The sequence below is a fragment of the Scyliorhinus canicula genome, chromosome 13, assembly GCF_902713615.1.
Source record: "Scyliorhinus canicula chromosome 13, sScyCan1.1, whole genome shotgun sequence".
NCBI classification, from domain to species: Eukaryota; Metazoa; Chordata; class Chondrichthyes; order Carcharhiniformes; family Scyliorhinidae; genus Scyliorhinus; species Scyliorhinus canicula.
Window position 1 is genome coordinate 29,182,891 of NC_052158.1, and position 134,093 is coordinate 29,316,983.

The following is a 134,093-nucleotide window of genomic DNA, read 5'->3' on the forward strand; positions in this document are numbered from 1 at the left end:
CCTGGAGACGTCAGGCTTCAGGCTAGGCCTTAGTCCTAAAGGCTTACCTTGTAAAACCAGGTCAATCACCTCTGAGAGCACAGGGTCATTCCCAGTGTGTTTTCTCACTGACTTGGAGTGACAGGTGTGTTGTCCACTTGTTTAATGTTCAAAATATTCCCTTTCCCAGCGGGATCGATCCCAGCCCCGGGACACTGTCCATTTGGAGCTTGCACATTCTCACCGTGTCTCCATGGTTCTCACCCCCACAACCCAAAATGTGCAGGGTAGGTGGATTGGCCACGCTAAATTGCCCCTTAATTGGACATATTCTGAGGTGCAGGTACCTCTGCAATGGCCTGAATCTTTATTAAGGCGGGTTCCCTCTTAGAACATAAGAACTAGGAGCAGGAGTCGGCCATCTGGCCCCTTGAGCCTGCTCCACCATTCAATGAGATCATGGTTGATCTTTTGTGGACTCAGCTCCACTTTCCGGCCCGAACACCATAACCCTTAATCCCTTTATTCTTCAAAAAACTATCTATCTTATCTGAAGAACATTTAATGAAGGAGCTTCAACTGCTTCACTGGGCAAGGAATTCCATAGATTCACAACCCTTTGGGTGAAGAAGTTCCTCCTGAACTCAGTCCTAAATCTACTTCCCCTTATTTTGAGGCTATGCCCCCTAGTTCTGCTTTCACCCGCCAGTGGAAACAACCTGCCTGCATCTATCCTAACTATTCCCTTCATAATTTTATATGTTTCTATAAGTTCCCCCCTCATCCTTCTAAATTCCAACGAGTACAGTCCCAGTCTACTCAACCTCTCCTCGTAATCCAACCCCTTCAACTCTGGGATTAACCTCGTGAATCTCCTCTTGTACGGGCTTCTTCTCTGTTTCCCGCGCTACATTGCATTACACCGCCTCCTTGCACACATTACTATAGCGGAACTCCACGGTGAGCGAAAGGGACAAATATATCAGAAACATTTTCTCAGATTTCATTGCCAGATGCATCATGACAGTTGTCTTGTCAGTGGAGTGAGTCAGTTTGAGAGCTAAGGGAACAGCCCCACCAGCTGGTCATGATTCATATTGTAGTCAACCGTCCAGGAAGGCGAGGCCATTGCCATTTAAGGGTAATATGCAAATAGTAATAGACACTCTCTGAAGCAAACAGCTTTTGTTCTTCAACCAGAGGGAAATTCATGTAATAAATGAGAAATGGCGAGCTGGGAAAGGGAAGCAGATTGTGAACCAGGTGAGGTTCTGAGTTTGCAAACTGAGCTAGCGTGACTGTGAAGGATAGTAGCTGATGTGGGAAGGGAGGGTGTGAGAGTTTTCAAGCATACTTACCTGGCAGGGGTGAAACCATGATCAAGAAGGTGGTTCGCCCAGGACGAGGCTAGCCCATTGCACTTCGGGTGTGCTGACGCCTGCGATGTCCCCAAATGCGGGATACTCGACTGCAAAATTTGTGGTAGTGGGGGACTGCGTTCGCGCTCTCCCCTGATTTGCAAATTAACAGTAGAATTTAACAGTTTTTTCATGGTTGCCTTCTCATGTACTTTCCTCTAATGCCTTTGGACTTGTCGTCTCCGCACGTTTGCTGTCTTTTCTCAGCAAATATCCAGCCAACGTTATTTTCTCCCTTGCTTCATCACTGCACAATTGCTCCTTCCCCGCATACCTCAGTACTCTGCCTGCGATTTACAACCACACCTAGCACAATTTGGCCCACAAACATTTACCCACGTAATTCTCTCCCTGCTATTTTACTTCATGCTCTGCAAATTACCAGCACCAATTTTTCACCCGCAATTGTTCCACTCCCGGACCCTTCCAGCGCCCCGCTATCTCTCTGTAAATTAATAATTTACATTCAGCATTGAAAACACGAAGCGACATTTCCCTGTCGACATTAATTCCCTCCCTGTGAACACCCCTCTTCCAATTCCCTGTCCGAAGCGAACAGCCCACCTCACCCACCTCTTTACAAACTCCCCGTGAACAGCCCCGTGTAATTCCTACTGTGTGAAGCTCCTGCCCCCTCTCCCACGTGTAATGTCCTTTCCTGCCCCTGGTGTGGGTCTGTCAGGAACAAACTTTTCATTCACTTGAGATTATTTCTTGGAGAGAGCAGGCTCCAGAAAAAGGGAATATGGGGAGAGAGAAATCTCAAACCAGACGCCAGGAAATTGAATTGAAATGGCCGTGGGGAATTTAACCCTCACATTGGTCACATAGCCGAAAGCGAATTATTCCTGGATTCTAACAAGACCAGACAGTTTCACATTTACCCTTTTAATTTCCTCCTGTGGGGGATCCTGTTTGTCACACACCTGGGGGGTGAACATGTTTGTTATGATTTTCAAGTTCCGGCGACTTCAACCCCAGGGTTTAAACCAGTTTAAAATTCCAGGCTCTCGGTTCAGCATTCACCAGAACCAGCAAACACCGGGTCCCTGAGAGGAAATTAAATCTCGGGGTAAGAAACAGACACAAACTCAAGTGCAGACTTGGAGAAGATCTCAGTCCGAACCCTCTGGCCAGGAGTCCTGGTCCCAAACTCTCCCTCTTTGGATCTTCATGTTGGAGGTTTTAACATTCCTTGCGGGAGAGAGAATAACTTTGATTAAACCAGAAAACAAGATCATTTTTGAACAGAATAACACACAAGTCAATGATTCACGGTCAGTCGCACAATCTCTCAGCAACAACTAAATACAAACAAGTCAGAGTTATTATAAACCAGATTGAGACACAGGGAACACACATTGAACCAGAGTGGGGATTATGTCCATTCCCTTGGAGACGGTTTTGGGATTGGGTTCCTAGTCAGGTCTATCCTGAATGAGCAGTTTGCAGATTCCAGCTCTGAATCTCTGACATGTTGGGATGTTTCTCAATCTGATCCCTGTCCATTGGTATGTTAATCCCGGGATGATCTCAGCCAAATTTTGGTTAATGCCTTTTCTTCTTGTCGGGAATGTCGCCGCAGATTGAAATAGCCAACACTGAACCCCCAACACAGGACTGGAAAGAGGATGTGGATTCTTACTGAGATTCTGTTTGTGGATTTATAGTGATATCAATGTGGATTATACAGTCTCTGTGTGTCTGAGTGTCACTGGGTCCCACAATGACAAGTGTCTCCTCACAGCCTCTCCCCACCTCCTGTGCTTCTGGAGTGTCTCAGTCTGCCACTACTGTCTGCGTTGCCTGGTGAAAACATTTAAAGAATTTGAGTTCAACACAATCTAATTTTCGGATCCATTTTAAACAGATTTATGCATTTTCAGATGTCAGTGCGGAGTGTAACTGCCGACTGCACATTTACCCCGCGCAGCGAGCAATGCATTGAGGCTATTTTCAGGGTGCCAGAGCATCCTGACTTGGCATGAAACCGGCTCCGACCCCGATTTCGGATCCGGAAGCTGTTCTGTCCAATTGCGTTTCGCAATTTCAGCGTTGGCAAATGGAGAATCCCACCCTGGATCTTTTCACTGGGCTGTTAAGTCCCCTAATGTTCCAGGTGACTATCCTGGTGGAGGTTTTTGTCCCCCGCTCCTGTGGGATCCGTTAAAATTACCTGGTGGATGCACCCTCTGCCCTCCAGGGTTTCCCTTTGTTAGGGGGGGGGCATCCAAAATTGCCCCAGTCACTGTTCTCCCCGTGAGGTCGGGCCCCAGCGCTCCAGGGTTTCCCTTTGTCCAGTGACCCACCCAAATGGTTGTTTGCAGTGCCATTTTGTTCCTAGTCGTCACGTATGGCGTGCTGTAGCCAGTCTAATGTCCTCCATCTTTCCTCGCTTAATACGCCCTTATGGTACCCCCCCCCCTTCCCTCTCCTTTCTCCTTGCTGGGAACGTGCTGTGGCTTCTTTCCTCCTTACGACTCCCTGAGCTAGCTACCCTGCTAGTGTGGTGGCCCCTCCCCCCTCCCCGGAGTTGTTATATTTCCTCTAATCACTCATTCCATGGGCTCCCTACTCATTCTTTCCCCCATCTTACCCGATTCTTATCTGCACTCAGCTCCTCCTTCCCTATTTCACTCTTTTGCCTTGCAAAACGAGGCATTGCTCTCCCGCGTAAAACGGCCGCAGTGGCAGTGGTCTGGCATTGGATGTACAAGCTATGGGGGGGGGGGGGGGGGGGAAGCTCTTTTTTCCTTCCCCCTTATGTTAAAACCTTGTGCTGTTTGCGTCACGTTCTGCAGGCATCTCATCACTGCCCCTGCTGCCGCTTTTCCAGTCCATGCTCTGCGATGACCCTTCCCGCATCTGCAGGGACGGTGGACAAGTGCTGTTTTGGTATGTGACCCAGAGCTTGGCTGGGTACAGCATGCTGAACTTTGCGCCATTCTTGTACAGCGCGGCTTTCTCTTTGTTGAATGCGGCCAGGCGCTTGACCAGGTCAGCCCAAATGTCCCTGTAGCAGGGTAGCATGGTGGTTAGCATAAATGCTTCACAGCTCCAGGGTCCCAGGTTCGATTCCCGGCTGGGTCACTGTCTGTGTGGAGTCTGCACATCCTCCCCCTGTGTGCGTGGGTTTCCTCCGGGTGCTCCGGTTTCCTCCCACAGTCCAAAGATGTGCGGGTTAGGTGGATTGGCCATGCTAAATTGCCCGCAGTGTCCTAATAAAAGTAAGGTTAAGGGGGGGGGTTGTTGGGTTACGGGTATAGGGTGGATACGTGGGTTTGAGTAGGGTGATCATGGCTCGGCACAACATTGAGGGCCGAAGGGTTGGTCCAGACTGCCTGGTCCAGTGCAGGATTCTTCCCGGTCTGGGTACCGGTGCATTTTCAAAATTATTTTCCCTTGACTGGTCCCCAGCTTTTGGGATTTGGTCGGAGTGATCAATGAGCTCTGTCGATTTCATGTGGGTTAGGGAAGCTCTCCCTTCCCACCAGATTACCCAGAATTGGGGCCACGTATTTTGTGGGATCCTTACCTTTGAGTCCCTCCGGTAGGCCCAGGATTCGCAAGTTCTGCCGCCTCAACCGATTCTCGATCTTCAACTGTTCCTTTCAGGTTGCCTTGTGTCGCAGCCAGCCTCACCACCTCCGTTTCCAGGGCGACGCTCCAGTTGCTCTGGTCCATTGAGTCTTTTCCCAGGTCTTTGCTCATTGCCTCCTGCGCCTCCAGTCGCTTTTCAGTTCCATCCAGGGCCAACCGCATGTGCCACAGAGCTTTGGCCACCGCGTCCTTCACCGCAGCCTGGATGTCCGACATTGTCTCATCTCTATGTTTCCTCAACGCTCTTGAGAGGAACGTTTTTCTACCATCCCACTGTGAGGCTGGTCAGACCCTCTCGCTCCAGCGAAGTCCGCATTTCGCCATCTCGTACGCCGGTCGGCTTGCCCGTCTGCAACTTTCCAGGCTCTTCCCACTCCTGGACTCTGCTCGATCCCTGGGCTGGCTCTTATTTGGCATCCTTCTCTCTTCCGTTGTTCTGCTAATGCTGGAGGGATGGTTTGCTCAGTTTACAGGCGTTTTTCAGGTAGAAAGTGTTTGTTTTTCAAGTTCGCGGGAGGAGAGCCACCTGATGGGCCACTTCTCAGCACATCCCTGTCACCGGACGCCCCTCTCAGAGGGAGGTTGATGGACTTGGTCTTCCTGGTCCAGCTGGCTGCCTGGACCTGAGCTCCACACTGGCCTGGCTTGGGCCCCACCTGAATATATTGGCGCCTCTGCTCCTTTGCCACAACCCTCGTGCCCCAGACTTCACAGCCGGCTTTCCCACTGTGGACCTCTGATCTTTTTTTACCTCCTCATGTGCAAAAGAGAAAAAAAAAATCCTGAGGGAAAAAAAAGGAAAAGAAAAGGGGAAAAAAACAGGAGAAAAAAAGCGAAAAGAAAAAAAGAACCAACAAGAAAAAGAGGGAAAAAAAACACGAGAAAAAAAAGAGAAAAAAACTGAACAAAAAACACAAGAAAAAAGAACGAAAAAGCAAAAAATAAACCGACGAGCAAAAAAAGAAAGAAAAAAAAAACGTGGTTCTCCTTCAATCGGGCTGATAAGCCTGATGTACCATCAATTCGACTCAAGACACATTTAGGATCTGAGCTGTGGCTTTAATCAGCTAGTTGTTAGCCCGGTGGTCGACTACAGAGAATGGCCGACCGCCGGGAACTCTGGGTACTTATACCCCACCTCGGAGGCGGGGCCTACTTGCCTCTCGACCAATTGGAGAGCAGTCACATGACTAGTCCCAACCAATCGGACGAGAGGCACATGACCAGCCAGAGCCAATGGGAAGCCAGTGCTCTGCACCAATGGCAGTGTTCATATCCATACCACCACATTCACCACTTGTGGAGAAAGAAGGTGGGAGAGGGGGGGTCCGAGGACTGGTGGTATGAGCAGCGAAAATCGATAGGGGTGAGCTGCCCACTGGCTCGTGGCAAAACAATACTACTACTACTAATAACAACGGAATAACACAAAAATGTCCAAAAAAGTCCCATGGCCGCATCAGATGGAGACGATCAGCCTGTCGGGTGCCCGTGGTGTTCTGGAGGACCGTCGCAGTGGAGCCAGTGACGTCGGGCCGATGGTCGACCTTGCTTCCGGGAGCGTTGGTCGTAGATGTGTCTCTGTACCCCGGGCCAGTGGTGGAGACGCTGTAATCGGGGAAGAGGGGGCATGTGTGCTGGGTCGTGGGGGCGCGGGGGGCATTGGGGTTGGGGGGGAGGTGCTGGTGTAGGGGGAGAAGGCCGCACGCCGGCGGATGGAGTCCAGTTACTCCACGCCAATCCGCAATATGCGTATGTGGAGTATCCCGACGGTCGGCAGGATACAGTCTCGCTCAACCAACGGGTCTGACTTGTGCACCCACACATCAGCACACGAGCAAGATGGACCCGGGAGTGGCCAGCCAGGTCGGGAGAGGGGATCCTGAGGACGACTTCCTGGGGAAAACCAGAAGACGTTCATGAGGTGTTTGATTAGTGGTAGTACAGAGGAGAGACCGGATTGAATGCAGGGCGTCGGGTATGACATCTTGCCAATGGGGAATAGGGAGATCTCTGGACCGTAGGGCCAGCAGGATGGTCTTCCAAATGGTGCCATTCTCCCGCTCGACCTGACCGTTACCAGGGGGTTATAACTGGTCGTCCTGCCAGAGGCTATGCCCCTGCTGAGCAGTTCGTCACTCATAAAAGAGGACCCCCGGTCGCTGTGGATGTACGCGGGGTAACCGAACAGGGAGAAGATGGATAGGAGGGTCTTTATGACGGTTGTTGTGGTCATGTCGGGACAGGGAATGGCGAAAGGGAATCGAGAGTATTCGTCGATAACACTCAAGAAATAAGTGTTACGATTGTTGGAGGGGAGGGGACCCTTGAGGTCTTTAGATTCATAGAATGTACAGTGCAGAAGGAGGCCATTCAGCCCATCGAGACTGCACCGGCTCTTGGAAAGAGCACCCTACCCAAGGTCAACACCTCCACCCTATCCCCATAACCCAGTAACCCCACCCAACACTAAGGGCAATTTTGGACACTATGGGCAATTTACCATGGCAAATCCACCTAACCTGCACATCTTTTTGGACTTGAAGTCTATACTAAGACGTTCAAAGGGGCGGGATGCCTTGTTCAGATGCACTCGTTCGGGGCAGTAGAAGTGCGATTTGCACTCGGCGCAGACGTGGCAGTCCCTGGTGACGGTCATGACTTCCTCAACGGAGTAGGGCAGGTTGCGGGTCTTAATAAAATGGTAGAAACGGGTGACCCCTGGATGGCAGAGGTCCGTGTGGAGGGAGCGGAGGTGGCTAATCTGCGCGCTGGCGCAGGTACCGCGGGATAGGGCATCAGAAGGCTCGTTGAGCTTCCCAGGATGATACAAGATATCGTAGTTGTACGTGGATAACTCGATCCGCCACCGCAAGATCTTGTCATTCTTGATCTTGCCCCTCTGTGCATTGTTGAACATGAAAGCTACTGACCGTTGGTCTGTGAGGAGGGTAAACCTCCTGCCGGCCAGATAGTGCCTCCAGTATCGCACAGCTTCGACTATGGCCTGTGCCTCCTTTTCCACCGAGGAATGGTGGATTTCGGAAGCACGGAGGGTTTGTGAAAAGAAGGCCACAGGTTTGCCCGCTTGACTCAGAGTGGTCGCCAGAGCTACGTCAGACGCGTCACTCTCTACCTGGAATGGGAGGGACTCGTCGATAGCATGCATCGTGGCCTTTACGATATCCGCTTTGATGCGACTAAAGGCCTGGCGGGCCTCCATCGACAGGGGAAAGGAGGTGAACTGGATGAGGGGGCGGGCTTTGTCGGCGTAGTTGGGGACCCACTGGGCGTAGTATGAGAAGAAGCCCAGGCAGCGTTTGAGGGAGTTGGGGAGGGGAAGTTCCATCAGGGGGCGCATGCGTTCTGGATCAGGACCTATCACTCCGTTACGGACTACGTAACCAAGGATGGCTAGACGGTCGGTGCTAAACACGCACTTATCCTTATTGTAGGTTAAATTAAGAAGTTTTGCGGTTCGGAGGAATTTTTGGAGGTTGATGTCGTGGTCCTGCTGGTCGTGGCCGCAGATGGTGACGTTATCGAGATACGGGAAGGTGGCCCATAAACCGTGCTTGTCGACCATTCGGTCCATCTCCCGTTGGAAGACCGAGACTCCATTTGTGACACCGAATGGAACCCTGAGGAAGTGGTAGAGGCGGCCATCTGCCTCAAACGCGGTGTACTTTCGGTCACTCGCGCGAATGGGGAGCTGGTGGTAGGTGGACTTAAGGTCCACTGTGGAGAAGATTTTTTACTTCGCGATCCTGTTAACCAGGTCGGAAATACGGGGGAGAGGATACGTGTCCAGCTGCATAAACCTGTTGATGGTCTGACTGTAATCGATGACCATCCGGTTTTTCTCCCCAGTCCGAACTACCAGCACTTGGGCTCGCCAGGGACTGTAGCTGGCCTCGATAACTCCTTCCTTAAGGAGCCTCTGGACCTCGGACCCAATGAAGGTCCGGTCCTGGGCACTGTTTCATCTGCTCCGAGTGGCGACATGTTTACAATCTGGGGTGAGATTAGCAAACAAGTAAGGGTGGTCCACTTTGAGGGACACAAGGCTGCAAACAGTAAGAGGGGGGATAGGGCCGCCGAATTGAAAGGTCAAGCTCTGCAGGTTACACAGGAAGTCCAGGCCCAAGAGTGCCGGAGCGCATAGACGGGGGAGAATGAGGAGTTTGAAATTTTTGAAAACCCTCCCCTGGACTGTGAGGTCCGCTATGCAGCACCCGGTGATTTGGACGGAATGCGAACCTGAGGCCAATTCAATTTTATGTTTAACTGGGTGGATGGGGAGCGCGCAGCGTCTTACCGTGTCGGGGTGGACGAAACTTTCCGTGCTCCCGGAGTCCAGCAGGTGCCTTGTTTTGTGTCCGTTGAGCTGAACCGTTGTTGTAGTCTTGGCGAGCGTGCGTGGTCGCAACTGGTCAATCTTGATGGAAGCCAGTCATGGTGAGAGTTCCAGATCCTCTTCAGTGGCAGAGTAGTCGCTTGCACGCCCAAGATGGCGGCGCCCAGGACCCGCACGTGGAGCCGGTGCCCCAAGATGGTGGCGCCCATGGCCCGCACATGGCGTCCGGGGCCCAAGATGGCGGCGCCCATGGCCCGCACATGGCGTCCGGGGCCCAAGATGGCGCGCCCATGGCCCGCACATGGCGTCCGGGGCCCAAGATGGCGGCGCCCATGGCCCGCACATGGCGTTCGGGGCCCAAGATGGCGGCGCCCATGGCCCGCACATGGCGTCCGGGGCCCAAGATGGCGGCGCCCTTGGCCCGCACATGGCGTCCGGGGCCCAAGATGCCGGCGCCCGTGGGAGCCTCGTGGCGGCTGGGGGCAGTGTCAGTGGCGTCCGCGAGCCGGTCGGGGCAGCTGGGGGCGCGGGTCGGGAGGACCGTGGGGCCGTTGCGGGAGCCGGGAGGCGGGCCGGAGAGGTTGGTGCGCGGTGTGGGGCCCTGCGGGGGTCCGGGGGGGCGGTCCGCGGTCGCTGCGCGGGACAGCAGCGACTGACTTGGTCTGGCAGACCACCGCATAGTGGCCCTTCTTCCCGCAGCTCTTACACAGAGCGGAGCGGGGCGGGCAGCGCGGGCGGGGGTGCTTTGAGTGGCCAAAGAAATAGCAACAGGGCCCCGGTAGTTTGTCGGAGCGACCCGCGGCACAGGCTTGGGGGGGGGTCGGGGTCCACGGAGGATGGGGGTGGCGCGTGCCATGGAGCCCAGGGGGTTGCTGCACGGCCGGGGGCGTATGCATGGGCGTTCAGGTCAGCAACCTCCAGGGAAGTTGCAAGAGTCCGTGCCTCAGCTAGGCTGAGGGTGTTCTTCTCTAGCAATCGTTGGCGGATAGGAGACTGCATGCCAGCAACGTAAGCGTCTCTGATTAGAAGTTCCATGTGCTCCGTCGCCGAAACTTGGAGACATGCGCACGTTCTCCCAAGAGCTGCGAGGGCCTGGTAAAACTCGTCGAAGTACTCACCAGGGAACTGTTGTCTGGTCGTCAGGAGATGCCGTGTGTATACTTCGTTGACCGGCCGGAGAAAGTGTCCTTTGAGAATCTCCATGGCCGCATCAAAGTCGCCTTTGTCCTCGATCATTGCATAGACCGATGTGCCCACGCATGAGTGGAGGATGTGGAGTTTCTGTTCCTTGGTGGGCTTGCCGGCTGCTGTCGTCAGGTAGCTATTAAAACACGCCTGCCAGTGTTTAAAGATTGCAGATGCATTTGCAGCATGCGGGCTGGTGCGGAGGCAGTCAGGCTTGATGCGAAGCTCCATTCCAAAATTCTAGCTGATTAAATTGATGTACCATCAATTCGACTCAAGACACATTTAGGATCCGAACTGTGGCTTTAATCAGCTAGTTGTTAGCCCGGTGGTCGACTACAGAGAATGGCTGACGACCGGGAACTCTGGGTACTTATACCCCACCTCGGAGGTGGGGCCTACTTGGCTCTCGACCAAATGGAGAGCAGTCACATGACTAGTCCCAACCAATCGGACGAGAGGCACATGACCAGCCAGGGCCAATGGGAAGCCAGTGCTCTGCACCAATGGCAGTGCTCATATCCATACCACCACAAAGTCCGAAGTGCTGGCACGTGCGCAGCCACCCCCCAAGGTGCGGCCATTACTAATTCTAACCCCTGAAAGAGAAAGAAAAAAGGAACGAAATCCGCAAAAAACCCTGAGGAAAAGAAAAGAAACTGAAAAACAGAAAAAAAGAACCCTAGGAGGAAAAATAAGAGAAAAAAACTTGACCTTCTCCTTTGATTGGGCTGAAAAGTGCCTCAGGCACTCTCTCTTACCTTCCGATTCTTTGGTCGTTCACCCAATACTTTGAGGGACACCCATCTGGGCACATGCATCACCGGTCTGGCATCCTCCTTTAGCTGTATGTGGTAAGTGATGGGCAGGGTGCCAAACCTTCGAAATATATCCGGAAGTGTCTTTAAGATTGACTTCAGCAAGATATGTCGGCGGGGTGCCATGCACTCTGCTGTGTACACCCTCTTGACGAGCCCGGGCTCTTCACATGCCTGGACCCCAATGAGCGATTCACACTCTGTCTCCACCATGGAGTATTCTTCACATTCCCTCTTTGACGGTGACATCAAGCTCGCATTCTCCCAAAGTTTGGATCCAATGCCCATTGTAGTCTTTCAGAAGCATTCCTCCCGGAGTGATGTGAGGTATACAGACGACACAAAGGTTGGTGGAATTGCGGATAGCGATGAGGACTGTCAGAGGATACAGCAGGATTTAGATCGTTTGGAGACTTGGGCGGAGAGATGGTGGATGGAGTTTAATCCGGACAAATGTGAGGTAATGCATTTTGGAAGGTCTAATACAAATAGGGAATATACAGTGAATGATAGAACCCTCAAGAGTATTGAAAGTCAGAGAGATCTAGGTGTACAGGTCCACAGGTCACTGAAAAGGGCAACACAGGTGGAGAAGGTGGCCGGGGCATTGAGGATAAGAATTGGCAAGTCATGTTGCAGCCGTATAGAACTTTAGTTCGGCCACACTTGGAGTATTGTGTTCAATTCTGGTCGCCACACAACCAGAAGGATGTGGAGGCTTTAGAGAGTGTGCAGAAGAGATATACCAGGATGTTGCCTGGTATGGAGGGCATTAGCTATGAGGAGAGGTTGAATAAACTCGGTTTGTTCTCACTGGAACAACGGAGGTTGAGGGTCGACCTGATAGAGGCCTACAAAATTACGAGGGGCATAGACAGAGTGATAGTCAGAGGCTTTTCCCCAGGGTAGAGGGGTCAATTACTAGGGGGCATAGGTTTGAGGTGCGAGGGGCAAGGTTTCGAGGAGATGTACGATTCAAGTTTTTTACACAGTGCGTAGTGGGTGCCTGGAACTCGCTGCCAGAGGAGGTAGTGGAAGCAGGGACGATAGTGACATTTAAGGGGCATCTTGACAAATACATGAATAGGATGGGAACAGAGGGATACGGACGGACCCAGGATGTGTAGACGATTTTAGTTTAGTCAGGCAGCATGGTCAGGCGGGCTTGGAGGGCAGAAGGGCCTGTTCCTGTGCTGTACTTTTCTTTGTTCTTTGTACTCAATGTGATTATGATGCCTTCGGAGTGGCACCAGGTAGAGGTAGCAGTGGTGATGGACATAGAGAAGGCTTTTGATCGGGTGGAGAAGGCGTATTTGTTGGAGTTGCTGGGGCAGTTCGGGTTCGGGCAGGACTTTGTGGATTGGGTCTGGCTGCTATATAAAGGCACCAGTTGCAAGCATTCGGACCAACTAAGTGATTTTGGGGTATTTTCGGCTACACTGTGGGACGAGGCAGGGGTGCCAGCTTTCCTCGTTGCATTTCGCCTTGGCAATAGAGCTGTTGGCAATGGTGCTAAGGACATTGAGGGATTGGAGAGGGACTGAGCAGGAGGGTGCTGAACATAGCGTTTTGCTGCATACGGACGGCCTGTTATTACATATCTCAGACCCGGTGGGCAGTATTGGAGATATTATGGAGATGTAGGAGGAATTCGGCTGGTTTATGTGATTAAAATTGACATGGGAAAGAGTGAGGTGTTCCCGATTAATGCCAGAGGGCAGGAAGGAAGACGAGGGGAGTTGCCGTTGAACCTGGGACCTCAGCGCCGAAAGGCAGCCGTGCTAACCACTGCACCACCGTGCTGGCCGCGTCTGCGCCACGTGGCAGAATTCCTGTGGCTGGAAAAGGTCAAGTTTACTCTGCGAGGGCTGGCAGAGGTGTTCACGCGCAGGTGGAAACCGTTTATCAATTTCTTTTAAGAGGATTGAGATATCAGCAAGGGGAAATGGGTTCAGGGGGTTAAAATAGGGACGGCAGGATGTGGCAGGGTGTTGGTGTCAAGGGGTAACAGGGTTGTGGTTGTTTATTGAACTGATGTGTTGTCCTTCTGACATTTTACGCTTAGGTGAAAATGCATTTAATTAAAATATTTTAAAAATAATCTATAAATGCAGCAGTGAAATATTTCGAGGGACTGACACGTTGGCCATCAGCGAAGAACAGCGCAGACCCGGTGAGCTTTTGGGGTCAGTGTGACTCCAACCTGTGGTGTGAGGTCCAGGTTAGTTACCCCGGGTGGAGCTTGGAACTGAAACCTCTGCAGCAGGGTGGTGAAGAATAGGAAGAGCTCGGCCTTCGCCAGCGCCTCACCGGCACACACCCTCCGACCTGAAACACAACAGGGGATGGTCAGCACACAGAGGCAACAAAGTTCAAAACATTCTATTTCTGAAAAAGTCTGCACTGCCAGCAAATGATAGGCAATTTAATTTTCAGTAGTGTCTCTTGTTCCCCAGTGAGCATAACAGGAGCAGTTGGGAGTCCATTCGGCCCCTCAAGTTTATTCTGCCATTCATGGCAGATCTTCTGCATTCATTTGGGTGGGTTGCCTCTGGGTGCTCCTGTTTCCTCCCACAGCTGAAAGATACATGGGTTAGATGGATTGGCCATGCTAAATTGTCCCACAGTGCCCAAAGATGTGCAGGACAGGTATCGGGTAGGTGAGTGGGCCTAGGCAGGAAGCTCTTTCGGAGGGTCAGTGCAGACTCGATGGACTGAATGGCCTCCTTCTGCATTGTAGGGATAGGCATTCGAAGAATGAGAGAGGGTCTTACGCAAACATATAGGATCTTGAGGGGCTCCTGCCCCAGGTTTCCAGATTTATTAATCAAATATAAATCCTTGTATTGTCCTTGGATCATTAGTCCAGGTCTCTGGATCACTAGCAGCCCAGTAATATTACCGTGCCCCTTGGATGCTCTGCTTGCTGCTGTATGCTCCCGTGCTTCTGACACAACCCTGCCAGAATCGTTCAGTACACTCGGTAATCGCCTCAATTGCTGACATGCCACTTTTGGATGGATTGCTGCGGCTTCCGATAAGATATTTCTGCCATAAACCACAGGGTGGAGGAATGAGGTGGAAAACTGGCACTCTCGTCGGTGACGGAAAGTCACCAGCCACTGTCACCACCTGAACCGCCCCGTTGTGTGGGGAATATGATCCCATTCCATGCAACAGTCAGGAGAGAAGCTCAGAAGTGAAAAGGGAGATTTGTCTCTCTATGGTGGTGGCAGAGAAAGGCACCAACTAAAACCTGTTCCCAACGGGGCCTCATTAACATGTTGGGGATTGAAAATGTGCAACAAAAAAGAAAGGAACACACATGGTCCTCGCATCCATTACCTGCAGAGAAAGGCATGAAGGCCTTGTTCTTCACAAACCTCCCTTCAGCATCCAGGAAGTGAGCCGGATCAAACTCGTTTGGGTTTTTCCATTGAGTTTTATCGAACAGCACTGAGGTCAGGAGAGGAATCACGTACATTCCCTGAAAACAAGCAAAACAATTCTAACTCTGGGAATGCGCCTGACTTCAATAGAGAGTGAAATCGGGTGGTCGGGTGTGCTGGGAGGTTAAAACTGATTATAATTGTCACCATATTGTTGTTAAATGTAACACAATTCCTGATAACCAAAATGATAATATCCAAATTGCTGCACATTAAAATTCGTTCATGGGAACTGAACATCGCTGGCTGGGACATCACCATTTTTTGACAGCCGTCCGGCCCATCCCAGGCCGAGAATCGGCGGGCCGCTCGCGAGAGCAGCCCCCAACCGGCACCGCGCCAACTACGCCGGCGCCAATGGCACCGATTCTCCGCCTGAGCTGAGAGAATCCCACCCCACATGTAAGCCAGACCTACATGTCTGGAATCATGTAGATTTCATGATGCAGATTTCTATTCCTAAAAAGGAAATTACTGAACCAGGTGGGTTTTTATGACAATCGGAAAATGGTCATTAGCAGACTTTTAATCTTTTCATGTTTTTTATTGAATTCAAATATCACCATCTGCCGTGGTGGGATTCAAACCCGGTCCCCAGGGCATGAGGCTGGGTCTCTGGATTATTAGTCCAGTGACAATTCCACTTTGTCACTACCTCCCCTGTTTTTATTTAGAAGGATATTCTGCAAATTGTAAAACTTATACCTCATTTGTCCAATTAAAAGCTACCTTTGGAATGAAATATCCTCTGAAGTGCACGTCCACAGTTGTTGAATGAGGCAGGTTCAAGGGGACAATGTTGGCAAACCTCTGGATTTCATGTATCACCGCGTCAGTGTAGGGCATGTGTTTCCTGTCCTCTATTCTGGGGCATCTTCCAGCTCCTATCACTTGATCAATTTCTTCCTGAACTTTCTCTGAAATGGAAAAAAAAGCTTGGAATGGAGAAACAGTACTGGGGAGGCATGGAGTAGAATTTCGCCCTGATCAGTAACACAAATACGAGAGCTGTCAATTCGGCTGATTTGTAGCAAGTAAGGCAGGTGAGTCCTTCATATCGGGAGCGGAGAGCCAAAGGGCCTGTTCCTGTGCTGTATTGTTCTGTGTTATATTTCCTATTCAATATTCAGCTTCCACTAACTCCAAAAAACCCAAAAACCAATCATACATAACAAACGACTGATGTAGCGTTACCCATGGAGCACTAAACTTTTTTAAATTATGAATTTTTTTTCCCAATTAAGGGGCAATTTAGTGTAGCCAATCCACTTAACCTGCACATCTTTGTGTTGTGGGGTGAAACGCAAGCAGATACGGGGAGAATGTGCAAACTCCACACGGACAGTGACCCGGGTCCTCAATGCCGTAGGCAGCAGTGCTCACCATTGTCCACCCCTTCCGGAGCACTAAACTTAAAGATACATTTTATGATTTGCTAGGAAACACTTCTGAAATAATGCAGTGTTACCATCTTTAAATAGCCCAGAAGTACAAAACTATAATCTTGCTGAAAAATAGAATTACAATAACGACCAATGTAAGGCTATCAGTCGGGTTCGCAGTGTGAGCTCACTTACACGTGCTAGTTGTCAAATTGATCAATACACAGGGCCTTGTCCTCTGTGCCTTTTTCAACCAATTAAAAATTGGGATGGCCGTTCTCTGGTTCAGTCCACAGGACAATACCTTGTTCAATCTGAGTAAATGGGCTGGATTCTCCAAAAATGGGGCTATGCCCCCATGCTGGCATGAAAACGCTGGTGTTTCACTCTTGACTTTCCTTAAAAACGTCCCCCCCCCCCCCCCCCAAGCGCGGCCATGGACTGAGTCCGCAGCTGCCACCCAAGGTTCCCGATGGGACATGCATGGTTAGAACCACGCCATCGGGAACTCAGCCAGTTTTTCCCGGAGAATCGCTGGGGGCGGGCACGATTCCCACGCAAACATCGATTCTCCACCCCCTGCGCCAAATATGATTTTGACGTGTGGCTGTGGAGAATCCAGCCCAACGTGTCCAGTTTGAATTTAAACCAAACTTGGCAGTAAACTGTCAGTCATCAGCTAAAATGCTGCATTCCCCATGGCAACGCTTCTCCCAATCAGAGTCCACTTGCCAACCCATTAGCAAGCTCTTCTCACGCAGCATGAATTGTTGTTCCCTTTACACTTGGTGTTATTGTAGATTGACCTGATGAGTGTAAGATGAAAAGCTTCAAGAACCTGTCTTTTTTTCATAAGTATTATTATATATTATGGTTCAGAAAAATGATTGAAAGTACATATTTGACTAGTCTAAATCAGAGAATTTCTGGAGCAGTATTTCAATAGTACCAATATTACGTGAAGTATTCTGTGGCATTTGAATATTTTAAGTTCAACCAATTGTAACAAACAAACTGAGGGACAAATTAAGAGGGGCCGCTCCCGAAAGGGACACTGCCCAAAATAAAAACAAAGAGCAAATTAAATACAAAACATCAAATTAAAAGGCGATTGAAAAAAATATTTTTATTAAGGTATTTGCAAAATTTTTATAACAGTAACAAAAATAATAACATTAACCTGGTAAAATAAACATTTCCCCACCCGACCCAATCTTCACACAACTCAACCATCTAACACCTATCCGCCCTCCCCCTTCAGAATGCTGCTTCTGCCGATATTTTAATTTCCCCCAAGAAAGTTGACGAACGGCTGCCACCTCCGAGAGAACCCCAACATTGACCCTCTCAAGGCAAACTTTATTTTCTCCAGCCTGAGAAACCCAGCCATGTCACTAACCCAGGTCTCCGCACTCGTGGGCTTCGAGTCCCTCCACATTAAAAGGGTCCATCTCTGGGCTACCAGGGAAGCAAAGGCTAGGATGTCGGCCTCTTTTGCCCCCTGAACTCCCGGATCTTCTGACACTTGAAAGATTGCTACCTCTGGACTCGGCACCACCCGTGTTTCTAGCGCCCTGGACATTGCCTTTGCAAACTCCTGCCAAAACCCTCTGAGCTTCGGGCATGCCAAGAACATGCGGACATGGTTTGAAAAGGTGATTTAAATGGTCAACAAAGCACCCCCAAATCCTGCAGTGCCCTCGGTGGCTTTTGAACTATTTTGAGTTTGTGAGAAGTCATTGTGTCCTGAAGCTAATTTGGTTTTATCCAATTAGACGCAACTTACTATTCCATGGGCCTCAATTTTGTTAATCAGTCTTTCCGTGGCACTAAAGAGCTGGTTAATTAAATTAAGGCTCATTGGATAGAAGGACAGTGCCCAATTGGATTATTAAAAATTGGCTCAAGAATAGGAAACAGTGAGTTGTGTTAAAGAAAAACAAGATACTGCGGATTTTGGAAATCTGAAATAAGCTCAGGAAAAACTGGGAAAACTCAGCAATTCTGGCAGCGTCTGCGGAGAGGAAAACAGAGGGGTAAATATTCTGATCTCGCCCACCACGGGAATCGTCGTGGGCAGGACAGACAATTAAAAGGTCTGATGACCTCGGATAGGAATTTTCGGGGCCAGACGGACAGGGTTTGAAAATTCAAGCCCAGGGTAATTTCAAGTCCACATGACTTTTCTTTGGAGTTAAAGAGAGGTATAAATGTAATGGATTTTGCAGTGTTCTCTCATGCCCACATGTCCGTCCTTGGCCTGCTACAATGTTCCAGTGAAGCCCAACGCAAACTGGGGGAACAACACCTCAGGTGTGATTCTCTTGAAAATTCTCTACCAGTTTAGGGAGCGTTTGGCGGAGTGTTTCTCGGCCGCTCGAGCATCAGGAAACATCTTGCTATTCACCGGCTCTTTGCCATTTTCTTGGCCTTGGGGAGATTGTCGCCGCCGAGGCCGCACTTTTGAGTAATTTCTTGCTGGCGATCTTTAGCTCACCAGCAGGGCAGGCTCCTCGCAGATCGGGGCGGCGTTTTGGAATGCTACCCTGATCTTTTCCTATGTCTCATCCCCCCCACCACCTTTTCAGGCTCCCCTTACCCAACAACAAACAGGCACCCTAGCACTGCCAACCTGGTGCCATGGCAGTGCCCTGCCGGTGCCACCCAGGCACCCTGGCAGTGCAAGGGAGGCACTGACAGGGTGCCAGACTGGCAGTGCCAAAGTTCCCAGGTGCCATAGGGAGATCCAGGTTACCAACCTGCCCTGTTCCCGATCAGCTGGGGCTGTTACACCTGGTCCAAGTTAGTGCGGACCAATATTAAGTGGCACCCTGGCGAGGTCTCGCAGTTGTGGCCGGTGAGACGCGGGCAACGGGTGAATGCATATTTAAATCAGCCGCACAGCTCATTTAAATATGCTGATCTGGGTCATGCCTCTAAGTGTCCAATAGGTGGAGTTACGGCAATAGGTGAGGGAGTGGGCCCCTTTATATCATCACAACCTGCCTTCCTTCGCTTTTTGTATCATCTATAAATTTGGCCACAGTGCACCGTGTTCCTTCCTCCAAATCATTCATATTTAATGTGAACAGCTGCGGTCCCAGCACTGATCCCTGTGGCACTCCACTGGTTGTTGCCAGGCAACCTGAGAAAGACGCCCCTTATCACAACTCATTGCATCCTGTTAGTCTGCCTCAGAGATCATGTGTACAAAAGACCTCATCAGGTAACGTTTCCTGATTCCTCATCAGACAACAGCACAACAAAGCAACAGGAGAGAAGTTAATGATTTCTCACTCTGGATTTCTGGATATTTCATCATTAGGAGAAGTCCCCAGCAGAGGGTCGTGGAGGTGGTTTCTGTGCCGCCTCCAAACAGGTCAGTGATCGTAGCCAGCATATCCCTCTTCTCAAATTCCGAATCTTGGCCTCTTGATTCCTTCAGGACAAAGGGAATAAAGGAGAATGTACTGCATTCTTCAGGAAAATGTCTGGGCACATACCAACTGCAAGACCAATCTGTGTAACCGAGAGCTGTGGCCCTCTCACCTCATAAGTAAAAGTCGCACTTTGCAAACTTGAGCAAATAATCTGGGCTGACATTTCAGTGCCGTTCTGAGGGAGTGCTGCACCGTCAGGTGCTCAAATCAGGTCAGGTGGATGCAGAAAGATCACATGGAACCAGTTGAGTAAATGCAGTGGAGTTCTTCATACCGTGCCAGCCGATATTTCAATGGAAATAATGATCTACTCACCATCACAAATGTTTCTGTGGGGCCTTACTGTGTAAAAATTCACTCCCCTCACTTCCCTGTATCACAGCAACGAGCGCATTTCGCAAATAGTTCATTGTCTGTCAAATGCTTTGGATGTCTTGGGGGTCATGAAAGGTGTCGTATTAATGGCTCAGACTCGTGTTTAGGAGGCATCATTTTAATTTTGACGAATTTGTGAAAGTCAGAAATGTAGTAAGCAATGAGGAGGTTAGTAACAGACGTACGGAGGTCATAGGCAGATTGGAAAAGTGGAGGGACATGTATGAAATTTAACGCAGAGAACAGTGAAGTGATACAATTAGGGAAGTAGGAGAGTCAACAGGAAGTAAATGGGATCAATATTAAAATTACAGCATGTGGGCCAAGGTCGCACATTGGGTGGCTCCTGCTCGAGACTCTGGGTTTTGGATTTTAATGCAGGTTTAAGGGACAGTTTTTTAACACGCTGGGGCAGGAAGGCATAAGGAAATTGGGGGATGTCGAATACCCAGAAGAAAGCCACTGAAAGAAGGGGCGAGTGAAAGTTTGCCATCAAGTGAATGGGTAAACGCAGCAGGAGGAAAGATGGTGGAGGCTGGATCTCTGGGTGGGGCCACTCCCCCTCCCCTCACCGTGGAAACTCTGACCGAGCTGATGGGGGAAGAATTCGAGAGGCTGGTCACTAAGTACATGGAGGAGCTGCGAAAGGAGATGATGGCTGCAATGAAGGAGTGGGTCCTCGAGCTGATTGCCCCGGTGAAGGTGGCAATGTCGAAGACATCGGCCGAGGTACGGGAACAAGGAGAGAACTTGAAGGGGGTGGAGGAACCTCTGTCACAGCACAGTGACCAGTTCACCTCAATGGATGAGGAGCTGTGGAGGGTGACGGTGGCTATCAAAGGGATCAGAACCAAGATGGAAGATCTTGAGAATAGGTTGAGGAGGCAGAACTTAGGAATAGTGGACCTGCCCAAGGGGGTGGAAGGTCGAAGGCCAACTGAGCACTTCGCAAAGATATTGGCAGAGCTGTTGAGGGAGGGGGAAGAACCCTCCCGATATGAGCAGGAAAGGGCACATCGGTCACTCAGGCCCAAGCCTAAAGCAAACGAGTCACCAAGGGCAGTTATAATCTGCTATCATAAGTTTCATGTCAAGAATTCCACAGTACAGAAGGAGGCCATTCAGCCCATCAAGTCTACTCCAGCACTCTGAAAGAGCACCTCGACCCTGGGCCTCCCTTGCACTCTCCCCGTAACCCCATAACCCATCATCTTTGGGCACTAAGGTGCAATTTAGGATGGCCAATCCACCTAACCTACACATTTTTGGACTGTTTCCTGTATTATCGAGAAAACGATTTTGCCGCCACTGCTGGAAATGCGAGTCACTCTACCTGTCGGTATTTCATGATTAATGCCTCACTGAACGACTGGATGCTGTTCTCACTCAAGGTTTCTTTGGCCGCTTTGAAGAAATCAATGAAGATGCCATATATCCTGTCTCGATTTTCCATGATTTTCCTGCGACCCGGAATCAGGAATCCCAGAAATGGGTAAGCATTGTACAGCTGCATTGGAGGAAAGAAAGACAGTAAGTCCAAGTCTTCAGTTAATTATAATGGGTTTTGTTCATGTTCAATGCATAGAGCTGGTGACTTTCAGTGATGTTAATTGGGGGCTATCGGATCGGCCGGCCGTTCGGCCCCTCACAACTGAATTTCCTTTCCATCGAAGGCATTTGTAACCTTTGGCAAAATGTAGAACGACTGGCCTAACTGATAGCACCTGTTTTACACTGACACGAGCAATCTGACAGGAGGTAAAATGGGACCCACCACCTTTCTATAGAAAAAGCAAAATACTGCAGATGCTGGAAATCGGAAATAAAAACAGATGCTGGAAAAGCTCAGCAGGTCTGGCAGCATCTGTGCTGAGAGAGGGAGTTAATGTTTCGAGTCCGTGCGACGTCTTTAGAGCTACAGAGAGGGAGAAACCTGATGGATTTTATACTGTATAAGAGGGGGTAGAGCGGGTGGAGCAGATTAGAAGGTCAATGATAGGTGGACGCTCAGGAGAAACTGCAACAAACATGTGTCGGGCACAGGTCAGAGGAAGTGTGTGGCAGTCACCACTAGTAGTATATTACATGTATTACGGCACTGCGCGTATAGTAGAGGTTCATGGGTAAATCCCTGCCGGCTGGCTCCGCCTAGTAGGCGGTCTATAAATGTGTGTGCTCGCCGGTGCTGCAGCCATTGTGGTTCCAGCTACAGGAGGCACCATGAGCACAATTCTCCGCTCACCATGCGGTGTGGGAGAATCGCGGGAGTGCACCCCCCGTGATTCCCCCCCCCCCCCCCGGCTCGGAAGAACTGCCACCCGTCGTTTTTCACGGCGACCGGTGATTCTCCGACCCGGATGGGCCAAGCCGCCTGCCGTTCGCGACCGTTTCACGACGGCGGCAAACACACCTGGTCTCTGCCGTCGTGAAACGGGAGTGAGAAGCCCATTTGGGGCTTCTTGGTGGCCTACAGGGGCAAGAGATCCACGACTGTGCTCAGGAGGGGACAGGCCCGCGATCGGTGCCCACCGATCGTCGGGCCTGCGTCCAAATCGGATGCACTATTACCCCTCTGCCTCCCCGCAAGATCAAGCCGCCATGTCCTGCGGGGCGGCTGAGGGGAAATACATCCACCACGCATGCGCGCGTTCATGCCGTCTGCGTCATGACGTCAGCCGCGCATGCGCGGGTTGGAGCCGGCCAACCTGCGCATGCGCGGCTGACGTCATATAGGCGCCGGCTGCGCGTCATTCTCGGTGCGCCGTCTTGACGCCAGCGTCAAGGCCGCACCGCCGAGAAGTACGGAGCCCCGCTCGTAGCCCCCCGGGTGGGGGTGAATTAGGTGCCGGGAGCGGGCTCTGAGGCCGTCGTGAAAGTCGACCGCTTTCACGACGCCCTTCGCGATTTTCCGCTCCCGTGGGGAATCGCGCCCCACATCTTGCTCAATAAAGGCTCGATTATTCCACTACTCTCGTCTTTGTGGTAATTGATAGTGCATTAATTTATTGAGCAAGATTTTTTTTAAACGATGGATCTCCGCATCAAGTCTGATCGCCTGCAGCTGAGCCCTCAAGCAGCCAATGCTAGGTCTGCCTTTGACCACTGGCTAGCCTGCTTCGAAAGCTACCTCCAAACATCCACTGAGGAACCATTGGACTCGCTGAAGCTCTAAGTCCTCTAATCACGGGTGAGCCCTGACATTTTTCCTCTCATCCGGGATGCGCCCACCTACTCTGAAGTGATGGAGCTCCTGAAGGGACATTACGTTCGACCGGTGAACCAAATATACGCCAGGCACCTTCTGGCCATGAGACATTAAAAACTTCCCGGGGAGTCTCTGGATGATTTCTGGCATGCCCTGCACATCCTAGGTAGGAACTGTGACAGCCAGGCAGTTTCGGCAGCCCAGCACACCGAACTTTTAATTTGAGACGCTTACGTTACGGGCATGAAGTCTGTGTACGTCCGCCAGCGGCTACTGGAAGGGGGTACGCTTGACCTTGAGGGAACTAGGCAGCTTGCTAGTTTGTTAGAAGTGGCCTCCCGTAACGTCCAGTCCTATGCCCCCGACCGCGCGACACCCTCGTGGGCATCGTGTGCCCCACCAGCTGCCAACTCCAGCTCACCGCAGCCAGCCAACTCCGGGGTACCAAAGTGCTATTTTTGTGGGCAAAACAAACACCCCAGGCAGCGCTGCCCAGTGCAGAGCGCGACCTGCAACAGCTGTGGGAAGAAGAGACACTTTGTTTTTGTTTGCCAGGTCTGGTTGATCAACGCTGTTTCCAAGCCCGGCAGTCCTACACCCCCCACGTGCGACCCAGGGGCATCTTGCTCACCGGAAGCCAGGTGCGGCCCATGGGCGCCGCCATCTTTGATGCCACACGCTGTGTGGCTCCGCCATCTTCGGCGCCATTTTGGACGGTGCCTCAGGAGCCTTGCTTGTCTGGTTGTTCAGCGCCTGCCGCTACCTCCACCACTGCTGACCAGCCCGGGGCCTCCCAGCACCTGCCGCAGCTCACCTCTATCAGCCTGGATCAGTCCCGGCACTGCAACCTTGTGACCGCAACGATGACGGTGAAGATCGATGGGCACGAGACGACCTGCTTTTTTGATTCCGGCAGCACAGAGCGCTTCATCTACCCCACTACGGAAGTCCACCTCCGGGGTCTCGCTCCCAACATGGCTGACAGTTCCTGGACCCATCTTCCTTCAGAAGCATATGTGGACCCATAAGTCACACTCTTTGGTCAAAAAAGTCCACCTCCTACATGCGAACCCTCAGTACGCCTACGTGGCACATCCCGACGGGCGCCAGGACACATTCTCCCTCCGGGACCTGGCACCTGCTGGATCCTCACCCACGACCCCTGACCTGACAACCCCCCCCCCCCCCCCTCCCCAGTTGCCTCATTCACCCCTGCGCCACTCACCTTCCCTCCAGCGAACCTCACTGCTGCCCCTCCCCAGTAGGATCCGTCCTCCCACTGGTTCCACTCAGGGGTGACGAAGATGAGGACAACACGCTCCCGGCGTCGCAGGTGACCAAGTTGGCACCCACATCACCACCAGGACTGAGGTGATGGCAGAGAGGGTCAAGGCCCCCGACAGACTTAACTTGTAATGTTTTCCACCACCCCCGCCGGACTCTTTTTTTAACAGGGGGTGAATGTGGTAGTCACCGCTAGTAGTATATTACATGTATTACGGCACTGACCGTATAGTAGAGGTACATGGGTAAATCCTTGCCTGCTGGCTCAGCCCAGTTGGTGGCGTATAAATGTGTGTGCTCGTCGGTGCGGCAGCCATTCTGGTTCCAGCTACAGGAGACACCACATCTTGCTCAATAAAACCTCGATTATTCCACTACTCTCGTCTTTGTGGTAATTGATAGTGCATCAAAGTGTTAATGGCAGTGTGAAGGACTAGAGGAGGTACTGACAGTGGCATAAAAGGTAAGATAGCAAACTGTGTTAATGGGTAGAGAAAGGTCAGTGCTCAACAGAAGCAAATCTTAAGAATAAGTGACAGATGTTCCAGTGGGGTAGTGGGATTGTGAGGGAAGGTTGTGGGAGGACAACATTTTCTTTTGGATCGACAAAAGGATCAAAATGGAGGAGAAAGGTCACCATAATGGTACCAGGCAGGGTGTGTTAAAATGGAGCAAAAGTATTGAAACATAATGGGGCAAGTTTCAGAATCCTTGTACGTTCCATCCATTAACTTAGTCAAGAAGGGCAATAGCATCTGAATTGAATTTCTATTGGAGTTTTTCTATGAGGGAGGAATCACAGCTACAAACTGTTATTATGTCGCAAAGTCACAATGGTTTTCTTTTTCTCCCTGACTTAGACTGAAACCGGGGACAAATATCAGAGTGAAGTCTGGTAAAAGTGACCTTGGTCTCACATACAGGCTGCAATTCTCTGGACGTTGAGATTCACTTTTCCCGCTGGCAGCTCACCCTTGGCCGTGGGTTTCCCGGCGGCAGGAGGGGGGGATGGGCTTCATTGGGAAATCACATTGACAAACAACAGGAACAGAATCCCTTTTCCAGCAAATAGGGCGCCGCCGAGAAACGTGCAGCTGGGGGAATCGGAGAATCCTGCCCACAGTGTTTATACTCGGATTTAATCCACACAAGTGTCTGTCAGTTTGTAACATTTGGACCGGGATTCTCCGACGTCGCTGGCGGCCGGGATTCTCTGGTCCCGCTGAGAGTCACATTTGTGGCGGGGCAGCAACGGACAAGATCGGAGAATTCTGGCCACACCAACATTTTCTGTCCCTTACCGGCGACGGGATCTTCCAATTCTGCTGATGGCGACCACAGCCCCCCCCCCCCCCCCACTCGGGGGACACGTTCCCTACCATAGAATCGGTGCGGGACAGACAAAATCTGGCAGACATCGGCAGGACAGGAAGATCCCGCCACTGGCCAATGGTGGACCACCTCTGCTGCCGGAAAGTAGGCCAGGGGCTCGGAGCTAGAAAATCCTTCCCTCGGCCTATTACAGTGAGATGAGGAAGTTGTCATGCACTCAAACCTACAACGTTATCACAGTAACATACAAAGATAATTACATGTATTGGAGCCGTTGCACCTAGTCTGGCAATCTCGTCCATCATGGTTGTTAAACTGATGAATAACTCATCCTCATAATCAAAGCGTTGTCCAAATATGATGGAACAGATGATATTGCTGACTGCAGAATTCATAATCTGTGCTGTTTCAAATGGCTGACCTGTAATAAATTCAATATAAAATTAAGGCTCACAAGAGCAATAATACTTCAAGCATGTTTGACTTTTAAAAAATCACAAGACATAAGAACATAAGAACGAGGATCAGGAGTCGGGCATCTGGCCCCTCGAGCCTGCTCCGCCATTCAATAAGATCATGGCTGATCTTTTTGTGGACTCAGCTCCACTTCCCCGCCCGCTCACCATAACCTTTTATTGCTTTACTGTTCAAAATCTATCTACCTATGTCTTAAAAACATTTGGGGCAGCACGGTAGCATGGTGGTTAGCATAAATGCTTCACAGCTCCAGGGTCCCAGGTTCGGTTCCCGGCTGGGTCACTGTCTGTGCGGAGTCTGCACATCCTCCCGTGTGTGCGTGAGTTTCCTCCGGGTGCTCCGGTTTCCTCCCACAGTCCAAAGATGTGCGGGTTAGGTGGATTGGCCATGCTAAATAGCCCGTAGTGTCCTAAAAAGTAAGGTTAGCAAGGGGCGAGGGGGGTTGTTGGGTTACGGGTATAGGGTGGATACGTGGGTTTGAGTAGGGTGATCATTGCTCGGCACAACATCGAGGGCCGAAGGGCCTGTTCTGTGCTGTACTGTTCTATGTTCTATGTTAACGAGGTAGCCTCAACTGCTTCACTGGGCAGGGAATTCCACAGATTCACAACCCTTTGGATGAAGAAGTTCCTCCTCAACTCAGTCTTAAATCAGCTCCCTCTTATTTTGAGGCAATGCCCCCTTCGTTCTCATTTCACCCACCAGTGGAAACAACCTCCCTGTTTCTATCCTATCTACTCCCTTCATAATTTTATACATTTCCGTAAGACCCCCCCTCATTCTTCCAAATTCTAAGACAGGCAAATAGGAAGGTTTCTGATATGGGCGTTAACCAAACGTGAGAACAAAATAGGGGAGAACTGAAATAATTCAGAGAGCAGTGATTCGCTGATACTATCTTTCGGTTTTATAAGCCTGAATATGGAACAAGAAGACACAGGTGGATAAGGGACAGGTCAGTAATGGTAGCCGGAGTAGGCCATTTGCCCTCTTCCCCACAAACATCATCCCCTGCTTTCCACCGCAAGCCCCAAAAGCTTATGTCGTGAACCTTTATGTGGCGCCTTACTAAATGGTTTTCGTAGACGTTTAAAACATTTTTTTATTGTTATATTTTATGTACTTAGTGCACCCAATTCTTTTTTCCAACCAAGGGGCAATTTAGTGTGGCCAATCGACCGACCTGCACATTAGGTTGTGGAAGTGACACCCAGGCAGACACTGGGAGAATACGCAAACTCCACACGGACAGTGACCTGGGGCCAGGAATGAAACTTAGTCCTCGGTACCGTGAGGTAGTAGTGCTAACCACTGTGGCACCGCGCCATCCCACTTTAGTAAATCTAAGTCCATTACATCTACATGTATCGCTTTATCTACCCTGCTTGTTACATTCTAAAAGAGCTCAGGTGTACTACTCAGGTGCACTATCAACAACTTTCGGAAAAACTAAATAACATTTATAAAAGGACTGTCCCCAGAAATTGTAGTTGACGGGGGCTTCAACTCCACTGAATTTTCAGGGGCACCGTGAAAAATGTCTGTTTCGGCCACAAAACCAGGAAAGGGCTCATAAGGAGTGAACTATCTATATTTACCTTTTGACATTGAGTTGTAATTTGGCTGAAAGTAATCTCGCACTCTAAACTTATAATTTTGCATGCTTGTGTGTGTGTTGCAAAGGTATATCAACACATTTTTACCTGGGTGGCTTTTTTTAGCACAATAAAAAAACTGATGCTTTTGTGTTAATAACTCAAGAACCCCTGCCAGACTGGTTTATTTGCAATCAGCATTTAAAGGGTTAAGCACAGACATGGGGGATATTCCACCCCCTGCCACCATGCTGTGTTTTGTGGCGGAGGAGGTGGCTCGTCATTGGCTAGCAGTGCCCGATCCCACCACTGACGTCAGGAAGCAAAGTACTGTACACACCCCCATCAGCATCAACAGGGCCGAGGTGGAGATGGTTAACAGTTTCAAATTCCTCGGGGAGTTTCAAATTCCCTGGGGTACACATCTCCAAAGATCTGTCCCGGTCCATCCATGTCGACGCTACCACCAAGAACGCACAACAGCGCCTCTACCTCCTTAGGAAACTTAGGTAATTCAGCATGCCCACGTTAACTCTTACCAATTTTTATATATGCACCATAGAAGCATCCTATCTGGCTGCATCGCAGTCTGGTATGGCAACTGCTCGGCCCAGGACTGCAATAAAAGTCTGAGAGTCGTGAACACAGCCCAGTCCATCACACAAACCTGCCTCACATCCATTGACTCCATCTATACCTCCCGCTACCTGGGAAATCGGGCAGCATAATCAAAGACCCTTCCCACCCGGCTCACTCACTCTCCCAACTTCTTCCATCGGGCAGGAGATACACAAGTCTGAGAACACGCACGAACAGACTCAAAAACAGTTTCTTCTCCGCTGTTACCAGACTCCTAAACGACCCTCTTATGGACTGACCTCATTAACACTACACCCTGTAATGCACGATCAATGACTCCAGATGCGAGATTGGAGTACAATTGAAGGCTTTATTGGACTAGATGTTTCCCCCAGCAGCGCAGGTACAGAATGCTGCAGCTGGGGAGACACAGACTCTTATACTCTGCCTTACTGGGCGGAACCAGCAGGCAGGCTTCACCAATGATCTTACTGATTCAGGTACCTCCCACACCAATGGTCTTACAGCCTCAACCTGGGTACCGTAATACCCTAATGCTGACTACCACATTCACCCCCTGTTTATAAAAGAGTCTGGTGGGGGTGGTGGTCTCGTGTTATACAGTGGTAGAGGTTGAGGTTATGGCGCTACCCGGTGGTACAGTGTTTTGCCTTGTTACATGTCACAACTATTTACATGATGACATGATGTGGAGGTGCCGACGTTGGTCTGCGGTGAGCAAAGTAAGAAGTCTTACAACACCAGGTTAAAGTCCAACAGGTTTGTTTCAAACACTAGCTTTCGGAGCACCTCAGGTTTCATGTGAGGAAGGAGCAGTGTTTGAAACAAACCAGTTGGACTTTAACCTGGTATTGTCAAACTTGTTACAAAACTATTTACAGTATTTATTTACATGTACATATCAAAATGAAGCAATTAACCCTGGTCGTCCTCTGTGAACGTCGCAATTTCGGCGGTGCTGCAGGCACCGGCTCGGGCATCCGTGACTCCAGGAGCGTCACTTCGGCTTCTTCGGTAGCTTCATCACCCCTAGATGGGACTAATGGGAGAACTGATCCACCTGGGAAGGGGATCAGTTCCCTAATGCCGACTACCACACCCTGTATGCTTCATCCGATGCCGGTGTTTATGTAGTTACATTGTATACCTTGTGTTGCCCTATTATGTATTTTCCTTTTCTTTTCATGTACTTAATGATCCGTTGAGCTGCTTGCAGGAAAAGACTTTTCACTATATCTCGGTACACGTGACAATAAACAAAATCAGAAATCCTTCAATGGGTTTACCCGTTGGTTGTGCCCTCCATCACTGAGGAGTTCACGTTCACTTGGTGGGGCGGGGGGAGGGGCGGGAAAGATAGGGGTGGGGGGGCGGTTGCGGCGGGAGTGGGGGGCGGTTGTTGGCAGGACCGGCAGATCCTGCTGGCGGGAGTGGATGGAAAATTTCAGCATTCAGATAATATAGCCAGCATTATAAACTCTCTCTACCCTCTGTTACAGTAAGACCTGGAGCGGTAGTCCAGGGAAGCCATTTTCTACCCCTCCTCACGGGGCCGTAATGATGCGCAATCGAAACTTCCTCTGCCTTAAAAATATTCCTTTGTTAGGACCTGTTGGCATCCTGCAGAGGGTCGACAAGATAAAAGTTTGACTGCATCAACTTAACCGGCGAATGTGCAAACTCCACACAGGCAGTGACCCGGGGCCAGGATTGAACCAGTGTCCTCGGTGCCATCGGCAGCAGTGCTAACCACGGCGCCACTGTGGCATCCTGAAAAGCACAGGGTGCCCCTACATGCAGACGACCTGCCAATGGATATATTGGAGAAAGTGGAAAGCATCGGGGATGTCATGGACATTTTGGTGAAATTCGGTTGGTTTTAAACTAAACATGGGGAAGAGTGAAGACTTTCCGATTCAGGCGAGGGGGCAGGAGAGGAGATTGGGCAAGTTGACATTTAAGGTGCTGGGGGAGAGTTTTAGATATTCAGGTGGTGTGGGGGTGGGAGCAACTACACAAGTTGAATCTGACTCAGTTGGTGGAGGAAATGAGGGGCAAATTGAAAAGGTGGGATGTGCTTCCGTTGTCATTGGCGGAGCGGGTGCAGTCTAAGGATGACTGTGCGCCCGAGGTTTTTGTTTGTATTCCAGAACCTCCCAATTTTTATCTCCAAGACCTTTTTCAAGATGGATAACATTGATATTGGGATATGTCTGCGTGGGGAAGGCCCCTCGGAAAAGAAAGCGTTGTCGGAGCATGGGCGAAGGCCTGCCAAATTTGATAAATTATTATTGGGCGGTAAATATAGCCATGGTAAGAAAGTGGGTAGTGGGGAAGGGGTCGGTTTGAGAATGGATGGAGGCAGCCTCTTGTAAGGGTACTAGTTTGCGAGTGCTTTTGATGCTGCCTCTGCTGTTCCCTCTGGTCAGATGCTCCACAAGTCCGGAAGTAATGGCAGCCCTGAGGGTGTGGAGACAGCACATGAGGCTTCAGGGGGCCTCAGTTTGGGCCCTGATCCTGTGGCAGCCACATGTTCGTTCCGGTGGAACTGGATGGGGGTTTATAGGGTTGGCGGTGGGTGGGGATTGAGAGGTTTGGAGATTTGGGGCTGGATTCTCCAATAATGAGGCTAAGTGTTGACATGTCGTGTAAACGATGGAGTTTCATGACACGTCATCGGGCCTCCAGGAGGAGCAATTAAACGGCCCACAAGGTGCTAGCATGGGCGTGATGGGAAGCGCCCAAGGGAGGGCCGCCGATACACGGGTTGCGCCATTGATTGCTGATTAACATTCTCTCCCCCGACTTCCGGTGGCTGTGATGGATCAGTAAGCCACACATTTGGAAGCTCCCGTTTTAAAGAGATTCTTCGGCTCTTTTGAGAGCCCAAAAGGGAAATTTTTCGACGTCTCCCGGTGGGGGAAGGTGTGCTGAACGACTTTCCCTGCAGTCCATGACTCGAACTCGGAGTGGAAAGGGGGAAAAAACAGCAGCAGCTCCTCAGAAAAAACGGGGGAAGGGATCCAAGATGGCCGCCGACAGAGCTCCAGAGGAATGGAGACTCTGGGCCCAGGAACAACAAACTGATCTCCTGCGCTGCTTTAAAGAATTCAAGGATGAAGTACTGAGCTCTCTGCAGGAAACGAACAGAAGGCTGTCAGAGATTCAGTCCACCCAGGGTGCTGCCATCAAGAAGTTGCAGACGCAGGCCATTGAACGAGAGGAGGAGGCCGTGGTCCTCGTGAGTAAGGTGGAGGGGCACGAAGCACTCCACAAGAAGTGGCAGGAATGCTTTGAGGAGCTGGATCACCGCATGAGGCGGAAAAACCTGCGGATCTTGGGCCTTGCAGAGGGGCTGGAGGGATCGGACCTGACAGCCTATGTGGCTGTAATGCTGAATTCGCTAGTGGGGGCCGGATCTCTCCATCTGCCCTTGGAGCTGGAGGGAGCGCACAGGGTGCTGGCCAGGAGGCCCAAGGAAGATGAACCCCCGCGTGCGGTGCTGGTGAGGTTCCACCGGTTCAGTGATCGGGAGTGCGTGCTGCGCTGGGCCAAGAAGGTGAAGAGCAGCAATTGGGAGAATGGGGTAGTGCGGATCTACCAGGACTGGAGTGCGGAGGTGGCTAAGCGGCGGTCTGGATTTAATCGGACGAAAGAGGTGCTTTATAGAAAAAAGATAAAGTTCGGAATGTTGCCGCCCGCGCGCCTGTGGGTAACGTATTTGGACCGGCATCATTATTTCGATTCCCCGGAGGAGGCGTGGGCCTTCGTGCGGACGGAGAAACTGGACTTGAACTAGGGGTTGGGGGTTGCGAGGTCGGCTGTAAGATATTAGTGCTGGATTCTGCTGTTGCTGTGTTCTCTTTTTCTTCTGTTGTTTTCCTCTTGTTTTAGTACTTTTGCTATTTTGATATGGTTATTTACGGAGGGGTTGTTCTGCTATGTTTTTGTTTTTGTGCTGTGGGACATTGTCTGGGCTGTGTATCTTGAGGGGAGGGTCGGGGGGGTATGTTGTATTCTATGTCAGAGTGGGGGTATGGAGGGGGGCTGATATTTGGGAGCTGCGTCAGAAGGGTGTGGTGGGGCAGTGCGAAAGCGCGGGCTTTCCTCTGGTTTCCCGTGCTGCGGGGCTGGGGGGTGGAGATGGTGACGGGGGAGGCGGGGCCTTAACTGGTTCTTCCCCGCGCTGGAGCGGTGCCAGTAGGAGGGATAGATTGGGGGATGATCCCACTTCGGGAGGGGTCGGGCTATTGGCGGGAGTTTCCGGGGTCAGCAGAAGTTAGCTGACTCACGGAAGTACAATGGAGGACGGTTCGCGGCTGGGAGGGTTCCTAGCCTGGGCGGGAAGGGAGGGGTGGAAAGGGGAATACCGGGTTGCTGCTGGTAGGGTCAAGAAGGAGCTGGTGGGGGCTGGGGGGACAGAGGTGAGGGGTTGTCGCTATGGGGACGGGGTCGAGCAGGGGGCGCTGGCCTGGGGCGGGCAGTCAACGGGCTATGGCTAGCCGACGGGGGAGGGGGGCGGGACGCCCTCTGATCCGGTTGGTCACCTGGAATGTGAGAGGGTTGAATGGGCCGGTGAAGCGGTCGAGGGTACTGGCTCACCTGAAGGGGCTAAAGGCGGATGTGGCAATGCTTCAGGAGACCCACCTGAGGGTGGCGGACCAGGTCCGCCTGAGGAAGGGATGGGTGGGGCAGGTTTTCCACTCGGGGTTGGATGTGAGGAACCGGGGAGTGGCGATTCTGGTGGGGAAAAATGTGTTGTTTGAGGCATCGGAGGTGGTGGCGGATAAGGGGGGTAGGTATGTGATGGTTAGGGGCAGGCTACAAGGAGAGAAGGTGGTACTGGCTAGTGTGTATGCCCCAAATTGGGACGATGCGGGCTTTATGAGGCGTATGTTGGGACGGATCCTGGATCTGGAGGCGGGAGGTCTGATCATAGGGGGGGACTTTAATACGGTGTTGGATCCTTCACTGGATCGGTCCAGCTCTAGGACGGGTAGGAGGCCGGCGGCGGCCAAGGTACTGAGAGGGTTTATGGACCAGATGGGTGGGGTGGATCCATGGAGGTTTGTAAGGCCGAGGGCACGCGAGTACTCTTTCTTCTCCCACGTACATAGGGTCTACTCTCGGATAGATTTCTTCGTGGTGAGTAGGGGACTGATTCCGAGAGTGGAGAAGGCCAAGTATTCGGCCATTGCAATCTCCGACCACGCTCCGCATTGGATAGAGTTGGAGATGGGAGAGGTGCGAGACCAACGTCCGTTGTGGCGGTTGGATGTGGGGTTGTTGGCGGAGGAGGAGGTGTGTAGGAGGGTCCGGGCAAGTATTGAGGGGTACCTTGAGGTGAATGATACGGGGGAGGTTCAGGTGGGGATGGTCTGGGAAGCCCTGAAGGCAGTAATTCGTGGGGAGCTGATATCCATCTGGGCACACAGGGAGAGGAGCGAGAGGAGTGAGAGGGATAGACTGGTGGGAAAGATGCTGGAGGTGGACAGGAGGTATGCAGAGGCACCAGAGGAGGGACTGTTGGGAGAGAGGCGCAGCCTGCAGGCTAAATTTGATTTGCTGACCACTAGAAAGGCGGAGGCACAGTGGAGGAAGGCACAAGGGGCAGTGTACGAACATGGTGAAAAGGCGAGTAGGATGCTGGCTCATCAGCTGCGTAAGCGGGATGCGGCTAAGGAGATTGCTGGAGTGAGAGATAAGAGTGGGAATGTGGTGCGGAAGGGGGTAGAGGTGAATGAGGTCTTCAAGGATTTTTACGGGGAACTGTACCGGTCGGAGCCAACGGGGGAGAGGAGGGGAATGGAGAGGTTCCTTGACGGGCTTTCTTTCCCGAAGGTGCAGGAGGAGAAGGTGGAGGGGTTGGGTACGCCGATTGAGCTGGAGGAGCTAGTTAAGGGGATCGGGCAGATGCAGTCAGGGAAGGCACCGGGGCCGGATGGGTTCCCGGTGGAATTTTATAAAAAGTTTGTGGATCTAGTGGGCCCCTTGCTGGTGCGAACACTCAATGAAGCGTGGGAGGGGGGGACTTTGCCCCCGACGATGTCACGGGCGCTGATCTCGTTAATTTTAAAGAAGGACAAGGACCCCCAGCAGTGTGGTTCATACAGGCCCATATCTCTCCTCAACGTGGACGCTAAGGTGCTGGCAAAAATCCTGGCCACCAGGATAGAGGACTGTGTGCCAGGGGTTGTGCACGAGGACCAGACAGGTTTTGTGAAGGGAAGGCAGCTGAACACGAATGTGCGGAGATTGCTGAATGTCATTATGATGCCGGCGATTGAGGGGGAGGCAGAGATAGTGGTGGCACTGGATGCGGAGAAGGCCTTCGATAGAGTGGAGTGGGGGTACCTATGGGAGGTGTTGGGGAGGTTTGGATTTGGTGAAGGATTCATTAGATGGGTAAGGCTGTTATATGAGGCCCCGATGGCGTGCGTGGCTACGAATAGGAGGAGGTCGGAGTACTTCCGGCTTTACCGAGGGACCAGGCAGGGTTGCCCCTTGTCCCCCTTGTTGTTTGCACTCGCAATCGAGCCGCTGGCGATGGCATTGAGAGATTCAGAGAGGTGGAGAGGCTTGGTGCGAGGTGGAGAGGAACATAGGGTGTCGTTGTATGCCGACGACCTGTTACTGTATGTGGCGGACCCGGTGGGAGGGATGCCGGGAGTGATGGAGTTACTAGCCGAGTTTGGGACCTTCTCAGGTTATAAATTAAACTTAGGCAAGAGCGAAGGTGTTGTGGTGCACCCTGGAGACCAGGAGGAAGGAATTGGTACGCTCCCGCTTAGGCGGGCAGGGGAGAGCTTTAGGTACCTGGGGGTGCAAGTGGCCAGGGACTGGGGGACTCTCCACAAGCATAACTTTACCAGGCTGGTAGATCAGATGGAGGAGGAGTTCAGGAGGTGGGACATGCTGCCATTGTCGTTGGCGGGGAGGGTGCAGTCCGTCAAAATGACAGTGCTTCCGAGGTTCTTGTTCCTTTTTCAGTGCCTGCCCATATTTATCCCCAGGGCCTTCTTTAGGAGAGTGACTAGCAGTATTCTGAGTTTTGTGTGGGCACATGGGACTCCGAGAGTGAGGAGGGTGTTCCTGGAGCGAGGAAGGGATGGAGGTGGGCTGGCACTGCCCAACCTTCTGGGGTACTATTGGGCAGCCAATGTGTCAATGGTGCGTAAATGGGTGAAGGAGGGGGGAGGGGCTGCGTGGAAAAGAATGGAGATGGTGTCATGTAGAGGTACGAGCCTGGGTGCCATGGTAACGGCACCGTTGCCGCTCTCCCCTAAGAGCTTTACCACGAGCCCGGTGGTGGCGGCGACCCTAAGAATCTGGGAACAATGGAGACGGCATCGGGGGGAAACAGGGGGCTCGATGGAGGCTCCACTGGGTGGCAACCATCGGTTCATCCCGGGGAACACGGATGGGGGATTCAGGGGGTGGCAAAGGGCGGGCATCAGCAAATTGAGGGACCTGTTTATTGGCGGGAGGTTTGCGGGCCTGGGGGAACTGCAAGATAAATTTGGCCTTCCCCAGGGGAACATGTTCAGATACCTGCAGGTAAAGGCGTTTGCTAGGCGACAGGTAGAGGGATTCCCTTTGCTGCCCTCGCAGGGGGCGATGGACAGAGTGCTTTCGGGGGTGTGGGTAGGAGAGGGGAGGTGTCTGACATCTATAAGGTAATGCAGGAGGTGGAGGAGTCGTCAGTGGAGGAGCTGAAGGCTAAATGGGAGGAGGAACTCGGGGAGCAGATAGAGGACGGGACTTGGGCGGATGCCTTGGAGAGAGTCAACTCTTCATCCTCATGTGCGAGGCTTAGTCTCATCCAATTTAAGGTGCTGCACCGGGCCCACATGTCCGGGACTAGGATGAGTAGGTTCTTCGGGGGTGAGGACAGGTGCACCAGATGTTCGGGGAGTCCTGCGAACCACGCCCATATGTTCTGGGCATGCCCAGCACTGGAAGAATTCTGGAAGGGGGTGGCGGGGACGGTGTCGAGGGTGGTTGGATCCAGGGTCAAACCAGGGTGGGGACTCGCGATTTTTGGAGTTGCGGTAGAGCCGGGAGTGCAGGAGGCGAAAGAGGCCGGTGTCCTGGCCTTTGCGTCCCTAGTAGCCCGTCGAAGGATTCTGTTACAATGGAAGGATGCAAGGCCCCCAAGTGTGGAGACCTGGATCAGTGACATGGCGGGATTTATAAAATTGGAAAAGGTCAAATTTGCCCTGAGAGGATCAATACAAGGGTTCTATAAACGATGGCAGCCTTTTGTGGACTTCCTGGCTCAGAGATAGGTAACTGGGTCAATAGCAGCAGCAACCCGGGGGGGGGGGGGGGATGCATTATTGTAGTGTTTATTCTGTAACTTTATAGTGTGTTAATATGCGTTGTTGTTAAAATGCTGGGTTGTTCATGGGGATGGGGCGAATGTATATGATTGTTAATATTATTGTTATTTTCGGTATTTTACTAAGGTGCGTCAATGTTGTATAAAATCAAAATTTCTCAATAAAAATTATTTAAAAAAAAAAAAACATTCTCTCCCCCACACTCAGCGTTGCAGGCAAGATGGCCGCCAGACGAGCGGCCCCGTGATTTAGGGACGGCGAGCTGGACACTCTCCTGAACACGATGGAGGAGAGGAGGCTGGGATTGTACCTCGGGCCGGGATGCAGGACAGCAGGTGCCATTGTTCGGCGTGCCTGGGCAGAGGTGACAGCCGCCGGCAGTGAGGTGGCCCGGACTGCAGACCAGTGCCGGACCCCTCAGGGCAGCTAGGGTGCGTACCCAGCACTGTGCCACTGACACCAACCTCCCTACCCTCCACACACATGTGACCCCCCTCTCCCCTCAGGGTGTCGGTCGGACCCCCACCCTAACCCATGGCTGCACCCACCCATGGCAGTGACAATGGCCGGGTGCCCTGTGCACTTTGGCCATCAGAGACCACACCCCTGGGCGGTGTTGTGTTCTGTAATTTGGAATAACACAAGCTGCCACTTTTTTGAGTAAAAGATGCTTCAGACTTTGAAGTGAGTTCAATGTGTTTTATTGAACTGTTAGCTCAGTTCTCAATGTGTTTGACTCTCTGCTAATCTAAATGTATAACTCAGTCTAACTGAACCAGCCTTGCTCTAAGCCACGTGCTGGGGTGTGATGCTGAGGATACACCCTGTCTCACTCTGTAGATGTTGGTCTGTGGAAAGAGGCGGGGTGTGAGTGCCTCATCCCTTTTATAGTGAGATACCACCCCTGAGTGTCCTGACTGCTCATTGGTCGTGTCCTATTCTATGTGTTCATAAGCTGCATGTTTGCATATCATGACCGGTTGCATGCGTCGGACGGTCTAACATTGCTGCTGTTTGTGTTTCCCCCCCCCCCACCCCCAGGAAAAGTCTGTGCATAACCGCTGGGAGCGGGAGAAGACCGCAGGGGGAACCACCAGAACTGAGTCCCCTCACTGTGGCTGGGCAGAGGGCGCTGGGCATTGTTGGTGGGCCAGAGGAGCCGATGATGAGGTCAGAGGCGCGCCACCAAGTGAGAACCCCCTGCGTGTATGCTGCCCCTCACAGCACGTGTGCTCACCCCCAACCCCCCTCACCACACCCTCCTCACCCCCAACCCCCACCACCCCCCTCACCCCACCCCCTCACCCCACCCCCTTCACCGCACCCCCTCACCACCTCACGCCTCACCCCAAGTCCGTGTCTCACCATACATGCTGTCTTGTGTCTTGCAGGACCAGCCAGCGATGGTCTCGACGTCCACTGCCCCTAGCCAGGGCCAGTGCCCCCCAAGCACCGACAGGGAGAGCAGCTGTAACAACAGCCATCCGGCCGAGTCGAGCCAGGAAACCACGACCCAGGGGACGGAAACAGAGGGGACGGCACACAGCACACCACGACACAGGAGACAGACACACAGCACACCACGACACAGGAGACAGACACACAGCACACCACGACACAGGGGACTACACACAGCGCACCACGACACCGGAGACAGACACACAGCACACCACGACACAGGAGACAGACACATAGCACACCACGACACAGGGGACAGACACACAGCACACAACGACACAGGAGACAGACACACAGCACACCACGACACCGGAGACAGACACACAGCACACCACGACACAGGGGACAGGCACACAGCGCACCACGACACAGGGGACAGGCACACAGCGCACCACGACACAGGGGACAGGCACACAGTGCACCACGACACCGGAGACAGACACACAGCGCACCACGACACAGGGGACGACACACCGCACACCGCGACACAGGAGACCCCGGATTACGGGTCCAATCAGGACATCGACTTTGCGCCACTGCTGTCTCCTAAACCCTCAACCATCTAGGAGGCTATCACCTCAGCTGGGCTCTTTATTGAGGAGGCTTCTGGGACACTTACGGTTGCGCACCACACAGCCGTTCCGGCACAGCAGGTGGAGGTAGTAGCAGCCGAGGGGCCAGACGGTCGGAGGGCAGTCCGGCCCCAACATCCAGCTGCTGCCCATAGGGGCCCCAGGTTCCTGGACTATCCACTCTCACCCATAGTTCCGGTGCAGTCAGAGACCCAGGGACTACAGGAGTGGATGACGGCCGGCTTCCAGCACCTGCAGTCGCAGGTGGGGGTGTCCAACCACCTGCAGGAGTAGGGAGCTGTGATGGTCATGCGTGCCACCCAGGCCGAGACCGTATAGATGTCGTCCGCGGTGGAGGCACTGGGGGCAAAGATGTCGGACATGGGTCAGGTTATGCAAGGCCTGGGGCTACCTGTGCAGGCGGGGCCATGGTCTAGGACATGGCTGCCCACTCACAGGCAGCCATGTGCCAAAGTCAGCTGCAGATTGCAGTGGTGCTCCTCAGTGTGGCCCAGTCTCAGCAGGCCATGGCCAGTCCCAGCAGGCCATGGCTGAGAGCATCACGCCATTGCCCAGGTGCTGGCCGGTGTCGCAGGGATGGCCCACTCCCTGAGCTCCATGGCCGCTAACGTTCAGACCCTGGTCGATACCAGTGCAGGCCTCCAGGACTGGCAGGGCCAGGTAGCATGGGGGGCCTTGGGGGATGGCTCTGCTCACACCCCCATCCCATGGAGAGGCCCGGGGGCCATTGGGCACCCCGAGGGGCGAGGGGGTGCTGGGGCCCGTGCCGGTGCCTCCTGCAGGGGAGGTGCCAGACCAGCTGGAGGCTGGATTATGGGAGGGTGAATGGGTCCTCTGAGTCTGCCATTCCGAGTATCACTCAATTTATTGTTCAATTCAGTCCATCGAGCGCATATGACGGTGTCCAGAATGAGTACATTCTTTGAGGGGGTGGAGGATAGGTGTGTATGGTGTGCAGGGGGGCCCCCGAATCATGTTCACACACGAACGAAGCTGCAGGAATTTTGGCGAGAGTTCGCTGACGGGATGTCAGAGGTACTGAGGTGAAGGAGGTTCCGAGTCCAGAGTTGGTAGTGTTTGGAGTGTCAGATGACCCGGGAGTCCAGGGGGCGTTAAGAGGCCGACATCCTGGCCTTTGCCTCTCTGGTAGCCCGGAGACGGATCTTGTTCCATGGAGGAGCTTGGAGCCTCCGAAACCAGGCCTATGGGTGAGCGACCTCACGGATTTCCTTAGATTAACAAAATTAGTCGAAAGAGGGATGATGGAAGGGTTCGCCCAGAGATGGAAATCGTTCATTGAATACTTCCAGGACAATTAAGTCAACAGGGGAACGGCGGGGATGGGGGGGGGGAGTGGGGGGGGGGTCGGCAGGGGGTATGGGAGGGAGGGTGGGGGGTATAGGAGGGAGGGTGTGGGAGGGAGGGTGTGGGGTATAGGAGGGAGGGTGTGGGGTATGGGAGGGAGTGTGGGGGTATAGGAGGGAGGGGGTGGGGTATAGGAGGGAGGGTGAGGGGTATTGGAGGGAGGCTGGGGTGCGGTTGTTGGCTGTTTATTGAGTTGTCATCCGTTCTCCTGCTTGTTACGTGTTGGTTATCTTTTTTCATCCAGGTTGTGGTTTTGTTTGATGTTTATTTATCGATACCTTAATAATCATAATTTTTTTAAAAGTTTGACTGCACCAATTTAACTGTCTCAATGCAGTTTGAGGAAGTTCTGTTGCATTCGGGCAGCACGTTAGCATAGTGATGAGTAACATTTGCTTCACAGCTCCAGGGACCCAGGTTCGATTCCCGGCTTGGGTCACTGTCTGTGCGGAGTCTGCACGTTCTCCCCGTGTCTGCGTGGGTTTCCTCCGGGTGCTCCGGTTTCCTCCCACAGTCCAAAGATGTGCAGGTTAGGTGGATTGGCAATGCTAAATTGCCCTTAGTATCCAAAATTACCCTTAGTATTGGGTGGGGTCACTGGGTTAATGGGTTTTGGGGATAGGGTGGAGGTGTAGGCTTGGGTAAGGTGCTCCTTCCAAGAGCTGGTGCAGACTCGTGGTGCCAAATGGCCTCCTTCTGCACTGTAACTTCTGTGATTGTATGATTTCTATGATTCCAGTGAGACTCATTTGTGCAGATGAGAATTTATTTATTTTTCTCTTAAACTTAGTGACCCAATTCTTTTTTTCCAATTAAGGGGCAATATAGTGTGGACAATCCACCTAACCCGCACATCGTGAAACCCACGCAGACATGGGGAGAATGTGCAAACTCCACACGGACAGTAACCTGGTGCCGGAAATGAACCTGGGTCCTCAGCGCCATAGGCAGCAGTGATAACCACTGCGCTACCATGCCACCCCTAGATGAGAATTTCGAATGAATAATTAATATCAACACTTCACGAGCATGACACACAAAGTGCTCACCTTTATAGCTCTCAAGGATGTTCACAAGCAAGTTGACCTCTTCAGCAATCTTGTCTTCAATGGATTTCTTGCCCATCCCAAAGTCACGGAGTTTTGATATCACAAACCTTCGTGTGTCCTGCCATTGCTTCCCGTCGCTGAATATAATACCTAGGAGTGGCACAACAGCAGCTGATCAAATAGTACATAGAATGGGAGTGTATGTAAATGCAAATCATTTTAATTCATATAATAATAATAATCTTTATTGTCACAAGGAGGCTGACATTCGCACTGCAATGAAGTTTCTGTGAAAAGCCCCTAGTCACCAATTCCGGCACCTGTTCAGGTACACTGAGGGAGAATTCAGTATGCCCAAATGATCTAGTGGCAGGGTAACACCTTGGGTGGGAGGGAGTGTGTGCCGCCAATGCGGTGGAATACCCTCTCCCCATCCGTTCCCACCTTTTAACCAGTTATGTTAAGAACAAGGCCTTCTCTTCTCTCCCCTCCCCATCACTATCCAATGGTCACTGAAGGAAGTTTGAATTGCCCTTAATTGGAGAATAATTGGCCAATTACAGGCCTCAATAGGTCAAAGTTCCAGCACGCTAGGGGATGCCTCACCACATCTCCTGTATTATGAGGGCTAGGAACGGGTGGGCAGGAAGGTGCTGGGATACCCACCTGGCATATTTTAGGTTACCCTTCCACCCCCCCCCCCCCCCCCCCCCCCCTCTCCCCCAGCTAAATTCTTGGGGAACAGTAACATCCAGCCCTTGGCTATTACCGAGCTGAGAGAGAAGGTGGTCAATGAGCCATCGCTCAATTCTGCAGTATTCCACCCCACTTTGATATCTGCGATGCGACAGACTGCTTGAGCCGAGGAAGCAACGCAAGAAAAACACAGGTTCAAATTGTTATATTCCACTTTGTGGTAATATGTTGTTATTCTTTGCCTTGTGATCCAGAAAGGTCTGATGAGTTGATGATAACGAAACCACCAATCTTTAGATTGAAGCAAAACTAATTTATTGAATAACGATTAATTAAATAAAGTTCATGCACACCACTGAGCTATAACTACTAATAAAGTAAGGTTGAATCTGTTAAACAGTAATCTATAATCTGGTATTAACTAATTTTGATCTCGTGTTAACTCTCTCTCTGATCGAAACTACTCCTCGTGCTGTGATCAATACTTCTCCTTTGCAAACTACCCTGAGGTCTGATATATATACTGGGAACTGGTGGTGCCCTCTAGTGTTGAATTACACTGAGATGTAATAATTAATCCTTCACTGGCGTACCGATATACATATCATTACACAAATGACAATTACCACGTCGGAACGAATAATCGCCAATGATTGGAATGTGTGGCCTCCCGGCGAATTGATCAGCGTGGTCCACAAGAGCATCTTTCACCGTGTCATAGCCCGCCAGCACCACTGCCTTCTGTGGCCCAATCGCCACTGAAAATACACTTCCGTATTTCTCTGAGAGCTAAAGGAGAGAGAGAGAGAGCTTTAATTAGGTTGAATTTTCCTTTCTCGTGAGCTTCAGTGAAGAACGAGTCGTGGGAAAAACAGAGAGGAAACAAACAACTAATTGAGCCTCAAAACTCAGCCCCTTAATCTGGTGAAAGTTAACGCCTCAGAATCATCGTCAGTGCAGGAAGTGAGGTAAGTGCGGCGTTCCCTACCAAGGCTAAAAAAACTGTCTAGTTTGATAGAGGGGTCGTTCTTGGCGCTGCAGGCACCTAGAAACACCCTGCTGTATGTGCCCAAAACAGGACTCTGTTTTTTGGGCGTTAAGTCACCTCAACCTCCTTAATATCACAAATCAGCTCCGGTGCAGCGATAATCCTTGTGAACCGACTGGAATTTAATTTTTGACGGATGGATCAGTCACTAAGCAAGCCAAACAATTTTGCTGGGTGACAGGTCCTGGTAACATCCAGACTCCAACGTACTGGAGAGGCAGTGGCATTGTGGTATTGTCACTGGATGAGTAATCCAGAGACCCAGGGAAAATGTTCCGAGGACCCGGGTTCTAATCCCACCACAACTAGATTTGAATTCAATAAAAATCCAGAATTACAAGTCCAGCGATGACGATGAGTTGTTTGTCGTGAAAAACCTTTAGGGAAGGAAATCTGGTCCTTACCCGGTCTGGCCTGCATGTGACCCCAGATTCACACAGCAATGCGGCTGACATGTAACTGCCCCCCTGTAATGGCTGAACAAGCCACTCAGTTCAAGGGCAGTGAGGAATGGGCAACAAATGCTGGCCCAGGAAGTGACACCCACATCCCGTGAACGTTTCTAAAATGTGGAAAAGAAAAATGGAACACGAGCAGCAGTGTGAAAATGAGACAAGTGGCTTCAATGAAGCGATGCTACAAGGTACAATTTAGCTGCCAGCTTTAAACGTACTTGTCTTCAAGTTAATTGGAACCAGCCAACAAACCCCTTGGTTCTCTGGGTTTACTTACTGAGAGGCCCTTTTTCAATTCCTGATGCACTCTGGCCTTTTGAAGGGCAGGGGAGTTACCCCTGGTGTCCCGCTCAACTTTTATCCCTCAATCAACATCACAGAAATCAGATTATCACATTACTGCCAGTGGGATCCTGCTGTGCAAATTGGCGGCTAGATTTCCGACAACAGTGACAGAATACACGTCATTGGCTGTGAAGCACTGAGAGCGTGGCCGTGACAAGCACTGTATAATCGCAACCTTTCTTCTTTCATCTCTGTCTCCTCAATGTAATTAATTATCTGCGTAACTCAGATAAATTCAGGAAGCTTTAATGTTGCTATCAATTGTTAGGAGGCTTCTCCCCTTGGTGTAATTAATTATCTGAACTCTGTTTTGATGTGTTAAACTAGCAAATGGACATATTTACCAATTAATTGATATGGGCCGGGATTCTCTATTCCGCCGGTCCCATTTTCCGGCGCTGCGCACTCCTGCAGGTAGTGGGATTCTCCATTCTGACAGATAGCCAATGGAGTTTCCCATTGTGACCATCCCATGCCATCGGTAAAATGACCAGCGTGGGTGCGCTGCCGGCAAAGCGGATGATCACAGATCATGAAATTTCAGATCACAAATAAGAGACTCTGATCACGGGCGGGATTCTCCGAGCCTGCGCCGGGTCAGAGAATCGCTGGGGGTGCGGGAAATTCCTGCCACGCCGGTCCGACGCCAGGACGCAATTCTCCCGGCGCGGTCGCCACGGCGTTGGTCGGGGCCGCTGAAATGGACCCCATGGCGATTCTCCATGGGCGACGGGCCGAACTCGACATGTTGCTCTGCGCCGGCACGGAGATGGCAACCACGCGCATGCCCCAGTGCAGAGACGGCAATGATGCGGCATGCGCTGGCACGGAGACAGCATTCACAGGCGTGCGCAAACCCCAGGCGGCCATGCAGGGCAGCACTCCGGCGCTGTGCTAGCACCCTGAAGACCGATGGATTGTGCCAGGTGGCCGGTTGACGCTGGCGTACACCACTCCGGTGTTTACCCCGGCATCAACGCTTGGCCGGGATTTCGGAGAATTCCAGCCCACAACTCACAGATCAGAGACTCTCAAATCACAAAATCTCAGATCACAAAATCTCAGATCACAGACAACAGACTTCGATCACAGTGATGCACATATCACAGACTCTCAGATCACAGACTCTCTGATCTCAGACTCTCTGATCACAGACTCAAATCACAGACTCCCTGATCACAGACTCCCTGATCACAGACTCTCTGATCAGACTCCCTGATCTCAGACTCTCTGATCAGACTCCCTGATCGCAGACTCTCTGATCGCAGACTCTCAGATCACAGACTCTATGATTACAGACTCTGAGATTACAGGCCACACACTTAAAAATCATCAAAGATATGCTTTATCTCAAGGTCTGTCCTTTCCTTATCTCAGTGCCCCATCCCCTACGCTACCCACCCCTAGCACATCTCCTTGGGATGTGTAACTGGTAAATCCCCGGTGCCCCGCAGTCCTCAGTGAAAGATTCTCACTAACCTGCATGAGAGACCAATGCAGCCTCTTGAGGTCCAGTTGGTGCAGGTTGCCGATCAGGGGTAGGGGACTGGGTCCGGGAGGGAGGTTGTCTCCCACTCCACCCTTACGCTGTACGAGGGAAACCAGCAGGACAAGGAGCAGCGTCAAGGCCAGTAGGCCCAAGGTGTAGTCTGTGGGGCAGATACTGGAGGCAGACATCATGTGCAAGCCAGAAACAGGGAAGTGAGAATACCGATCTCAACTGTTATTATTTTCTCGGGACTCATCCTGCAACAGAGCCACTTATTTTCTGATCTTATTGTCTCCCTCCCCTTCTTAATGATTGCCAAGCAATGGTCTCAAATTACTCAGCCGTCGAGCGGAGGGATTTTAACCCATACCTTCCCTGTCCAGACGGTTATACTTTAACTGAACAGATTGTTGTACTGGAATCTGACCTTTCAGCTCACCGTCTTGGACAGTGTTTGACCGTGGACAGGGAAACCGTGACGTGCTGGACTGCATGCCCCTGGGAGTGAGGCTGTGAGGCCCAGCAGAGTCCATTCAGACAGAGAGAAATAGAGAATATGTTTTGGATCCAGGGTCCGGGAGGGAGGTTGTCTCCCACTCCGCCCTTACGCCGTATGAAGGCTGACGCCTGCGATGTCCCCAAATGCGGGATACTCGACTGCAAAATTTGTGGTAGTGGGGGACTGCGTTCGCGCTCTCCCCTGATTTGCAAACTAACAGCAGAACTTAACAGTGTTTTCATGGTTGTTTTCTCATATGCTCTCCTTTTACGCCTTTGGACTTGTCGTCTCCGCATGTTTGCTGTTTTTTCTCTCAGCAAATATCCAGCCAACGTTATTTTCTCCCTTGCTTCATCACTGCACAATTGCTCCTCCCCCGCATACCTCAGTACTCTGCCTGCGATTTACAACCACACCTAGCACAATTTGGCCCACAAACATTTACCCACGTAATTCTCTCCCTGCTATTTTACTTCGTGCTCTGCAAATTACAAGCACCAATTTTGCATCCGCAATTGTTCCACTCCCGGACCATTCCAGCGCCCCGGTATCTCTCTGTAAATTAATAGTTTACATTCAGCGTTGCAAGCAAACACGAAGCGACATTTCCCTGTCGACATTAATTCCCTCCCTGTGAACACCCCTCTTCCAATTCCCTGTCCGAAGCGAACAGCCCACCTCACCCACCTCTTTACAAACTCCCCGTGAACAGCCCCGTGTAATTCCTACTGTGTGAAGTTCCTGCCCCCTCTCCCATGTGTAATGTCCTTTCCTGCCCCTGGTGTGGGTCTATGTCAGGAACAATCTTTTCATTCACTTGAGATTATTTCATGGAGAGAGCAGGCTCCAGAAAAAAGAAAGCTGGGGAGAGAGAAATCTCAAACCAGATGCCAGGAAATTGAATTGAAATGGCCGTGGGGAATTTAACCCTCACATTCGTCGCACAGCCGAAAGCGAATTATTCCTGGATTCTAACAAGACTTCAGACAGTTTCACATTTACACTTTTAATTTCCTCCTGTGGGGGATCCTGTTTGTCACACACCTGGGGGGTGAACATGTTTGTTATGATTTTCAAGTTCCGGCGACTAAACGGGTTTAAACCTGTTTAAAACTCCAGACTCTCGGTTCAGCGTTCACCAGAGCCAGCCAAACATCGGGTCCCAGAGAGGAAATTAAATCTCGGGGTAAGAAACAGACACAAACTCAAGTGCAGACTTGGAGAAGATCTCAGTCCGTCCCCTCTGGTCAGGAGTCCTGGTCCCAAACTCTCCCTCTTTGGATCTTCACGTTGGAGGTTTTAACATTCCTTGCGGGAGATAGAAAAACTTTGATTAAACCAGAAAACAAGATCATTTTTGAACAGAATAACACACAAGCCAATGATTCTCAGCAACAACTAAATACAAACAAGTCAGAGTTATTATAAAACAGATTGAGACACAGGGAACACACATTGAACCAGAGTGGGGATTATGTCTATTCCCTTGGAGACGGTTTTGGGATTGGGTTCCTAGTCAGGTCTATCCTGAATGAGCAGTTTGCAGATTCCAGCCCTGAATCTCTGACATGTTGGGATGTTTCTCAATCTGATCCCTGTCCATTGGTATGTTCATCCCGGGATAGCAGTGCTCTCAGCCAATTATTGGTTAATGCCTTTTCCTCTTGTCGGGAATGTCGCCACAGATTGAAATATCCAACACTGAAATGAAAATTGCTTATTGTCACGAGTAGGCTTCAAATGAAGTTACTGTGAAAAGCCCCTAGTCGCCACATTCCGGCACCTGTTCGGGGAGGCTGGTACGGGAATTGAACCGTGCTGCTGGCTTGCCTTGGTCTGCTTTCAAAGCCAGGGATTAGCGCTGTGAGCTAAACAGCCACTGAACCCCCAACACAGGACTGGACAGAGGATGTGGATTCTTACTGAGATTCTGCTTGTGGATTTATAGTGATATGAATGTGTACTGTACAGTCTGTGTGTGTCTGAGTGTCACTGGGTCCCACAATGACAAGTGTCTCCTCACAGCCTCTCCCCACTTCCTGTGCTTCTGGAGTGTCTCAGTCTGCCACTACTGTCTGCGTTGCCTGGTGAAAACATTTAAAGAATTTGAGTACAACACAATCTAATTTTCGGATCCATTTTAAACAGATTTATGCATTTTCAGATGTCAGTGCGGAGTGTAACTGCCTACTGCACGTTTACCCCGCGTGGCAAGTGACCCATTGAGGCTATTTTCGGGGTGCCAGAGCATCCTGACTTGGCATGAAACCGGCTCCGACCCCGATTTCGGATCCGGAAGCTGTTCTGTCCAATTGCGCTTCGCAATTTCAGCGTTGGCAAATGGAGAATCCCACCCTGGATCTTTTCACTGGGCTGTTAAGTCCCCTAATGTTCCAGGTGACTATCCTGGTGGAGGTTTTTGTCCCCCCCCCCTCCTGTGGGATCCGCTATAATTACCTGGTGGATGCACCCCTGCCCTCCGGGGTTTCCCTTTGTTAGGGGGGGGCATCCAAAATTGCCCCGGTCACTGTTCTCCCCGTGAGGTCAGGCCCCTGCCCTCCGGTGTTTCCCTTTGTTGGTGGGGGGGGGGCATCCAAAATTGCCCAGTCACTGTTCTCCCCGTGAGGTCGGGCCCCTGCCCTCCGAGGTTTCCCTTTGTCCAGTGACCCATCCAAATGGCTGCTGGCAGCGCCATTTTGTTCCAAGTCGTCACGTATGGCCAGCTGTAGCCAGTCTAATGCCCTCCATCTTTTCTCACCTATTTGGCCCTTACGGTACTCCCCCCTCCCTTCCCCCCCCCCTTCCCTGTCCTTTCCCCTTGCTGGGAACGTGCTGTGGCTTCTTTCCTCACGACTCCCGGAGCTGGCTACCCTGCTAGTGTGGTCCCCCCTCCCCCCGGAGTTATTATATTTCCTCCAATCACACATTCCATGGGCTCCCTACCCATTCTTTCCCCCATCTTATCCGATGCTTATCTGCACTCGGGTCCTCCTTCCCTATTTCACTGCTTTTGCCTTGCAAAATGAGGCCATGCTCGCCTGCGTAAAACGGCCGCAGTGGCAGTGGTCTGGCATTGGATGTACAAGCTATGGGTGGGGGGGGGGGGGGGGGGGGGGAAGAGAAGTTATATTTTCCTTCCCCCTTACGTTGAAACCTTGTGCTGTTCACGTCACGTTCTGCAGGCATCTTATCACTGCCCCTGCTGCCCCTTTTCCAGGCCATGCTCTGTGATGAACCTTCCTGCATCTGCAGGGACGGTGAACAAGTGCTGTTTTGGTATGTGACCCAGAGCTTGGCTGGGTACAGCATGCTGAACCTTGAGCCGTTCTTGTACAGCGCGGCTTTCTCTTTGTTGAATGCGGCCTGGCGCTTGACCAGGTCAGCCCCAATGTCCCTGTATATCCGGATGATGTGACCTTCCCAGCTGCAGTCATTGGGCTGCCTGGTCCAGTGCAGGATTCTTCCCGGTCTGGGTACCGGTGCATTTTCAAAATTATCGCCCTTGACTGGTCCCCAGCTTTTGGGGTTTGGTCGGCGTGATAGATGTGCTCTGTCGATTTCAGGTGGGTTAGGGAAGCTCTCCCTTCCCACCAGATTACCCAGCATTGGGGCCACGTATTTTGTGAGGTCCCTACCTTCGAGTCCCTCCGGTAGGCCCATGATTCCAAATGGGCAGCACGGTAGCATTGTAGATAGCACAAATGCTTCACAGCTCCAGAGTCCCAGGTTCGAATCCTGGCTTGGGTCACTGTCTGTGTGCAGTCTGCACATTCTCCCCATGTGTGCGTGGGTTTCCTCGCTCTGGTTTCCTCCCACAGTCCAAAGATGCACAGGTTAGGTGGATTGGCCATGATAAATTGCCATAGTGTCCAAAATTGCCCTTAGTATTGTGTGGTGTTACTGGGTTATGGGGATAGGGTGGAGGTGTTGACCTTGGGTAGGGTGCTCTTTCCAAGAGCCGGTGCACACTCGATGGGCCGAATGGCCTCCTTCTGCACTGTAAATTCTATGAATATCTACGATTTGCAAGTTCTGCCGCCTCAACCGATACTTGGTCTTCAACCTTTCCTCTCAGGTTGCCTTGTGTTGCAGCCAGCCTCACCACCTCCGTTTCCAGGGCAACGCTCCAATTGCTCTGGTCCACTGAGGCCTTTTCCAGGTCTTTGATCATCGCCTCCAGGGCCTCCAGTCGCTTTTCAGCTCCGTCCAGGGCCAACCGCATGTGCGGTAGAGCTTCGGCCACCACGTCCTTCACCGCAGCCTGGATGTCCGACGTTGTCTCGTCTCTGTGTTCCCTCAACGCTCTTGAGAGGAACGTTTTTCTACCATCCCACGGTGAGGCTGATCAGACCCTCTCGCTCCAGCGAAGTCCGCATTTCGCCATCTCGTGCGCCGGTCGGCTCGCCCATCTGCAGCTTGTCCAGGCTCTTCCCACTCCTGGACTCTGCTCGACACCTGGTCTGGCTATTGTTTGGCATCCTTCTCTCTTCCATTGTTCTGCTAATGCTGGAGGGATGGTTTGCTCAGTTTACAGGCGTTTTTCAGGTAGAAAGTGTTTGTTTTTCAAGCTCCCGGGAGGAGAGCCACCTGATGTGCGAGTTTCCAGCACATTCCTGTCACCGGATGTCCCTCTCAGAGGGAGGTTGATGGACTTGGTCTTCCTGGTCTAGCTGCCTGCCTGGACCTGAGCTCCACACTGGCCTGGCTTGGGCCCCACCTGAATATATTGGCGCCTCTGCTCCTTTGCCACAACCCTCGTGCCCCAGAATTCACAGCCGGCTTTCCCACTGTGGACCTCTGATCTTTTTTTTATCTCCTCATGTCCGAAAGAGAAAAAAAATCCTGAGGAAAAAAAAAGGAAAAGAAAAGGGGAAAAAACCAGGAGAAAAAAAGAGAAAAGGAAAAAAGAACCCCAGAAGAAAAAGAAAAAAAAACTCGAGAAAAAAAAAGAGTAAAAAACCCAACAAAAAACATAAGAAAAAAGAACGATAAAGCGAAAAAAAAATCACGAGCAAAAAAAAGAAAGAAAAACGTGGTTCTCCTTCAATTGGGCTGATAAGCCCGAAGTGCTGGCACGTTTGTGGCAACCTCACGAGATGCAGCCGTTACTAAGCCCCCCCTCAGAGGGAACGAAAAACAGGAAAGAAATCCGCAAAAAACCCCGAGGAAAAGAAAAGAAACTGAAAACAGAAAAAAAGAACCCTAGGAGGAAAAATAAGAGGGAAAAACCTGACCTTCTCCTTTGATTGGGCTGAGAAGCGCCTCAGGCACTCTCTCTTACCTTCCGATTCTTTCACCCAATACTTTGAGGGACAGTTATGTTCTCCGGCCAGTAGGTGGAACCAGTCACACATGGAGCCAGTTATATACATCGGCTGATTGACGAGACACTGGAACTTGGTAGGAGGATGGACAACAGGACAGTCGCATCTCACCTTAGCTCCAAAGTAATCAGATATAATTATCTATACATAGGTTTGTTGGTTACCTGCCCATGTGTTAAGAATAAATACTTGTTATAACCAAACGCATAGTGGTTAGCACTGCTGCCTACGGCGCTGAGGACCCAGGTTCAATCCCGGCCCTGGGTCACTGTGTGGAGTTTGCACATTCTCCCCCTGTTTGCATGGTTTCACTCCCACAACCCGGGGCAGCACGGTAGCATGGTGGTTAGCATAAATGCTTCACAGCTCCAGCGTCCCAGGTTCGGTTCCCGGCTGGGTCACTGTCTGTGCGGAGTCTGCACGTCCTCCCCGTGTGTGCGTGGGTTTCCTCCGGGTGCTCCGGTTTCCTCCCACAGTCCAAAGATGTGCGGGTTAGGTGGATTGGCCATGCTAAATTGCCCGTAGTGTCCTTAAAAGTAAGGTTAGGGGGGGGTTGTTGGGTTATGGGTATAGAGTGAATACGTGGGTTTGAGTAGGGTGATCATTGCTCGGCACAACATCGAGGGCCGAAGGGCCTGTTCTGTGCTGTACTGTTCTATGTTCTAACCCAAAGATGTGCATTGTAGGTGGATTGGCCACGTTAAATTGCCCCTTAATTGGAAAAAAAGAATTGGGTACTCTAAATTTGCTTTCAAAAAGTTTGCGACGGATTTGTTTTGTTCTAATTTTATACATCATTCAGTTCTATTGTCAGCATCTTTGTGCGCCACTCTTTTAACTTGTTTGGTCCTGGGATGTGAGTACCGCTGGCAAGGCCGACACAAATATCCATCCCGAGTTTCAGAAGGTGGTGGTGGGCTGCCCTCTTGAACCACTGTAGTAGTGGATTAGGAACACCCCCAATGCTTTTGTGAGTTTCAGGATTTTGCTCCAGGTACAGTGACTGAATGGATACATATTTCCAAGATAGGCTGGTGGTGTTCCCATGTATCATGGTCTTTCTAGGTGGTAGAGGTCATGGGCTTGGAAGGTGCTCTTGAAAGAACCTCTGTGAGTTGCTGCATTTTGCCTTGTAGATGGTTCAATCTGTGGCCATTGTGCGCTGGTGGGAGTGAATGATTAAGGTGTTGGATGGGTTGTCAATCAAACACGCTGCTTTGTCCAGGATAATTTGGGCTTCTCGAGTGTGAGGCCTGTACTCATCCAGGCAAGAGGAAAGTATTCCATCGTACTCTTGACCTGTGCCTTGTAGATGGTGGACAGCCTTTGGGGAGTCTGGATATCAGAGTTCTATCAACTTTACGCCATCCAGCAAGATATGTTTATTGAGTTGAACTCAATAAAATAAATTTTAAATCATATTAAGAGTTTAAATCAGCTATGCTAATTATTGACGTGGCGTTAAGATAAAATATTCTCTCTTCCAGGAATATCTCGACGAAACAAAGATATCTCAGAATAAAACACACATAAAGAACAAAGAACAAAGAAAATTACAGCACAGGAACAGGCCCTTTGGCCCTCCCAGTCTGCGCCGATCCAGATCCTTTATCTAAATCTGTCGCCTATTTTCCAAGAATCTACTTCCCTCTGTTCCCCGCCCGTTCATATATCTGTCTAGATGCATCTTAAATGATGCTATGCCCGCCTCTACTACCTCCGCTGGCAAAGAACACATGACATATTATAGCAGGGGCATGTTAGCCCAGTGGTTGGCACTGTTGCTTCACAGCACCAGGGTCCCAGGGTTGATTGCCAGCTTAGGTCACTGTCTATGTGGCATCTGCACGTTGTCCCTGTGCCTGTGTGGGTTTCCTCCGGATACTCCGGTTTCCTCCCACAAGTCCCGAAAGTGGTGCTGTTAGGTAGTTTTGACATTGTGAATTCTCCCTCAGTGAACCTATGGTGAATGTATTCACCTCAATGCATGACACTGCAACCATTGTATCCACCCAATGTAACCTGTGACCTGGAAGTGGTGATGCGAGCTGCTTCCAGGTACTGTCCTGTAACCCCGGTGGGCTCCGCCTCTGGCTCCATCCTCACCGGGGCAGTGTCCAGCACCGCCATACTTCACCGACAGCCATGCCGCTAACTGGGGGAAGGGGGCTTCTACCAGGGCTGGAGAAAGTACTGGGGTTGGACATTCACCTGAGGAAGAAGCAGTGCTTCTAAAGCTCGTGTTTGAAAGAAACCTGTTGGACTTTAACCTGGTGTTGTAAGACTTCTTACTGTAAAAGAAACATGACAATGTAAATATTTAAGAAAGAATTGTAATGCAAAGGGGGATATGTGTGTAATGTCATCCCAATTGAATGAAATAAAGTTAAGGGAATGTGTAACCTTGATGGAAATATACAGTCAAGACAATAAGAAATGTTCTGTAATGTTTATTAGAGAATTTATGAATAAAGTATATTTTTTTGAAATTTTTTTTTATTGTCGCAGAGGTCTGGGAGAAAGGTCCTGGGCCCTCCATCATGTCGGCACACTATCTCATTGGGCTGTGGTTTAAAGTGGGTTAATATACCCTTTCAAAAGCATAATTAGTTCACATTTTGATTTATATATAGCCAATCGATTCTCTTAGTACCGCAGTTCATTCTATATTTATGGCTATCAATTCTTATTCTCTTATTATCTCAGTTCATTCCATATGCTGTCATGTGATTACATACGGTCATAAGGTCATGAGTTGCCAGTCGCAGCTGTTTTGAGAGCTTAGAATAACCGGTCATCATTGACCCATTGTTTCTGGAAGATACATCTGTTAGAGTCACTCTTAGTCCAAAGTTTACTGTCTCAGTAGGAAAACACCATGCAGCAAAAAGTAATCATTAATTCATATTCCATTAGAAAGTTTACACCAACAGAGGTGCAAAGTCTTGTGCTTGCTTCATTGAGCTTAAGCTGCCAGAAACTCTGTGACACATCCAGCTTGCTGAAGCAAGTTGTTCCAGCCAATTTGCATGCAATTTCCTCCCTCTTTGGGATAGGCTAGTGCTCCCTTTTAATGTTTGTCTTAAGATCCTTGGGGTCCATGCAAATTTTCGGGTCTCCATTCTGTTTCTTTACGCATACCATTGAGTTTACCCAGTCAGTGGGCTCTTCTATTCACCTAACAACTTCCAGGGTTGTCATCCGCTGAAGCTCAGCTTTGAACTTCTCCCTCAGCGGAGCAGGCACCCATCTTGGCACATGCATCACCGGTCTGGCATCCTCCTTTTTAGCTCTATGTGATAAGTGAAGGGCAGGGTGCCAAACCCTTGAAATATCTCCGGACGTGTCTTTAAGATCGACTCCAGCAAGATATGTCGGCGGGGTGCCATGCACTCTGCTGTGTACACCCTCTTGACGAGCCCGGGCTCTTCACATGCCTGGACCCCAATGAGCGATTCACACTCTGTCTCCACCATGGAGTATTCTGTGCATCTTTGACGGTGACATCAAGCTCGCATTCTCCCAAAGTTTGGATCCGATGCCCATTGTAGTCTTTCAGAAGCATTCCTCCCGGAGTGATGTGAGGTTTGCAGACGACACAAAGGTTGGTGGAATTGCGGATAGCAATGAGGACTGTCAGAGGATACAGCAGGATTTAGATCATTTGGAGACTTGGGCGGAGAGATGGTGGATGGAGTTTAATCCGGATAAATGTGAGGTAATGCATTTTGGAAGGTCTAATACAGATAGGGAATATACAGTGAATGATAGAACCCTCAAGAATATTGAAAGTCAGAGAGATCTAGGTGTACAGGTCCACAGGTCACTGAAAAGGCAACACAGGTGGAGAAGGTAGTAAAGCAGGCAAACGGCATGCTTGCCTTCATTGGCCGGGGCATTGAGTATAAGAATTGGCAAGTCATGTTGCGGCTGTATAGAACCTTAGCTCGGCCACACTTGGAGTACAGTGTTCAATTCAGGTCGCCACATTACCAGAAGGATGTGGAGGCGTTAGAGAGGGTGCAGAAGAGATTTACTAAGATGTTGCCTGGTATGGAGGGCATTAGCTATGAGGAGCGGTTGAACAAACTCAGTTTGTTCTCACTGGAATGACGGAGGTTGAGGGGCGACCTGATAGAGGTCTACAAAATTATGAGGGACGTAGACAGAGTGTATAGTCAGAGGCTTTTCCCCAAGGTAGAGGGGGGTCAATTACTAGGGGGCTTAGGTTTGAGGTGCGAGGGGCAAGGTTTCGAGGAGATGTACGAAGCAAGTTTTTTACACAGAGCGTAGTGGGTGCCTGGAACTTGCTGCCGGAGGAGGTGGTGGAAGCTGAGAAGCTCGTGACATTTAAGGGGCATCTTGACAAATACATGAATAGGATGGGAACAGAGGGATACGGACGGTCCCAGGAAGTGTAGACGATTTTAGTTTAGTCAGGCAGCATGGTCAGGCGGGCTAGGAGGGCAGCAGGGCCTGTTCCTGTGCTGTACTTTTCTTTGGTCTTTGTACTCAATGTGATTATGATGCCTTCGGAGTGGCACCAGGTAGAGGTAGCAGTGGTGATGGACATAGAGAAGGCTTTTTATCGGGTGGAGAAGGCGTATTTGTTGGAGGTGCTGGGGCAGTTTGGGTTCGGGCAGGACTTTGTGGATTGGATCTGGCTGCTATATAAAGGCACCAGTTGCAAGCATTCGGACCAACTAAGTGATTTTGGGGTATTTCCGGCTACACTGTGGGACGAGGCAGGGGTGCCAGCTTTCCTCGTTGCATTTCGCCTTGGCAATAGAGCTGTTGGCAATGGTGCTAAGGACATCGAGGGATTGGAGAGGGACTGAGCAGGAGGGTGCTGAACATAGCGTTTTGCTGCATACGGACGGCCTGTTATTACATATCTCAGACCCGGTGGGCAGCATTGGAGATATTATGGGGATTTAGGAGAAATTCGGCTGGCCCTGGTGGAATGCATCCCAGAGTGCTAAAAGAAATGGCTAGGGAAATTGCAGATGCACTAATGGTGATTTACCAAAATTCACTAGACTCTGGGGTGGCCCCGGTGGATTGGAAATTAGCAAACGTGACACCACTGTTTAAAAAAGGAGGTAGGCAGAGAGCAGGAAATTATAGGCCAGTGAGCTTAACTTCGGTAGTAGGGAAGATGCTGGAATCTATCATCAAGGAAGAAATAGCGAGGCATCTGGATAGAAATTGTCCCATTGGGCAGACGCAGCATGGGTTCATAAAGGGCAGGTCATGCCTAACTAATTTAGTGGAATTTTCTGAGGACATTACCAGTGCAGTAGTTAACGGGGAGCCAATGGATATGGTATATCTGGATTTCCAGGAAGCCTTTGACAAGTTACCACACAAAAGGTTGCTGCATAAGATAAAGATGCATGGCATTAAGGGTAAAGTAGTAGCATGGATAGAGGATTGGTTAATTAATAGAAAGCATAGAGTGGGGATTAATGGGTGTTTCTCTGGTTGGCAATCAGTAGCTAGTGGTGTCCCTCAGGGATCCGTGTTGGGCCCACAATTGTTCACAATTTACATAGATGATTTGGAGTTGGGGACCAAGGGCAATGTGTCCAAGTTTGCAGATGACACTAAGATGAGTGGTAAAGCAAAAAGTACAGAGGATACTGGAAGTCTGCAGAGGGATTTGGATAGGTTAAGTGAATGGGCTAGGGTCTGGCAGATGGAATACAATGTTGACAAATGTGAGGTTATCCATTTTGGTAGGAGTAACAGCAAACAGGATTATTATTTAAATGATAAAATATTAAAGCATGCCGCTGTGCAGAGAGACCTGGGAGTGCTAGTGCATGAGTCACAGAAAGTTGGTTTACAAGTGCAACAAGTGATTAAGAAGGGAAATGGAATTTTGTCCTTCATTGCTAGAGGGATGGAGTTTAAGACTAGGGAGGTTATGTTGCATGTATAAAGTGTTAGTGAGGCCACACCTGGAGTATTGTGTTCTGTTTTGATCTCCTTACTTGAGAAAGGACATACTGGCACTGGAGGGTGTGCAGAGGAGATTCACTAGGATAATCCCAGAGCTGAAGGGGTTGGATTATGAGGAGAGGTTGAGTAGACTGGGACTGTACTCGTTGGAATTTAGAAGGATGAGGGGGGACCTTATAGAAACATTTAAAATTATGAAGGGAATAGATAGGATAGATGCGGGCAGGTTGTTTCCACTGGCGGGTGAAAGCAGAACTAGGAGGCATAGCCTCAAAATAAGGGGAAGTAGATTTAGGACTGAGTTTAGGAGGAACTTCTTCACCCAAAGGGTTGTGAATCTATGGAATTCCCTGCCCAGTGAAGCAGTTGAGGCTCCTTCATTGAATGTTTTTAAGGTAAAGATAGATAGTTTTTTGAAGAATAAAGGGATTAAGGGTTCTGGTGTTCGGGCCGGAAAGTGGAGCTGAGTCCACAAAAGATCAGCCATGATCTCATTGAATGGCGGAGCAGGCTCAAGGGGCCAGATGGCCTACTCCTGCTCATAGTTCTTATGTTCTTATGTTCTAACCAGTATTTAAGTACAATCACAATTTATTTATTATGTGGAGATGCCGGCATTGGACTGGGGTGAGCGCAGTAAGAAGTCTTACAACACCAGGTTAAAGTCCAACAGGTTTGTTTCAAACACCAGCTTTCGGAGCGCTGCTCCTTCCTCAGGTGAAATTCTCACCTGAGGAAGGAGCAGCGCTCCGAAAGCTGGTGTTTGAAACAAACCTGTTGGACTTTAACCTGGTGTTGTAAGACTTCTTACTGAGTTTATTTATTGAACATAAGATTAGTTCTATACTTGATAAATTACACGCAATTGCACATTAAACTATATTGAGCAGTTTAATCGACCTTCACTTTATTTCCAAGATACCGGCTCTGTGCAGGTTAGATAAGTCCTTTATCTGGTTCCCCACGTGTGGCGGCTGGAGGTTGTCTGGTTCGCCTAGGCTGAGTGTCGTCTTTCAGGTGGAGGTCACGGGTCCTTGAACATGGCTGGTCGAACCTGAGACCTCAGCGCCATAAGGTAGCCGTGCTTACCACTGCGCCACCGTGCTGCCCTAACTTGGCACAATTCCTGTGGCTGGAAAAGGTCAAGTTTGCTCTGCGAGGGCTGGCAGAGGTGTTCACGCGGAGGTGGAAACTGTTTATCGATATCTTTAAAGAGGATTGAGGCATCAGCAAGGGGAGATGGGTTCAGGGGGTTAAAATAGGGAAGGCGGGATGTGGCAGGGTGTTGGTGTCAGGGAGGAAGAGGGTTGTGGTTCTTTATTGAACTGATGTGTTGTCCTTCTAACATTTTGCGTTTATGTGAAAATGCATTTAATTAAAATATATTTAAAAATTATCTATAAATGCAGCAGTGAAATATTTCGAGGGACTGACACGTTGGCCATCAGCGAAGAACAGCGCTGACCCGGTGAGGTTTTGGGTTCAGTATGACTCCAACGTCTGGTGAGAGGTCCAGGTTAGTTACCCCGGGCGGAGCTTGGAACTGAAACCTCTGCAGCAGGGTGGTGAAGAATAGGAAGAGCTCGGCCTTCGCCAGAGCCTCACCGGCACACACCCTCCGACCTGAAACACAACAGGGGATGGTCAGCACACAGAGGCAACAAAGTTCAAAACATTCTATTTCTGAAAAAGTCTGCACTGCCAGCAAACGATAGGCAATTTAATTTTCAGTAGTGTCTCTTGTTTCCCAGGGAGCATAGCAGGAGCAATTGGGAGTCCATTCGGCCCCTCAAGTTTATACTGCCATTCATGAAGATCTTCTACATTAACTTGGGTGGGTTGCCTCTGGGTGCTCCTGTTTCCTCCCACAGCCAAAAGATACATGGGTTAGATGGATTGGCCATGCTAAATTGTCCCATAGTGCCCAAAGGATAGGTTAAGGTATCGGGCAGGTGAATGGGCCTAGGCAGGATGCTCTTTCAAAGGGACAGTGCAGATTTGATGGACTGAATGACCTGCTTCTGCACTGTCGGGATAGCCATTCGAAGAATGAGAGAGGGTGTTACGCAAATATATAAGATCTTGAGGGGACTCCTGCCTCAGGATTCCAGATGTATTAATCAAATATAAATCCTTGTATTGTCCTTGGATCACTAGTCCAGGCCTCTGGATCACCAGCAGCCCAGTAATATTACCGTGCCCCGAGGATGCTCTGCTTGCTGCTGTATGCTCCCGTGCTTCTGACACAACCCTGCCAGAATCGTTCAGTACACTCGGTAATCGCCTCGATTGCTGACATGCCACTTTTGGAATAATTGCCGCAATGTCCAATAAGACATCCCTGCCATAAACCACAGGGTGGAGGAATGAGGTGGGAAACTGCCACTCTCGTTGGTGACGGAAAGTCACCAGCCACCGTCACCACCTTAACCGCGAGGCGTGCGGGGAATATGATCCCATTCCATGCAACAGTCAGGAGAGAAGCTCAGAAGTGAAAAGGGAGATTTGTCTCTCTATGGTGATGGCAGAAAAAGGTTCCAACTAAAAACTGTTCCCAACGGTGCCTCATTAGCATGTTGAGGAGTAAAAATGTGCAACAAAAAAGAAAGGAACACACATGGTCCTCGCATCCATTACCTGCAGAGAAAGGCATGAAGGCCTTGTTCTTCACAAATCTCCCTTCAGCATCCAGGAAGTGAGCCGGATCAAACTCGTTTGGTTTCTTCCATTGAGTTTTATCGAACAGCACTGAGGTCAGGAGAGGAATCACGTACATTCCCTGAAAACAAGCAAAACAATTCTGACTCTGGGCATGCGCCTGACTTCAATGGAGAGTGAATGGGAGGGTCGGGGGGCGGGGGGGGGGGGGGGGGGGGGGGGGGGGGTGGAGGTTGAAACTGATTATGATTGTCACCATATTGTTGTTAAATCTAATACAATTCCTTAGAACCAAAATGATAATATCCAAGTTGCTGCACTTTAAAATTAGTCTTTTTAAATTCGTTCATGGGATCTGAACATCGCTGGCTGGGACATAATTTATTGCCCATCCGTAATCCCTTTGAACTAAGTGGCTTGTGAGGCCATTTCAGAGAGCATTTTTTAAACTGTCATCCACATTGCTGTGAGTCTGGAATCACGGGCGTTTTCCGACAGCGTCAACACGGCCTCAGGTTCAGCAATTCTGGTCCCTACAGGTGGCCAGCACGGCACCAACGCGCATATGTGCAGTGGCTGCCTTCAATGCGCCGACCCCGACGCAACATGGCGCAGGTCTACAGTGGCCGGCATGAGAGAAAGGAGGCCGCCAGACAGAGAGGCCGGCCCACCAATTGGTGGGCCCCGATCTCAGGGCAGGCCACATCGGAGCCACCCCCCACCCCCCAGAGGCTGCCCCCCCCGAACCTTCCACGCAGAGTTCCTGCCGGCTGAGAGCAGGTGTGGATTGTGCCGGACTCGGTGTTTTTACGATGGCCGCTCGGGCCGAGAATCGGCGGGCCGGCCGCGAAGAGCGGCCCCCGACCAGCACTGCACCAACTATGCCGGCGCCAATCGCACCGATTCTCCGCTCGGCGGAGAATTGCATGCTGCCGTCTGGGCGGTGTGGTGCGATTCGTGCTGGTCGCGGGGATTCTCTGACCCGTCCCTAGGCTGAGAGAATCCTGCCCCACATGTAGGCCAGACCTTTTTTTAAAAAAAAATATTTCATTGAAGCATTTGTAATTGTCACAATTTAACATATTGACATCTCTAAAACAACCGCACAGGTCGGCGCACAAAATACCCCCTAAAATAACCAGAAACAATAGACCACGTACCCCACTTCTCGCACCCTATCCCCAATTACCCATATACTAAACTCCCTGTCCTTATTTAACATTTCCATGCCTCCTATTTTCCTCTCCCCCCCCTTTTTCCCTTACTCCCCTTACTGCTGACGTTCAGTTTTTGTTAAAGAAATCGATGAACGGCTGCCAACTCCGGGTGAATCCCTGTATTGATCCTCTCAGAGCGAATTTGATTTTCTCCAGACTGAGAAACTCTACCATATCACTGACACACACTCCTGATTTCGGGGGCTCCGAGTCCTTCCATCTCAGCAAGATCTGTCTCCGGGTCACCAGGGATGAGAAGGCCAGAATATCGGCCTCCCTCCCCCCCCTTTACCCCAGGATCTTCCGACACCCCAAATATTGTTCATTCTGGACTCGGAGTTACCCTACCTTCCAGGACTTCTGACATAATATCTGCAAATCCCTGCCAGAATTCCATCAGTTTCGGACATTGCCAAAACATATGAACATGGTTGGCTGGGCGACCCCCACACCGCCCACATCTGTCCTCCACCTCCTCGAAGAACCTACTCATCCGGGCTACCGGAAGGGAATCACATGTCTGGAATCACATGCAGATTTCCTTCCCTGAAAAGGAAATTAGTGAACCAGGTGAGTTTTTATGACAATCGAAAAATGGTCATCAGTAGACTTTTAATCCTTCAATGTTTTTTTCTGAATTCAACTTTCGCCATCTGCAGTGTGGGATTCAAACCCGGTCCCCAGAGCATGAGCCTGGGTCTCTGGATTATTAGTTCAGTGACAATATCACTGTGTCAATGCCTACCCTGTTTTTATTTAGAAGGATATTCTGCAAATTGTAAAACTTACATCTCACTTGTCCAGTTAAAACCTACCTTTGGAATGAAATATCCTCTGAAGTGCACGTCCACAGTTGTTGAATGAGGAAGGTTCAAGGGGGCAATGTTGGCAAACCTCTGGATTTCATGTATCACCGCGTCAGTGTAGGGCATGTGTTTCCTGTCCTCTATTCTGGGGCATCTTCCAGCTCCTGTCACTTGATCAATTTCTTCCTGAACTTTCTCTGAAATAGAAAAAAAAGCTTGAAATGGAGAAACAGTACTGGGGAGGCATGGAGTAGAATTTTGCCCTGATCAATCACACAATACGAGAGCTGTCAAAACGAGGTCAGGCAGGTGAGTCCTTCATATTGGGAGCAGAGCGGGAGAAATTGGGACTGCAGTCTGAGAGGGTAAGTGGTATTTGTGTGTTTTCACATTGTGTGGGGGGGGGGGGGGGGGGGAGGGGAAACAAAGTGATGTCACAGTAAAATTGTTACCTGATGGGCTGGTCGGGAATCTGTGTTAAATTCGAAACAAAAACATTGAAAAAAAACAATTAAAACAAATTACTTAACTCGGCAGAGGAGTGACTAAACCTGAGGGCAGAGATTAGTGTTTCGCATTTAATTCCACAGGAAAGTTCTGGTGCCATGGACCATAATGATTTAAGCAATTATTTTGAATTAATTAACTAGTGACTTAAATGTCACTCAGCGGGGTGCAGTGCTCCAACTGTGAGATGTGGGAGATCCATGCCACTTCCAGCATTCCGATCAACTACATCTTCAGCAAGTGTAACCAATGGCAGCTCCTCACAGACCATGTGGTTCAGTTGGAGTAACAGCTGGATGCACTTAGGAGCATGCAGGTGGCGGAAAGCATCATAGATAGGAGTTACAGAGACGTGGTCACACTCAAGGTGCAGGCAGACGGATGGGTGACTGCTAGAAAGGACAGGCAGACAGTGCAGGAATGCCCTGTGGCTGCTCCCCTCTCTAACAGGTATACCATTTTGGATACTGTTGGGGGGGGATAACCTATCAGGGGAAAACAACAGCAGGCTGAACAGTAGCACCACAACTGGCTCTGATGCTCACCAGGGGAGAGCAAAGTGCAGGGGAACGATAGTTATAGAGGACTCCATAATAAGGGGCACAGGTAGGCGCCTCTGTGCATGGGAAAGCGACTCCAGGATGGTATGTTGCCTTCCTGGTGCCAGGATCAAGGATGTCTCTGCACGGACACAGGACATCCTGAAGAGGGAGGCTGAACAGCCAGAGGTCGTAGTACACATAGGAACTAATGACAGAGGCAGGAAGAGTGATGGGGTCCTGCAGAAGGAGTTCAGGGAGTTAGGCAATAATCTAAAAAGGAGGACCTCTCGGGTTGTAATCTCAGGATTACATCTGTGCCACGTGCCAGTGAGGCTAGAAATAGGAGGATACTGCAGCTAAATACGTGGTTGAACGTGTGGTGTAGGTGGGAGGGTTTCAGATTTCTGGGATCTCTTCCAGGGCAGGTGTGACCTGTACAAGGAGGACGAGTAGCATCTAAACTGCTTGCACCAATATCCTGGCTGAGAGGTTTGCTCGAGTCACTCGGGAGGATTTAAACTCGTTTGACAGTGGGGATGGGAACCAGAGCGCTGGCTTGGAACATTTAATAACGGAAGGGGAAATAGAGGATAAAAAATAAGAGAATAACATCACCCTGTCTGCTCAAACGCAATGGTTTGATGTGTATTTGTTTCAACACCAGAAGTATAGCGCTAAGGCAGATGACTTAGTGCACTTACCAGTACTTGGAATTATAGGGCCCGGATTCTCCGACTCCCCGCTGGGTTGGAGACTTGTCGGGGGCAGCGTGAATCCCGCCACCACTGGCTGCCAAATTCTCCGGCGCTGGGGATTTGGCGGGGGAGGGAATTGCGCCGCGCTGGTTGGCGGCCACTGGCAGCGGTTACCGGGCGATTCCCCGGCCCGCGATGGGCAAGTGGCCGCCTGTTTTTGGCTGGTCCCGCCGGCGTAAATTAGAGTAGGTACTTACCGGCGGAACCCCGGCGGCGCGGGCGGCCGCCTGAGTCCTCGGAGGGGGGTGGGGGCGCGGGGTGATCTGGCCCAGGACGGTGTCCCCACGGTGGCCGGGCCCACGATCGGGGCTCACCAATCCGTGGCCGGGCCTGTGCCGTGGCGGCACTCAATTCCTCTACGTCGGCCGCTGTAACAGTCCGCGATGGCCGATGCGGAGAAGATCCCCCCTGCGCATGTGCTGGGATGATGCCAGAACATGCTGGCGCTCCCGTGCATGCGCAAACTCACGCCAGCCGGCGGAGGCCCTTCGGTGCCGGTTAGCGTGGCGCCTTCCCCACCGACCAGCGCGGCGCAAACCACTCCGGTGCCGGCCTAGCCCCTGAAGGTGCGGAGGATTCTGCACCTTTGGGGTGACCCGACACAGGAGTGGTTCACGCCACTCCTCGGAGCCGGGATCCCCCGCCCCGCCGGGTAGGGGAGAATCCCGCCCATGATGTTATGGCTATCACAGAAACATTGTTAAAGGAAGAGCAGGATTTGCAACTGAATGTTGGAGGATATAGATGCTTCAGGAGAGATAGAGGGGAATGTAAAAAGGGTGGGGGTGTAGCATTACTGGGTAAGGAGAATATTATAGCTGTACTGCGGGAGGACACCTTGGAGGGCTCATACAATGAGGCAATCTGGGTAAAGCTCAGGAACAGGAAGGGGGCAATTAGAAATTTGGGCGTTTATTACAGACCCCCCAACTGCCAGCAAGAGATAGAGGAGCAGATAGAGAGATATTGGATAGGTGCAAATGTAACAGGGGTGTTATGGTAGGGGATTTTAATTTCCCCGATATTGACTGGACTCACTTAGTGCTGGGGGCTTGGATAGGGCAGAGTTTGTAAGGTATATCCAGGAAGCCTTCTTGATGCAGTATGTAGATAGTCCAACTAGGGAAGGGGCAGTACTGGATCTGGTATTGGAGAATCAGCCTGGACCTGTGGTTGAGGTTTCAGAAGGGGAACATTTTGGGGGTAGTGACCACAATTCCGTACGTTTTCAGGAACTTTTGGACAGGGGTGAGGGTACCCCTGGCGTTCAGGTGCAAATGCGGGGAAAGGCAAATTACGATATCATATGGACATGAATTGAAGAATTTGGATTGGATGCGGCTGTTGGAGGGCATGTGGGAGTCTTTCAAGCGACAGTTGATTAAGGTTCAGGAAAGTCACATTCCTGAGAGAACGAAGGATAAGAACAGGAAGTTTAGGGAGCCTTGGATTATGAAGGGTATTGCGAACTCGTCAAAAAGAAAAAGGAGGCTGTTGTACGGTCTAGAAGGTTGGGGACCCTTGAGGAGTATGAAGAAAGTAGGAAGCTACTGAAGCTGGAAATTAGAGGGCTGGGAGGGGTCATGAAAAGTCCTTGGCAAGTAGGATTAAGGTGAATCCCAAAGATTTAAATTCATATGTAAAAACAAGAGGGTGGCCAGGGAAAGGATTGGACCACTTAAGGACAGTGGGGGGAATCTATGTATTGAGTCAGAGGAAATGGGTGAGGTACTGAATGAGAACTTTGCATCAGTGTTCACCAAAGAAAGTGACTTTGTGGAAGATGATTCTTGGTTAGGGTGTGTGGACAATCTGGATCATGTTAACATTGAAAAGAAGGTACTGGGTGTTTTAAATGATATTAAGGTAGATAATTCTCCTGGGCCAGATGGGATTTACCCCAGAATAATCAGGGAAGCAAGGGAGGAAATTACTGGGGCCTTGACTAACATATTTGTAACCTCATTGCCTGCAGGTGAGATCCCAGAGGACTGGAGAATAGCTAATGTGGTACCACTGGTTAAGAAATGTAGCAGGGATAATCCTGGAAACTATAGGCCGGTGAGCCTCACATTGGTAGTAGGTAAATTATTGGAGAGAATTCCCAGGGACAGGATTTACAACCATTTGGAAACAAATGAACTCAGAAGCGATAGACGGCATGGTTTTGTGAAGGGGAGGTCGTTACTCACTAGTTTATTGAGGAGGTGACAAAGATGATTGATGAGGGGAGGATGGTAGATGTTGTTTACATGGACTTCAGTAAAGCCTTTGACAACGTGCCTCATGGCAGACTGGTACAAAAGGTGGAGTCACACAGGATCAGAGGTGAGGTGGTAAGATGGATATAGAACTGGCTCGGTCACAGAAGGCAAAGGGTAGCAGTAGAAGGGTGTTTTTCTGAATGGGTTGTGACTTGTGGTGTACCACAGGGATCTGTGCTTTGGCCTCTGTTGTTTGTAGTGTACATAAATGATTTGGAAGAAAATGTAGCCGGTCTGATTAGTAAGTTCGCGGATGACACCAAGGTTGGTGGAGTGGCAGATAGTGTTGAGGAATGTCAGAAGATACAGCAGGACATAGATTGGAGACTGGGGCAAACAAATGGAAATGGAGTTTAATCTGGACAAACGTGAGGTAATGCATTTTGGTAAATCTAATATAGAGGGGAAATATACCGTAAATGGCAAAACTATTAGGAATATAGAAAGTCAGAGAGATCTGAGAGTGCAGGTCCACAGATCTTTGAAGGTGGCAACACAAATGGACAAGGTTGTCAAGAAAGCATACGGAATTCTTGCCTTCATCGGGGCATTGAGTATAAAAACTGGCAACTCATGCGACAGTTGTAGAGAACCTTGGTAAGGCCGCACTTGGAATATTGCGCGCAATTCTGGTTGCAATACTACCAGAAGAATGTGGAGGCTTTGGAGAGGGTGCAGTGGAGGTTTACCAGGATGTTGCCTGGTCTGGAGGGTATTAGCTATGCAGAGATGCTGAATAGACTCAGACTGTTTTCATTAGAAAGACAGAGGTTGAGGGTGACCTGATAGAAATCAACAAGATTTTGCGGGGCATGGATCGAGTGGATGGGCAGGCACTCTTTCCCAGGGTGGAGGGGTCAGTCACCAGTGGGCATAGGTTTAAGGTCCATGGGGCAATGTTTAGAGGAGATGTGCGAGGCAGGTTTTTTTACGCAGAGGGTGGTGAGTGCATGGAATGCGTTGCCAAGGGAGGCTGTGGAAGAAGATACATTAACCGCATTCAAAAGGCATCTTGACAAACACATGGATAGGATGGGTATAGAAGGATACGGCTCAAGGAAGTGCTGTGGGTTTTGGCAAAAATTGGTATCGTGACCGGTACAGGCTTGGAGAGCCGAACGGCCTGTTCCTGTGCTGTATTGTTGTTTGTTCTTTGTTATATTTCTTGTTCAACATTCAGCTTCCACGGACTTCAAAAGACCCAAAAACCAATCATGCATAATAAACGACTGATGTAGCGTTGCCCATTGAGCACTAAACTTTTTTTAAATTAGAAATTTAGAGTACCCAATTATTATTTTTTTCCAATTAAGGGGCAATGTAGTGTGGCCAGTCCACTTAACTTGCACATCTTTGTGTTGTGAGGTGAAACCCACGCAGACACAGGGAGAATGTTCAAACTCCGCACAGACAGTGACCCGGGTCCTCAGTGCCATAAGCAGCAGTGCTAACCACTGCCCCACCGTGCTGCCCCAATGGAGCACTAAACTTAAAGATACATTTTATGGTTTGCTGGAGAACACCTCTAAAATAATGCAGTGCGGCCATCTTGAAATATTCACAAAAATACCCCAGACCCTGCAGTGCCCTTGGTGGCTTTTGAACTATTTTGAGTTTGTGAGAAGTCATTGTGTCCTTAAAGAATTTTGAACTAAAGAGTTGGTTGATTGGATAGAAGGACAGTGCCCAATTGGATTATTAAAAATTGGCTCAAGAATAGGAAACAGTGAGTTGTGTTAAAGAAAAACAAGATACTGCGGATTTTGGAAATCTGAAATAAGCTCAGAAAAAATGGGAAAACTCAGCGTGTTTGGCAGCATCTGTGGAGAGGAAAACCGAGGAGTAAATATTCCGATCCCGCCCACCACGGGAATCGTTGTGGGCAGGACGGACAATTTAACGGACTATTGAAAGATCTGATGACCTCGGACGGGAATTTCCGGTCTCCAGACGGACGGGACTGGAAAATTCAAGCACAGGGTTAACTTTTCAAGTCCACATGACTCTTCTTCGGAGTTAATGAGAGGTAGAAATGTGATGGATTTTAAAGTGTTCTCTCATGCCCACATGTTTGTCCTGCTATAATGTTCCAGTGAAGTCCAACGCAAACTGGGGAACAGCACCTTACATGAAAGAAACTTGGCATGTCTGCATCGACTCTCATAAACTTCTACAGATGTGCGATAGAGAGCATCCTATCCGGCTTCTTCCCCACAGCTACTAGACTCCTCAGCGACTCCCCCTCGGACTGATCTGTTCCCTGTAAGAACACTATTCACGATGCCCTATGCTGCTCTTCCTCATGTATTTGCTTTGCTTTGTTTGGACCCCTTTTCCGCACTGTCACCAATCACTGTCCCATCTATCAATGTTCTCTGTTGATTATTCTTGTGTCTATTATGTACGTACTGTGTACGTTCCCTCCGCCGCAGAAAAATACTTTTCACTGTACTTCGATACATGTGACAATAAATCAAATCAAATCATGATTCTCCCAAAATTCCTCTATGTCCGGTTTAGGGAGAGTTTAGCAGAGTGTTTCTCAGCGGCTGCAGCATCGAGAAACATCTTGCGATTCACCAGCTCTTTGTCATTGCTTTTTAAATTTTAGAGTATCCAATTATTTTTTTTCCAATTAAAGGGCAATTTAGCGTGGCCAATCCACCTACCCTGCAGACATGGGGAGAATGTGCAAACTCCACACGGACAGTGACCCAAGGCTGGGATCTGAACCCGGTCCTCAGCGCCACAGTCCTAGTGCTAAACACTGCGCCACATGCCGCCATTTCTTTTGGCCTTGGGGAGATTGTTGCCGGTGAGGCTGCACTTTGAGTAATTTCCTGCTGCCGATCTTTAGCTCACCAGCAGAACAGGATCCTCGTAGATCGGGGTGGCGTTTTGGAATGCTACCCTAATCTTTTCCTCCGCATCACCCCCCTTTTCAGGCCCCCCTCACCCAATGACAACGAGGCACCCCGGCACTGCCAACCTGGTGCCATGGCAGTGCCCTGCCAGTGCCACCCAGGCACGCTGACAGTGCAATGGAGGCACTGACAGGGTGTCAGACTGGCAGTGCCAAAGTTCCCAGGTGCCATAGGGAGCTCCAGGGTACCAGCTTGCCCTGTTCCCGATCACCTGGGGCTCTCCACTGACCTGGGAGATCACTCCAGGTGCTGTTACACCTGGACCAAGGTAGTGTGGACCAGTGTTAAATGGCACAATGGCGAGGTCTCGCAGTTGTGGCCGTTGAGGCACGGGCACCGGGAGAATCCAGTGATTGCATATTTAAATCAGCCACACAGCTCATTTAAATATGCTGATCTGGGTCATGCCCCTTAGTGTCCAATAGGTGGAGTTACGGCAATAGGTGGGGGAGTGGGTCTCTTTATATCATCACAACCTGCCTTCCTTCCCATTTTTGTATCATCTGCAAATTTGGCCACAGTGCACCGTGTTCCTTCCTCCAAATCATTCATATTTAATGTGAACAGTTGCGGTTCCAGCACTGATCCCTGTGGCACTCCACTGGTTGTTGCCAGGCAACTTGAGAAAGACGCCCCTTATCAATAGTCATTGCTTTCTGTTAGTCAGCATTAGGGATCATGTGTACAAAAGACCTCATCAGGTAACGTTTCCTGATTTATCATCAGACAACACCACAACAAACCAACAGGAGAGAAGTTAATGATTTCTCACTCTGAATTTCTGGATATTTCATCATTAGGAGAAGTCCCCAGCAGAGGGTCGTGGAGGTGGTTTCTGTACCGCCACCAAACAGGTCAGCGATCGTAGCCAGCATATCCCTCTTCTCAAATTCCGAATCTTGGCCTCTTGATTCCTTCAGGACAAAGGGAATAAAGGAGAATGTACTGCATTCTTCAGGAAAATGTCTGGGCACATACCAACTGCAAGACCAATCTGTTCAACCGAGAGCTGTGGCCCTCTCACCTCAAATAATCTGGGCAAATAAACTGGGCTGGCATTTCAGTGCCGTTCTGAGGGAGTGCTGCATCATCAGATGTTCAAATCAGGTCAGATGGATGCAGAAAGATCACATGGAACTAGTTCAGCTCTCCAATGCAGTGGAGCTTTTCATATGTGCCAGCCGATATTTCAACGGAAATAATGATCTACTCACCATCACAAATGTTTCTGTGTGGTTTCTGGGTTTTGGATTTTAATGCAGGTTTAAGGGACAGTTTTTGAACATGCTGGTGCAGGAAGGCATAAGGAAATTGGGGGATGTCGAAGACCCAGAAAAAAGCCACTGAAAGAAGGGGCGAGCGAAAATTCTCCATCAAGTGAACGGGTGAACGCAGCAGGAGGAAAGATGGTGGAGGCTGGATCGCTGGGTGGGGCCACTCCCCCTCCCTTCACCATGGAAACTGACCGAGCTGATGGGGGAAGAATTCGAGAGGTGGTTCACTAAGCACATAGAGGAGCTGCGAAAGGAGATGATGGCTGCAATGAAGGAGTGGGTCCTCGAGCTGATTGCCCCGGTGAAGGTGGCAATGTCGAAGACATCGGCCGAGGTACGGGAACAAGGCGAGAACTTGAATGGGGTGGAGGAACCTCTGTCGCAGCACAGTGACCAGTTCACCTCGATGGGTGAGGAGCTGTGGAGGGTGATGGTGGCTATCAAAGGGCTCAGAACCAAGATGGAAGATCTTGAGAATAGGTTGAGGAGGCAGAACTTAGGAATAGTGGACCTGCCCAAGGGGGTGGAGAGTCGAAGGCCAACTGAGTACTTCGCAAAGATGTTGGCAGAACTGTTGAGGGAGGGGGAAGAACTCTCCCGATATGAGCAGGAAAGGGCACATCAGTTGCTCAGGCCCAAGCCTAAAACAAACGAGTCACCAAGGACAGTTATAATCTGCTATCATAAGTTTCATGTCAACGAGAAAGTCCTGAGTTGGCCGAAGGAAGGCGTGAGGTGAAGTGTTAAGCCCTTGGTATTCGGATGTACCAGCTGGCGAGAAGCCGGGCGGCCTTCGGATGGGTGAAGGCAGCACTCTACAGTAAAGGCGTGAGGTTTGGCATGGTCTACCCGGCAAACCTGAGAGTGATCTACAATTTGAGGGACTTCTACTTCGAGAGGGTGGAGGCCGATGTGGTAGCGGTATTTGTGGGCAAAAGCTTCATATGGTGAAGATGGTTGCGGATTGGGGTTCAGATACGTGATAGTGACAGGGGGGCAAGAGGGAAGCTTGGTAGCACTGGTGAGAGTATATGGCCACAACTAGGGTGATGCGGGGTTTGTGAAGAGGGTGCTGGGTGCTGACCCAGATCTGGATACCCACGAGGTGATAGTGGGGGCGGGGCAGTGTTGGAATAGTCAGGGCTCAGCCACGCTCGCAGGCACAGTTGGGTGGGGGAGGGGGGGGGGGAGGGGGGGGGGGGTGGGTGGGTGTGGCTGGCTGGGCTAATGAGGGAGATGGGAGGAGTGGACCTGTGGAGCTTCCTACATTCGAGAGAATGGGAGTTTTCATTTTTCTCCCCAGTACACAAGGTATACTCAAGGATAGACTTTTTCATGATGGGGAAGGCGCTATTGGCTGGTGTTAGGAGATCGGAGTACTCAGAAATTGTAATTTTGGGCCATGCTCAGCATTGGTTGGATGTGGTTTTGGGGAAGGGGATGATCCAGATACCGGGGTGGAGAATGGACATGGGTTTTTTAGTGGACCGGAGCCTTTGTGATAAGATTGGGAAGGTGTTAACGGAATATGTGAGTTTAATTGCACTGGGGATGTTTAGCAGTAATCTCGGAGGCTCTGAAGGCAGTAATAAGGGAAGAGGTGATTTTGTTCAAAGCGAAGGTGGACAAGGAAGAGAGAGAGGAGCACCACAAAGTGATAGAGGAGATTCTGGAGGTGGATGGGAGGTATGCGGGGGATCTGGACACAGTTCTCTTGGCCAAGAGGAAGGAGTTGCAGGTGAGCTTCGACCAGCTGTCCACAGAGAAAGCTGGTGCACTGGTTGATCAGGGTGAAGGGGGCGGACTACGAGCACAGGAAGAAGGCATGGCGTATGCTGGCTGGCCAGGTCCGGAGGGAGGCAGCAGTGAGAGAGATAGTACAGGTGCGGGACAACATGGGGAAGCTGGTGGTGGCCCGGGAGCAGATTAATAAAGTATTCAAGAAGGTTTATAACGATCTCTAGGTCGGAGCCGCGAGGGGAGGAATGGGAGATGAGGGAGTTCTTGGACAGGTTGGAATATCTGAGGCTGGGTGGGGAGGATAGAGCAGGGTTGGAGGAGCCGGTGGGGGAGCAGGAGGTGAAGGAGGTGATTGGCAGGATGCAAGCAGGGAAGGCGGTGGGGCCTGACAGGTTCCCAGTTGAATTTTAGAAGAGTTGTAAGGACAGGTCGGTGCCACCGAAGGGAGTAATGAGGCGATAGGCAGGGGTGTGTTTCCGCAAATGATGGGGAAAACTTCTATTTCATTGCTGCTGAAGAGGTTGCTGGCATCAATGTTGGAGGTATGTCTACCGAAGCTGATTGGGGAGAATCCGACTGTGTCTGTGAAGGGAAGGCAGCAGTTCTCAAACATGAGGAGGTTGGCGAATGTGGTCCTGTCTCTGGCAGAGGGAAAGGGAACGGAGGTGGTGGTGGCACTGGACACAGAGAAGGCGTTTGAACGGACTGAGTGGGATTACTTGATGGCGGTTTTGGAGAGATTTGGAATTGCGCTGAGGTTCGTGATGTGTGTGCAGCTGTTGTATAAGGAGCCGAAGGTGAGTGTTCGTTGCACCAGCATGAACTCTGGGTACTTGCACTGAACCAAGGTGCGAGACAGGGGCCCTATGTCCCCCTGCTATTGTTTGCATTAGCTACAGAGCCATTGGCTATTGTGCTAAGGAGCTCAGGGCTATGGAAAGAGATAGTGAGGTGGTTATACACTGATGAATGCTGGTATATATCCCGGAATCGAGCGCGTCATTGGGGAGTATAATTGAGCGGACCCTGAGATTCGGGTCGTTCTCGGGGTATTAATTGAATTTCGGTAAAAGCGAGTATTGTATGATCTCCCTGCCGGGAGTAGGGGTGGGTGTGGGGGGCTGCCATTTTGTTTGCCAGCAACCCACTTTAGGCACTTGGGAGGGCTCCGAAAATAAAATTTCACTAATTTGTTGGGGAGGGTGAATGCTGATTTGTCGAGGTGGGACAGCCTCCCTCTGTCGTTGGCATGTCTGGTGCAGACAGTTAAATGCACGTTCTTCCACAAGTTTTGTCTTTATTTCAGTGTCTGCCGGTCTTTCTATCAAAGTCCTTCAGGGGCTGGATAAGTTGATCTTGTTTAGTTGTGGGGGGGGGAAGATGGAGGGTTAGCAGGGTGGTTCTGCAGAGAAGACAACAGGCGAAGGGGGGTGTTGTTAGGCCTCCAAAACTTGCTGGACTGTTATTGGACGGTTACTGCGGAGAAGGTGCAGGATTGGAGCAAGGAGGGTGAGGCCCAGTGGGTAACCATGGAGGTGAGCTCATGTAGGGGGTCAGGTTTGCTGGCGCTGGCAAGGGCACCGTTTCTAATGGCACTTGGTAAGTACTCGGTGAGTCCGGTGGTGGTGGCCTCATTGAAGATGAAAATGAAATGAAAATCGCTTATTGTCACGAGTAGGCTTCAATGAAGTTACTGTGAAAAGCCCCTAGTCGCCACATTCCGGCGCCTGTCCGGGGAGGCTGGTACGGGAAGATTTGGAGACAGTTTCGGCAGCGTTTTAAGCTGGGGCCGGGTCAGGGGGGATGCCGATTCGGGGGAATCATGGATTCGAGCCGGGTAGAATGGATGTGAGGTTTCGGAGATGGGATGAGAGGGGGTTAGGGAAATTAAGAATTTATTCCTTGGGGGCGATACGTAAGCCTAGTGGAGTTGGAAGGGTTTAGGTACCTGTAGTTCGGGACTTTGCAAGAAAGGTTTCCCCGACCTTCCCAATAACGCCGGCCTTTTCGCTGGAGGCATTACAGTCAGCAGGGGAACTGGAGAGGGAAGTTGTTTCGCTGATCTACGGGAGAATCCTGGAGGAGGATATGGTGTCCATGGAGTGGGTTAAGGCAAAGTCGGAGCAGGAGCTGTGATGATGGGGTGGAGGGCGGGGGGGGGGGGGGTGGATATCGTTAGGATCTTTTTTTGCACTGGAGTGCTGAGCTTGTGGCATTTGAGTGCTACAGTGAGAGTTTGGTGACTGAGGGAGTGCTGAACTTGTGGCATTTGAGTGCTACAGTGAGAGTTTGGTGACTGAGGGAGTTAGGTGAGGAGGGAGTAAGGTGCTCATAGAACATAGAACAGTACAGCACAGAACAGGCCCTTCGGCCCTCAATGTTGTGCCGAGCCATGATCACCCTACTCAAACCACGTATCCACCCTATACCCGTAACCCAACAACCCCCCCCTTAACCTTACTTTTATTAGGACACTACGGGCAATTTAGCATGGCCAATCCACCTAACCCGCACATCTTTGGACTGTGGGAGGAAACCGGAGCACCCGGAGGAAACCCACGCACACAGGGGGAGAACGTGCAGACTCCACACAGACAGTGACCCAGCCGGGAATCGAACCTGGGACCCTGGAGCTGTGAAGCATTTATGCTAACCACCATGCTACCCTGCTGCTCCTTACATTTCATTTCCTATATTTATCAAAGAGCGTGAAGGGAGCCAGGAGTTTAGAGTACAGCTGACTGGAAGTAGAGTCGGAGGGCGGAGGTCCAGTTGGTCCAAGGGGCAGCTAATTCTGTAAAGTAAGAGGGGATGTAGGCTAGGGCAGTTGCATGCTCCTCCTGTAGGATGTGGGTGGTGAGGGAAACCACTGGTGTCCCCGCTGACTATACCTGCGGGAAGTGTACCCAACTCCAGCTCCTCAGAGACCGTGTTAAGGTACTGGAGCTGGAGCTGGATGAACTTCGGATCATCCGGGAGGCAGAGGGGGTTATCGAGAAGAGTTACAGGGAGGTAGCCACACCAAAGGTACTGGACAAGAGTAGCTGGGTTACAGTCAGGGGAAAGAAAACTAACAGGCAGACAGTGCAGGGATCCCTCATGGCCGTTCCCCTTCAAAACAAGTATACCGTTTTGGATGATGTTGGGGGGGATGACCTACCGGGGGAAGGCCCCAGTGGCCAGGCCTCTGGCACTGAGTCTGGCTCTGGGGCTCAGAAGGGAAGGCGGGAGTATAGAAAAGCAATAGTAATAGGAGATTCAATGGTGAGGGGAATAGATAGGAGATTCTGTGGTCGCGAGCAAGACTCCCGAAAGGTATGTTGCCTCCCGGGTGCCAGGGCCAGGGATGTCTCGGATCGTGTCTTCAGGATCCTGAAGGGGAGGGTGAGCAGCCAGAAGTCGTGGTGCACATTGGTACCAACGATGTAGGTAGGAAAAAGGGTGTGGAGGTAATAAACAAATTTAGGGAGTTAGGCTGGAAGTTAAAGGCCAGGACAGACAGAGTTGTCATCTCTGGTTTGTTGCCGGTGCCACGTGATAGCGAGGCTAGGAATAGGGAGAGAGTGCAGTTGAACACGTGGCTGCAGGAATGGTGTAGGAGGGAGGGCTTCAGGTATTTGGATAATTGGAGCGCATTCTGGGGAAGGTGGGACTTGTACAAGCAGGACGGGTTGCATCTGAACCAGAGGGGCACCAATATCCTGGGGGGGAGGTTTTCTAGTACTCTTCGGGAGGGTTTAAACTAATTTGGCAGGGGAATGGGAACCGGATCTGTAGTCCAGCAACTAAGGAAGACGATAGTCAGGACGCCAAAGCACGTAGTGATGCACTGGGGAAGGTAACAATGACAAAGGAGATAGGTTGAAGTGTGTATACTTTAATGCAAGAAGCATCAGGAATAAGGTGGGTGAACTTAAGGCATGGATCGGTACTTGGGACTACGATGTGGTGGCCATCACGGAAACTTGGATAGAAGAGGGGCAGAAATGGTTGTTGGAGGTCCCTGGTTATAGATGTTTCAACAAGATTAGGGAGGATGGTAAAAGAGGTGGGGGGGGGGGGTGGTGGCATTGTTAATTAGAGATAGTATAACAGCTGCAGAAAGGCAGTTCGAGGAGGATCTGCCTACTGAGGTAATATGGGTTGAAGTCAGAAATAGGAAAGGAGCAGTCACCTTGTTGGGAGTTTTCTATAGGCCCCCCAATAGCAGCAGAGATGTGGAGGAACAGATTGGGAAACAGATTTTGGAAAGGTGCAGAAGTCACAGGGTAGTAGTCATGGGTGACTTCAACTTCCCAAACATTGAGTGGAAACTCTTTAGATCAAATAGTTTGGATGGGGTAGTGTTGGTGCAGTGTGTCCAGGAAACTTTTCTAACACAGTATGTAGGTTGTCCGACCAGAGGGGAGGCCATATTGGATTTAGTATTTGGTAATGAACCAGGGCAGGTGATAGATTTGTTAGTGGGGGAGCATTTTGGAGGTGGTGACCACAATTCTGTGACTTTCACTTTAGTTATGGAGAGGGATAGGTGAGTGCAACAGGGCAAGGTTTATAACTGGGGGAAGGATAAATACAATGCTGTCAGACAAGAATTGAAGTGCATAAGTTGGGAACATAGGCTGTCAGGGAAGGACACAAGTGAAATGTGGAACTTGTTCAAGGAACAGGTACTGTGCGTCTTTGATATGTATGTCCCTGTCAGGCAGGGAAGAGATGGTCGAGTGAGGGAACCATGGTTGACAAGAGAGGTTGAATGTCTTGTTAAGAGGAAGAAGGAGACTTATGTAAGGCTGAAGAAACAAGGTTCAGACAGGGCGTGGACAACACTCCCCATCATACAACAGGGGTGGTACCAGAGGATTGGAGAGTGGCGAATGTCGTGCCCCTGTTCAAAAAAGGGAATAGGGATAACCCTGGGAATTACAGGCCAGTTAGTCTTACTTCGGTGGTAGGCAAAGTAATGGAAGGGTACTGAGGGATAGGATTTCTGAGCATCTGGAAAGGCATTGCTTGATTAGGGATAGTCAGCACAGATTTGTGAGGGGTAGGTCTTGCCTTACAAGTCTTATTGACTTCTTTGAGGAGGTGACCAAGCATGTGGATGAAGGTAAAGCAGTGGATGTAGTGTACATGGATTTTAGTAAGGCATTTGATAAGGTTCCCCATGGTAGGCTTATGCAGAAAGTAAGGAGGCATGGGATAGTGGGAAATTTGGCCAGTTGGATAACAAACTGGCTAACCGATAGAAGACAGAGAGTGGTGGTGGATGGCAAATATTCAGCCTGGAGCCCAGTTATCAATGGCGTACCGCAGGGATCAGTTCTGGGTCCTCTGCTGTTTGTGATTTTCATTAACAACTTGGATGAGGGAGTTGAAGGGTGGGTCAGTAAATTTGCAGATGATACGAAGATTGGTGGAGTTGTGGATAGTGAGGAGGGCTGTTTTCGGCTTCAAAGAGACATAGTTAGAATGCAGAGCTGGGCTGAGAAGTGGCAGATGGAGTTTAACCCTGACAAGTGTGAGGTTGTCCATTTTGGAAGGACAAATATGAATGCGGAATACAGGATTAATGGTAGGGTTCTTGGCAATGTGGAGGAGCAGAGAGATCTTGGGGTCTATGTTCATAGATCTTTGAAAGTTGCCACTCAAGTGGATAGAGCTGTGAAGAAGGCCTATGGTGTGCTAGCGTTCATTAGCAGAGGGATTGAATTTAAGAGCCGTGAGGTGATGATGCAGCTGTACAAAACCTTGGTCAGGCCACATTTGGAGTACTGTCTGCAGTTCTGGTCACCTCATTTTCGGAAGGATGTGGAAGCATTGGAAAAGGTGCAAAGGAGATTTACCAGGATGGAGAGTAGGTCATACGAGGAAAGGTTGAGGGTGCTAGGCCTTTTCTCAATAGAACGGAGAAGGATGAGGGGCGACTTGATAGAGGTTTATAAGATCATTAGGGGAATAGATAGAGTAGACAGTCAGAGACTTTTTCCCCGGGTGGAACACACCATTACAAGGGGACATAAATTTAAGATAAATGGTGGAAGATATAGAGGGGATGTCAGAGGTAGGTTCTTTACCCAGAGAGTAGTGGGGGCATGGAATGCACTGCCTGTGGAAGTAGTTGAGTCGGAAAAGTTAGGGACCTTCAAGCGGCTATTGGATAGGTACATGGATTAGGGTAAAATAATGGAGTGTAGGTTAACTTCTTAAGGGCAGCACGGTAGCATTGTGGATAGCACAATTGCTTCACAGCTCCAGGGTCCCAAGTTCGATTTCGACTTGGGTCGCTGTCTGTGTGGAGTCTGCACATCCTCCCCGTGACTGCGTGGGTTTCCTCCGGGTACTCCGGTTTCCGCCCACAGTCCAAAGATGTGGAGGTTGGATGGATTGGCCATGAAAAATTGTCCAAAATTCTATGATTAACCTTGGACAAAAGTTCGGCGCAACATCGTGGGCCTGTTCTGTGCTGTATTTCTCTATCTCTATCTGTCGTATGAGGTGCTGTGGAGGGCGAATGGCCAAAGGCTCTATAGCTAATACAGACAACAGTGGGGATATAGAACACCCATGCCCAGTATCCCAGTGCCAAGGAAAGTATCCTAAATTCATATTATTAGTGCGAACACTCACCATCGGCTCCCAATACAGCAGCTGTACCCACGCCGTGAACCTCATCCCAATCCCAAATCTTTCGAAGACCGCCATCAAATAATCCAAATTTACCCGATCAAATGCCTTCTTTGCATCCAGTGCCATCACCCCCTCCATATTCTTTCGCTCTGCCGGCAACATGATCACATTGAACAACTTTCTCACATTTGAAAACAGCTGCCTTCCCTTCACAAACCTGGCTGATCCTCTCCTGTCACCTTCGGGAGATGCCCCTCCAACCTTGCTGCCAGCACCTTTGCCAATATCTTGGCTCCGACATTCATTAGGGATATGGACCGACACGACCCACACTCCACCAGGTCCTTATCCTTCTTTAACAGCAGGGAAATCAAAGCCCTCCCCACCATCTTTGGCAAAACCCCCTGTTATGTTCTCTATTCTGCTTTACCTGGATGGCTCCGATGCATTGTGTCGAACAAAGAACACAAAGCTTTGTTAACAAACAAAACAATGAATTTATTGCACTACTAACTAAGATTCATTCACATTCCTAAAGTAGAAGGTTATTGTAGCAAACTATGCTATCTCTAACTGACAGAATTCTCAAGTATACAACTGCTCTCTATGCCTGACATTCTTCCAGCTCTCTCCTGACTCTCAACTAATCATCTAAACATCTTCTAATCCCAGATTCCTCTCATCACATGATATATATGACTGTTCTGTGGTTCCCTCTCGTGGTAAGAAGAGTCATCATTAACTTGTTAACTCTTTACATCCCAGTCAATATACATATCATTACACCCCCTACCTATCGCCTCCTCAAACATTCCCACCATCAGCGGCGCCAACTTGTACTTAAACTTCTTATAATATTCCACTGGGAATCCATCCGATCCCACCACTTTCCCTGACAGCATCCTCCCAATTTTCTTCTTTACCTCCTGTTCCCCCACCGGCCCCTCCAGCCCTGCCCTACCCACCTCCCCCAGCCTCGGAGACACCAACCTGTCCAGGATCTCCCTCATCTCTGCTTCTCTCCCGGTGGCTCCGACCATAAATCATCTCATCGAACTCGGCAAAAACGCTATTGATCTGCTGTGGGGCACCACTTGTTTCCCCGTCTTATCCCGCACTGGACAATCTCCCTCGTCACCGCCTCCCTCAAAGAACAAAGAAAATTACAGCACAGGAACAGGCCCTTCGGCCATCCCAGCCTGCGCCGATCCAGATCCTTTATTTTAACCTGTCTCCTATTTTCCAAGGTCTACTTCTCTCTGTTCCCCGCCCGTTCATATATCTGTCTAGATGCATCTTAAATGATGCTATCGTGCCCGCTCTACCACCTCCGCTGGCAAAGCGTTCCAGGCACCCACCACCCTCTGTCGGTCAACACATGCACTGCCTTCTCCCCATGTTCATAGAATGCCCCCGCCGCCCTGAAAGGAGATCACCTCCCCCCTTACTGCTAATTTAGAGCCTCCCAAACCACTGACTGTGAAACGTCCCCTGTTCAATTAAATCCCACATATTGGGCAGCAGGGTAGCATGGTGGTTAGCATAAATGCTTCACAGCTCCAGGGTCCCAGGTTTGATTCCCGGCTGGGTCACTGTCTGTGTGGAGTCTGCACGTCCTCCCCCTGTGTGCGTGGGTTTCCTCCGGGTGCTCCGGTTTCCTCCCACAGTCCAAAGATGTGCGGGTTAGGTGGATTGGCCATGCTAAATTGCCCGTAGTGTCCTAATAAAAAAAAGTAAGGTTAAGGGGGGGGTTGTTGGGTTACGGGTACAGAGTGGATACGTGGGTTTGAGTAGGGTGATCATGGCTCGGCACAACATTGAGGGCCGAAGGGCCTGTTCTGTGCTGTACTGTTCTAAGTCTAAGTCATATTCTTCGATCACCTTCCCAATCTTATTGAAAAATCTCCGGTTCCCTTACAACCCCATATTCTCCATCCCAGCCTCTGGGAACCCCATTCTCCAGAACCACATCCAAACCCAGTCGCAACTCTCATTTTAATCCATATTTCCACCTTCACGAACGGCTCCGCTACCTCCACCGTCCCAAAGTAGAAGTCCCTCGAGTTATAGGTCGCCCTCAGCTTCACCAGGTAGACCACGCTGAACCTCACACCATTACTGTGGAGTGCCCCTTTCACCCGGCTGCCCGCCTTCCCACCAGCTCCACAGTTGAGTCCTGGTATATACGAATACCAGCTCCCACTGCACCTCGCACATTTGTTTCGCCCAAATCAGGACCTTCTCCTTGACATGGAATTTGTGAAAACAAATTATGACCACCATTGGTGGCTCATTTCTCTTCGGTGACCGATGAGCCCTGTCCAGTTCATACAGGGAGGGTTCTTCCCCCTCCCCCAATAACTCCACCAACATCTTAGTGAAGTCTCAGTTAGCCTTAGGCTCTCCACCGCTTCGGGCAAACCCACAATTCTTAAATTCTGCCGCCTCGACCTGTTCTCCAGGTCCTAACCCTTGGCTCTCAGTCCTTTGTTGGCCTCCACCACCCTCCGCAGCTATCAAGGTGAACTGGTCACTATGTTGTGACAGAGCTTCCTCCACCCCCTTCACCTTCTCTCCTTGCTCCCGTACCTCGACTAATGTCTTCAACACTGCCGCCTTCACCGGGGCCATCGCCTCCTCTGCCCAACGTGCGACTTCCACTTACATGCTGCCACCGGAAGTACCTCCCAATCCACTTATTAATCAAGAGCCTATCTATCTCTATCTTAAAAACACTTGGTGATTTGGACTCCACATATCTCTGCAGCAAAGAGATCCATAGATTTGTCTTAAAGAGCTGAACATCCCAGTCAAAATGAGAGTAGAAATGGCATCCAATGCAGGAAGCACAATAATCCAGGTGTAATTTCACAGTAAGTTTAAAGAAAAAATAATATTTAACCTAAGGTTTGCCATAAAATAAAGTATTTTCAACAACTTTATGATGGGATTTCCATGGTAGCACAGTGGTTAGCACTGCTACCTCACAGCACAATTTCATCTAATTTCATTTTCATTTCATTTAATTTCATTTTCATTTCATTTAATTTCATTTCTAGGGACCTGGGTTCAATTCCAACCTCGGTTGACTGTATGGAGTTTGCACGTTCTCCCCGTGTCTGCGTGTGTTTCCTCTGGGTGCCCTGGTTTCCTTCTACAGTCCAAACATATGCAGGTTAGGTTAGTTGCCCATGATAAAATTGCCCCTGATTGCGCAGGGATGCGTAGCTCAGGTAGGTTTATGGGGATAGGGTGGCGGAGTGGGTCTAGGTTAGGGTTCTCTTTTGGAGGGTCGATGTAGACCCGATGGGCCGCGTGTCATTCTTCTGCACTGTAGAGATTCTAAGGGCTCGATCATAGCCTCGTTGTGCCGGAAAAGCAGCTCGCCACGCGCGTTGTATCTCGAGAGCCGTTGCAAGCCAGGTAGATCCCGGCTTTCAATGGCCACACTGTGCCGGAAACACAGCTCGCTCGTAAAGCATGGCTGTTGAAAGGCGGGAGAACGCGCTCCTGGGATCTACCTGGCTCGCAACGCCTCACGAGATTCAATGCGATCTTGCGACACATTGCAATGTGAATCCCGCCCACAATAGGATCACCCTTTAGCAAAACTGCATGTTCGGGCAAGGCAGTAAGTCTCACTCTAATGTGCAGATTCCTGAGGTACCTGAGGCTTTGGGATTCAACCACTTCACCTGAGAGACCTCAGGTGAGCGCCATTCAACACTGGTCCCCACAAATAGGACCAGGTGCAACTGCATTCGTGGGGGTGTCCCAGGGGATCAGAGGCCCCCAGTTGCTTGCCGTTTGGCAGGGTGGTGCCCTGACACTGCTGGTGCCTCCAGGGTACCCTGGCAATGCCAAGCTGGCAAGCCTGTTGCTGCCAAGATGCCCAGGTGGCACTGCCAGCTGGGAGGGGCACTGCCAAGATGCGCAGGTGGCACTGCCAAAGTGCCATACTATTATGTGCATGTGCAATTGGTCCAGGATTGCTCGGCGTGGGTGTTGAGGGTGGGGGTGCCTCAGGCTGGACTCGAGCTGAACTCCCCACTGTACAAAACTGAGCTGTGTGCGGCGTCGGCCGCGCTCCCCGTTCAGGCCCCTTATTCAATGTGAGTTGTGTTGAATACCCATGTGCTTCTTGGCACTGCGAGTGCTGGGAAACACGCGGCTAAACACGCTTCCTCGGGGACTTTGTTCCCTTTTGGGGGAATCACACCCTACGTCTTTTCAGGGTTTAATTTGCAAGATCAAAACTCGCACAACATCAGTGTTAATCTGCAATTTCACTTTACATTTTTCAGAATATTCAGCAATTAGCACATTGAGGGAGAAAAGAGGATAAAGGTTTTGGTCCCGCCAGCTGTGGGAATCGTCGTAGTTGGGACAGAAAATTTGAATGGGCCAAATTTTAGGAATTTTGGGTCTTAGGTGGGAGTGACCAGAAAATTCCGAATATTAGGGTTGTCTGATATGATTTAATGGGAAATGGTGGCATAATAGTAATGTGACTGGACTTGTATTGCAGAGGCCCAGGCTAATCCTTTTTAGACATCAGTTCAAAACCCAAGACAGCTGGAAGCTGGTGGAATCATTAAATCTGGGATTGAAATCCAGCCTCAGTTATGGCAACTGTGAAGCTTTCTTTGTGTGAAAAGCCCCTCGAGTTTACTGAAGTTCTTTTGGGGAACGGACTCTGCCGTCCTTACCTGGACCGGCCTATATGTGACTCACAGACCCACAGCAACGTGGCTGATGCTTAACTGCCCGTCTGAAATGAAATGGTTGAGCAAGCCAGTCAGGTCAAGGGCAATTAGGAATTGGCAACAAACGCTGGCTTTGTCAGCTACACCTATATCCCATGGAAGAATTAAAAAAAGATACTCAACACAGGTTAAAAGTCTGCAGAGAAGAAGAACCGTAGAATTCCCCAGTACAGAAGGAGGCCATTTGGCCCACCATGTCTGCACCAGCCCTCTGAAAGAGCACCTCAGCCCTGGGCCTCCCTTGCACTCGCCCCGTAACCCCATAACCCCTCATCTGTGTTTGAAACAAACCTGTTGGACTTTAACCTGGTGTTGTAAGACTTCTTACTGTGCTCACCCCAGTCCAACGCCGGCATCTCCACATCATGGCCCTCATCTTGGGGCACTAAGGTGCAATTTAGGATGGCCAATCCGCTTAACCTTCACACCTTTGGACTGTTTCCTGTATTATCGAGAAAACGATTTTGCCGCCACTGCTGGAAATGCGAGTCACTCTACCTGTTGGTATTTCATGATTAATGCTTCACTGAACGACTGGATGCTGTTCTCACTCAAGGTTTCTTTGGCTGCTTTGAAGAAATCATTAAAGATGGCATGCATCTTGTCTCGATTTTCCATGATTTTCCTGTGACCCGGAATCAGGAATCCCAGAAATGGATAAGAATTGTACAGCTGCATTGGAGGAAAGAAAGACAGCAAGTTCAAGTCTTCAGTTAATTAGTGATGGGTTTTACTCATGTTCAATGCACAGAGCTGGTGACTTTCAGTGATGTTAGTTGGGGGCTAACGGAACGGCCGGCCCTTCGGCCCCTCACAACCGAATTTCCTTTCCATCAAAGGCATTTGTAACCTTTGGCAAAATGTATAACGACTGGCCTAACTGATAGCACCTGTTTTACACTGACACCAGCAATCTAACAGGATGTAAAATGGGACCCACCTCCTTTCTATAGAAAAAGCAAAATACTGCAGATGCTGGAAATCGGAAATAAAAACAGATGCTGGAAAAGCTCAGGAGGTCTGGCAGCATCTGTGCTGAGAGAGGGAGTTAATGATTTGAGTCCGTACGACGTCTTTAGAGCTACAGAGAGGAAGAAACCTGATGGATTTTATACTGTATAAGAGGGGGTAGAACGGGTGGAGCAGATTAGAAGGTCACTGATAGGTGGACACTCAGGGTAAATTGCAACAAATATGTGTCGGGCACAGGTCAGAGGAAGTGTGTGGTAGTCACCACTAGTAGTATATTACATGTATTACGGCACTGCCCGTATAGTAGAGGTACATGGGTAAATCCCTGACGGCTGGCTCCGCCCAGTAGGCGGCGTATCAATGTGTGTGCTCGCCGGTGCTGCAGCCATTCTGGTTCCAGCTACAGGAGGGACCACATCTTGCTCAATAAAGCCTCGATTATTCCACTCCTCTCGTCTTTGTGGTAATTGATGGTGCATTAATTTATTGAGCAAGATTTTTTTCAAACGATGGATCTCCGCATCAAGTCCGATCGCCTGCAGCTGAGCCCTCAAGCAGCCAACGCTACGTCTGCCTTTCAGCACTGGCTAGCCTGCTTAGAAAGCTACCTCCGAACACCGACTGAGGAACCCTCGGACTCGCAGAAGCTCCAAGTCCTCCATTCACAGTTTTGGCAGTCCAGCACACCAAACGTTTAGTTCAAGACGCTTTCGTTACGGGCATGAAGTCTGCGTACGTCTGCCAGCGGCTACAGGAAGCGGGTACGCTTGACCATGCAGGAACTAGGCAGCTTGCTAATTTGTTAGAAGTGGCCTCTACGTGGGAAACGTGGGCCCCACCAACTGCCAACTCCAGCTCACCACAAGCCTGCGCCGCGTGGCAGCCAGTCAACTCCGGGGCACCCAAGTGCTATTTTTGTGGGCAAAACAAACACCCCAGGCAGCGCTGCCCGGTGGAGCACGACCTGCAACGGCTGTGGGAAGAAGGAACACTTTGTTTCTGTTTGCCAGGCCCGGTCGGTCGCCGCTGTTTCCAGACCCAGCAGTCCTACACTGCCCATTTGCGACCCAGGGGTGCCGCCATTTTCCCCTCCGCAAGCCACGTGCGGCCCGTGGGTGCCGCCATCTTCACCGCCATTTTGGACGGCGCCTCAGGACCTCTGCTCGTCTGGCCGTTCATCGCCTGCCGCAACCTCCACCACTGCTGACCAGCCCGGGACCTCCCAGCACCTACCGCAGCTCACCTCTATCACCCTGGATCAGTCCCGGCACTGCAACCTTGTGACCACGATGATGACGGTGAAGATCGATGGGCACGAGACGACCTACCTTTTTGACCACAGAGAGCTTCATCCACCCCACTACGGAAGTCCACCTCCGGGGTCTCGCTCTCAACATGGCTGACAGTTCCTGGACCCGTCCTCCTTCGGAAGAATATGCGGACCCATAAGTCAGACACTTTGGTCGAAAAAGTCCACCTCCTACATGCGAATCCGCAGTACACCTATGTGGCACATCCCGACGGGCGCCAGGACACATTCTCCCTCCGGGACCTGGCACCTGCTGGATCCCCACCCACGACCCCCGACCTGACAACCCCCCCCCCCCCCCCCCCCCCGCCGGTTGCCTCATTCACCCCTGCGCCACTCACCCTCCCTCCAGCGAACCTCACTGCTGCCCCGCCCCAGTAGGATCCGTCCTCCCACTGGTTCCACTCAGGGGTGACGAAGATGAGGACAACACGCTCCCGGCGTCGCAGGTGACCAAGTTGGCACCCACATCACCACCAGGACTGAGGTGATCGCAGAGAGGGTCAAGACCCCCGACAGACTTAACTTGTAATGTTTTCCACCACCCTCGCCAGACTCTTTTTTTAACAGGGGGTGAATGTGATAGTCACCACTAGTAGTATATTACATGTATTACGGCACTACCCATATAGTAGAGGTACATGGGTAAATCCTTGCCTGCTGGCTCTGCCCAGTAGGTGGCGTATAAATGTGTGTGCTCGCCTGTGCTGCAGCCATTCTGGTTCCAGCTACAGGAGGCACCACATCTTTCTCAATAAAGCCTCGATTATTCCACTACTCTCGTCTTTGTGGTAATTGATAGTGCATCAAAGTGTTAATGGCAGTGTGAAGGACTAGCGGAGGCACTGACTGGCATAAAAGGTAAGACAGCAAACTGTGTCAATGGGAAGTGAAAGGTCAATGCTCAACGGAATCAAATCTTAAGAATAAGTGACAGATGTTCCAGTGGGGTAGTGGGGGTGCGAGAGAAGGTTGTGTGAGGCCAACATTGTCTTTTGGATCGACAAATGGATCAAAATGGAGGAGAAAAGTCACCATATTGGTACCAGGCAGGGTTAAAATGGAGCAAAATTATTGAAAGGAGAAGGGGGCATGTTTCAGAATCCTCGTACGTTCCATCCATTAACTTAGATAAGAAAGGCACCAGCATTTGAATTGAATTTCTATTGGAGTTTTTCCATGAGGGAGGAATCACAGCTAAAAACTGTTATTATGCAGCAAATCACAATGGTTTTCTGGTTCTCCCTGGCTTAGACTGAAACCCGTGGACAAATATCAGAGTGAAGTCTGGTAAAAGTGACATTGGTCGCAATTTTCTGGACGTTGAGATTCACTTTTCCCGCTGGCAGATCACCCCTGCTCGCAGATTTCCAGGCGGAATGGGAGGGGGTGGGGTGGGCTTCATTGGGAAATCACATTGACAAACAACAGGAAGAGAGAATCCCTTTTCCAGTAAATAGGGCGCCGCCGAAAAACGTGCAGCTGGGGGAATCGGAGAATCCTGCCAACAGTGTTTATACTCGGATTTAATCCACACAAGTGTCTGTCAGTTTGCAACATTTGGACCGGGATTCTCCGACGTCACTGGCGGCCGGCATTCTCTGGTCCTGCTGAGAGTCACATTTGTGGCGGGGCAGCAATGGACAAGATTGGAGAATCCTGGCCGCACACCAACATTTTCTGTTCATTACCGGCGACGGGATCTTCCAATCCTGCTGATGGTGACCACAGCCCCCCCACTCGGGGGACACGTTCCCTACCATAGAATCGATGCGGGACAGACAAAATCTGGCAGACATCGGCAGGACGGGAAGATCCCGCCACTGGCCAATGGTGGACCACCTCTGCTGCCGGAATGTAGGCCAGGGGCTCCGAGCTAGAAAATCCTTCCCTCGGCCTATTACAGTGAGATGAGGAAGTTGTCATGCACTCAAACCTGCAACCTTATCACAGTAACATACAAAGATAATTACATGTATTGGAGCCGTTCCAGCTAGTCTGGTAGCCTCATCCACCAATGTTGTTAAACTGATAAATAACTCATCCTCATAATCAAAGCGTTGTCCAAATATGATGGAACAGATGATATTGCTGACTGCAGATCTCATAATCTGTGCTGTTTCAAATGGCTGACCTGTAATAAATTCAATATAAAATTAAGCCTCACAAGAGCAATAATGCTTCAAGCATGTTTGACTTTAAAAAAATCATAAGACATAAGAACATAAGAACGAGGATCAGGAGTTGGCCATCTGGCCCCTCGAGCCTGCTCCACCATTCAATAAGATCATGGCTGATCTTTTTGTGGACTCAGCTCCACTTCCCCGCCCGCTCACCATAACCTTTTATTGCTTTACTGTTCAAAAATCTACCTACCTTTGCCTTAAAAACATTTAACGAGGTAGCCTCAACTGCTTCACCGGGCAGGAAATTCCACAGATTCACAACCCTTTGGATGAAGAAGTTCCTCCTCAACTCAGTCTTAAATTTGCTCCCCCTTTTTTGAGGCAATGCCCCCTTCGTTCTCATTTCACCCACCAGTGGAAACAACCTCCCTGTTTCTATCCTATCTATTCCCTTCATAATTTTATATATTTCTATAAGACCCCCCTCATTCTTCCAAATTTCAAGACAGGCAAATAGGAAGGTTCCCAATTAGGGCGTTAACCAAACGTGAGAACAAAATTAGGGAGAGCTGAAATGATTCAGAGAGCAGTGATTCGCTGATACTATCTTTCGGCTTTAAAAGCCTGAATATGGAACAAGAAAACACAGGTGGATAAGGGACAGAGCAGTAATGGTAGCCGGAGTAGGCCATTTGCCCTCTCCCCCACCAAACATCACCCCCTGCTTTCCCCCTCAAGCCCCAAAAGCTTATGTCGTGAACCTTTATGTGGCGCCTTACTAAATGGTTTTCGTAAACCTTTAAAAAAATTTTTTATTGTTATATTTTATGTACTTAGAGCACCCAATTCTTTTTCTTCCAACCAAGGGGCAATTTAGTGTGGCCAATCGACCGACCTGCACATCTTTAGGTTGTGGGAGTGACACCCAGGCAGACACTGGGAGAATACGCAAACTCCACACGGACAGTGACCTGGGGCCAGGAATGAAACTTAGACCTCGGTACCGTGATGTAGTAGTGCTAACCACTGTGCCGCCACGCCATCCCGCTTTTGTAAATCTAAGTCCATTACATCTACATGTATCACTTTATCCACCCTGCTTGTTACATTCTAAAAGAGCTCAGGTGCACTATCAACAACTTTCGGAAAAACTAAATAACATTTATAAAAGGACTGTCCCCAGAAATTGAAGGGGGCTTCAACTCCACTGAATTTTCAGGGGCACCGTGAAAAATGCCTGTTTCGGCCACAAAACCAGGAAAGGGCTCATAAGGAGCGAACTATCTATATTTACCTTTTGACATTGAGTTGTAATTTGGCTGAAAATAATCTCCCACTCTCAACTTGTAATTCTGCATGCTCGCGTGTGTGTTGCAAAGGTATATCAATATCTTCACATTTTTACCTGGGTGGCTTTTTTTAGCACAATATAAAACTGATGTTTTTGTGTTAATAACTCAAGAACCCCTACCAGGCTGGTTTCTTTGCAATCAGCATTTAAAGGGCTAAGTGCAGACATGGGGGATATTCCACCCCCTGCCACCATGCTGTGTTTTGTGGCGGAGGAGGTGGCTCGTCATTGGCAAGCAGTGCCCGATCCCACCACTGACTTCAGGAAGCAAAGTACTGTACACACCCCTGTTAGCATCAACGGGGCCGAGGTGGAGATGGTTAACAGTTTCAAATTCCGAGGGGAGTTTCAAATTCCAAGGGGTACACATCTCCAAAAATCTGTCCTGGTCCACCCACGTCGACGCTACCACCAAGAAAGCACAACAGCGCCTCTACTTCCTCTGGAAACTTAGGTAATTCGGCATGCCCACATTAACTCTTGCCAATTTTTACAGATGCACCATAGAAGCATCCTATGTGGCTGCATCACAGCCTGGTATGGCAACTGCTCGGCCCAGGACCGCAAGAAACGTCTGAGAGTCGTGAACATTGCCCAGTCCATCACACGAACCTGCCTCACATCCATTGACTCTATCTATACCTCCCGCTGCCTGGGAAAGCGGGCAGCATGATCAAAGACCCTTCCCACCCGGCTTACTCACTCTTCCAACTTTTTCCATCGGGCAGGAGATACACAAGTCTGAGAACACGCTCGAACAGACTCAAAAACAGCTTCTTCCCCGCTGTTACCAGACTCCTAAACGACCCTCTTATGCACTGACCTCATTAACACTACACCCTGTAATGCACGATCAATAAATCTCGAAGCGAGATTGGAGTACAATTGAAGGCTTTATTGGACTAGATGTTTCCCCGAGCAGCGCAGGTACAGAATGCAGCAGCTAGGGAGACACAGACTCTTATACTCCGCATTACTGGGCAGAACCAGCAGGCAGGCTTCACCAATGATATTGTTGTCTCGGTACCTCCCACACCAATGGTCTTACAGCCTCAACCTGGGTACTGTAATACCCCTAATACCGACTACCCTGTTTAGAAAAGAGCCCGGCGGGGGTAGTGGTCTTGTGTTATACAGTGGTAGAGGTTGAGATTATGGTGGTACCCATCGGTGGTACAGTGTTTTGTCTTGTTACATGCCACAACTATTTACAGTATTTAGTGACATGTACATATCAAAATGAAGCAGTTAGTCGATCGGGGGCCCTGGTCTTCCTCTGTGAATGTCGCAGTTTCGGCGGTGATGCAGGCGCTGGCTCGGGCATCCGTGACTCCGGGAGCGTGACTTTGGCTTCTTCGGTAGCTTCATCACCCCTAGATGGGACCAGTGAAGAACTGATCCACCTGGGAAGGGGGCGGCCATGGAGTGCGCCGGTGGGTTGGAGGGTGGGGTAGGTGGGGGGGTGTGGGTGGGGATCCAGCGGGCGCCAGGTCCCGCAGGGAGACCGTATCCTGTTGGCCGTCGGGGTACGCCACGTAGGCGTACTGAGGGTCAGCGTGAAGGAGGTGGACCCTCTCAACCAATGGGTCCGACTTGTGCGCCCGCACGTGTTTGCGGAGCAGGATGGGCCCAGGAGCTGCCAGCCAGGTTGGAAGCGAGGTCCCGGAGGAGGACTTAGTGGGGAAGACAAGGAGACGTTCATGAGGTGTTTTGTTTGTCGTGGTACACAGCAGTGAGCGGATGGAGTTGAGTGCATCGGGGAGGACCTCCTGCCAGCAGGAGACTGGGAGACGTCTGGACCGTAGGGCCAGTAGGACAGTCTTCCAGACCATTCCATTCTCCCTCTTTTCCTGCCCGTTTCCCCGGGGGTTATAAATGGTCATCCTGCTCGAGGCAATGCCCTTGCTAAGCAGGAATTGATGCAGTTCATCGCTCAAGAAGGAGGACCCCCTATCGCTGTGTATGTAGGCGGGGAAACCGAACAGTGTAAAGATACTGTGGAGGGCTTTTATGATGGTGGCTGCGGTCATGTCGGGGCAGGGGATGGCGAATGGGAACCAGGAGTACTCGTCAATCACATTCAGGAAGTACGTGTTGCAGTAGATGGATGGGAAGGGCCCCTTTAAGTCCATACTGAGGCATTCAAAGGACGGGAAGCTTTTACCAGGTGCGCTTTCTCTGGCCTGTAGAAGTGCGGCGTGCAGATTTGGCAGTTCCTGGTGGCGGTCCTGACCTCCCCGATGGAATAGGGCAGGTTGCGGATCTTGATAAAATGGAAGAATCGAGTGACCCCCGGGTGGAAGAGGTCCTCATGGAGGGCCTGGAGTCGGTCCACTTGTGCGTTGGCACATGTGCCGCGAGATAGGGCATCAGGAGGCTCGTTTAGCTTCCCGGGACGTTACAAGATCTCATAGTTGTAGGTGGAGAGCTCGATCCTCCACCGTAAGGTCTTATCGTTCTTTATCTTGCCCCGCTGTTCATTATCGAACATGAAAGCAACCAACCGTTGGTCAGTGAGGAGCGTGAATCTCCTGCCGGCCAGGTAATGACTCCAGTGCCACACAGCTTCTACTATGGCCTGGGCCTCCTTTTCAATGAAGGAACAACGGATTTCTGAAGCATGGAGGGTGCGTGAGAAGAAGGCCTGCCCGCTTGGTTGAGAGTGGCCACCAGAGCTACGTCGGACGCGTCGCTCTTGACTTGGAATGGAAGGGATTCGTCGATTGCGTGCATCATGGCCTTTGCGATGTCTGCTTTTATGCGGATGAAGGCCTGGCAGGCCTCTGCTGACAGGGGAAAAACCGTGGATTGGATTAGTGGGCAGGCCTTGTCCGCATAATTGAGGATCCACTGGGCATAATATGAAAAAAAATCCCAGGCAGCATTTCAGGGCATTGGAACAGTGGGGGAGGGGAAACTCCACCAGGAGGCGCATGTGTTCGGGATCTGGGCCTATAACTCCATCATGCACTATGTAGCCAAAGATGGCTTGACGGTCGGTGCTGAACACGCATTTGTCCTTGTTGTAGGTGAGATTAAGGATTTTTGTGGTATGGAGGAATTTTCGGAGGTTGGTGTCGTGGTCCTGCTGGTTGTGGCCGCAGATGGTGATATTGTCGAGGTACGGAAACGTGGCCCGCAAACCGTACCGGTCAACCATTCGGTCCATCTTCCGTTGGAAGACCGAGACTCCATTTCTGACACCGAAGTGAACTCTCAGGAAGTGGTAGAGCCGTCCAACTGCTTCGAATGCAGTGTATTTGCGGTCGCCCGGGCGGATGGGGAGCTGGTGGTAAGCGGATTTGAGGTCACCGTGGAAAAGACCTTGTATTGTGCAATCTGATTGGCCAAATCAGATATGCGGGGGAGAGGGTAAGAGTCGAGCTGCTTATACCTGTTGATGGTCTGACTATAAGCGATGACCATCCTGTGCTTCCCTCCGGTCTTTACAACCACTACTTGAGCTCTCCAGGGGCTGTTGCTAGCCTCGATAATACCTTCTTTCAGTTGCCGCTGGACTTCTGATCTAATGAAGGTCCAGTCCTGGGAACTGTACCGTCTGCTCCTGGTGGCGACGGGTTTGCAATCTGGGGTGAGGTTCGCAAAAAGGGAAGGCGGGTCGACCTTGAGGGTCGCAAGGCTGCAGACAGTGAGAGGGGGTATAGGGCTGCAGAATTTAAAGGTTAAGCTCTGGAGGTTGCATTGGAAGTCTAACCCGAGGAACGTGGCAGCGCAGAGGTGAGGAAGGACATAGAGTCGGAAATTTATTAATTCCCTTCCCTGGACCGTGAGGTTAGCTCCGCAGAACCCCTTGATCTCTACAGAATGAGACCCGGAGGCCAGGTAGATTCTTTGGTTAACTGGGTGGATGGGAAGAGAACAGCGCCTTACCGTGTTGGGGTGTATGAAGCTTTCTGTGCTCCCGGAGTCGATCAGGCAGGATGTTTTGTGTCCATTGATGAGCACGGTCGTCGTCGCGGTCGAGAGCGTTCGGGGCCGAGACTGGTCCAGGGACACTAAGGCGAATCATGGTAAAAGTTGAAGATTTTCCTCGGGCGGTGTGTGGTCATCTGAATCGGGGTCCTGAGAGTCTAGCCAAGATGGCGGCGCCCACGGGTCGCACATGGCTGGGGGTGTCCAAGATGGCGGCGCCCACACGCCCCACGTGGTCCCTGGGGAACAAGATGGCGGCACCCGGGGCCCACATGTGGCTCGGAAAAATGAAGATGGCGGTGCCCCCTGCCCGCACGTGGCCTGTGGAGAGAGTTGTGGTGGCGGCCGCGGTTCTCCTCCGGAAACGGCGGCGACCGCCCGGGCCTGGCATACCGTCACAAAATGGCCCTTTTTGCCGAACCCTTTGCAGGTGGAGGAGCGGGCTGGGCAGCGCTACCGAGGGTGCTTGGCTTGCCCACAGAAATAACAGTGGGGCCCCCCGGGGTTGCCTGGTAGCCACGCGGCACAAGCTTGTGGGGGGATGGGTGATGCATCAGGGTCAGCAGCGGACGGATTCCATGCTGCCCAAGGGGCTGCCCTGCAGTCGGGTATGTACGCATGGGCGGCCATATCCAGGGAGGTAGCAAGGCCCCGTGCCTCCTTGAGGCCTAGTGTCTCTTTCTCTAGCAGCCGCTGACGGATTTGGGAGGACAGCATACCTCCAACGAATGCGTCCCGGATTAAAAGTTCTGTGGGGTTACTGGCTGAAACTTGCGGGCAGTTCCTACCTAGTATCAAAAGCGCACGGTAGAATTCATCCAGCGATTCCCCCGGGATTTGTCACCTTGTCGCTAGCAGATGTCAGGCGTAAACCTGATTTACTGGGCGAATGTCGTGTCCTTTTAACAGGGCCATTGCGGGCTCGAAATTGTCCGCATCCTCGATAAGGGTATAGATCTCTGGGCTCACCCTCGAGTGGAGAACTTGCATCTTCTGGTCCTCCGTGGGTGTAGTCGTGGCCTTCCTGAGATACCCGTTGAAGCACGCCAGCCAGTGTTTGAAAGTTGCCGCTGATTTTCCCGCATGGGGGCTGAGTTGCAGACACTCCAGCTTGATTCGGAGCTCCATTCTTTAAAATCTAGTCCAATAAATTGATGCACGATCAATAACTCTCGAAGCGAGATTGGAGTACAATTGAAGGCTTTATTGGACTAGATGTTTCCCCCAGCAGCGCAGGTACAGAATGCAGCTGCTGGGGAGACACAGACTCTTATACTCCACCTTACTGGGCGGAACCAGCAGGTAGGCTTCACCAATGATCTTACTGTCTCAGGTACCTCCCACACCAATGGTCTTACAGCCTCAACCTGGGTACCGTAATACCCTAATACCGACTACCACACCCTGTATGCTTCATCCGATGCCGGTGTTTATGTAGTTACACTGTGTAAGTTGTGTTGCCCTATTATGTTTTTCCTTTTATTTCCTTTTCTTTTCATGTACTTAATGATCCGTTGAGCTGCTCGCAGGAAAATACTTCTCACTGTACCTCGGTACACGTGACAATAAACAAATTCAGAAATCCTTCAATGGGTTTACCCATTGGTTGTGTCCTCTGCCGCTGAGGAGCTCATGTTCACTTGTGGGGGGGGGGGGGCGCGGAGATGGGGGTGGGGGGAAGTTCGGCGGGGGTGGAGGGTTGCTGTCGGCAGGACCAGGAGATCCTGCTGGCGGGAGTGGATGGAAAATTTCAGCATTCAGATAATACAGCCAGCATTATAAACTCTCTCTACCCTCTGTTACAGTCAGACCTGGAGCGGTAGTCCAGGGAAGCCATTTTCTACCCCTCCTCACGGGGTCGTAATGATGTGCAATCGAAACTTCCTCTGCCTTAAAAATATTCCTTTGTTAGGACCTGTAGGGATCCTGCAGAGGCCGACAAATCCAGCGACAAGATAAAAGTTTGACTGCATCAACTTAACCAGCGAATGTGCAAACTCCACACAGGCAGTGACCCGGGGCCAGGATTGAACCCGTGTCCTCGGTGCCGTCAGCAGCAGTGCTAACCACGGCGCCACTGTGGCATCCTGAAAAGCACAGGGTGCCCCTACATGCAGACGACCTGCCAATGGATATATTGGACACAGTGGAAAGCATCGGGGATGTCATGGACATTTTGGTGAAATTTGGTTGGTTTTAAACTAAAGATGGGGAAGAGTGAAGACTTTCCGATTCAGGCAAGGGGGCAGGAGAGGAGATTGGGCAAGTTGAGTTTTAAGGTGGTGGGGAGAGTTTTAGATATTCAGGTGGCGCGGGGGTGGGAGCAACTACACAAGTTAAATCTGACTCAGTTGGTGGAGGAAACGAGGGGCAAATTGAAAAGGTGGGATGTGCTTCCGTTGTCATTGGCGGAGCGGGTGCAGTCTAAGGATGACTGTGCGCCCGAGGTTTTTGTTTGTATTCCAGAACCTCCCAATTTTTATCTCCAAGACCTTTATCAAGAAGGATAACATTGATATTGGGATATGTGTGCGTGGGGAAGGCCCCTCGGAAAAGAAAGCGTTGTTGGAGCATGGGCGAAGGCCTGCCAAATTTGATAAATTATTATTGGGCGGTAAATATAGCCATGGTAAGAAAGTGGGTAGTGGGGGAGAAGTCGGTTTGGGAACGGATGGAGGCAGCCTCTTGTAAGGGTACTAGTTTGCGAGTGCTTTTGATGCTGTCTCTGCTGTTCCCTCTGGTCAGATACTCCACAAGTCCGGAAGTAATGGCAGCCCTGAGGGTGTGGAGACAGCACATGAGGCTTCAGGGGGCCTCAGTTTGGGCCCTGATCTGTGGGAGCCACAGGCTCGCTCTGGTGCAACTGGATGGGGGTTTTAGGGTTGGCGGTGGGTGGGGATTGAGAGGTGTGGAGATTTGGGGCTGGATTCTCCAATAATGAGGCTAAGTGTTGACATGTCGTGTAAACGATGGAGTTTCATGAGACGTCATCGAGCCTCCAGGAGGAGCAATTAAACGGCCCACAAGGGGCTAGCATGGGCGTGACGGGAAGCGCCCAAGGGAGGGCCGCCGATACGCGGGTTGCGTCATTGATTGCTGATTAACATTCTCCCCCCCCCCGATTCGACTTCCGGGCGGCGAGCTGAGCGGTCGCGCTAAAAGGGGGGCTCCAGCGGAGTGAAGAGGCCGGGATGTTTATCTCCGCAGCGGGGAAAGCAGGGCAGGGAAGGGTATTCCCCCCCCCCCCCCCCGACGATACGGCCGGCAGAGGATCCTCGGTGCGCTCGGCGGCAGTTCCACCCCCCCCCCCCCCCCCCCCCCTCCCCTCAGCGGCACCAGAGCACAGGCCAGGAGCGGAGCAGCAGCGACCCGGTCGGAAGCGGGGCCCAGCCTGCGGCAAGGAAAGAGCAGAGGAGCAGCGACCTAACCACCCCCCCTCTCCCCCCCCTCCCCCCCCCCCCCCCCCCCCCCCACCGGGAGAGCGCGGGGTGTAACCAGCGGCGACCGAAACGGAGCAGCGGGGACAGCAGCGGGGACCGACCCAACCCCCCCTCTTACCGGCAGCGACCACCACGAGGCAAGAACAAAGAGACTCTGAACCAGAAGCCTCTCTCTCTCTCTACCCTGGGTGAGTGAGGGGAAAGGAAGAAAAAGAGAAGAACTTTTACAAAAAGAAAACTGTTAAAGAGAGGGGAGGGGAAATATATACATATATATATTTTTTTATTACTTGGTTATTTTATTTTTTTATTTTTTCTCTCCTTGCACTCTCTTGTCCCATCCAAAACAAGCCCACCTAAGAGGAGTTGTATAAAAGGGGGAAAAATAAAGTAGCAAAGGAAAGGAGGGAAGAGGGAAGAAAAAGGGAAGAGACAAAGAATAAATATAGGGTGCGGAAAAGGGGTGGGGGGAGGAAAGAAAAACAAGCGAAGAAGAAAGGGAAGTGGGAGGAAAAAATGCCAGAAGAGAGCCAGAGCAGAGGGAGAAGGGTCACCACATACAGACTGGCCAAGGGGCGAGCCAGCTCAGGTGAGCGAAGGGGCGGAACGAAAGTATCGCCGCATCGAAAAGAGCTGGACCGACAGGTGCCCTCTCCCCCGGGGCCAGGGGGGAGCGGGAACTGGAAGGCACACTTTACCGAGGTGCTGAGGGAGCAGTTGCAGGTACTCAAGGCAGAGGTGAAGGCAGAAATAGAGGCCGCAGTGCAGGCAGCAATGGACAGGGCCATGTCAGGGGTGCAGCAGGCCCTGACCAGACTAGAGGAGAAATTGTATACCCAAAGGGAGAAACTGGAAGCCCAGGAGGCGACCATTAAGGAGCTGGAGAAAGCAGCGACTGACCCGAGCGACCGGGTCACGGCCCTGGAGAGGGAAGTGGCGAGACTGGGCGCAACACAGGGGAGCCTGAAGGGCAGAGTAGACGACCAGGAAAACCGCTCAAGGAGGCAAAATGTCAGGATAGTGGGCATGCCAGAGGGGAGCGAGGGTAGAAACCCCACAGCATACGTGGCTGAGATGCTGGGCAATAGAGTGGGGAGGAAAACTTTCCCCAACCCACCGGAAATGGACAGAGCACATCGGTCGCTGCGCCCGAAGCCCAAGGCAGGGGAACAACCGAGAGCAGTCATAGCTAAACTGCACCGGTACCGGGATAGGGAGACAATCCTGCGCTGGGCCAAGGAAAATAGAGCTTGCAAACAGGAAGGGCATGCCATCCGAATCTATGAGGATCTTGGGGCAGATATAACTAGGAGACGGGCTGAGTTCAACAGAGCGAAAGCAGCTCTCCACAGGAGCAGAGTGCGTTTTGGTATGCTGTACCCAGCGAAACTCTGGGTCACATACCGAAACAGGGAATATTTCTTCACAGCCCCCGCTGAGGCGAATAGGTTCGTCGAGAAGCATGGACTGGAAAACAGCCAGGGGGGGTAGGGACGAGGGGCCCCTGGCAAGGGGCAACGACACGCCGACGGGGGGGGGGGGGGGGGGGGGGGGGGGCGCGAGGCAATGCCAGCCCCCTCCCCCCCGCAGGAACACCCAGAACAAAGAACAAACCACTGCCCGAGGGACCGCTCCAGGTGGGAGGCCAGGCCCCAGAACAAGGGAACGAGAGTATTGGAGAAGGGAGAGCAGGCGAGAGGGGTGCAGGGTAGGATGGGTGAAGGGGGGGCAGAAAACCGTAGAGGCCAGGCAGGGGAGAAGCAAGACAATAACCCCCGAGAGGGGAGCCACCGTACTAGCAGGAAAGCTAGCGCCGGGGGCACGCAATAAAGCAGGGCCGCAGTGCACCCCAACAGGGGGGAAGGCGCCAGGCAGGGGAGGGGGGGGGAACACCCGCCAAAGTCGGGAGAGCAAACGGGGACAGGAATAGGGGATAGAGGGGCAAAGGAGGGGTATACGGGGGAGGAGGGAAAAGGGAGAGACCGGGGGCGGGGGGTACACAGGGAGTGAGAGACCGGGGAGGGGAAATGCAGGGACGGAGGGACAAAAGAGGCCAGAAAAGGAACAGGGCTACAAAGTGCCACAACCACAGGCTCGAAACAAGGAACCGCTGCAAGCACCCACCCAGTATGGTCTGTGGGCGAAGGAGGCCCCCAGAGTGCAGGGGACTACCCGCATGGCGGACTCACAGTGGACGGCCATGGCGGGTGAACCTGGGACAAGGGGAAACTCCGGAGCGCAGAGACCCGACCGCATGGGGAGAGCAGTGACAGCGGCCATCCTGGACGGCCCCCTAACAAAGGGAAACCCCGGAGGGCAGGGGCGCGTCCACCAGATAAGTATGGTTAATCCCACAGGAACGAGGGGGCAGAAGCCCCCCACCAGGATAATCACCTGGAACGTAAGGGGACTTAATGGCCCAGTGAAGAGATCCAGAGTCCTCACACACCTCAAAAATATGAGGGCCGAGAGACGCACCTGAGGGAGCAGGACCAACTGCGGGTTGGGTGGGACAAACCTACCATTCCTGCTATGGGACAAGGGCCAGGGGGTGGCGATCCTGATCGGCAAGACGACAATGTTTAGGGCGACAAAGACGGTTACAGACCCAGAGGGGCAGTATGTCATGGTCAGCGGGGTCCTGGATGGGGCACCGGTAGTTCTAGTCAACGTGTACGCACCCAACTGGGACAACACGAATTTCATCAAAAAGACCATGGCAGAAATCCCGGACATAGCGACGCATCAATTAATCATGGGGGGGGGGGGACTTCAACTGTGTACAGGATCCAAAAACGGACAGATCAAACCCCAAAACGGGGAAAACCTCAAGCATGGCAAGGGAACTCAGTCACTTTATGGAGCAGATGGGAGCAGTGGACCCCTGGAAGTTCGCCCACCAGGGGGAGAAAGAATTCTCCTTCTTCTCCCCAGTACACAACGTGTACTTTGACTTTGTGGTGGGGAAAACGGTGCTTCCAGGGATAGACAAAGTGGAATACTCCGCAATTGTGATATCAGACCACGTTCCACACTACATGGACGTGCAGCTAGAGACGGGAAGGGCCCAGCGCCCCACATGGAGGTTGGACGGTGCCTTACTAGCTGACAAGGCCTTCAGCGAAAGGATAGCGCGGGCCATAGCAGAGTGCACGGAGAACAATCAAAACGGGGAGGTCTCACCCTCCACGTTCTGGGAAGCGCTTAAGGCCGTACTAAGAGGAGAAATCATTGCATTCAAAGCGCAAAGAGATAGGGAGGAAAGGGTGGCTAGGCAGAAGCTGGTCGACTCCATACTGGAGGTAGACCATAAATACTCCGAGGCCCCGACCGTAGAGCTCCTGGCGGAGAGGAAAGAACTTTGACCTGCTCTCCACCAGGAAAGCAGTGCACCAACTCCGCCAGGCACGCGGGACCCTGTACGAACACGGAGATAAAGCCAGCCGCCTGTTGGCACACCAGCTGAGAAAGCAGGCGGCCACCAGAGAAATTGTGCAAATCAGGGGTACCGGAGGCACGTTGGAAACAGAACCAGAGAGGATTAACAAAACCAAGGCTTTCTACCAAGAGCTGTACACCTCAGAGCCCCCAACGGGGAAGGCTGGGATGAACCGGTTCCTTGATGGACTGGACATACCAGTCGTGGGAGAGGGCAGAAAACAGGACCTGGAAGCACCACTAGCACTGGGAGAGATCATGGACAGCATTAGCTCCATGCAGACGGGGAAGACGCCGGGACCGGACAGCGCTGGCCCCGCACCTACGGGGCATGTTCACAGACTCGCTAGCTAGGGGCACACTGCCAACCACGTTAGCACAGGCCTCAATCTCACTGATACCTAAGAAAGACAAAGACCCAACGGAATGTGGGTCATACAGATCCATCTCTCTGCTGACCGCAGACGCCAAAATACTGGCCAAAATCCTAGCCAAAAGGCTAGAAGACTGTAACCGAGGTGTTCACAGAGGACCAGACGGGCTTCGTCAAAGGTAGACAGCTCACCTCGAACATCAGGCGCCTGCTGAACGTGATAATGACCCCCTCCGGAGAGAGAACACAAGAGGTGATTGTCTCCCTGGACGCAGAAAAGGCCTTCGACAGAGTCGAATGGAAATACCTCATAGAGGTACTGGAGCGGTTCGGGCTTGGAACAGGGTTCACCGCTTGGGTAAAGCTCCTATACAACGCTCCCATGGCGAGCGTACGGACCAACAATACCAACTCCCAATACTTCCAGCTGCACAGGGGCACCAGACAAGGATGCCCACTGTCCCCGCTGCTGTTCGCACTAGCAATCAAACCGCTAGCAATCGCGCTCAGGGCAGCAAAAAAATTGGAGGGGGATCCGAAGGGGAGGCAGAGAGCACAGAGTCTCACTCTATGCAGATGACCTGCTCCTCTACATCTCGGACCCACAGAGCAGCATTGACAGAATCATTGCGCTCCTGAAAGAGTTTGGAGCCTTCTCGGGCTACAAACTCAACATGAGCAAAAGCTGAGATCTTCCCAGTACACCCGCGGGGAGGGGGGGGGGGGGGGGGGGGGGGGGGGGGGGGAGGGGGGGGGGGGGGGGGGGGAGGAGCACTAAAGGGGCTGCCGTTCAAACAAGCCCGACACAAATTCCGGGGATCCAAATAGCCCATGACTGGAAAGGGATCCACAAATGGAACCTCACCAGTCTGACGGAGGAAGTAAAAAAGGACCTGCAAAGATGGAACACACTCCCACTCTCCCTCGCGGGGAGAGTCCAGACGATCAAAATGAACGTACTGCCCAGGTTCCTCTTCCTGTTTAGATCCATCACGATCTACCCCAAGACCTTTTTCAAAGCGCTGGACAAACTAATCATGGCGTTCGTATGGGAGTGGTAAAAATGCTAGGATCCCAAAGAAGGTCCTACAAAAAACTAAAACCAGGGGGCTGCTAGCCCTCCCAAACCTACAATTCTACCACTGGGCGGCAACAGCCGAGCGAGTAAGGGGATGTATCCAGGAGCCAGAGGCCGAGTGGGTGCGTGCGGAGGAGGCCTCCTGCATGGGGATCTCCCTCCGGGCCCTTGCCACGGCAGCACTCCCATCCCCACCCAAAAAACACTCCAGCAGCCCAGTGGTGACAGCCACCCTCCAATCCTGGAACCAACTTTGGCAGCAATTTGGCCTGACCAAAATGTCGGACAAGGCTCCCATCTGCAACAACCATAGGTTCACACCAGCACTGACTGATGCCACCTTCAAAAGGTGGAGGCAGGACGGAGGGACACTGACAGTCAGGGACCTATACACAGACGGCAGGATCGCAACACTGGACGAACTGACAGAAAAATTTCGGCTAGCCAGGGGGAACGAGCTACAGTACCTGCAGCTCAAAACCTTCTTACGAAAGGAGACAAGGACGTACCCACAACCAACACGACAGACACTACTGGAAGACCTACTGGACGCAAGTACCCTAGATAAAGGGAACTGTAGCGACATGTGTGACCGACTGGTAGAAAGGGCCGACACCATACTGGACGCAACAAGAAAGAAATGGGAGGATGACCTGGGGATTCAGATAGGGTGGGGACTCAGGAGCGAAGCACTGCATAGGGTCAATTCCACCTCCACGTGCGCAAGGTCAGCCTGACACAACTAAAAGTGGTACATAGAGCCCATTCAACAAGAAACCGTATGAGTAGGTTCTTCCCGGAGGTGGCGGACAGATGTGAACGGTGCCAAAGAGGCCCGGCCAACCACGCCCACATGTTCTGGTCTTGCTCCAGACTTGTGGAGTACTGGACAGCCTTCTTCGAGGCTATGTCCAAAGTGGTGGGGGTGAGGGTGGAGCCATGCCCGATAGTGGCGGTCTTCGGGGTTCCAGACCAGCCAGATCTATACCTGGGGAGGATGACTGACGCCCTTGCCTTTGCCTCCCTGATCGCCCGCTGTAGAATCCTGTTTGGCTGGCGGTCAGCAGCACCACCCAGAGCTGCAGACTGGCTGTCTAACCTCTCAGAATCTCTCCAAATGGAGAAAATCAAATTCGCCATCCGAGGGTCAGATGACGGCTTCCACAGAACGTGGGAGCCATTCATGCAATTGTTCCGGGACCTATTTGTGGCCAACGAACAAGAGGAAGAATAGCCGGGTGGCCAAGAATCAGGGGAAAATGGTCGGGAATCGGGGGAAGGTAGCCGGGGTGGAGGCGGGGGTGGGTGGGTGGGTGGAGGGCTACGGGTTCGCTTTGGGGGTTTGTTCTCATGGTTTTATGCTTATTTATTTTTCTTGTTAATTTATTGTTTTTGTATTGGAGGGGAGGGGTTACCTATTTTCTCTGTTGTGATAAAATTTGTTGTTGAAAACTTGAATAAAAATTATTCAAAAAAAAAAACATTCTCCCCCCCCCCCACACTCAGCGTTGCAGGCAAGATGGCCGCCAGACGAGCGGCCCCGTGATTTAGAGCTGGCGGGCCGGACACTCTCCTGAACACCGTGGAGGAGAGGAGGCTGTACCTCGGGCCAGGACGCAGGACAGCAGGCGCCATTGTTCGGCGTGCCTTGGCAGAAGGCAGTGAGGTGGTCCGAACTGCAGACCAGTGCTGGGCCCCTGAGGGCAGCCAGCGTGAGTATCCAGCACTGTGCCACTGACACCAACCTCCCTACCCTCCACACACATGTGACCCCCCCTCTCTCCTCAGGGAGTCGGTCGGACCACCACCCTGACCCATGGCTGCACCCACCCATGCCAATGACAATGGCCAGGTGCCCTGTGCATTTTAGCCATCAGAGACCACACCCCTGGGCGGTGTTGTGTTCTGTAATTTGGAATAACACAAGCTGCCACTTGATGCAGTTTTGAGTAAAAGATGCTTCAGACTTTGAAGTGAGTTCAATGTGTTTTATTGAACTATTAGCACATTTCTCAATGAGTTTGACTCTCTGCTAATCTAAATGTAATAACTCAGTCTAACTGAACCAGCCTTGCTCTAAGCCACATGCTGGGGTGTGATGCTGAGGGTACACCCTGTCTCACTCTGTAGATGTTGGTCTGTGGAAATAGGCGGGGTGTGAGTGCCTCATCCCTTTTATAGTGAGATACCACCCCTGAGTGTCCTGACTGCTCATTGGTCGTGTCCTATTCTATGTGTTCATTAGCTGCATGTTTGCATATCATGACATCTGCCCTTTTCTTTTAGGTTTTGTTGGCGGTATATGAATGTATTTACATGTGAATGAGTCTGTCTAACGTGACTGATGGAGGACAACAGAACAGAGCAAACAAAACAAACGTTCGTAAGTCCAGTCTCTGAGGCTTGCGTCTGATCCTGGTCGACCGCCAGAGAAGTGGCGGAGGGGACGACGGCACCTTGACAGGCGGGATGGAAGCCTGACTGGTGGCGTCATGGTGCGAGGTATCAGGAGGTGGCAATTCAACATATGGAAATGGAGGAGAAAGTGGTTGTGGGCAGGCAACTTTGCGCAGTGCCTGTCGATTCCTTTGCACGATGGAGCCATCAGCCAATACTACAACATAAGAGCGGGGTGCGGCCTGTCGAACAACGACAGCCGGGGCAGACCACCCACCATCCGGTATCTTGATCCTGACAGTGTCTGCCGGGGATAGCATGGGATGATCGGTCACATGGGCATCATAGCCCTACTTTTGACGGCCTCTGAGCTTCTTCATCTTCTGCAGCACTGGGAGGTGATCCAAGTTGGGCAGGTGTATGGCTGGAAGTGAAATCCACAGGTCCCTGATCATCAGGAGTTGAGCCGGCGACATGCCAGTGGACAATGGGGTCGCCCTATATGCGAGCAGTGCAAGGTGTATGTCGGAAGCTATTTCATAACGTGCACTCCTTTCTCGACTTTTCCATTGGACTGCAGATAGTGCGGACTGGAGGTGACATGCTGGAAATTGTATGACCTTGCAAACGTGGACCATTCTCGACTGGTAAAGCACGGACAATTGTCGCTCATGACGGTGATTGGGATGCCATGCCTTGAGAACGTCTCCTTTCAGGCTTTGATGATGGTCCGAGAGGTGAGGTCCGGGAGCTTCAGCACCTCAGGGTAATTCGAGAAATAGCCAATGATCAATATGTAGTCACGACCATTCGCATGAAAGAGGTCCACGGAGAGGTCATGCTGTTGGAGCGTCTCCTTGCTCTGCGCTGACTGGAACCGCTGACAGGTAGCACACTCCAGGACCATGTTCGTGATGTCCTGGCTGATGCCGAGCCAGTAGACAGCTTGCCAGGCTCTGCGTCTGTACTTCTCGATGCCCAGGTGTCCTTCATGAATCTGGCGCAGCACCAAGCTCTGGAGACTGAGCAGAATGACAATCCTGTCCAGCTTGAGGAGGATATCATCAATCACCATCAGGTCATCCTTCACATTGTAAAATTGTGGGCACTGCCCTTTCTGCCAGCCATTGGTGAGGTTGTGGATGACGCGCTGCAAGAGGGGGTCTTTGGCTGTCTCATCACGGATGAGAACTACCTTCTCATCTGTCGCTGGAAGAGTGTTAGCACATAGCTGCACCTGCGATTCAATGTGCTGGATGATCTCCAGTGGCTCACTGGGCGAGGTGACAGAGTGGGACAATGTATCAGCGATGATGAACTCCTTGCCAGGTGTGTACAACAAGTTGAAGTCATACCTCCTAAGTTTAAGCAGGATTCTCTGCAACCGAGGCATCATGTCGTTCAGGTCCTTGTGGATGATGTGGACCAGAGGCCTACGATCTGTCTCGACAGTGAATGTCGGCAGGCCTTAGACATAATCATGGCACACACCATGCTGTGAAATTTTATCATTTAAATGATAATCCCTTTTGCTGTTATTCCTACCAAAATGGATAACCTCACATTTGTCAACATTGTATTCCATCTGCCAGACCCTAGCCCATTCACTTAACCTGTCCAAATCCCTCTGCAGACTTCCAGTATGCTCTGCACTTTTCGCTTTAACCACTCATCTTAGTGTCATCTGCAAACTTGGACACATTGCCCTTGGTCCCCAACTCCAAATCATCTATTTGCTGAAGATCCTTGAGCTGTGCCTTCAGGAGCTCTCTCAGTGGAGCAGGGACATGTCGTGGTGCGTGGACCACTGGCGTGGCATCAGGTCGTAGCAGAATCATGTATTGAAACGGCAGTGTGGCCATCCCGTTCAACACATCTGGATACTTGGCGAGGATGTCGTCGATGCCGGCCTGAAGATCCACATTGGAGGATGTCATTGCGTAAACCCGTTGAATGAGGTTCAGCTGCTTGCAGACGTGCGCACTTCGTAGAGATGCCCTGTCTGGCTGAAAAATTTCAAAGCTTGTGTGTGTCGGTTGGATACGTGCAGATGGCAGGATCCAAGTGCTGTGATGGAATTCCCGTTGTAATCCAGGAGCCTGCAGGCAGCTGGAAGGACCGTGGGGGGCTTCTTAATGCGTCTGAAGTCGCCTGTGAGAGGAGGTTGGCAGAGGCACCTGTGTCCAGCTTGAACTGGATGGGGCAGTGGTTGACCTTCATCACTGCTGGTCATTCATCCTCAGAATCCGCAGGTAGGTTTGACTGGCCTTGTGATGAGTCCGTTGTGGCATATTCACACGTTGTAATAATGCCCACACGGTAGGCGTTGTCTAGGCATTCATCATCTGGATCAGTTTCACTGCCGGGATCAGAGTCCTGTCGGTGTTGTTGCAACACTCCGGATGCGTCGGCGGCAGAATTGGGAGCGCTGACTCCTGACTGGTGGTGCAGATCTGCACAGGACTGCATAGCGGCCTGGCTTCCCGCAGTTTAAACAGCATTTGCCTCTTGCAGGACAGTGTTTCTTTAAATGGGTGATGCCACAGTTCGAACACGTCATGACATCGGCATCCTGACGCTCCATGTGTCGTTGCACATGCGCAGTGCGGTTCTCAGATGTCTGAGAACACCCGCTGTCTGCACTGCGTAGAGCGGGTTTTGCCCGCTTCGTTATCCTGTTCGCATCGCGCATGCGTCGGGCCCCGGTAAGAGCGTGCAAAATGGCAGCTTTCGTCAATGTTGAGGCGCTGCATCTGGGAGATGGATGCACACTCGGCCTCGTGGGAGGCTAGTTTATCATTTTCTGCCGTTTTGTACTGGGAATAGCGATTTTCAGCGTGCTCATGCACTGTGCATGTTTCAATCGCAACTGGCCGGGTCATATGCTTGATCTTCAGTAACTTCAGTGGATCAGAGTGAACTCCAAAAACGATTTGGTCTCTGATCATGGAGTCAGTGATATCACCGAAGTTGCAGGATTACGCCAGCAGTCTAAGGTTAGTTAAATATGAGTTGTAGGACTCGTCTTTACCTTGCAATCGCTGCTTGAATATGTAGCACTCGAAGATTTCATTGGTGTCTATCTCACAGTGGCTGTCAAACTTGTCCAGGATGGTCTGAAACTTTGTCTTGTCCTGGTCTTTGGCGAAGTGAAAGGAATATTCCCAAGGTGTGATCACCCGCTGTAGTGAGGAAAAGAGCTATCAGACACACCATTGAGGTCTGATGGTTCGACGTAAAGCTGAAATTTCTGCTTGAAAGTCCGCCAGTTGGCACTGAAATTGCCGGAGGTCCTGGGCTGGTGAGGAGCCGCAATCTATTCCATTGTGCCAGTATACATTTGCTGGTCGTCACGAATCTTGCTGTTGAACTAACGCGATTGAACAGACTCCTGGTATCATGTTGTGTTATGTAATTTGGAATAACACAAGCTGCCACTTGATGCAGTTTTGAGTAAAAGATGCTCCAGACTTTGAAGTGAGTTCAATGTGTTTAATTGAACTATTGGCAAGTTTCTCAATGAGTTCGACTCTCTGCTAATCTAAATGTAATAGCTCAGTCTAACTGAACCAGCCTTGCTCTAAGCCACATGCTGGGGCGTGATGCTGAGGATACACCGTTTCAAACTCTGTAGATGTTGGTCTGTGGAAAGAGGTGGGGAGTGAGTGCCTCATCCCTTTTATAGTGAGATATCATCCCTGAGTGTCCTGACTGCTCATTGGTCGTGTCCTATTCTATGTGTTCATTAGCTGCATGTTTGCATATCACAACCGGTTGCATGCATCGGACGGTCTAACACTGCTGCTGTCTGTGTTTTCCCCCCACCCCTAGGAAAAGTCTGCGCATAAAAGTTTGGGCAGCACGGTAGCATGGTGGTTAGCATAAATGCTTCACAGCTCCAGGGTCCCAGGTTCGGTTCCCAGCTGGGTCACTGTCTGTGCGGAGTCTGCACGTCCTCTCCGTGTGTGCGTGGGTTTCCTCCGGGTGCTCCGGTTTCCTCCCACAGTCCAAAGATGTGCGGGTTAGGTGGATTGGCCATGCTAAATTGCCTGTAGTGTCCTAGGAAGTAAGGTTAAGGGGGGTTTGTTGGGTTACGGGTATAGGGTGGCTATGTGGGTTTGAGTAGGGTGATCATTGCTCGGCACAACATCGAGGGCCGAAGGGCCTGTTCTGTGCTGTACTGTTCTATCTATCTATCTATCTAACCGCCGGGAGCGGGAGAAGACTGGAGGGGGAACCCTCAGTGGAGTCCCCTCACTGTGCCTGGGCAGAGGGCACTGGACATTGTTGGCGGGCCAGAGGAGCCGATGCTGAGGTAGGAGGCGCACCACCAAGTGAGAACCTCCTGCGGGTATGCTGCCCTTTATACCACCCCACCCCCTCACCACCCCCTCACCCCCACCCCCTTCACACCACCCTCCTCACCACCTCCTCACACCACACGCGCACCCCACCCCCTCACCCGACGCCCCTCACCGCACCACCTCACGCCTCACCCCCGTCCGTCTGTCGGCGATGGTCCCGGCGTCCACTGCCCCGAGCCAGGGCCAGGGCTGGTGCCCCCTAAGCACCGAACGGGGAGGGCAGCCGTAACAATAGCCATCCGGCCGAGTCGAGCCAGGAAACCACGACCCAGGGGACGGAAACACAGGGGACACAGCACACCACGACACAGGAGCCCTCGTCTCCTATCAGGACATACACTTTGCGCCACTGCTGTCTCCTACACCCTCAACCATCTAGGCGACTATCACCTCAGCTGGGCTCTTTAGTAAGGAGGCTTCTGGGACACTTACGGTTGCGCACCACACAGCCGTTCCGGCACAGGAGGTGGAGGTAGGAGCAGCCGAGGGGCCGGACCGTCGGAGGGCAGTCCGGCCCCAACAACCAACTGCCGCCCAGACGGGTCCCGGGTTCCTGGACTATCCACTCTCACCCATAGTTCCGGTGCAGTCAGAGACCCAGGGACTACAGGAGGGGATGACGGCCGGCTTCCAGCACCTGCAGACGCAGGTGGAGGTGTCCAACCACCTGCAGGAGTAGGGAGCTGTGATGGTCATGCATGCCACCCAGGCCGACACTGCACAGGTGTCGTCCACGGTGGAGGCACTGGGGGCGAAGGTGTCGGACATGGGTCAGGTTATGCAAGGCCTGGGGCTACCTGTGCAGGCGGGGCAGTGGCCCAGGACATGGCTGCCCACTCACAGGCAGCCATGTGCCAAAGTCAGCTGCAGATTGCAGTGGTGCTCCTAGGTGTGGCCCAGTCTCAGCAGGCCATGGCCCAGTCTCAGCAGGCCATGGCACAGTCCCAGTAGGCCATGGCTGAGAGCATCACGCCATTGCCCAGGTGCTGGCCGGTGTCGCAGGGATGGCCCACTCCCTGAGCTCCATGGCCGCTAACGTTCAGACCCTGGTCGATACAAGTGCAGGCCTCCAGCGCCAGGTGGTAGGCGGGGCCTTAGGGGATGGCTCCGCTCGCACCCCCATCCCATGGAGAGGCCCGTGGGCCATAGGGAGGAGGAGGTGCAGGGACCCGTGCCGGTGACTCCTGTAGGGGAGGTGCCTGACCAGCTGGAGGCTGGATTATGGGAGGGTGAATGGGTCCAATGAGTCTGCCACTCTATCATTTAATTTATTGTTCAATTAAGTCCATCGAACGCATGTGACGGTGTCCAGAATGAGTAGGTTCTTTGAGGGGTGGAGGACAGGTGTGTACGGTGTGCAGGGGGCCCCCCGAATCATGTTCACACATTTTGGGCCTGTCCGAAACTGCAGGGATTTTGGCGGGGGTTCGCTGACGGGATGTCAGAGGTACTGAGGTGAAGGAGGTTCCGAGTCCAGAGTTGGTAGTGTTTGGAGTGTCAGATGACCCGGGAGTCCAGGGGGCGTTGGAGGCTGACATCCTGGCCTTTGCCTCTCTGGTAGCCCGGAGACGGATCTTGTTCCATGGAGGGACTCGGAGCCTCTGAAACCAGGCGTATGGATGAGCGACCACACAGATTTCCTTAAATTGGGGAAAATTAAATTCGCCGAAAGAGGGACGATGGAAGGGTTCGCCCAGAGGTGGAAATCGTTCATTGACTTCTTCCAGGACAGTTACATCAGCAGGAGGACTGGGGAATGGGGGGTGGGGGGTATTAGGGTTAACTAGAAAAAGTGGAGGCAGAGAGGTTGGGCGGTATGGGAGGGAGGGTGAGGGTATGGAAGGGAGGGTGTGGGGTATGGGAGGGAGGGTGGGGGTATGGGAGGGAGGGTGGGGTGCAGTTGTTGGCTATTTATTGAGTTGTGCTTTGTTCTCCTGCTTGTTACATGTTGGTTATCTTTTTTCATCCAGGTTGTGGTTTTGTTTGATGTTTATTTATCGATACCTTAATAATCATAATTTTAAAAAAAGTTTGACTGCACCAATTTAACTGTCTCGATGCAGTTTGAGGAAGTTCTGTTGCATTCGGGCAGCACGGTAGCATAGTGGTGAGTAACAATTGCTTCACAGCGCCAGGGTCCTAGGTTCGATTCCCGGCTTGGGTCACTGTCTGTGCGGAGTCTGCACATTCTCCCCGTGTCTGCGTGGGTTTCCTTCAGGTGCTCCGGTTTCCTCCCACAGTCCAAAGATATGCAGGTTAGGTGGATTGGGAATGCTAAATTGCCCTTAGTTTCCAAAATTGCCCTTAGTGTTGGGTGGGGTCACTGGGTTACTGGGTTATGGGGTTATGGGGATAGGGTGGAGGTGTGGGCTTGGGTAAACTGCTCTTTCCAAGGGCTGGTGAAGACTCGATGGGCCAAATGGCCTCCTTCTGCACTGTAACGTCTGTGATTGTATGATTTCTATGATTCCAGTGTGACTCATTTGTGCAGATGAGAATTTCTTTTTTTTTCTTAAACTTAGTGTACCCAATTATTTTTTTCCAATTAAGGAGCAATGTAGTGTGGCCAATCCACCTAACCTGCACATCATTGGGTTATAGAACATAGAACATAGAACATAACAGCGCAGTACAGGCCCTTCGGCCCTCGATGTTGCGCCATCCTGTGAAAACCTCTAAAGTCCCTCTACACTATTCCCTTATCGTCCATATGCCTATCCAATGACCATTTGAATGCATTTAGTGTTGGCGAGTCCACTACTGTTGCAGGCAGGGCATTCCACACCCTTACTACTCTCTGAGTAAAGAACCTACCTCTGACATCTGTCCTATATCTATCTCCCCTCTATTTAAAGCTTTGTCCCCTCATGCTGGACATCACCATCCGAGGAAAAGGGTTCTCAATGTCCACCCTATCTAATCCTCTGATCATCTTGTATGCCTCAATTAAGTCACCTCTTAACCTTCTTCTCTCTAACGAAAACAGCCTCAAGTCCTTCAGCCTTTCCTCATAAGATCTTCCCTCCATACCAGGCAACATCCTCGTAAATCTCCTCTGTACCCTTTCCAATGCTTCCACGTCCTTCCTATAATGTGGCGACCAGAACTGCACGCAATACTCCAAATGCGGCCGCACCAGAGTGGGGGTGAAACTCACACAGACACGGGGAGAATGTGCAAACTCCACACGGACAGTAACCTGGGGCCGGGAATGAACCCGGGTCCTCAGCGCCATCGGCAGCAGTGCTAACCACTGTGCCACCATGCCACCCCTAGATGAGAATTGCGAATGAATAATTAATTGCAACACTTCATGATCCTGACACACAAAGTGCTCACCTTTATAGCTCTCAAGGATGTTCACAAGTAAGTTGACCTCTTCAGTAATCTTGTCTTCAATGGATTTCTTGCCCATCCCAAAGTCACGGAGTTTTGATATCACAAACCTTCGTGTGTCCTGCCATTGCTTCCCGTCACTGAATATAATACCTAGGAGTGGCACAACAGCAGCTGATCAAATATTACATAGAATGGGAGTGTATGTAAATGGAAATCATTTTAGTTCATATAATAATAATAATAATCTTATTGTCACAAGTAGGCTGACATTCACACTGCAATGAAGTTACTGTGAAAAGCTCCTAGTCGCCACATTCCGGCACCTGTTCAGGTACACTGAGGGAGAATTCAGAATGTCCAAATGATCGAGTGGCTGAGTAACACATTTGTGGGAGGGAGTGTGTGCCCCCAATGCGTTGGAACACTCTCTTCCCATCCGTTCCCACCTTTTAACCAGTTATGTTAAGAACAAGGCCTTCTCTTCTCTCCCCTCCCTCATCACTATCCAATGGTCATGAAGGCCGTTTGAATTGGCCTTAATTGGACAATAATTGGCCAATTACAGGCCTCAATAGGTCAAAGGGCTAGCACGCTAGGAGGTGCCTCAACCACACCTCCTGTGATATTAAGACCAGGTAGGGGTGCGCAGGAAGGTGCTGGGATACCCACCTGGCATATTTTAGGTTACCCTTCCATCCCCCATACCCCAGCTAAATTCTTGGGGTGAGGGTGGGGACGGGGGCTGCGGTGGGGACGAGCTGAGAGAGAAGGTGGTCGATGAGCCATCGCTCAATTCCGCAGTATTCCACCCCACTTTGATATCTGCGGTGCGACAAACTGATTGAGCCGAGGAAACAACGCAAGAAAAACACAGGTTCAAATTGTTATATTACAGTTTGTGGTAATATGTTGTTATTCTTTGCCTTGTGATCCAGAATGGTCTGATGAGCTGATGATAAAGAAACCACCAATCTTTATATTGAAGCAAAACTAATTTATTGAATAACGATTAATCAAATAAAGTTCATGCACACTACTGAGCTATAACTACAAATAAAGTAAGGTTGAATCTGTCAAACAGTAATCTATAATCTAGTATTAACTAATGATGACCTCGTGTTATCTCTCTCTCTGATCTCGTGCTGTGATCAATACTTCTCCTTTGCAAACTACCCAGCATTCCCTGAGGTATATACTGGGAACTCGTGGTGCCCTCTCGTGTTGAATTACACTGAGATGTAATAATTAACCCTTCACTGGCGTACCGATATACATATCATTACACAAATGACAATTACCACGTCGGAATGAATATTCGTCAAAGGTCGGAATGTGTGGCCTCCCGGCGAATTGATCAGCGTGGTCCACAAGAGCATCTTTCACCGTGTCATAGCCCGCCAGCACCACTGCCTTCTGTGGCCCAATCGCCACTGAAAATACACTTCCGTATTTCTCTGAGAGCTAAAGGAGAGAGAGAGAGAGAGCTTTAATTAGGTTGAATTTTCCTTTCTCGTGAGCTACAGTGAAGAACAAATCATGGGAAAAATAGAGGAAACTAACAACTGATTGAGCCTCAAAGCCCAGCCCCTCAATCTGGTGAAAGTTAACGCCTCAGAATTATCGTTGATTCATAACAGCCGTAACCCGGGATCGCCCCAAAAAATATTGGATTCCGGGTGTGATCAAACGGCCTCCTGGGCCATTGGAGGCCCTCGGCTAGTTGGGCTCTGCGCAGGCTGGTACCCTGGCGCTCCCGCTGTCACTCGGGCATCGAGAGGCACTGGCTTTGCTGTCCAGGGTGTCTGAGTGGCACTGCCAAGCTGGCAGGGGCAATATCAGGACGCCAGGCTGGCAGTGCCAAGGTCCCCAGGCAACAGGTTGCCAGGTATCAGGTCTGGGGTGTCCTGCCTTTGAGAGGTGGGGTAAGGGGTCCCGAGGACCCCCGAGAGACGCATTGGTGCACTGAGGGGTACCGAGGCCGCAGTGGGGAGTCTGAGGGGGTTAACAGTTCGGAGCAGCATTTAAAACTGGCACCCTGAGCTCTTCCTGCTCTGATGAGCTGAGCTGAGCTCGTCAGTACAGTGAGTGAGTTAAGTGTGTGCTCGGCAGGCCATTCCGCATTGAGGGTAAAACAACTGTCTAGTTTGATAATGGGGTTGTTCTCGACGCTGCAGGCCCCAAGAAACACCCTGCTGTATGTTCCCAAAACAAATCTCTGTTTTTTGGGCATTAAGTTGCACCTTCCATCTCCTCAACCTCCTTAATATCACAAATCAGCTCTGTTGCAAGCCAAACAATTTTGCTGGGTGACGTCCTGTTAACGCCCAGACTCCAACGTGCTGGAGAGGCAGTGGCGTGGTGGTATTGTCACCAGATGAGTAATCCAGAGACCCAGGGATAATGTTCCGGGGACCCGGTTTCTAATCCCACCGTTACTAGATTTGAATTCAATAAAAATCCGGAATTAAAAGTCCAGCAATGACCATGAGTTGCTTGTCGTGAAAAACCTTTAAGGAAGGAAATCTGCTGTCCTTACCCGGTCTGGCTTGCACATGACCCCAGATTCACACGGCAATGTGGCTGACATGTAACTGCCCCTCTGTAATGGCTGAACAAGCCACTCAGTTCAAGGGCAGTTCGGAATGGGCAACAATTGCTGGCCCAGGAAGTGATGCACACTTTAGAGTTCAGTGGTACCAGCCAACAAACCCCTTGGTTCTCCGGGAATGTTTACTGAGAGGCCCTTTTTCCATTTCTGATGCACTCTGATCTTTTGAAGGGCAAGGGAGTTATCCCCTGGTGTCCCGCTCAATTTTTATCCCTCAATCAACATCACATAAATCAGATTATCAGATTATCACATTGCTGCCAGTGGGATCCTGCTGTGCAAATTGGCGGCTAGGTTTCCTACAACAGTGACAGAATACACTTCATTGGCTGTGAAGCACTGACAGCGTGGCCGTGACAAGCACTGTCTAATCACAACCTTTCTTCTTTCATCTCTGTCTCCTCAATGTAATTAATTAGCTACATAACTGAAAAATTCTGGACGCTTTAATATTACTATCACTGGTTAGGAGCCTTTTCCCCTTGGTGTAATTAATTGGATGAACACTGCGACCGTGCTGCTGGGCAGGGCAGCACAGTAGCACAGTGGTTAGCACAGTTGCTTCACAGCTCCAGGATCCCAGGTTCGATTCCCCACTGGGTCACTGTCTGTGCAGAGTCAGCACGTTTTCCCCGTGTCTGCGTGGGTTTCCTCCTGGTGCTCCGGTTTCCTCCCACAGTCCAAAGATGTGCAGGTTTGGTGAATTGGCCATAATAAATTTTGTGGGTGCACTGCCGGCAAAGCCGAGGATCTCGCCAACAGAGAATCCCGCATGTGATATTTTTTGACCAAGTAATTTTAACACCTGTAGTTGATTAAAGTAAATGTTCACCAGCCCACTCGCCTTGCCCAACTCCTTGTGAAGTGACATTATCTTGCAATTTTCTTTCTCCTCCCATTTGGTTCAGACAGTCCAATTAGGAACCAGATATCACACCCTCAGAATTTCAGATCACCGACTCACAGAATCTCAGATCACAGTCTCAGAGAATCTCAGATCACAGGCTCACAGCTCACAGATTACAGACAGAAAGATCACAAAATCTCAGATCACACATAACAGACTCCCGGATCACTGATCAGGAACCACAGATTCACAGATCAGAGACTCTCAGATCACTGACTCACAAATCACAAAATCTCAGATCAGAAAAAGAGACCCACAGATCACAGGCTCACAGATCAGAGACTCTCAGATCACAGATCATAACATTTCAGAACATAAATAAGAGATTCTCTGATCACTACTCGCAGATAATAGACTCTCTGATGAGAGACTCTCAGATCACAAAATCTCAGATCACAGACAGCAGACTTAGATCACAGAATTTCAGACAAGAGATCACAGACTCACAGATTCAGAACCACAGTTCACGGATCCAGAATCACAAACTTACAAGTCAGAGATGCACATATCCAGACTCTCAGATCTCAGACTCTCAAATCATAGACTCTCAGATCTCGGACTCTCTGATCACAGACTCTCAGGTCACAGACTCTCAGATCACATCCTCTCAAATTGCAGTCCCTCAGATTAGTGTCTCAGATCGCAGACTCTGAGATTACAGGCCACACACTTAAAAGTCATCAAAGATGTGCTTCTTCTCAAGGTCTGTCCTTTCCTTATTCCGGAGCCCTCCCCCCCCCCCCCCCCCACCTTATCTGTCCAGACTGCCACCCCCAGCACATCTCCTTGGGATGTGTAACTGGTAAATGCCCGGTGCCCCGCAGTCCTCAGTGAAAGATTCTCACTAACCTGCATGAGAGACCAGTGCAGCCTCTTAAGGTCCAGTTGGTGCAGGTTGCCAATCAGGGGTAGGGGACTGGGTCCGGGAGGGAGTTTGTCTCCCACTCCGCCCTTACGCCGTGCAAGGGAAACCAGCAGGACAAGGAGCAGCGTCAAGGCCAGTAGGCCCAAGGTGTCGTCTATGGGACAGATACTGAAGGCAGACATCGTGTGCAAACCAGAAACAGGGAAATTAGAATCCTGCTCTGAACTGGTCTTGTGTACTTTAAAATGGAACACCAGTAAAACTGGGAAATAAGGGTGCTGCTTTCTGGGGAACCACCCAGCAATGGAGCAACTTCTTTCCTTATCTTATCATCTGGGATGGTCCTTCAGTCCCTTCCCCCTTCGTAATAGGCTCGAAGAATCCACCTCAAATTCCTTCTTCGTCGAGCAGAGGGATTTTAATCCACACCTTATCTGTCCAGACCAGTTAAACTTTAACTGAAGATTGTTGCACAGGACTCTGACCTTTCAGTTTACGATATTTGGCAGCGTTTGACCTTCAACAGGGAAACTGTGATGTGCTGGACTGCATTCCCCTGGGAGTGAGGCTGTGAGGCCCAGCAGAGTCCATTGGGACAGAGAGAAATAGAGAATGCATTTTGGATCCGGACCCACAATTTAGACTGGATCTAAAGCTGCAGGTTGACCCTTTTTCTGTCGCTGCACCTCAGAATGGCAAAGTTCCTGGTTCAAGTCCCACTCGTGCCCAGAATGCTTCAGTGCCTTACTAAGGGAGCGCTGCACTGTCAGCAAGACCAGGCAGGATTCTCCTTTATCTGCTGGTGAAATCGGAACGTACGATCAGGCGGAGAATAGCTCCCAACGCAGAAATCGTGGCCACTGCCGGTTTGACGCTGAATTGCGATGCCACTCCTCTAAAATGGCGTCAATGCGATGCACAATGCTTATAGTTGCAACAACATTTGTATATCAGTAGTGGGCCCACCTGCGATTCTCCACATCCGATGGGCTCGGTTCCCGAAGAAATTGTGAACTTGGCATGATGGCTACTGAGAGAGAGGGTGTACAGCCAGTGTCCAACACCACCAAAGTTCACCGACAGCCATGCCACTGGCCAGGGGCCTTCTATCAGGGCTGGGGAGAGTACTCGGGTTGGCCAGGAGGTAGCTGTTGGGTCGGGGTGGACGGGTACGCAACACCATTACCACAGTTGGCAAGGCAGCCATGCAGCTGTGCATGCCACTGACAGCCCGATTTAAACCTGGTGCCCTGGGTCATATAGCTGACCCTCTCAGGTGTCCACTGACACCCTTGGGTGTCCACTGGCCCCAGCCGACCCATCAGCTTTATGGGCACGTCCCAATACAACCTGTTCCATCTTTTCAGCCCCGCTCAGTGTGTGTCAGTGTGTGTCTGGGGGGTGTATTTTGTAGCCATCTGGGATGGCCACTGACGAAGGGAAGTATGGTCACTTGCAAAGAATCACGGGCAATATGGCCAGTGCAGGATCCAGACGAACGCAGAGCTTAAGTGTATATTGACCACTAGATAACCAGACACTATGGAAACCCGCAGCTGATTTGCATTCTAATGGCCCATTTCCCCAGAACAAATGAGGTGTACTCAGGTATCAGATACAGATACAGACTCATCGTCGCCACTCCGTTCACCCAGGAAGCCCAAACAGCCAAGGTCAATGACCGCTCAGGACACGCCCAGCCATTAAGGCACCCGCCCCTTTATTGGCTCAAATCGAAGGCAGTAATCGAAGCCTGCCGACCTATTGGGTCCAAAGCTAAGGACCGCCCAAAAGAGTGTGAAACCCCCAAAGGATAAAGAGAGACACTGCCATGTGTTCGATCTCTTTTGGCCCGAGCACACCGGACCTCTTCGGCCCGACCTATACCTGAAGCCAACTGCAGCACCACAACCAGAAGCAGGTTCAAGATCAATAATCGCTACCAGACGAATGAGCCCAGCAGAACCGAAGTTACTTCTCCAGACCCAGCCACTCCAGGTTCGAACTGTAACCTCCTACTGTAATCTTGGTTTCTGTACCGTAAATGTGGGACGGGGGAATAAGGCGCCGATTCGAACAGCGGGTATGGCCTAAGCTATTTTCTGCTGCTCTTTTTAATTGGATACTGATAGTCATTAATGATTATTTGGCTTTCAGAGTCGGCAGGTATCAAATCATACCACCACAAGGTTCAACCGGATATCGATCAAAGACCTAACAACCAGTCAGTTAGTTCAAGTTCAATAATAGTTTATTTACACACAAGATTAACTCACACATGCAACATAAAAACATGACAAGCAAAATTATTCCTAACTCTACAACAACCTGTACTTAACTTCAGGCACCCGGCTTTGGAAGAGGAACAAGGTCTTTGTTCGGATCTGGAGAAGTAACTTCGGTTCTGCTGGACTCATTTGTCTGGTAGCGATCGTTGATCTTGAACTTGCTTCTGGTTGTGGTGCTGCAGTTGGCTTCAGGTACAAGCCAGGCCGAAGAGTGCCGGTGTGCCAGGGCCAAATCAGATCGAACACATGGCAGTGTCTCTCTTTATCCTTTTGGGGGTTTCACACTCTTTTGGGTGGTCCTTAGCTTTGGACCCAATAGGTCGGCAAGCTTTGATTACTGCCTTCGATTTGAGCCAATAAAGGGGCGGGTGCCTAGATGGCTGGGCGTGTCCTGAGTGGTCATTGACCTTGGCTGTTTGGACTTCCTGGGTGAAGGGAGTGAACAATGTGTCTAGAATTGTATCTGATAACTGAGTACCAGTCCTTTGTCCTGCAAAAATGGGACATTAGAATGCAAATCGGCTCGGGGTTTCGATACCGTCTGGTTCACTGTCAGCAAATATACATTTACGCTCTGAGTTTGCCTGAATCCTGTGTTGGCCATATTTCCCTTGATTCTTTGCAAGTATCCATGTTTCCATTGTAAGTGGCCATCCCAGATGGCTACACCCAGAGTAGACCCGGATCATTTCTTTGAGCGAGTAAGGCAACAGACAGTTATGCACGGTCTTTACGAACTGGAGGAAGTGAAGCTTATAGTAATGAGCCTTGACCCATCCGTTAGTTCATCATTACCAGACCTACAGAATGTAGGAGGAGGAAGCCTCTAGGACATGAAGACAGCTATTTTAGATGCAATTGGTTACAACAGAGGACAAAAGAAGGTAGAGCATCCGACTGCATATGCAGGATGCCTTTGGATCCATTGTAAAGCGGTCTTTGCGGATTTAGTCCGCGCACACTTAGATAACGACAACACAAGCAAATGGGCCCACACTTTCGTCTCCCACGCCACAGAAACAGGTCAAAAAGCCTGTGTAAATTCCGACCCTGCAGATGCTACACATAATGAAGTTTGGGTTTTAAAGAGACTCTCCAGACCTTGGGAACAATCCTGTCATAGAAAGGGAGATCAGGAGAAGGCAGAAGCGAATATGAACCCAGTCAGGACACATCAGCACCCCACATGGGTAAATAAGGGTAGAAATGAAGGACAGCACCCCAGAGCCCAGAGCACCACGAGGTTGCTATAATTGTGGACAGCAGGGACATTACACCAGCGAATGCAATGCTCCCCTGAACCAGCAACGGAACCAGCAATCGAACGCCCCACCTAGGAACAATGCGAGGTTCATACATAGCATTGGCGCCCGATCAGATAATGCAGCGACCAATAGCACAGATTGACGGTGTTCGGACTCCCCAACTTGGGTCTAAGACACACTCTGGGCCAAATCAGGCAGACCAGTAGTCACAGGGTGTCTGGGGACATCCAGTAGAGTTCCTTTGGGACACAAGAGGGTCCCCCACCACTTTAAACTCCTCCACAATATTTCAGCGCGACAAATGGCTCACCACAGACACCATCACTCTTCGTGGATTTACAGGACATACATTATGTACAGGGATACATTATGGCCCCCATAGATATTGAACTCGGAAACATAAATACCAAGCACCCCGTTGTTTTAGTGGATTTGTCTCAAACGCAGAGCACATTTTAGGAATCGACTTCATGAGCTCGCACAACCTTTCCTTTGACCCCGTGAATAAGTGTGTTTGGAAAATGGCCAGAACAGTAAGAGCCCCCGCCACGCTCACAGTAGGAGACTACGAACACAGAATATGCTTAGTGGGAGATTATTGGTTTGACCCACAAGCGATTACTACAGATAAGATGATTAGAGAGGTCCTAAGAAGTCATAAAACAACCTTCGGCCAGCACAAGCACGATTGTGGAAAAATTCCAGGAACAGTCACCATTACAGGTCCCAAGCCCCAGAAGCAATACGGTTTCCCACAGCAAGCCGAGGGCGAGATTGCAAAAGTAATACAAAGATTGCCAGATCAAGGCGCAATTCGGTCCATAGCCTCAAAAAACAATGCCCCAATTTGGCACATAAGAAAACCAGATGGTGCATGGAGACTAACCAAAGATTACAGAGAACTCAATAAAGTAACCCCCTTAGCAGCTGCCACGAGTCCTGAAACCATGCTCAAGCAGGGACTACATGCTAAGTACTTTACTGTTCTGGACATTACAATGGCTTTTGGTCCATTCCTTTCGCAAGAATTGCTAATACAAATTCGCCTTCACATTCCAAGGACAGCAATATACATAGACATGCCTTCCGCAAGGTTTCCACAACTCCCCCTCCATTTATCACCGACAATTGGCAAATGGACTATCCAAATTTTCCCGACCTGAATGCCTCATTCAGTATGTGGACGACTTGCTCCTACAAACTGACACAAGGGAAGAGCACGTTAAGCTTCTTTCCGAATTGCTAGGTCTCCTACACTCAACTGGATATAAAGTAAACGCGAAAAAAGCCCAGATCCTAAAAGAAAAGGTCCTTTACTTAGGCACCATTATTACATACGGGAAAAGAGAGATAGAACAGAAGCGGTTTGATTCGATTGTTAAATTGCCCTTGCCCCACAATTTCACGACACTCCGGTCATTTTTAGGATTGGTTGGGTATTGTAGGAACCATATAGATGATTTTGCCAAGAAGGCAGCCGCACTTTTGATCTCCTTAAAATGAACGCCCCATGGGAATGGCTTCCACAACACGCGGACACCATTGATGCATTAAAACATGTTCCCCGCTTTGCAAGTTCTAGACCAACACTCTCCCTATGCCATAGAAGTAGCGACCACCGACGAACCCTCTCTGCAGTACTGCTACAGGAAAGACATGACTGTTTGGGACTCGTAGCCTATGCCTCACCTGCTTTGGATCCCGGAGAGCAAGGATTTACAGCCTGCGAACGGCACTTGCTCGCAGTTTTCTGGGCAGTTCAATACTTCGCATTTATCATCGACATCAACCCTGTAATGATTCTAACCGAGCACACCCCAATGCAACTACTGTTAGATGGTAGTTTAAAGGACGGTTCAGTTAGCCAGATCAGAGCAGCTCGCTGGACACTGTTATTACAAGGAAGGGACATCACAGTTAAACGGACAAAGACCCACACATTTTTAGCGGACAATTTACAGTATGAAGGAACCCCACATGAGTGCCAGAACATTGCAGCCAAACACCACACAGGACCCTTTATTCCAAAAATCGCTACACCCACGTTTAGGTTGTAAAGCACAGAATCCCCCAACCACGAATAACTCTTTAAAAAATGATGTAGAAGGGCAGCATGGTGGCACAGTGGGTTAGCCCTGCTGCATCACGGCACCGAGTCCCAGGTTCGGTCCCGGCTCTGGGTCACTATCCGTGTGGAGTTGACACATTCTCCAAGTGTTTGCGTGGATTTCGCCCCCCACAACCCAAATATGTGCAGGCTAGGTGGATTGGCCACGCTAAATTGCCCCTTAATTGGAAAAAATTAATTGGGAACTCTAAATTTATTTGATTTTAAAAATTATATAAATGGTTCCTCCACCATTGACAATGGAAAAATAACAGGATACGGAATTTATGTGGAAGATGCGCAGGGACGCGCTTCATAGGAGATATCGCTACAATTGCCAGGTCACTTAGAAACGCAGGCAGCCGAATTGGCGGTAATTGCAGATATAGTGCTCCACTCAGATTCTTTTCCGCCCCACGCAGATAGATATTCAGTTTATATGTCTGAAATAGTTTGACGGAATTCCTGCCCCTGTGGGAATCTAGAGGATTTATATCTGCTAATGATAAATCCCTATCCTCAGCCCCATTATTGAAGCACATTCTTGAAACAGCTAAAGATCGCATATATGGCACAATTAAAGTCAGAAGCCATCATCGTTCGTCGCCACCCGGTTACGTAAAAGCAGACGCCCTAGCAAAGGCAGGATCATGACATAGCCACTTTTGGCAACCCCCGAGAGTGAGCCGATACACGCAGTCCAGGTCTCACAGACAAATGTTGACGATTTAGCACAGGTCCCAAAGGCGGATGATACCCTTAAGCAAGTTTGAGATGGAAACTACCCAGCCCCCTATAACAAATTCAAGGACTCACTGATGGTACAGGACAATATAATTTTAAAGAATGGAATTTATGTGGTCCCCACCCAGGACAGAAACCAGATAATTTGCCAGTTTCATGACGGACACGGACATCAGGGGATAGAAACCACCAATGCCCACTTCAGACCTTTGTGCTGGTGGCCCGATTTAAAAGCAGACATCATGCACTGTTGACAATTGTTTAATCTGCGCACAGAATAATCCAGAAAGGTACTCCAGGAAAGGACAATTAAGACACACCCGACCTGTTAATGGCCCATGGATGAATTTACAGCTCAATTACATTGGTCCCCTCCCCCCTGCAGAAATGGTTTTAAATATGTGTTGGTAGTGATCGACACCTTCACAAAATGGTGGAAGCATTTCAGTCCAGGACAAACACGGCTCAGGCAACAGCCAAGATTTTAATGTAGCATTGACACAATGGGGACTCCCCCGCAGCATTGAATCGGACCAAGGTTCCCATTTTACAGGCAGTTATGCAGAATGTCCTGACAATTTTCAGCATAAAACAGAAGTTCCATATTGCTTATCACCCATAATCCAGCGGCATTGTGGAATGTATCAATCGGATCCTGAAAGCTACTATTAGGAAAATGGTGCAACAGCACAAAACCATATGGGACACAGTTCTCCCATTCGCCCTTATGTTTATTAGGAACACAGTATCAAGTTCCACAGGATTCACCCCCCAACACCCTCATGACCAGATGACCCATGAAACAAACTGAATATTTATTAGGACTTGATTTGACCAGGCCAACAGTCACCGCCCTCACCCACGACAGGTCACGGAAAATATTAAAGCAGCCCAGCTCGCTGCAGCTGTCCAACTAGGCGCTAGGGAGATGCAGAGTAAGGCCTGCTTTGATAAAACAGTCCACCCAGTAGCGTATACAGTCGGTCAGTAAGTGATGGTTTCCCTGTACAACCCAAGTTCATTCCTCTCCCCTAAATTTGCAGGACCCGATTCCATTTCGGATAAAGTGAGCCCCTTTGTATCCAAAATAACGTACCCTAATGGAAAATCAGGTTGGTTCCATATCAACCAGCTTAAGGTTTATGGAACCCAATGCAGCCACTCACAGCACGTCTCCCTGGCAATGGCAGACGAGTACGCCCCACCCACTGACAACCTAGACCGACCCTCCCCCAGCCAGGACAGCACATCCACAGACCCGACCGTGTCTCCGCACACAGGAACGACTTTTCACCTTAAACTTGATTCAGATGCTAGCGACAGGACTCCAGACTTATTGGAAATCAACGACCAACGGCAGAACCACCCAGGCTCCAGTTGCTCCAGCCCCTGGAACCACGACCAAGACATGTTTGGCCCCCGATATCCCCTTTCATTGCCACAGCCAGAGCCACCGCCACCACCCGACAAGATAAATATACCCTTTGCAGCTACCACCCCTCATGACCAAATAATTCCCCATTGGCACTGCGATAACTAGTATCGATTGATAAGGAACGACGATTCGGATCCCACAACGGCCAGGGCATGAAAACGCCAGACACGAGTTTGGCCACCGGGAGATGGTGATGTCTCAGAGTCTGACTCCCATCACAGTAACCCTTTCGCGGCGCTTTTTGGTACGGAACCTTGAGGTGTCCAGGTGATGAGAAAAAGGAACCGACTGAGATTTACGGTGTCCTATTTTCTGATGGAGCCTGCCCGCTTTCTTTCTTTCTTTCTGATTTTACATGGTTTTAGTTAATGTCACTTTGTCATGGAATTTCTTGATACAGTTTATTTTTCCGGTCTCAGATGTTTAATTATTGTCGCCCATTTACTAAATTTCTTGATGCAGTCATGATTACTCTTCTGCACATTGTCGGAGTCCAGATGTTACAAATTCTTTCTGCTCGTGTAAGGTCACCCAGGTGGTGGAGTAATGGCACTAATCCCCGCCCTGCCTAAGGATGCCCCATGTATCGGTCAGCCAAGCTTGGGTCGTGGAGCAACGGCACTGATCACTGCCCTACCCGAGGATGTCCACACATTCTTGCCCTGCTGCGGCTCACAAGCATCTCATGTTCCCGTCATTGCGAGTAATTTGGTAAAGTTCTTAACACTCCTTACTGTCCTTGGCAGGTCTTTGTTTCCACTTATCTGTTCTTTTTGCGTCTGGTTTAAAGAATGCTTTTTGTCACAGTCTCTGCACTCAACTCTTTACTTTAAGCGACTCTTTGGTCGCAACCCCAACTGCAATTTACATGTTCAACACAATTGGTTGCAACAAAATTTGCTGCCATATGCATCGACCACAAGCTGCGAGATTCCTTGCACTTTAACAGAATTTTTTTTGCTTTTCGGATGTCTTATCTTCAAAATGGTTGCTTCAAAAAAAAAGGAGGGAGTCAGACATGGTGACCATTCTAATGGGCAATTGAAGTTCAGAAGACAAAGACAAACAAAACAAGATACTAACCAAGGATAATAACAGATATTATGCTTGCAGCCCCAGGGATATACGAAGAACGAAGAACAAAATGACAAGAAGATGAAAACAAATCTGATGACCTCCATTATGTTCATCGTTGGATCCCTGCAGTTGAGCATTTTGGCAGCCTTTGTTCCGCACCACACCGGCCCCGGACATGACCACACAACATGATACGCCTGGCCCAGACACCACACCACACAGAGAGATAGACACTGATACCCCCACGGTGCAAAAACATTGTAAAGTGGTATTCCCTCTCCTATACAGTAGAAGTCCTCTTGGTAATAGCAATACTCCGCAGTGTCGTTCAGACACTTAGACTCCACAAATGGCGAAGGAGATTCTCGCGCTCCCCAAAATCTCCACTCCGAGCCCCTTTCCTTGGAATCCAACAAACCCCACAAACCTTTTAAACCTTTTTTCTGACGAAATAAAGATTGTATTTTTCTATGATTGTAAGAAATTAAGTAGAGATGTGATGCTGCTGTTGTTGTTTAAAATGTTGTATTGTACATAAGATCCATTTGATATTTGCCAGCAGCATGAGTGTAGCTTTGGTAATGACAGTTAGCGGTTGCCTTGTGTAAATAAGTTAAATGTATGATTAAATGTTTATAGTGGCCCCTTAGAATTTATGAATGTGTGATGTATTAAAAACGTAGGTTAATGCTCCAAAAACATAGGACAAAGTAGTGTAGAACCTGTCCTTGACCAAGGGTAACCGGCATACCAAAGACGGATGAGGGATCAATAGTGTGATCCACCACGCTTCACATTCAGGATCAAAAGGACTGGATGTAGCCATCTGGGATGGCCACTTACAAAGGGAAACATGGCCACTTACGAAGGGAAGTATGGCCACTTGCAAAGAATCATGGGAAATATGGCCAATGCAGGATCCAGACGAACTCAGAGCTTAAGTGTATATTGGCCACTAGGTAACCAGACACTATCGAAACCCCCAGCAAATTTGCATTCTAATGGCCCATTTCCGCAGAACAAAAGACGCACTCAGGTATCAGATACAGATACAGACTCATAGGTGCCACTCCGTTCACCCAGGCAGTCCAAACAGCTAAGGTCAATGACCGCTCTGGACACGCCCAGCCATCAAGGCACCCGCCCCTTTATTGGCTAAGATCGAGGGCAGTAATCGAGGCCTGCCGAATTATTGGGTCCAAAGCTAAGGACCGCCCAAAAGAGCGCGAAACACCCAAAGGATAAAACAAGGCACTGCCATGTGTTCAGTCTCTTTTGGCACCGCTGCACCGGCGCTCTCTTGGCCCCGTTTTAGGCCTAAAACCAATTGAAGCATCACGACCAGAAGCAAGTTCAAGACCAACGATCGCTACCAGACCAATGAGCCCAGCAGAACCGAAGTCACTTCTCCAGACCCAGCCACTCCAGATCCGAACAAAGGTCTTGTTCATCTGCATGAAGCTGGGTGCCTGAAGTTAAGTACTGGTTGTTGTCGTGTTAGGTGTAATTTAGCTTGTAGTGTTTTATGTTGCATGTCGAAGTAATTCTTGTGTGTGAAGAAACTATCATTGAACTTGAACTAACTAATTGGTTGTTTGGTCTTTGATCGATATCCGGTAAAGCCTTGTGGTGGTATCATTTGATTTCTGCCGACTTTGAAAAGGAATATCATCATTAATAACTATCAGTATCCAGTTAAAAAGAGCAACATTATTGGTGACTCCAGTGCGAATTGGCAACAATTGTTTAAGCACGGCTTAGTGCAGCCCTGCGAGTGTCCACCATGGACCCAGTGATGTTGCCTGAGCAGATGCATTTCGGATGCCCATTTCGCAACCCCACCTAATCTTTAGACTGTGGGAAGAAACCGGAGCAAGCGGAGGAAACCCACACAGACACGGGGAGAAAGTGAAAACTCCACACAGTCACCCAAGGCCAGACTCGAACTTGGGTCCCTGACGTTGTGAGGCAGCAGTGCTAACTACTGTGCCACAGTGGCACCCATATAGGTTGGCGCTGTTTTCCTCGGAGCAGAGAAGGCTGAGGGAGGACCTGATTGAGGTGCATAAAATTGTTAGGGGCATAGATAGCGTGGATTGGAAAGAACTTTTCCTCTTTTCCCAAGGAATAGATTTAAGGTCAGGGATAGGAGATTTAGAGGGTATTTGAGGAAAACCTTTTTCACCCATAGGGTGGTGGGAATCTGGAACTCACTGCCTGAAAGGGTATTAGAGGCGGGAACCCTCACAACATTTAAGAAGCTTTGAGATGAACACTTGAAACTCCACAGCATACAAAGCTATGGACCAAGTGCTGGAAAATGGGATTAGAACAGATAGCAGCTTGATGGCCACCAAAGACACGATGGGCTGAAGGTCCCCTCTTTCTATGCTGCTAATATCTGTGTAAAGGGACTAATGGTGCACTGTACAATCAGCCAGAACAACAAACGAGCAACAATAGCTGCACAGTGCATTTGAAGATAGCACTGTCTGGTATCTCGGGTCCAGGAGGCAGGGGCCTGTGTATGGGGCTCCGGGGAGTGATTAGGGTAATTTAGATCCCCTTTGCCTCTTGATTTTCTTTTATTCTTGTAATGTCGTTTCTGACTTCTGCAACGAAGCCACAACATACTTGTTCACAGCCTCTGTCATTCCCTTGTTTTTAAAAAATTCTTCTTTGTTACCTCTCAGGCTCCCATCTTAACCCTCTTCCTTTTCTGAGTCAATCTTTGCTGTCTCTTAAAGTTTCCCCAATCTTGCGGACTACCGTTAATCTTGACAGTTTTTTATGCCTTTGTAATTTTATACCATCCTTAACTTTCTTAGTTAGCCATGGACTAGAAGGGATTGTGGGATATCAAAGGGAGGCAGATATCTGGATTGAGTCACGATAGACATCAGCCATGATTGAGTAGATCAGTGGAATAAGCTCAAGGAGCTGAATAGTCTCCTCAGATAGATGTCCTCTGGCCCTTTAGCACGAGCATCAACCGTGACTAAAAACATGTGTCCTTCAGAAGGCCCTTCAGAATCCACAAGCACGCGTTGCCAAGCCTCTTCAGGCCACTCCCGGGGATATAGAGGCGCTAAAGGTGGCAGGTTTCATACGGGGGAAGAACATGTTCCCGCTTTCTCTTTGATTTCCGTGTCCAGTCACGGCCACCAGAAATAACTTCTCGCCATTTCCTTCATGCGTACGTCTCCACAGTGGCCCTCATGTAGCTTCTCTAACACCTGTTTCCACAATGGTGGTGGATTAATCACTCTGAGCCTCCAGAGAAGATACCTTGACTGAACTGACAGCTCCATCCTCCTGGAGACGTCAGGCTTCAGGCTAGGCCTTAGTCCTAAAGGCTTACCTTGTAAAACCAGGTCCATCACCTCTGAGAGCACAGGGTCATTCCCAGTGTGTTTTCTCACTGATTTGGAGTGACTGGTGAGTTGTCCACTTGTTTAATGTTCAAAATATTCCCTTTCCCAGCGGGTTCGATCCCAGTCCCGGGACACTAACTGGGCATTCTAAATTTTATTTTTTTTTAAATGGAAATTTTGGAAGTCTGTCCGTGTTACCATGTAAACCAGAGGGCGCTAGTTCATGATGTAAGTATGTGCAGAGAGGAGCAATGCCCATCTTTGCATCCTACTGGCAGCGAGTGTCAGAATTCCCACGTGTGGTCCAAAAATGGTAGTGAGTGGGCGATGGTCGGCCAGCAATGTAAACTCTCTCCCATTCAGTAAGTGCTGGAACTCCTTGATGCCGAAGATGATCCCCGACGCTTCCCGTTCAATGAGGGTATATTTGCTCTCAGCTTTGCTTGAGGTTCGAGAAGCAACATCAATGGGTCTTTCTTCACCCAATGGCATGCAATGGGAGACCTCCCAACCCCTACACCGTAAGGAGATGCATCACAAGCTAGCTGTAAGGGTAAGGTAGGATCAAAGTACGTGAGAGCATCAGACTTAAGTGATGCTTCTATGGCCTGAACAAAGGCATTGTTACGTTGGTCTGACCACTTCCATGACTTGTTCTGGCACAAGAGGTTATTTTGCCAAGTTTTGGACATATCTTCCATAATAATTCAACGATCCCAGGAAGGAACGTAACTGGCTCATATTCTGAGGTGCAGGTACCTCTGCAATGGTCTGAATCTTTATTAAGGAGGGTTCCCTCTTAGAACATAAGAACTAGGAGCAGGAGTAGGCCATATGGTCCCTCGAGCCTGCTCCACCATTCAATGAGATCATGGCTGATCTTTTGTGGACTCAGCTCCACTTTCCGGCCCGAACACCATAACCTGTAATTCCTTTAGTCTTCAAAAAACTATCTATCTTGATCTTAAAAACATTTAATGCAGGAACCTCAACTGCTTCACTGGGCAAGGAATTCCATAGATTCACAACCCTTTGGGTGAAGAAGTTCCTCCTAAACTCAGTCCTAAATCTACTTCTCCTTACTTTGAGGCTATGCCCCCTAGTTCTGCTTTCACCCGCCAGTGGAAACAACCTGCCCGCATCTATCCTATCTATTCCCTTCATAATTTTATATGTTTCTATAAGATCCCTCCTCATCCTTCTAAATTCCAATGAGTACAGTCCCAGTCTACTCAACCTCTCCTCGTAATCCAACCCCTTCAGTTCTGGGATTCACCTCGTGAATCTCCTCTTATACCAGCTTCTTCTGTTTACATTACACCGCCTCCTTGCACACATTACTACAGCGGAACTCCACGGTGAGCGAAAGGGACAAATATATTAGAAACATTTTCTCAGATTTAATTGCCAGATGCATCATGATTGTCAGTGGAGTGAGTCAGCTTGAGAGCTAAGGGAACAGCCCCACCAGCTGGTCATGATCCATATTGCAGTCAACTGTCCAGGAAGGCGAGGCCATTGCCATTTAAGGGCAGCATGCAAATAAGAATAGACACTCTCTGAAACAAGCAGCTTTTTTTCTTCAACCAGAGGGAAATTCACGTAATAAATGCAAATTGGCAAGCTGTGAATGGGAAGCAGATTGTGAACAAGGCAAGGTTCTGAGTTTGAAAACTGAGTTAGTGTGACTGTGAAAGGTAGTAGCTGATATGGGCTAGGAGGATATAGGCATTTTAAGGTATACTTACCTGGCATGTGTGAAACTGTAATGAAGAAAATGGTTTGTAATAAAAAAATAAAATCTGTTCTTATCTGGTCTAGGACTACGTGCTGAGGGATGCACTCTAGCTTGGGGCAGCAGCTGCCAAGGCGCAATGGGGAAAGACCACGGTGTAAGGTCTTACCACCAAATGTACACCGAGGGGTTGGTAACAGTGTAAAACCCCTTGGTCTGGGTCTTCAATACCACAATGTATAAACGAAACAAAGCAATGTAAATATTTAAGAAAGAACTGTAAATTAAAGTAGGATACGTGTGTAACGTTATCCCAATTGAATTGCAGACAAATGAATGTAACTCAGATGGAAATGTACAGTCAAGACAATTTGAAATGTTCTGTAAAGTTTATGATAAATTTTATGAATAAAGTATATTTTTTGAAAAAAAAACAACCGTGGTTGTCGGGAAGGTAAGTTTATCTCTTTAAAAACTTGCCTTGAAGGGTGACATCACAGCAAAGCAGTGACCTGATTGGCTGGCAAGGAAAGTGCTCCAATTAGCGGTTGCTGGGAGAAATTTAACTTCGTGTGTTGGTGAGTATTGTGATCGGTAAGTAAAATCTTTATTCCTTTCACTTATTAATTATTTGATACTATATTTGTAATCAGTTAAGGTAAAGGGTAAAAATGGCAGGAGATCCCAGACCTGTGTTATGCTCCTCGTGCACAATGTGGGAGTTCAGGGATGCGGCCAATGCCTCTGACTTCTTCATGTGCGAGAAGTGTGTCCAGCTGCAGCTCCTGTTAGACCGCATGACAGCTCTGGAGCTGCAGATGGACTCACTTTGGAGCATCCGCGATGCTGAGGAGGTCGTGGATAGCACGTTCAGTGAGTTGGTCACACCGCAGATTAGGATTAATGACGGAGACAGGGAATGGGTGACCAAAAGGCAGAGAAAGAGCAGGAAGGCAGTGCAGGTGTCCCCTGCGGTCATCTCCCTCCAAAACAGGTATACCGTTTTGGATACTGTTGGGGGAGATGACTCACCAAGGGAAGGCAGTAGTAGCCAGGCTCATGGCACCGTGGCTGGCTCTGCTGCACAGAAGGGCGGGAAAAAGACTGTCAGGGCTATAGTCATAGGGGATTCAATTGTAAGGGGAGTAGACAGGCGTTTCTGTGGTCGAAAACGAATGGTATGTTGCCTCCCGGGTGCTCGGGTCAGGGATGTCTCCGATCGGCTGCAGGACATACTGAAGGGGGAGGGTGAACAGCCAGTTGTCGTGATGCATATAGGCACCAACGATATAGGTAAAAAAAGGGATGAGGTCCTACAATCAGAATTTAGGGAGTTAGGAGATAAGTAGGACCTCAAAGATAGTAATCTCAGGATTGCTACCAGTGCCACGGGACAGTCAGAGTAGAAATTCGAATAGTCAGAATGAATACGTGGCTTGAGAGATGGTGCAGGAGGGAGGGGTTCAGATTTTTGGGACATTGGAACCGGTTCTGGGGGCAGCGGGACCATTACAAACTGGATGGTCTACACCTGGGCAGGACTGGAACCAATGTCCTAGGGGGTGCTTTTGCTAACACTGTTGGGGAGGTTTTAAACTAATGTGGCAGGGGGATGGGAACCATATTAGGAAGTTAGAGGTCAGTAAAGAAGCAGCAACTAAAGCCAGTAAGGTACGAGACAATAAACTCAATGTGACTAAGGGGAAGAGTAGACAGGGAAGAGATGATGATCGCAAAGGTGGTCTGAGGTGCATTTGTTTTAATGCGAGAAGTGTAGCAGGTAAGGCAGATGAACTTAGGGCTTGGATCAGTACCTGGGAATGTGATGCTATTGGTATTACTGAGACTTGGTTGAGGGAAGGGCAGGACTGGCAACTGAATATCCCAGGGTATAGATGCTTCAGGAGGGATAGAGAGGGAGGTAGAAGGGGTGGAGGAGTTGCATTACTCGTCAGAGATGATATCACAGCTGTGATTAAGGAGGGCACAATGGAGGATTCGAGCACTGAGTCAATATGGGTGGAGCTGAGAAATAGGAAGGGTGCAGTAACATTGTTGGGACTTTACTACAGGCCTCCCAAAAGTGAGCATGAAGTAGAGGTACCAATATGCAGACAGATTATAGAAAAATGTAGGAGCAATAGGGTGGTTGTGATGTGAGATTTTAACTTCCCCAACATTGAATGGGATTCGTGTAGTGTTGGAGGCGTAGATGGAGCAGAGTTTGTAAGAAGCATCCAGGAGAGTTTTTTAGAGCAGTATGTAAATAGTCCAACTCGGGAAGGGGCCAGACTGGACCTGGTATTGGGGAATGATCCCGGCCAGGTGGTTGATGTTTCAGTCGGTGATTACTTTGGGAATAGCGATCACAATTCCGTAAGTTTTAGAATACTCATGGACAAGGACAAGAGGGGTCCGAAAGGAAGAGTACTAAATTGGGGAAAGGCAGAGTATAACAAAATTCGGCAGGAGCTAGGGAATGTGGATTGGGAGCAGCTGTTTAAGGGTAAATCCACATTTGAAATGTGGAAGTCTTTTAAGGAAAGGTTGATTAGCGTGCAGGACAGACATGTTCCTGTGAAAATGAAAGATAGAAATGGCAAGATTAGGGAACCATGGATGACGGGTGAAATTGTGAGACTAGCTAAGATGAAAAAGGAAGCATACATAGGATCGAGGCAACTCAAAACTGATGAAGCTTTGGAGGAATATCGGGAAAGTAGGACGAATCTCAAATGCGCAATAAAGAGGGCTAAAAGGGGTCATGAAATATCTTTGGCTAACAGGGTTAAGGAAAACCCCAAAGCATTTTATTTGTATGTAAGGAGCAAGAAGGTAACTAGAGAAAGGATTGGCCCACTTAAAGACAAAAGAGGGAATTTATGCGTGGACTCAGAGGAAATGGGTGAGATTCTTAATGAGTACTTTGCATCGGTATTCACAAAGGAGAGGGACAGACGGATGTTGAGGCTAGGGATGGATGTTTAAATACTCTCGGTCAAGTTGTCATACGGAAGGGGGAAGTTTTGGGTATTCTAAAAGACATTAAGGTGGACAAGTCCCCAGGACCGGATGGGATCTATCCCAGGTTACTGAGGGAAGCGAGGGTCGAAATAGCTGGGGCCTTAACAGATATCTTTGCAGCATCCTTGAGCATGGGTGAGGTCCCGGAGGACTGGAGAATTGCTAATGTTGACCCTTTATTTAAGAAGGGTAGCAGGGATAATCCAGGGAATTATAGACCTGTGAGCTTGACATCAGTGGTAGGCAAACTGTTGGAGAAGATACTGAGGGATAGGCTCTATTCACATCTGGAAGAAAATAGACTTATCAGTGATAGGCAGCATGGTTTTGTGCAGGGAAGGTCATGTCTTACAAACCTAATAGAATTCTTTGAGGAAGTGACAAAGTTAATTGATGAGGGAAGGGCTGTAGATGTCATATACATAGACTTTAGTAAGGCGTTTGATAAGGTTTCCCATGGCAGGTTGATGGAAAAAGTGAAGTCATATGGGGTTCAGGGTGTACTAGCTAAATGGATAAAGAACTGGCTGGGCAACAAGAGACAGAGAGTAGTGGTGGAAGTGAATGTCTCAAAATGGAGAAGGGTGACTAGTGGTGTTCCACAGGGATCCGTGCTCGGACCACTATTGTTTGTGATCTACATAAATGACCTGGAGGAAGGTATAGCTGGTCTGATTAGCAAGTTTGCAGATGATACTAAGATTGGTGGAGTTGCAGATAGCGAGCAGGACTGTCAGTGAATACAACAAAATATAGATAGATTGGAGAGTTGGGCAGAGAAATGGCAGATGGAGTTCAATCCAGGCAAATGCGAGCATTTTGGAAGATCAAATTCAAGAGCGGACTATATGGTTAATGGAAGGGTCTTGGAAAAAATTGATGTGCAGAGAGACCTGGGAGTTCAGGTCCATTGTACCCTGAAGGTAGCAACGCAGGTTGATAGAGTGGTCAAGAAGGCATACAGCATGCTTGCCTTCATCGGACGGGGTATTGAGTACAAGAGTTGGCAGGTCACGTTACAGTTGTATAGGACTTTGGTTCGGCCACATTTGGAATACTGCGTGCAGTTCTGGTCGTCACATTACCAGAAGGATGTGGATGCCTTGGAGAGGGTGCAGAGGAGGTTCACCAGGATGTTGCCTGGTATGGAGGGTGCTAGCTACAAAGAAAGGCTGAGTAGATTAGGATTGTTTTCATTGGAAAGGCGGAGGTTGAGGGGGGGACCTGATTGAGGTCTACAAAATTATGAGAGGTATGGACAGGGTGGACAGCAACAAGCTTTTCCGAAGAGTGGGGGTGTCAGTTACAAGGGGTCACGATTTCAAGGTGAGAGGGGGA

At 50.3% G+C, this 134,093-nt stretch overlaps 2 protein-coding genes, 1 non-coding gene and 1 pseudogene across 4 annotated transcripts; 2 read left to right on the plus strand and 2 right to left on the minus strand.

The window, feature by feature from the left end:
- The first annotated feature begins 1,329 nt into the window (after window positions 1–1,329).
- Window positions 1,330–1,493, plus strand: LOC119976811. Its single transcript, XR_005462991.1, has one exon. It is a non-coding gene; the product is annotated as a U1 spliceosomal RNA (small nuclear RNA).
- Window positions 1,494–2,213: 720 nt separating this feature from the next.
- On the minus strand, window positions 2,214–45,930 carry LOC119976164 (cytochrome P450 2K1-like). Of its 2 annotated transcripts, XM_038816393.1 has the most exons (10): window positions 45,327–45,930; window positions 42,626–42,788; window positions 41,304–41,453; window positions 26,085–26,245; window positions 21,337–21,510; window positions 19,486–19,627; window positions 15,536–15,723; window positions 14,703–14,844; window positions 13,561–13,685; window positions 2,214–2,591 (listed from the first exon to the last, which is right to left on the minus strand). In XM_038816393.1, the coding sequence occupies exons 1-10, from the start codon at window positions 45,525–45,527 to the stop codon at window positions 2,583–2,585; spliced, it is 1,455 nt and encodes a 484-aa protein (XP_038672321.1). In that variant the 5' UTR covers window positions 45,528–45,930; the 3' UTR covers window positions 2,214–2,582. The 2 variants fall into 2 exon arrangements, with proteins under 2 accessions (XP_038672321.1, XP_038672320.1); XM_038816392.1 differs by lacking the exon at window positions 2,214–2,591 and having other exon boundaries at window positions 12,993–13,685.
- Window positions 45,863–46,039, plus strand: LOC119976861 (annotated as a pseudogene).
- An 11,877-nt stretch (window positions 46,040–57,916) lies between these two features.
- Window positions 57,917–116,116, minus strand: LOC119976229 (cytochrome P450 2K1-like). Its single transcript, XM_038816575.1, has 9 exons — window positions 115,691–116,116; window positions 112,625–112,787; window positions 111,327–111,476; window positions 87,461–87,621; window positions 83,705–83,878; window positions 69,569–69,710; window positions 61,814–62,001; window positions 59,761–59,902; window positions 57,917–58,746 (listed from the first exon to the last, which is right to left on the minus strand). The coding sequence occupies exons 1-9, from the start codon at window positions 115,886–115,888 to the stop codon at window positions 58,568–58,570; spliced, it is 1,497 nt and encodes a 498-aa protein (XP_038672503.1). The 5' UTR covers window positions 115,889–116,116; the 3' UTR covers window positions 57,917–58,567.
- Between the last annotated feature and the right edge of the window lie 17,977 nt (window positions 116,117–134,093).

Excerpts from the sequence above, each read along its gene's own strand:
- LOC119976229 (XM_038816575.1), bottom strand. The coding sequence starts at position 115,888 with ATGTCTGCCTTCAGTATCTGTCCCATAGACGACACCTTGGGCCTACTG. Across the intron at positions 111,477-112,624 it reads CGAATATTCATTCCGACGTG|GTATTATATTCAGTGACGGG; the intron begins GTAATTGTCATT and ends TGCCACTCCTAG. Across the intron at positions 69,711-83,704 it reads TAATCATGAAATACCAACAG|GAATCAAGAGGCCAAGATTC; the intron begins GTAGAGTGACTC and ends TTTGTCCTGAAG.
- LOC119976164 (XM_038816392.1), bottom strand. The coding sequence starts at position 45,527 with ATGATGTCTGCCTCCAGTATCTGCCCCACAGACTACACCTTGGGCCTA. Across the intron at positions 19,628-21,336 it reads TAATCATGAAATACCGACAG|GAATCAAGAGGCCAAGATTC; the intron begins GTAGAGTGACTC and ends TTTGTCCTGAAG. Across the intron at positions 13,686-14,702 it reads CTTCATGCCTTTCTCTGCAG|GTCGGAGGGTGTGTGCCGGT; the intron begins GTAATGGATGCG and ends GTTGTGTTTCAG.